The sequence below is a fragment of the Bos taurus genome, chromosome 29 (assembly GCF_002263795.3).
Source record: "Bos taurus isolate L1 Dominette 01449 registration number 42190680 breed Hereford chromosome 29, ARS-UCD2.0, whole genome shotgun sequence".
In the NCBI taxonomy this organism is placed as follows: domain Eukaryota; kingdom Metazoa; phylum Chordata; class Mammalia; order Artiodactyla; family Bovidae; genus Bos; species Bos taurus.
Window position 1 is genome coordinate 37,218,345 of NC_037356.1, and position 140,999 is coordinate 37,359,343.

General features: G+C 49.1%; 5 protein-coding genes and 1 long non-coding RNA gene across 14 annotated transcripts; 3 read left to right on the top strand and 3 right to left on the bottom strand.

Moving 5' to 3' along the window:
* Window positions 1-5,596: 5,596 nt before the first annotated feature.
* Window positions 5,597-15,222, bottom strand: PRPF19 (pre-mRNA processing factor 19). Its single transcript, NM_001075640.1, is given in 16 exon segments — window positions 5,597-6,084; window positions 7,500-7,605; window positions 7,733-7,903; window positions 8,184-8,269; window positions 8,486-8,555; window positions 8,780-8,935; window positions 9,918-10,027; window positions 10,199-10,274; window positions 10,624-10,698; window positions 10,824-10,865; window positions 11,727-11,789; window positions 11,926-11,999; window positions 12,095-12,236; window positions 12,946-13,022; window positions 13,191-13,340; window positions 15,023-15,222. Coding segments are annotated over 16 exon segments (1,515 nt in total). The 5' UTR covers window positions 15,042-15,222; the 3' UTR covers window positions 5,597-5,986.
* Window positions 15,223-23,771: 8,549 nt separating this feature from the next.
* On the bottom strand, window positions 23,772-33,611 carry LOC100847182 (uncharacterized). The gene is made up of 4 exons (XR_240657.3): window positions 33,499-33,611; window positions 31,704-31,749; window positions 30,954-31,009; window positions 23,772-24,023 (listed from the first exon to the last, which is right to left on the bottom strand). It is a non-coding gene; the product is annotated as an uncharacterized lncRNA (long non-coding RNA).
* Window positions 33,612-33,744: 133 nt separating this feature from the next.
* TMEM109 (transmembrane protein 109) lies at window positions 33,745-42,526 on the top strand. Its single transcript, NM_001046470.1, has 4 exons — window positions 33,745-33,794; window positions 39,247-39,491; window positions 40,398-40,500; window positions 40,923-42,526. Exons 2-4 carry the CDS (start codon window positions 39,255-39,257, stop codon window positions 41,312-41,314), a joined length of 732 nt encoding a protein of 243 aa, NP_001039935.1. The 5' UTR covers window positions 33,745-33,794; window positions 39,247-39,254; the 3' UTR covers window positions 41,315-42,526.
* Window positions 42,527-43,481: 955 nt separating this feature from the next.
* TMEM132A (transmembrane protein 132A) lies at window positions 43,482-57,347 on the top strand. Of its 3 annotated transcripts, none has more exons than XM_005226858.3 (11): window positions 43,482-43,719; window positions 46,259-46,473; window positions 46,681-46,899; window positions 47,810-48,141; window positions 50,165-50,314; window positions 51,314-51,512; window positions 51,595-51,738; window positions 53,228-53,430; window positions 54,751-55,027; window positions 55,435-55,626; window positions 56,051-57,347. In XM_005226858.3, exons 1-11 carry the CDS (start codon window positions 43,620-43,622, stop codon window positions 57,113-57,115), a joined length of 3,096 nt encoding a protein of 1,031 aa, XP_005226915.1. In that variant the 5' UTR covers window positions 43,482-43,619; the 3' UTR covers window positions 57,116-57,347.
* Window position 57,348: 1 nt separating this feature from the next.
* Window positions 57,349-72,852, bottom strand: SLC15A3 (solute carrier family 15 member 3). Its single transcript, XM_002699238.7, has 8 exons — window positions 71,708-72,852; window positions 67,998-68,287; window positions 64,054-64,201; window positions 62,277-62,387; window positions 61,291-61,459; window positions 59,022-59,180; window positions 58,042-58,197; window positions 57,349-57,565 (listed from the first exon to the last, which is right to left on the bottom strand). Exons 1-8 carry the CDS (start codon window positions 72,263-72,265, stop codon window positions 57,411-57,413), a joined length of 1,746 nt encoding a protein of 581 aa, XP_002699284.1. The 5' UTR covers window positions 72,266-72,852; the 3' UTR covers window positions 57,349-57,410.
* A 20,269-nt stretch (window positions 72,853-93,121) lies between these two features.
* On the top strand, window positions 93,122-138,943 carry CD6 (CD6 molecule). Of its 7 annotated transcripts, none has more exons than XM_005226873.5 (13): window positions 93,127-93,377; window positions 125,462-125,530; window positions 126,488-126,838; window positions 127,391-127,702; window positions 128,421-128,723; window positions 130,200-130,265; window positions 132,869-133,009; window positions 133,354-133,449; window positions 134,674-134,796; window positions 136,373-136,444; window positions 136,668-136,934; window positions 137,218-137,337; window positions 137,850-138,943. In XM_005226873.5, exons 1-13 carry the CDS (start codon window positions 93,317-93,319, stop codon window positions 137,912-137,914), a joined length of 2,046 nt encoding a protein of 681 aa, XP_005226930.1. In that variant the 5' UTR covers window positions 93,127-93,316; the 3' UTR covers window positions 137,915-138,943. The 7 variants fall into 7 exon arrangements, with proteins under 7 accessions (XP_005226932.1, XP_005226930.1, XP_005226931.1 ...); XM_005226874.5 differs by having other exon boundaries at window positions 137,221-137,337; XM_002699258.6 differs by having other exon boundaries at window positions 93,129-93,377; window positions 137,218-137,322.
* The last annotated feature ends 2,056 nt before the right edge of the window (window positions 138,944-140,999 follow it).

The window sequence follows — 140,999 nt, forward strand, 5'->3', positions numbered from 1 at the left end:
TTCAGGGGACACAGGTTCAGTCCCGATCCAGGAATATTCCACGTGCTGAAGAGCAACTAAGCCTGTGAGCCATGACTACTGAAGCCCATGTACCTAGAACCTGTGTTCTCCAACAAGAGAAGCCTCACAAATGAGAAGCCTGGAAGTGAAACTAGAGACTTGCCCCCACTCTCTGCAACTAGAGAAAGCCCACGTGCAGCAATGAAGACCCAGCACTGCCAAAGATATATAAATATAGCAGTGTATACATATCAAAAAAGAGATGCTATTATATATACATCCCTCACATCCATCTGAGCCACCAGGAAAGCCCATGATAAACCACAATGGAAAAAAATATAAAAAAGAATATATAAATATATGTATAACTGAATCACTTTGCTGTATAGCAGAAATCAACACATTGTAAATGAACTACACTTGAATAAAATAAATTTTAAAAATTGTCATTGCGTATCATATATAATACGATATACATAAAATCTATATAATATATATGATATAGATACATATGATCTATATAATAAATCCTCCCCTAGATTAATATCCTAGGGAAAACCCTTGCACCAGAATGCTCACAGAAACGCTATTTATAATCGCAAAATAACTGGAAACCTCTATGTCCATTATTGGGCTTCCCTGGTGGCACAGACTGTAAAGAATCTGCCTGTAATCCATGAGACCTGGGTTTGATCCCTGGGTCAGGAAGATCCCCTGGAGGAGGGCCTGGCCACCCACTCCAGTATTCTTGCCTGGAGAATCCCCATGGACAGAGGAGCTTGGCGGGCTACAGTCCAAGGGATCACAAAGAATTGGACACGACTGAGTGGCTAAGCATACACATGTCCATTATCAACATTAGGACACATAAGGGCAGTGTACGGTATTCCTATATTGGGGCTCTACAGTGAATGACATGTAAGGATTAACCTGTCCAAGTTTATCCCTTACAGCCTGGCCTCCCAGGAAAGGAGATGGCCTCTTATCTCTGTGAAGTCCAGCCGCTGCCAAGAGCCTAAGGTGCTGATCATTACAAAGCTTGGACCCCGGCCCCTTAATTACGTCAGGGAGTCGGGGGTGTCTGGTGCTTCTCCAACTATGTATGCGATGAGTGAATCCTGCTGCCTGCTAGCCACATCAAACAGCTGCAACACCATGCTTTTGACCCTAGATTCATGGTCATTTCAGGGGAAAGAGCTGGGACAACCACCCCCACCACTGCCTGAACCCAGCCCAAACAAGGAGCTGGCAGATTAGGGCCAGAAGCAAGATTCTGCCACATCATAGTGTTATGTATCCCCTTCCCTGGGGACAACAACGGAGAAGCTGTGCTTCCCAATCACCCGACTGAAGAGCACCTCAGCCTGATGATGGGAGTCCCTCCCCTGGAGCACCCTGCCCAGGATGAATGTGCCCTGGGGACCTGGCTATCCCCATCCTCAGTGAATGCTGTTCCAGCAACCTAGGGGGTAGTTCTGTTTGGCCACTTGCACTTGTTGGCAAAATAGTTAAGAACTATAGCTACATGAGAAGTCTCTTGGGAGTCCCTTGGACAACAAGGAGAGCAAAAAAGTTAGTTCTAAAGGAAATCAACCCTGAATATTCACTGGAAGGATTGATGCTGAAGTTGAAGCTCCAATACTTTGGCCACCTGATGCGAAGAGCTAACTTATTGGAAAAGACCCTGATGCTGGGAAAAATTGAGGGGAGGAGGAGAAGGGGGTGACAGAGGATGAGATGGTTGGATGGGATCACTGACTCAATGGATATGAATTTGAGCAAACTCCAGGAGATAGTGAAGAACAGGAAAGCCTGGTGTGTTGCAGTCCATGGAGTTGCAAAGAGTTGGACGTGACTTCGTGACTGAACAACAATAGTTATGAGGTCAGTACTGATAAGTCTCAAGAACAGTGTTGAGTGGATAAAGTCAAAGATTGCAAGCTGAATGATTGCAGTTATACAAAGTACAAAAGTCAGCAAAAAAAAAAAAGGAAGAAAAATAGATTATGGCAAAATTATAAAAGCAAAGATATAGATAGTGGCATAAATATAAAACCCCATATCAGGGTAGGATATCAGTTTCCTCTGCCGGGTAGAAAGAGGGATGTGTTTGCAGAAGGGTGCACAGCGGGCCCCCAGTGCTGTCTTTCCTAAGCTGGGTGGGGGTACAAGGGTGTTTATTATCGTTTAAACAGAAGATATGTTTTAGACCCTTTTGAATGAATGTTTCACAATTGAAATTAAAAAAAAAAAAAACAACACTTTTAAAATGTGGGTTAAAGACCTGTTCCAAATTTTGAAACTCTTCAGATGAAATCTTAAGACTTCAAGCTGCTGATTGAGACTGGCCGTCTCCCAACCTGCCTTCACAATCTGTGGGTCATGTTCCCACATCCTGCCCCCCGCTGCCCTCCACACTCTCTCTCCCACCCCATCCCCGCTCCCTCCTCCCTCCTAACTTGGTCAAGGCAGTGGGGCTGCCAGAGCCTCTCCGTACACCAGCCACCCCTACCCTGGGACAACCTAGGGAATTTTTACTTCTCCAAAATGTGCCTATGTCAACCTCTCCCCAGATTTACCTGCCTTTCAAAAAAAGCCACACCCCATCTTCTGCATTGGCACCTCTATCTGAAGTCTACAGCCCAGGGTCGTGTCACCTGTGTGCTCCCATCTCCCTGCCTCATCACGTTGCACCTTGTGTCACCAGAGCTTAATAAATGGAAGATTTACAAATGAAGAAGGCCCTGTGGGCCCCACTTTTATAACACAGGTGTGGATCCCAAGGCCACCAGGGCCAGCAGTGTCACGCCAGTGCAGACAACAGCAGGGAAGAGAAGCAGCCAGCTATGGAGGGCTTCCCAGGAGGCATGTATCAGCTCAACAGCCCTGTTTGATTTGAGGCACTAACTGAGTTTTACAGACAGATGATATTAATAATCCATCACATGCTCTGTCGTGTCCAACTCTTTGGGACTTCATGGACTGTAGCCCGCCAGGCTCCTCTGTCCATGGGATTCTCCAGGCAAGAATACTGGAGTGGGTTGCCATGCCCTCCTCCAGGTGATATTCCCGACCTAGAGATTGAACCTGCACCTCTTGTGTCTCCTACGTTGCAGGCAGATTCTTTGCTGCTTGAATCATTGGGGAAGCCCACACCTGCAGAAGTGGAGACCTAAGTCGTAGAAAGCTGTAATGCTGGGATTCAAACCTGGCTTCTGACACCAGAAAGGCGAAAGTCGCTCAGTCGTGTCTGAGTCTCCAACCCCATGGACTTTACAGTCCATGGAATTCTCCAGGCCAGAATACCGGAGTAGGTAGCCTTTCCTTTATCCAGGGGATCTTCCCAACCCAGGGATCGAACCGGGGTCTCCTGCATCGCAGGGATTTTCTTTACCAACTGAGCCACAAGGGGAAGCCCTGACACCAGAGCCCACACCTAACCAGCCCTACACTCCTGGAACACCACAGAGCTGCCTGCTCCTGTCTCAGCTGACGCTAGGGCAGCCAGCTGTCTCTGAAGCCAGTTTAAAATCCCAGCTCTAATATAATGCTTAGTTTTCTGTCTGTGGAATGCAGATGATAGCGCCTGACTGGTGCTGAGAGCTGGGTCCTGGTGCCACTGTTACTGGGGAGACTAGTGTAACTACAGTGCCCCCAGGTGGCTGCCTTGGTCAGTGCCCCAAGGCTGAGCAACCTTCAACAGCGGAGGCACAGCGGGGTGGGTGGGAACTGGGTCCTCATGCATGGAAAGGTCCAGACGGATCGTCAAAGGGCTGAAGTTCACAGAGAATGCAATAAGCATTAATTACAAAAATTCATGAGCCTAACGATAAGGGCCCAGAAAAGGTGAGCCTCTTACCATCTATCGATTGAGACCCAGTTCCAAAAGATTCACCTTCAAGGCAATGAGCTGAAATCTAGAGACATGGCAGGAGTAACAGACCCTATTCCATTTTGGCTGAAATAACAAAGTCTGTCATCCATCCCCGCCCTCCCCCTCCCCACTACCACATCTTCTTTTGTGTTCTAAGTAGAGACAGAACACAAAAGAACAGACCTGGGCTTTGTTCGAAGCCCCAGAGTTGAAACTGTCCGCCTCTTAGCAGCAATGAATTGAATGCCAGCAGGGTACAGGGTGCTGCCTTCAAGGAGATTAAAACCTAAGTTTAAATAGTTAAGAGACAAATGAATAAACACCTCCAAGGTAACGTGGTAGAGACACGCCAAACACCATGAACCTGGGCTGAGTGAGGACACCCGCCTGGCAGGGCAGGGACCCCAGGGAGAGTAAAACAGCGGAGCAGTAGGAAGTAAAAGCGGCAGCAGCAGTTAAAATATGTACAGCACTCACCGCGTTCGTCCGTCCAAACACTGCTCACACACTAACCTACTTAAGCCTTGTTCAGTCGCTAAGTTGTATCTGACTCCTTGAGACCCCATCTCTAGCCTGCCAGGCTCCTCTGTCCAGGGGGTTTCCCAGGCAAGAATACTGGAGAGGGTCATCATTTCCTTCTCCAAGGGATCTCCCCAAACCCAGGGATTGAACCTGAGTCTCCTGCATTGGCCGGCAGATTCTTTACCACTGAGAGAGCAACCAGGGAAGTCCACCTCAGCCTTACATCCCTAGTAAGCACAGTATTCCTGTCTTAATGGACACTAAACAGAGATAAATTAATCAATCTGTCTGTGGCCTTACTCTACTAAGTGCCAAAGCCCGGAGTCTGTCCCCAAGCTCGCAGAGCCCACCTTCTAGGCTGGACTGCCAAGGTACCTGAAGCCCCACGGGGGTGCAGGAAGCTGCCCAGTTGCTGGACAACCAAAGGCAAAGTTGTTTCAGGCATAAAATTAACAAAATGTCATCTCACATTCTTTTCCTCTGTGTTCCACTAGGACCGCTCTTTGAAAGGGTACTGATGATCTCCCAAGGCCATACCCAGTGGCACCACTCCAGCCATGCTGGTTTCCCGAGCCTGCAGCACACATCTTGACCTTGATCTTCCAGCCTCAGAACCTTCCCTCAACTGCAACACTCCTCCCCTTTAGCTCCCATCAGTCACCCTCCAGCTTATCATCTAGAAGAGGCCCTTCTTGACCACCCAAAGCAGCTGCACGGACTACCCTACCTTAATTCCCCAACCACAGGGGGTGTGGGTTCCCTGACATTCTGCTAATTTACTGTTTGCTGGCTGGGTCCTCCCAGACCAGTTTGACTTTTAATCTTCAAATACCAGTCACAGATAGATTTCTGATTCAGGCCAGTTGAGACAGATTTTCTGTCCCCTTGGACCGAAGGACTGAGGACGCCCTGAGAGATGGCCAGTTGTGTGGCAGTGAGATCCTCAGCACTCTCCCCTTCCCCCACTTCCAGGCTCACATGGGAGCCACCCAAGGCAGGTGACATGAAACCCCATAAATCACAAAGTCAAAGCCTGCAGGGATGTGGAAGAATCATTCTGGCAAATGGCTTGTAGATTATTTTTTAATTTGTTGTCCAATTAAAGAGACAACAGAACGATGGGCATCCTGGTGGTCCAAGTCCTATTTGGCGCTCCCTCCCCTTGATTCTCCCCGCTACAGACACAGGAAGGCGGCTATGTTTGTTGTTTTCTTTTTTTAATGAAACTAGAGCGCTGCTTACAAAAACCTGCCTGAGCCCTTGGCCCAGCCCCTTCACAGTTCCCTTGGCTCAGCCTCTCCCCAACTCACAGGAACTGGAACACGGTGGGTGTGGAACAGCCATCAACTCCATCAACTCCTCGAAGAGAGGCCCTGGGGCCGACCCTGAGCCCTCAGAGGGTGACGGATGAGGGTGGTCCATGCCACTGCGGCTCTCAGGCCACCACCGGGACCAGAGTGAAATGATGCGAATGTCCCACCCCATATACCCCCCACCCCCCAGTAGTCTCTTCTCCCCTGCCCCCCACCCCCACCCCAATGCTATCCCACTACTGAGACGAGGCCCCACTCCGGTCTGGTGAGCTGCCGCCTACAGGCTGTAGAATTTGAGGCTCCGGTCCATTCCCGTGGAAGCAATGAACTTGGCGTGGTGTCCGAAGGCCACCCCTGTGGTCAGGCCACTGTGCTCTGTGGAGAGATAAGACAACAGTGAGGAGGCTTTTCTTCCTTGAGGTCTCATCATTGACCCCTGATGACATGCTCCTCACCCATCCCTGTGACCTGGAAACCTCCCATGGCCTATTAACCCCTAACGCCAGAGCTCTAGGGTGACTCACATGGCACTGAGCTCCAGAGCCTCCCTGGGGCTGGCCCGCAGCAGGCACTGTGTGTGGCTGGGCTGAGTGAACACAGGAACACCAGTCCCCGCCACCTAAGCTTTCAGGGGGCAGCTACAAATTGGCTCTGCTCAGCTCAGTCCAAGTCTGAGAACTGACAGGAAGCTGGACTTGTTGGTATTTAGTTCTGAGTCCCTGTGTGTAACTGGAACAGCCTTATCAGCTTGTCCTAGCTCACACAGAAAGCTGGGCTCCTGGCACAGGGCAGGGCTGGGTCAGGGGCAGAAGATGCCAGGCAACCCTCCTCGCTGGGCTCAGATAGTTCATGGACATGATCATAGCCGGCCCACCACCTCCCCATTCTAAAGCTGCCCTATGCTTCCAGCCCGCCACTCCACAGACTGCTCCAAATCAAGGCACCGGGGCCCAGGGAAGGTGAAAACCCATGGGCCACACCAGCAGGCCTGGCCACTTCTGGGACACACAGTGAGTAGAATCTGGGGTGGGAGAAGGTGCTTGTGCCCCGCCCACCACCTGCTAATGAGAACAAGAAAACTTCATTAACAAAGATGGCAGCAGCTGCCATTCCTTCAGTTCCTGAAAGTGAAAGAGGCACCCTGTCCCCATGCAGGCCACCTCCAGGGAACCAGCTGGCACAATATGCAAAGCAGTGTCAATACGCCCATTTAAAGATAAAGTAACTACAGCTCCAAAAGGGAAAGTCATGTACCAGAGGCCACACTACTATTAGGAGGTGCCAACTTTGTTGAGGTGGTATTTGCGTGTAACGGACGCGCATTCTCCTGTATACTTTAAGTCATCTCTAAATAACTTGTAATTCCTAACACAACACAAATTCTATGCAAATAGTTTTAAATATAATGTAAATGCTACATGAATAGTTGCCAGTGTGCAGGCAATTAAGAGTTTTGCTTTTTGGAACTTTCTGGATATTTTCCCCCCACAAATGTTTTTGATCCACAGTTGGTTGAGTCTGTGGAGAATCAACTGTACTATTATTCTCCAGAGAAGTTAAGTAGCTCGCCCAATGTCACAAAGCTTCGAGTGGCAGAGCTAGCATTTAAAGTCAGGCAGTCTGACTCCTGAGTTCCTTGTCTTAGCCACTAAACTCTGTCTCAGAGCGATTAAAAGCGGCTTTGGCAAATGCATGCCTGCCACTAGAAACCCCTAACCCAGTGAAACTTTCCCCACTTTCTTCTGGGCCAGAGCACCCAGAGACCTCAGGATCTTGAGGCAAGCCTCTACCTGTAAAGTGAAGAATCTCCGTCCACTGTTTACAGATGTAGATCTGGACATCGGTGCCGCCAAGGGCCAGGTAAGTACCGCTCTGGTCAAAGATCAGTGACTTCACCTGCCATTTTCCGGAAAGAAGTCACATGAAAGGAAGCAGAAACTATGGGCAATTTGGGAACAACAGAGGCAGTTTAGAGTAATTCATCAACAAATGAGGAGGAGGGGTGACAGAGAAAGAGGTGTACCTCAAAGTTGTTATCCAGTTGCAACGTCTTAAAGTTCTTAAGTTTGCGCAGATCCCAGAGTTTAACAGAGGAGTCATCGGCCGCTGTAGCCAGGTAGTAGCCGTTCTCCGAGAAGGCAATGCTGGTGATGGGGCCCGAGTGGCCAGGGAAGTTGGCCACATTGGTGCGCTCCTGCGGTTGGGGAGCAGGGAGTAAAATGTCACCCACCGGTCGTGAGGGAGAAAATGGAGCTCAGACAACTCCACTCCTGAGATGTCCTCCACCCTCAGGGAGGACAACCAGCAGGAAGAGCAAGGGTGGACGCCTAGCCTGGGGCTCCCAGACCACACCTACTGTGTCACACACACAGCCCCTGGGACACCCCTGAGGCCAGGTGCCATAACCACTTCATCACACCACACAGGGACAAGAGCTCCAACCCTGGGCTGCAGACGGGACGGCCATGTCCTACCTTCAAGTCCCAGATCTTGATCTGAGAGTCCATGGTTCCTGTCCCGAAAATGAGTCCATCAGGGTGGAACTGCGCACAGGTGAGAGCTGTTGGGGGGAGACAGACGGACGGTCAGAGCCCACCCTCAGGATACTAAGCACAGCAAAGGTAGGCTCCTCACTCTTCCTCCTGCTCCCTGGGCCAGCACTATGCCCGGCACTCAGCAAGCTCTTGGCAGCATGTACTTTTTAGAACAAATGAGCAATAGCTAAATAAAACATTATACAGCGAATGAAGAGCCCAACACTTAGGAGACAACTTACAGCATCCAGAGGTCTCATCAGTCACCTTGGTGAGCACACGTCCTGTCTGGATGTCAGAGAAGGCCCAGTACTGAAAAAACAGAGACAACAGAGCCGGTAAGACAGTAGTCCCCAGGTTCTGATGGCCCCTCAGGAAGGCAGGGACCCTGGTCGGGCAGACCTTGGCAAGGCCATCCCCTCTCTGTAGAGAGGAAATACTCTCTCCAGGTTCTGGGGACCCGGCTGGGTAAGATGTTTCCTCCTCCCAGGATGCCTGAGTTTGGGGACCTCTTTAGGGCCTGGCTGGGACAATACCTGGTCATCAGAGGAGCTCAGGAGATAGTCACCAGTGGCGTGGAGGCTGAGGCCTGTCACAGCGCTCTCGTGGGCACGAACAACCTGTACGCAAGAGGCGTTCGGAACCGACCAAATCCTGATAGTAGCATCAGGGGAGGCAGAAAACACCAGCTCCTAAAAGGAGAGCAAAGAGGCAGATTATCAGAGACAGAAGAGATGGACCACAATCATCTTGCAAAAGGGGACTGGGGACGGCCACAGCTCTGCCAGGCCTGGAACCTTCCATCCACCCAACAACGCCTGAGTGGGCCAAAGGGTAAACGCTATCAGGATGGGAAATTAAACAGCATTTGGCCAAGTGGAGGAGGCCCTGCCATCTAGTGGTAAAAAAGATTAGTGAACCAGAGGGAAACCATCCATCCCTTTCCCAGGACCAGAGAGATATACACCTAGAGCAATTCAGGAACTGAATGTTTAATCCCATTTTATTTAAATAGCCTCATGTAGTCAATGGCTCCTTAGGACAGGAAAGTCTGAGCAGTAGCAGGCCTGGAAGGGTTGTGAAGGCATGTCCTAAGCATCCCACACTTAAGAATTCAGGGGCAAGTTAATTCTCAGAAAAACTGGTAACAGGGAGAACTCACATAGTGTCACCAACCTATTATTTTGGTTAGTTAGGATGTTAAAACTCGTAAGGTAAAACTACCATCTTCCATCAACACAACTGCGTAGGAGAAATAACATACTAACACGCTCAGCATCAAGTTTCCATCCCCCGGCCTGGAAGACTGTGGGAAATCTGGACCTATCCCTCCCCCTCAGACACATGGGGCAGAATTTTGTTGAACTTTGTGCTCTGCAGTTCGTATTTTAAAATAGTGTAGAGATTCTTCCTTCCCTAACATAAAACTTTTCAATATGCTTTTCAAACTATATATTTCCTTTCTTCCCTGGTTTGAAGACCACTGTTTCAGGAATAGTGGGCAATCCCATGACCCCAAATCTGGCCCTGAACCGCCAGTGCTGAAGAGCTGGCACTCTCAGGCCCGTGTCACTTCACCAAGAAGGCAACGGGGGTGGGGGCCTGGTTCTGGGACCTCACAGCACGGGAACAGGGCTCAGAAATGAGGGCTGAGGGTGCTAGGGGAGCGCTTACCTGGGACGGGTGAAAGACCACGCTGGTGACCTTCTTGGTATGGCCTTTGAGGGTGGCCAAAATCTGCTCAGAACTCTTGTCGAAGACGACGACATTCTTATCCGCCCCACCTGGAGGGGACCAAAATGAGATCCAAAAATGAGTCAGGCTCCCAGGCCCCTCTGCCAAAGGTTCTTTTGTCCCCAGATCCAGAGAGGACAGGAGTGGGCACCCTCCTTGCTGTCCTTCTCCTACCCTTCCCCCACCCCCTTCTCGGCTTGCTGGGCTGGGCCCACTCTTACCAGTGAGGATCTTGTTGGTGTCGGAGGGGCAGAGGTCCAGGGCGAGGATCCCGGGAATGCTAGCACTGTGCAGCCCCTATGCAGAAAAAGTCACATCAAACCCAGTCACGGCTGAATCAAAGCAGGCCACAAAGCCACTCAACGGCTCCAGCCCCGGCCCTGGCCCCAGCCCCAGCCCTGGGGAACAAGAGTGACTTCTGTTCCTCGTCCACTGTGCTTGGCTTTCTGCCCGGATGCAGCAACTCCCATCAGTGATGATGGGGAAGGCCACAGCCGGGCAGGAGGAGAAACCCTGACAACTCAGCAGCCAAGGTGAAAAACAGTGAGGGCCAGAGGTCCTGGACAATGCTTCATGCTGGCCTGTCCCACCCTGGAAATAGCCCGGAGGACCCAGTCTCCCAAGTCTGTGGGACCGAGCCACTCACCACATGTGATGCCACCTGTCGGTATTTGCTGAGCTCTTCTGGCTTCACCAGCTCCTCAGGCACAGTTTTCCCTCTCTGAGAAAAAGAAAAATCCCCCAAGAAGTTACTGGGTGCAGGAATTAATTGGCCACCCCCTCTCCTCCTAAGGGAACCACCAGCTCCTCCAGGTCAGCTCTGGGCCTGGCCCTGGGAGGACTCACCTTCTTCCGTTCTGTGGTGAGCACGGTGGCCTTGTCTTGAAGCTGGGGGAGAGAGGGGAATAAGCTCAATGTGAGACAAATTAATTTGCCAGAGAAAAGCACAGTGAATGCTCGTCACATCTACGCTTTCACAAGCCATCACCAAGAACTCATCATCTGCCAGGCTCTGTGCTGAAGGCTTCCGTGCAATATCTTTTTTCATTTTCACTCCAACCTTATGAGGTGGGTGTTGATGACTTTGTTTCTCAGAGGAGGAAACTGAGCCCCAGAGCAGGTGCAGTCACTTGCTCAGGGCCACAGAGTCAATAGTTGGCAGGGCTCCCAGACTACGCCTGTGCCACTACAGTGGGAGCTGAGATGCTGACAAGCTGCATGGCTTGGAAAAGACACAAACTATCAACTGGTACTAAGGAGGATCCCCAAGTCACAGAGCACAGACACAGAATCAGGGGCCAGCTCTGCCTCTTGTGAGCTGTGCTTCTGACTCTGAATCTACAGATTCTTCATCTATAAAATCAAAGTGATCATTCCTATCCTGTCTCCTTCAGAAAATAAAAAATGAAAACATGTAACAAAATGCTTTAATATCTGCAAAGAACCCTAATAAGAGCAACAAATTGTACTTAATAATTAATATCTTTAAAATTCCCACAAGTCCATAGAGTAGGTACTATCATCCTCACTTTAGTAGCAAGGGAAATTAGACATAGGATTAGTTAAGTCAGCCCAAGGTCATAAAGCTGATAACCGGGGACATCAAAACACAAAGCCAGGCAGCCTGGTTGAGTGTGTGCTCTGTACGACTCCACTCCATCTCCAAATGGATGGGGTTTTTACTCATATTGGACTCCAGGCAAAAGGGAGAGTCCATCAGCTTTCCCACCAAGCGAGAGCATGACGTACCTTCTGAATAATCTCAGGAGTCATTCCCACCAGTTCGCCCAAATCCATTGGCTCACCTGCACCCTGAAGAGAACAAGGAGGAAGGTGAGAGGAGCATGGAATGCCAGAGGAGCACAGAATGCCCTCCTCCTCCCTTGCAGAGGAGGCCGATGGGCCACCATGCACACTCCACTGCTGGCGGGGCTGCGGGGACACTCACCACAACACTTGGCTGGGAGCTTGGCACAGCCTGGGGCACAATGAGACCGGCCTGAGGTTTCAGGGTCGCCAGAGCTGAGAGAGAAGGCAATGTTAGGAATGGGCTATTACAAAACAGGCCTGCCCCAGAGTGGACCCCAGAGTGGGGGATGGCAGGCCGGAGGCTGTACCTTCTCGGGCAGCAGTGACTTCCTTGGTGAGACGCGCAATGACACGGCAGGCGGCATCGTGCTGGTACAGGGCGTGGGACAGCTCCTGGCGGGTGGTCTGCAGCTGCTGGCGCAGGGTGAAGCTGTGGAGCATGACCGCATCCTGGGAGAGGGAGACACCACAGTGAGGGGGTGGGGAGGCGTGGGGAGCACCCAGCAGAGGAGTCAGCCCTTGATAAGAGGACGCTCTTATCCTAGGCCAATCCCACGGCCTAGACCGGTATCAGTGACCTAAGCAAGATCTGAGTGACCCTGAACTCTCGAGCAGACGCTCCCAAGCTCCTCACCGTGCCAAACCTTGGGCACACAGACAGGAACGGGGGCCAGCTCTTCCCACCATCTTCTCTAATTTACCGGCACATCTCCGGCGTCATGCTGTCACCTCACCAGAAAGGAACACTAGAGCTGCTGTTTATTGACTGCTCATTGTGTCAGGCACTGAGCCAGGCAGTCCTCAAGACGCAGTCCTTGAGGTTCTCACTGCTGGGGCTCTAATGAGTAAAACAAGTCCCTGACACCATGAAGCTTATCTTACTCCGAGTCTCTGAAAACCCTAAGACAGGTACTAATCCATGCAATATGGTCAGGAAAAGCAGTACTTGGATATTTGCCAAGGGACGTGGCAAGTGGGCAACGGAGCAAAGGGTGGAGCCGAGATCTGTGTGACATTAACAACCAGGCTCCTCCTCTGCTCTCACCCTCCCCTCAAAACAGAAAATAAGGCTCCATCCCTCCCATCCCCACCTATGTCCTAGTCCAGTGATCCCCTCTTTTCAAGTGGCAAAAATATAAATTCTCTTCCAGGGACTCACCCACTCATCCTGCAAGGCTTTCAGAATGGCTGGGATGCTGGTGGCTGAGGGAGGCTTGGGCCGGATTGGGTGAGCAACTGCCAAGAGAGACAAAGTGGGCATGAAAACTCATGACCTAGGGCGTGCTGGCCCTCCCACACTCTTTCCCCTTCAGCCCCCACTAATGTGCTATGTACCCACCACCCTTCCCACCTTCCCAGGCTTTAGGCTACGACAGCCCTGGATTGAGGCTGGCCAGCAGGCACCTTTGATATCAATGAGCTGCTCCTCGGACAGAGGCTGGTTGTTGATGGGATCTGTGCCGTTCTCTGCAATATACTTCTCAATGAGCCGCCGCTCATACACATGATTAGAAACGGGGGACACACAGGGGTGTTCTGGCACTTCATTGGAGACTGCGGAGAAAAGGCAGGTGGTGAGCCTGGGGTGGTGACAGGGACTCTGGCCAAGGGGACGCTTCACCCTCGGCTGGCCTCCACAAGACCTTGCCTCTCTACACTCAGCTAACAGGAATCAAGACATGACATCCAAGCCAGTTGTGGACTGTACCCACAATGCTTTCCAGCCACTTAACTACCTTCTCCATCAGTCTCTGACAGTCAGGTAGTCAACAAATAATTGCTGCATGACTACTAAATGCTAGGCACCTAGGGAGCAGTCAATAATTCCTGCCCATCTCATTTCTGAACAAAAACGCTTAGGCACCCATTATACAGCAGGACAGGAAGATACCCACAAAGCCCTTCAAGTCTTAGACTAGGGCCTAGATGGATTCTCAGACAAATTACAAGGCGATGTGACAAGAGCTATGATAACAAAGTATTTATTTACATGCTGTTTACTAGGTGCCAAGCTCCACTGTAAACACTTTCCATTGATGAAATCATCCTCACCACGCCCCAACAGAAGTATCCATTTACACCCCTGAGGATTGGGACTGTAGCTGCTCTCTGACTTCCAGTACAATGCAGGTGCTTGGCAAATGCTCAGTAAACATCTAACAGACCAGCGAATGGCGTGGAGCTGACGGATACTGAAAAGATGTTCCTCAGGATTGAAACAATGAATGTGAAAATACTCTGCACACTGTCATTTCTTTAACGCTTAAGGACTCTTTTTCTAGTCACATTTCCTTTCACTCTTTCTCTCCTTTGTTTTGGGTTTATGGGGAGGTTCTGAGAAGAGTCAAGAGCTTGAGAGAGAAAAGGATGAGAAACTAATAACCTGATGAACGACCAGAATGCAAAACACCCACTTTCCTCAATAACACATCCAAAAGACAGGACAAAGCATTTGAAAAAAGCATGGATTCAGGGTCAGAGAACCTGGCTCCTTCACACAGCTCTGCCACTAACTAGCTGTACTCTGTTTTACAAAAGCCACATTTCTCCTTGAACCTTACATCCTTATCTGTAAAACCGGATCTTCATTTCTGCTTTGGAGAATTCCTGTGGGGACATAACGACTTTGCAGTCTTGCAAGCACGCTGTAAACCAACAGAGGCTTTTCCAAATGTGCAGCTGTTTTCATCAGCCCTACAGGGTGAGGCTGGTCTGGCTCCCAGGCCTGTCACCGCCTCCAACTCACTGTGCGACCTTCGCAAACTGCAGAAGCGCTACCTACCCAAGCAGGGCCTCAGACAACACATCCAGTGCCAAGGCCATTATTTTTGCAGTTGGGGAAACTGAGGACCTCATCCCGGCGCCAGATCACAAAGCCAACTGGAGGCGGATCCTGCACAAGCCCTCTGGCTTCCTGCTTCCTACAGAGAGCTCTTTCCCCTGCACCACCAGCTCCCCGCTATCCAAGCCTCAGATCCACTGCGCAAACGAGGTGGGTTGCCTCTGTGCAGCCTGCGAGAATGCACTAGAGACGTTATGTAAACTATGAAGCGCTGCGCAAACTGACCTCACGCTGGAGGAGGAAGACCCCCCCGGGCTGACAGGCCGCCGCCCTGCCTCCCCGGAGCCCCGTTTTTCAGGTCCAGCCCCGACACTGGCGCCGCAGAGGCGCGCAGATCCTCAAGCTCGGCTCTCCGGCCTCCAGCACCCCGCGAGCGGCCGCAGCCGATACTCACTAGAGCAGATCAGAGACATGGCGCCCTCGCTGCACTCCGAGGCTCCTCACGCTGGGCTCCGGGATCAGCTTCTGGGCCCCCGCGGGACACTTCCAGTTCCCTCGCTGCTTCCAGACGCTCCGCTGCGAGCGGGGAGCTGCCCCGCGAAGCGATGCTCGCGAATAGCTTCACGTGGGAGTGTGGCCAGCCGCGCGCCCCAGCGTCCAGAATTTAACGGAAACTGTCCTTTCCCATAATGCAATCAGGCAGGAAAGGGCGCGCCAGGAAATACTCGGGTATTTCCGGGCCCTCTCGGCTAGTTTCGTAAAGCTCCAATGGCTGGGAGAGGAGATTCGAAACTACATTTCCCTTAATGCACTGGGACCTTAAAGTCAATCAATTTAGCTACACTCTTTTGAGCCAAGGGCGGTGGAACGACCGTCTTGCAAATATTGGAGTATATGAGAATTTTTTTTTTTAATGCTATTAGTCTTTTATTTCGTGAGCATGGTATACTTTGATTTACTTAGGTCTTCTGTAATATTTTTTCAGTATAGTTTTATATTATTGTCCATAATGGTTTTGCATATTTTGTCTATTTTTGAGTACTTCATAATTTTTTATTCTATTTTCAAGTTTTTAATTTATTTTTAATTGGAGGATAATTGCTTTACAATGTTATGTTGGTTTCTGTAAGAATTTCTTAAGGAACTTTTAAAAATGCATTTTTCTGGGGCCTAATTTAGAGAGTCTGCATTTTCACTTCATGCCCCATGTGTTTCTCTGGCAAGTGTTCTCAGAGGACTAGCTTTGGAAGTGGAGAAGGCAATGGCACCCCACTCCAGTACTCTTCCCTGGAAAATCCCATGGGCGGAGGAGCCTGGTAGGCCGCAGTCCATGGGGTTGCTAAGAGTCGGACAAGACTCAGCGACTTCACTTTCACTTTTCACTTTCATGCATTGGAGAAGGAAATGGCAACCCACTCCGTGTTATTGCCTGGAGAATCCCAGGGACGGGGGAGCCTCGTGGACTGCCGTCTATGGGGTCGCACAGAGTCGGACACGACTGAAGTGACTTAGCAGCAGCTTTGGAAGACCCAGTGAAGACGAAGATACACATGGGCAGAGAAGCCTTAACACTGGCTAAGAAACTCTTCTGGTCTTGCCCGTACTACCAATTTGCTCTGTGATTTTGGGCAAGTCATCTGCTTCTTGGACACACTGGCCTTTCAAGCCCTCAAACTTACCCACTCTGACTGGTTCCAGATCCTTCACCTGGAACACTTTCCGCAGTGTCTGCCCTTCTTCTCCCCACCCCTCCCATCCTTTCCAAAGTAAATCCAATCTCACCCTAAATAGCACTTCCTCTGGAGTCTCTTTTATTGACCCCTGACTGAATTTTAGTCCCCACAGCACCCTGTAATTTTCCTCTGAGTCACTCTGGGATAGCTATAATAATTTATTTCAAAGAATTTATGATTTATTTTTGCTTGTGCTGGGTCTTCATTGATGTGAGAGGGCCTTCTCTAGTTGTAGTAAGCAGGGGTTACTCTTTGTTATGGTGTGTGGACTCTCATTACAGTGGCTTCTCTAATTGCAGAGTGCAGAGTTAGTTGCCCCTTGGCAGGTGGGATCTTCAGGAACCCGGGATTAAACCTGTGTCCCCGGCATTGGCAGGTGGATTCTTAACCACTGGACCACCAGGGAAGTCCCACTATAATCATTTAATTATGTACAAGTATCTGTTTACTGTCTGGGTTCTCTGGCAGATTATAAAGTCTGTAATGGCAGGAACCATGATTGTTCTGGTCACTGCTGTTTTTTCGGGGTCTAGCACGGTGCCTGATACATAGCAGGAATATCGTAACTATTGTTGGTTGAATGACAGGCTGCCTGACAATCCAGGCATCTTAAGTATTTGTATGTGGTAGGAAATAAAAATCAATCTATTTAGAGGGGAACTTGAACCAGAGGTGGTTAGACTTGATTGAATCGACTTGATTGGATTGACAGCAGATAAGCTATAGAATCATAACCACACTTCCAGCAGATTCCTCTGGAAGACATTTATTGGATGGGTTGCAGAGAGAGGCAGCAAGACCCAATCATTCACTTTTTGGATAAATATTTATGCTAAGTGACTTTAGTTATGACTGACTCTGTGTGACCCTATGGACTGACCATAGCCTGCCGGGCTCCTCTGTCCATGGGATTCTCCAGGCAAGAATACTGGAGTGGGTTGCCATGCCCTCCTCCAGGGGGTCTTCCCAACCCAGGCATTGAACCTGCATCTTTTACCTCTCCTGTATTGGCAGGCAGGTTCTTTACCACTAGTGCCACCTGGGAAGACCCGTCTTTATTGAGTACCCACTATGTGCCAGTCAGACATTATACTTGACATTGGGGATAGCACTTTGAGCAAAAACAGAGGTGTCCCCATGAAGGTGAAAGTCACTCAGTGATGTCTGACTCTATGTGACCCAATGGACTGTACCATCCCATGGAATTCTCCAGGCCAGAATACTGGAGTGGGTAGCCATTACCTTCTCCAGGGGATCTTCCCAACCCAGGGATCGAACCCAGGTCTCCCTCACTGCAGGCAGATTCTTTATCAACTGAGCCACCAGGGAAGCCCATGTCCCTATGGTAGGGAGCTTACAGCTGTCACAGAAGAATGGAGGAAACAGGGAGTTGTTTCCAGGCTTTTGAGTTTCAAAAGCCAGGCCCTCATGAAACAGAAACGATTCAGGGCAACTGATTTTGGAGTAACTATTAGAGGTGAGAATTTGATCTCAGTTTCCTCCTCACTTCCCCCAGTCTCAATCTCTGCACAAAGGAGATAAAGATTACCTAAGGTTTGGAAGCAAAGAGGTGGGGGGAATGGCTATAACTGTCAGTGGGTTCTCGAGATTGGAACTCTATGCCCTGCTTCCCTAGGCCAAGACTGCTGCTGCTGCTTGAGAAGCAAGGGTACACATAGGTCAATAACCCAGAAGCTCCATTTCACAGGTAGATTAAGTTACAACCTTGTGGACAACTGATATAGGATTAAGCAGGACAGTGCACCTCAAACAACTAAGGATTAGGTGGATTCTCCCCCTTCACCCTGTTAATTTTCCAAAAGGTTTATACAGACTGTAAAACAAGGGTGGAAAGAGCCTTGAACTGTCTAAGAGTGTCCCTCCATTCAGATAGAAAAGAGAGTTGAAAAGAAGTTTACTTGGGACTTCCCTGGTGGTCCAGTGGCTAGGACTCTGTGCTCCCAATGCAAGGGGTCCAGATTTGACCCCTGGTTGGGAAACTAGATCCCACATTTGCAATTAAAGATCCTGCATGCCACAATGAAGACAGAAGATCCCAAGTGCTACAATTAAGACCCAATGCAACCAAATAAATTAAATATTTTTTTTTTTTAAGAAAGAAGAAGAAAGGTGGCTCAGTGGTAAAGAATCTGCCTGCCAATGCAGGAGATATGGATTTGATCCCTGGTCCGGGAAGATCCCACATGCCATGGAGCAACTAAGCCAATGTACCACAACTATTGAACCTGTGATTTAGAACCTGGGAACCACAACTACTGAGCCCACATGCCCAACTGAGCCTGAGTGCCCTAGAGTCTGTGCCCCTTAACAAGAGAAGCCACTGCAATGAGAAGCCTGTCCACTGCAATGAAGAGTAGTGCTCCCCCTCTCCACTCACCGCAACTAGAGAAAAGCCTGGGTAGCAATGAAGACCCAGCACAGCCAAAAATAGATACACAAATAAATAAATGAATTTAAAAAATTAATTTTCATAAGGGGCAAAATAGTTACATTTCCTGCACAGGAAATTCCGTGACATGAGATTGATAATCCTACGAATCAGAAATGATCTCACAAGCAAATGTGAAGATGCAACTGTTAGAAAGGCTGGGAGGTGTGACCAAGGATGCTACCAGAGTTTGTTCTGGAAGAAAGAGATCCTTAGCCAAAGCAGAGGGTCCGGGGGAAAATGAATGTGTCTGAAGGAAAGAAGCAATCTGACATGGGGACAGACTGGTTGCTACTCATGCATAGTCTGTGTACAACAAGGAATGTCACTTACCATCCAGTCTTACAAGGAAGGATTAAGTCATTAGCCACTACAGTCACTGCCCTAAGTACTTCTTGAAAGGAATTCAGGACAAAGAACAGGATGAGGCACACTGTGCTTTGGAAAAGTGCACAAAACAGGCCCTTAGATAATTAGCTATAAAATTTTTTATGAACCTCAATTCTTCTGTCCTCCTATACATAGAAAAGCACTAAAATCACAAACTGAGATACCTGTTCCTCATGGCTAGTAGTAACCTACAGAGATGTATGTGAGATTGTACACACACACACACACACACACACACACACACACACAGAAGTCGCTCAGTCATGTCCGACTCTTTGCGACTCCATGGATTATAGCCCACTAGGCTCCTTGGTCCATGGGATTTTCCAGGCATGAATACTGGAGTGGGTTGCCGTTTCCTTCTCCCGAGATTGTACATACTCTTTGGCCAAAATCACAGGTACACTGGCCTCTCTCCCTCCCTCTCATCAGCAGTTCCTTAGAGCTATCAGAGAGGCTGTCTCTCAGGCTATAGTCCTCAGTAAGATAAGGCATAGAACTCAACTCACAGCTCCAATGTCGTGCACTTTTTTTCCAGTTGACAGTTGGTGACCACACAGAGAGGGACCCAGAGCAGACTTCCCTCATTTGCCTGTACTCTAGAATGATCCAGAGCCCTGGTACCACCAAGGGCTCCTTGTGTCCATCTACCTCCTTGGTGTGTCCCAATGAAATTAGATGAGTCTCTCTTAAACTCCAGATCTCCCATCTCGGTTGACAATCCTGAGTTTTATTCACAGGTTGTTAAATTCCTTGGTATGAGAAGTGGGTTATCCTTGAACTTAGGTTCAAGAAGAGATAGCTGTATTTCCTGTATTGAGAGACATTGGGGAAATTTTCCTCAGGTGAAGCATACTGAGGAGGACTTCCCTGGTGGTACAGTGGATAAGAATCTGCCTGCCAGTGCAGGGGACACAGGTTCATTCCCTGGTCTGGGAAGATACCACATGCTTCAGAGCAACAAAGCCCATGGGCCACAACTACCGAGTCCATGGGCTGCAGCTACTGAAGCCCCTGTGCCTAGAGCCCACGGTCTGCAAGAGAAGCCACCACAAAGGGAAGCCTGTGCACGACAATGAAGAGTAGGCCCCGCTTGCTGCAACTAGAGGAAGCGTGTGAGCAGCAACAAAGACCCAGTGCAACCAAAAATAATAAATAAATACAATTATATTTTAAAAAGAAAGACATTGTGGAGGTTTGGACTGGGTGATGAGGTTGAAAGCCAACGACAGCTTCATAAACTCTAACAGAAAGTGAAAGTGTTAGTTGCTCAGTCATGCCTGACTCTTTACAACCCCATGAACTGTAGCCTGCCAGGTTCTTCTGTCCATGGAATTCTCCAGGCAATAATACTGAAGTGGGTTGCCATTCCCTTCTCCAGGGGATCTTCCCAACCCAGGGATCAAACCAGGGTCTCCTGCATTGTAGGCAGATTCTTTACCATTTGAGCCACTAAGGAAGACCAAACTTTAACAGGGTTAGTTGGAATTAAAGTGAAGCTACCACATGAGAGCTTTCAGCTCCAAAGATAAGGGACACAGTTCCAGACACAGTTCCTTCTGGCTGGTTTCAGCTTTCTCAGGCGAGACATTTATGGCAGTGGGGAAGGTGAGTCCTTATACCAAGCAGCAGTCCCATAGGGAAACCCACTCATTAACGTCGAAAAGTTGCTCATCAAAAGATGAACACATAAGGACTGGCCATCCAGTGCTATGAGAAACTGTGGGGGTGGGGTTTAGATTGCTGGAGGGAGAAAGCAAGGCAGGTAAAAGAGCTGCAATGACTCCAGGGTGACACCTAGAGGAATTAAGCTCACAAACAGCACGTGTCCACCAGATGGTTTTCAATAGTAATTTTATCTGGGCAAATGAACTTTAAAATAGGGAATCAGTTCAGTTCAGTTCAGTTCAGTCGCTCAGTTGTGTCCGACTCTTTGAGATCCCATGAATCGCAGCACGCCAGGCCTCCCTGTCCATCACCAACTCCTGGACTTCACTCAAACTCACGTCCATCGAGTCGGTGATGCCATCCATCCATCTCATCCTGTCGTCCCCTTCTCCTCCTGCCCCCAATCCTTCCCAGCATCAGAGTCTTTTCCAATGAGTCAACTCTTCGCATGAGGTGGCCAAAGTACTGGAGTTTCAGCTTTAGCATCATTCCTTCCAAAGAAATCCCAGGACTGATCTCCTTCAGAATGGACTGGTTGGATCTCCTTGCAGTCTAAGGGACTCTCAAGAGTCTTCTCCAACACCACAGTTCAAAAGCATCACTTCTTCGGCGCTCAGCCTTCTTCACAGTCCAACTCTCACATCCATACATGATGACTGGAAAAATCATAGCCTTGACGAGATAGACCTTTGTTGGCAAAGTAATGTCTCTCCTTTTTAATATGCTGTCTAGGTTGGTCATAGCTTTTCTTCCAAGGAGCAAGCGTCTTTTAATTTCATGGCTGCAGTCACCATCTGCAGTGATTTTGGAGCCCCAAAAAATAAAGTCTGACACTGTTTCCCCATCTATTTCCCATGAAGTGATGGGGCCAGAGGCCATGATCTTCGTTTTCTGAATGTTGAGCTTTAAGCCAACTTTTTCACTGTCTTCTTTCACTTTCATCAAGAGACTCTTTAGTTCTTCTTCACTTTCTGCCATAAGGGTGGTGTCATCTGCATATCTGAGGTTAGTGATATTTCTCCTGGCAATCTTGATTCCAGCTTGTGCTTCTTCCAGCCCAGCATTTCTCTTGATGTATTCTGCAAAGAAGTTAAATAAGCAGGGTGACAATCTACAGCCTTGATGTACTCCTTTTCCTATTTGGAACCAGTCTGTTGTTCCATGTCCAGTTCTAACTGTTGCTTCCTGACCTGCATACAGATTTCTCAAGAGGCAGGTCAGGTGGTCTGGTATTCCCATCTCTTTCAGAATTTTCTACAGTTAATTGTGATCCACACAGTCAAAGGCTTTGGCATAGTCAATAAAGCAGAAATAGATGTTTTTCTGGAACTCTCTTGCTTTTTCCATGATCCAGTGGATGTTGGCAATTTGATCTCTGGTTCCTCTGCCTTTTCTAAAACCAGCTTGAACATCAGGAAGTTCATGGTTCATGTATTGCTGAAGCCTGGCTTTGACAATTTTGAGCATTACTTTACTAGCTTGTGAGATGAGTGCAATTGTGCGGTAGTTTGAGCATTCTTTGGCATTGCCTTTCTTTGGGATTGGAATGAAAACTGACCTTTTCCAGTCCTGTGGCCACTGCTGAGTTTTCCAAATTTGCTGGCATATTGAATGCAGCACTTTCACGGCATCATCTTTCAGGATTTGAAATAGCTCAACTGGAATTCCATCACCTCCACTAGCTTTGTTCGTAGTGATGCTTTCTAAGGCCCACTTGACTTCACATTCCAGGATGTCTGGCTCTAGGTCAGTGATCACACCATCGTGATTATCTGGGTTGTGAAGATCTTTTTTGTACAGTTCTTCTGTGTATTCTTGCCACCTCTTCTTAATATCTTCTGCTTCTGTTAGGTCCATATCATTTCTGTCCTTTATCGAGCCCATCTTTGCATGAAATGTTCCCTTGGTATCTCTAATTTTCTTGAAGAGATCTCTGGTCTTTCCCATTCTGTTGTTTTCCTCTATTTCTTTGCATTGATTACTGAGGAAGGCTTTCTTATCTCTTCTTGCTATTCTTTGCAACTCTGCATTCAGAGGCTTATATTCTTTTTCTCCTTTGCTTTTTGCTTGTCTTCTTTTCACAGCTATTTGTAAGACCTCCTCAGACAGCCATTTTGCTTTTTTGCATTTCTTTTCCTTGGGGATGGTCTTGATCCCTGTCTCCTGTACAATGTCACAAACCTCATTCCATAGTTCATCAGGCACTCTATCTATCAGATCTAGTCCCTTAAATCTATTTCTCACTTCCACTGTATAATCATAAGGGATCTGATTTAGGTCATACCTGAATGGTCTAGTGGTTTTCCCTACTTTCTTCAATTAAAGTCTGAATTTGGCAATAAGGAGTTCATGATCTGAGCCACAGCCAGCTCCTGGTCTTGTTTTTGTTGACTATATAGAGCTTCTCCATCTTTGGCTGCAAAGAATATAATCCATCTGATTTTGGTGTTGACCATCTGGTGATGTCCATGTGTAGAGTCTTCTCTTATGTTGTTGGAAGAGAGTGTTTGTTATGACCAGTGCATTTTCTTGGCAAAAGTCTATTAGTCTTTGTCCTGCTTCATTCCGTATTCCAAGGCCAAATTTGCCTGTTACTCCAGGTGTTTCTTGACTTCCTACTTTTGCATTCCAGTCCCCTATAGTGAAAAGGACATCTTTTTTGGGTGTTAGTTCTAAAAGGTCTTGTAGGTCTTCATAGAACCGTTCAACTTCAGCTTCTTCAGCGTTACTGGTTGGGGCATAGACTTGGATTACTGTGATATTGAATGGTTTGCCTTGGAAACGAACAGAGATCATTCTGTCATTTTTGAGATTGCATTCAAGTACTGCATTTCAAACTCTTGTTGACCATAATGGCTACTCCATTTCTTCTGAGGGATTCCTGCCCACAGTGGTAGATATAAAGGTCATCTGAGAAACAGGGAATAGAGTTTCCCAAAAAGAAGAAAAGAGGAGCCAACAAATACTTCCATAAGTATTTATTTAATTGGGAACTCAAGGAAACCCTGAAATGGCCAAGATGGGGTTGTTTCACATTCCAAAACTGGTTTTTGCATAGTTAAAGAAATTGCTTTGATAAAACATCTTTTCAAAATTCTGAACCTAGGGGAACAAAAGTCCTTCTAGGAGGAGCTTGCATTTCTCTCCTTGTGCCTTGAGATATAAGATGTTCTACCACGACTCTCAGGAACTCTTACATACATCACCTCCAATTTCTGAGACAGAGGGGAAAAAACAGAAAAGAGGCCTTTTTAAACGCAAGCAAGTAAATTTAACTTATTCTGTTCACTTACTTACAAACAAATGAGTTTTATATTGTCATAACTGATTAATGACTAAGTTTTTAGTTTTTATTTTATTTTTTAATGACTAAGCTTTTCAGTGAAGCTATGGGATATCTTGCTGTGTATGTCTATATGTCTGTGTATATGTTATAGATATATTTCTACCTCTGGGTAGTAACGCCAAAATTAATTTGTAAAGGAACTCTATATAATTGGCTTAAATGAAATTGAGCACGTATATAAATGCTCAGAAATATAAAAGAAACTAACCCAAATGGATTTCAGGTTCACATGAATCTGGGAAATATTCAGTATTACAGTAATATCTGGTGGTAAACAAGTTTAAGCCTTTTGATTTGAATAATATTGAGATGACATAATCCTTTTATTGTATGTAGGGTTGTTAAAAGAGATCTGATTCTCTGTAATCAGAGAATCAAATAATATAATAAAATCAGATAATTAAATAAGATCTGATTATCTCTTACAAAATCTGTCAGCAAGAAAAATAACTTGCTATAGTGAGATTTTTACAAGTAAATTAAGTATAAATGAGATAAGAGTTTTTAGGTAAACTCTTTAGGAATGAACAAACAAGACCAAGCACTAAATTTGAAGAATGATCACGTTTGAATACGGAAAGAGGAACTGCCACTGAAGGAGAGGAACAAGGCTAGCAGTCAGAGAAGAGATTCTCTCTCTTTAGTTGCTAAGTCGTGTCGGATTCTTGCGACCCCATGGACTGTAGCCTGCCAGGCTCCTCTGTCCATGGGATTCTCTGGGCAATAACATTGGAGTGGGTTGCCATTTCCTTCTCCAGGGGATCTTCTCGACCCAGGAATTGAACCCGGGTCTCCTGTATTGCAGGCAGATTCTTTACTGACTGAGCTAGGAATAATTATGTTTTACAGTATGTTTACTTAAAAATAGTTTCTGCAGACTTTTGGTAATTTGAAACTTTGGAGTTTCGCTAAGTTAAGTTAAATGATAGAAGTTTGTTGAATATCTAGGTCATTTACTGGAGAAGGCAATGGCACCCTGCTCCAGTACTCTTGCCTGGAAAATCCCATGGACGGAGGAGCCTGGTAGGCTGCAGTCCATGGGGTCGCTAAGAGTCGGACACGACAGAGCGACTTCACTTTCACTTTTCACTTTCATGCATTGGAGAAGGAAATGGCAACCCACTCCAGTGCTTTTGCCTGGAGAATCCCAGGGACAACGGAGCCTGGTGGGCTGCCGTCTATGGGGTCGCACAGAGTCGGACACGACTGAAGCAACTTAGCAGCAGCAGGTCATTTACAAATAAAATAATATACTTCAAATTAATATAAAGATTCTTTTACAGAGAAACTAATGATATTTAGGACTATTAGTTAATATGAGACATTTTCTATAAGAAAGTACATGATTTTAGAAATTATAGCTAATAAGTTTGTCATTCTACAGAATGCTAGTTTAGTTCATAATTGCTTACTTCTTAACTTTTAATAGAAATTAAGGTTTTAATGGTTTAAAATTATAATTAAAACATATAACTCAAACTTTTAAAAATTAATAAGGAAAATATATATTTGTATGCAAAGGAAAAATAAAGTATAAAGAAAGGAAGTGAATTTTGTTAAGGGAAAAGGAAATAATTTTGTCCTAAAAAAGATTAAAGACAGAGAGAGAAAAGGGACAGCACAGGACAAAATCTGAAGGTAAAACAAGAAAGTTACAGAAGGTTATGGAAAAGAAATTCTAGGAAAAGGGTTTTGTATTTGAGCAGGACTGGCTAAGATCAGAATTAACTTAATTGGTTGAGTTTTACTATTAAAAATATGCTGGTACAAAATTAGAATTTGTTTTTCTCTCTCTGTTAAGAGGGACAAAGTTTTCTTGGAATACTGATCTGCTTTTGATGGCAGATTGTCAAGTTTCTTTACCTTTTAAACAACCTGTTGTAAACTTTTGTATTTGCCTCTGAAATATTCTTTTGTCACTTGATTGAGGGCAGGAGGAGAAGGGAGTGACAGAGGATGAAAATGGTTGGATGGCATCACTGACTCAATGGACATGAGTTGGAGCAAGCTCTGGGAGATAGTGAAGGACCGGGAAGGCTGGCATGCTGCAGTCCATGGGGTCGCAGAGTTGAATGTGACTTAGCGAGACTGAACAATTGTCACTTAGTCAAATAAATATTGTTTCATAGTGACCTATGATCCTATTTGACCAAGTGTTTAATTTTTTTTCCTTTTTAAAAAATTACTTATTTATTTACTTATTTATTTTTTGGCTGCACTGAGTCCTCACTACTCCCTGTGGACTTTCTCTCGCTGCGGTGAGTAGCAGCCACACTCTGGTTGCGGTGCCCAGGCCTCTCATTGTGGCAGCTTCTCTTATTGTGGAACGTGGGCTCCAGGTGCATGGGTTTCAGTAGTTGTGTCACATGGGCTTAGTTGCCCCTCGGCATGTGGAACTGACATGGGACTGAACCCATGTCCCCCAAATTGAGATGTGGATTCCTAACCACTGAACCACCAGGGAAGTCTCTAAAATTTTTGATATCTTTGACAAGCTTCCTCAAACCAATTTTAAAATGAAGTTCTTTTGACCTCTAGCTAACCTGGGGATACTTCAGAGGATACCAAAACATCTCAAAGGAAGATGATAAGTTAATTATGCTTATTTGGTATATTAAATTACAGGGGAAGCACTGTCAACTTTCTTAGGTTATAGTGTATGTTGTGTTAGTTGCTCAGTCATGTCTGACTCTTTGGGACCCCATGGACTGTATGTAGCCTGCCAGGCTCCTCTGTCCACGGAATTCTTCAGGCAAGAATACTGGAGTGCACTGCCATTTCCTTCTCCACTATGGGTAATTGTTATTAACATAAATGTTCTGGAAATTATATGAAATGCCTAAAATCTGACTGTGTCCTGATAAAATGTTATCAGTCATAATTCTAGTTATTAATATTCTATGTCACAAAAATAACTAAATTTTTTTGACAACTACATTGTAATCAGGTCTTTAGCCATGCCCTTTAAAATCTTTTGTCATTTATAGACAATTATTATTTTGCTCTGATGCTTCATAAAAATGCTTCATTTTCAAGAAGACTCATAGAAAGGGCTTTCTGATAAGTACAGGTCTCTGAAAATGTTTAGATTATATTGCTGAACTGGGTAAAAAATTAAAAGAATTCTAATGGAAAACTTGATGGCATCAAACCTATGAAGTATCAAGATTAACAAGTGTGGCTTTTTGTCTGAAATATTACTGAATTTTAATCTTTGCTTTCCAGATGTAAAGAAACCTTTCCCCTTAAGCTAACTGTGATTTACAGCAATCTGATGAATTATATCTTTGTAAGCAGAACTGAAACATTTATCTTTTCTCTCTACTTGATCCCTCCAGAATTTGGAAACTCTTAGTGAGTATTCTTATTTTCATGGCAATACTGTTATTTGCATAAATTCAGTAAGAACCTATTCTCCTTACAACAGCACACAATTGGAAACATTGGTTATACTCTCAAGGCTTTGATTGGAATGTTATAATTGAGAGATGTGCATAGACTCAGATAAGACAAGACAGCATTAAGGAACTAAGACTGACTTTATGGAGCCATTAACTTCTTGAAAAAAATAGTCTGGTACCTTGTAACCTTATCAGGTGAATAATTCAAGCCATTTCCCAGCAGGTTCAAGAACCTCAAGACATTTTGGATCCTCAAGAAGAGAGTTATTCACCCAAATTTATAGGTATCTCAAACAGAATCTGATGGCCAGTCCTTAGCATGACTTTCCTGGCCTTGAGAAACCTTTTATAGTTCAAACCTGAGAATCCTTATGAAAAGTTCTAGCAAAACCAATTTAAAAGAGCGTTTGTTGTTGTTCAGTAGCTAAGTCATGTTTGACTCTTTGTGACCCCATGGACTGAGGCACACCAGGCTCCCCTGTTCTTTACTATCTCCTCGAGTTTGCTCAAACTCATGTCCACTGAGTCCGTGATGCTATTTAACCATCTCATCGTCTCCTACCCGCTTCTCCTTTTGCCTTCAATTTTTCCCAGTATCTGGGTCTTTTCCAATGAGTCAGCTCTTAGCATCTGGTGGTCAAAGTACTGGAGTTTCAGCTTCAGTATCAGTCCTTCCAATGACTATTCAGGACTGATTTCCTTTAGGACTGACTGGTTTGACCTCCTTGCAGTCCAAGGGACTCTGAAGAGTCTTCTCCAGCACCACAGTTCAAAAGCATCAATTCTTTGGCACTCAGCCTTCTTTGTGGTCCAACTCTCAAATATGTACATGACTACTGGAAAAACCATAGCTTTGACTATATGGGCCTTTGTTGGCAAAGTGATGTCTCTGCTTTTTAATATGCTGTCTATGTTGGTCATAGCTTTTCTTCCAAGGAGAAAGCATCTTTTAATTTCATGGCTGCAGTCACTGTCTGAAGTGATTTTAGAGCCCCCCAAAATAAAACCTGTCACTGTTTCCACTTTTCCCTTTCTATTTGCCATGATCTTGATGGAACCCCAAAATTCTGAGTTTTAAGCATATATGGTCAATTATACTTATATATATAATCAGGTTAAGTTTATTGAAACTGGACTCATTTTGCAAGCAAATTAGTCTTAATCTGGCTATATTTTGTAGCGACAAGGATAGTTTTCAAAAGAAAAATTATGTTTCAGTAATATACCTTTGTAGATATTAAGTTCTAGTGCTGTTAGTTGTCTTTGAGTTTTGGTATTTACTGCCTAAGACTTACTTCCCAGATGACTCCTTTTTACCAATTTGCATTATTGTAAGGTTTAATGAACTATTCAAAGGACAGTCTAAAATTGATTCTGATGTTTACCCTAGTAATCTATCTTTGGATGAAGATCAGATGTGCCATGACCTGAAACAAGGAGATTTCAAACTGGAAAAGACATCATTTAAAGAACTGTCTCCAAACCTAGATGAAAGGATTTTTATCATATTCTTAACTAGCTCATGTGCAGTGAAACCAAAGAGAATTAACTCCTGCATTCATTCCTCCCACTTTAAAAAGGGCCCCTGTTCCAGACTGGTCTAAAGATAGGACTGCTGACCTCAATATCACCTTAAAAGAATACCCACACCAGGATGAGAAGAAGATGACATGAGAAGTGAACAGCTATTCCAAGATGCTGGGCCTGACCTGTGTGATCATTTATAGTGTTTTCTTGGTTTCTGTCATGGATACACAAATCCTATGCAGAGTTTAAAAATCAATCCAATTGTTGTATTTATGGTCAATTACCCATGTTCAGTACTTTTGGTTTACCTTGGTGAATTTTTTCCACTCCAAGGCTTGCTTGGATGGCCCTTAGGAAATTTATTCTAGAAGAAAAAAGTTATATAGTTCTTTCAAGTCCTTATTGATATTACTAGATGGGACTCCCTCACTTGGCTAATCAATCATACCAGCTCTGCCCCTGGCCATAAATACAATTTTTCTTTAAAAGTTAATCACTCAAGCTCAATCAGAACAATGAGCTAAATGTTAGTCAAAAATCATAACCTCCTGCTTACTGGGAGAGACCATCCCTCAATTATGGGATGGATTTATATTGTTAATACCAGGCTATAGTCATTTAAATTTAAAGGCTTCCTTATGGTGGGAACAATTAAATTATACTAGAGATAAGGAGCTTAACAACATTAGGAAATTGGGCAGAGTGCCTTATGAACAACGTCAACTTATCATTACCTTTAAAGATAGCAATTGGTATGGAACAGATGGGTCAGGTGACCAGGGCTCACATCCAATGTAGGTTCTTGGTTTAAATGCTAACTTAAGGGACTTCCCTGATGGTCCAGTAGCTAAGACTCCACACTTTCAATGCAGAGGGCCAGGGTTCTGTTTCTGGTTGGGGACCTAGACCCCACATGCTGCAACTAAGAATTTGTATGCCGAAACTAAAGATCCCTCACTCCACAACTAAGACTCGGTGCAGGCAAATAAATAAATTAAAAAAATCCTTACTACTAACTGTACTACCTGTATTCTGCTTACTCTACAAGATTGTTGTTTTTCACATTACCCAAAGTGCTACTGAGATTCTGACAAATATTTTGATGACCAAGCAGCTTGAAACAGTCAACCAAATATACAGCTGTTTAGTCCCTAAGTTGTGTCTGACTCCTTTCGACTCCATAGACTCAGTGTGCCAGGCTCCTCTGTCCATGGAATTCTCCAGGCAAGAATATTGGAGAGGGTTGCCATTTCCTTCTCCAGGAGATATTCCCAACCCAGGAATTGAACCTGGCTCTCCTGAGTCACTTGCATTGGCAGGCAGATTATTTCCCACTGAACCACCAGGGAAGCCCCGGCCAAATATATAGTTCTATATAAAATTAAAATAATTGTAATAATGTAACTCTGGACAGAGAAGCCTGGCATGCTGCAGTTCATGGGGTCACAAAGAATCAGACACCACTTAGCCAGTGAACAATAGTGTAACGGAAATGGCAACCCACTCCAGTGTTCTTGCCTGGAAAATCCCAGGGACGGGGGAGCCTGATGGGCTGCTGTCTATGGGGTCGCACAGAGTCAGACACGACTGAAGCGACTTAGCAGCAGCAGCAGCAGACATGGGAAGAGGCAACAAAAGGGAATCATTTCCTGAAACATAGCAGACTAGTGAGACAAGTGGTTCAGATACTTTTACGCTACTATTAACAGGGACATTAATAATGCACTGAGTGGCATATCAAGGGAATCCTCTCCTGACCTAGGAATAAGCCTTCCTGGCACCATGGGACAATTTGGTTATGAAATACCTCCCAAACCTTGGTTAAATTTAGGACCACAAGGTGGCACTGTAAAACAAGGAATGTCACTCACCATCCAGTTTCACAAATCTTCTAGAGTAAGTCCTCAGCACTGACCTACAATACACCCTGAAAGAAATTCAGGATGAAGAACAGGGTGAACCACTGTGCTTTGAGAAAACAGGCAAAACAGACCCTTAGATAGCTAGATATGATAGGAACATTTTTGTGAACCCCAATTCTTGCATTTTCCCATACTTAGAAAAGCATTAAAATAATGAACTGAGATACCTGTTCCTCTCGACTAGCAGTAACCTTCTTCCAAGATGTATGCTGGATTGCACACACCACTTACCAAAGTTACAGATATACTGGCCTCTCCCCTACCTCTTGGGAGTAGTTTCTCAGAGCTATGGAAGCTGCTGCTAAGTCACTTCAGTCGTGTCTGACTCTGTGCGACCCCATAGACAGCAGCCCACGAGGCTCCCCCATCCCTGGGATTCTCCAGGCAAGACCACTGGAGTGGGTTGCCATTTCCTTCTCCAATGCATGAAAGTGAAAAGTGAAAGTGAAGTCGCTCAGTCGTGTCTGACCCTCAGTGACCCCATGGACTGCAGCCTACCAGGTTCCTCCAACCATGGGATTTTTCCAGGCAAGAGTACTGGAGTGGGAGGCCATTGCCTTCTCCCAGAGAGGGGAAAAATAGATTTTTGTTTTAGAGTGTTGAGTTTCAGAACTGTTTCAGGAACATCAAAGGGGAACTTACCTACATAAAAGCATTTGGACAGCAACTTAAATTTAAAAAACAAAAAACTCCACTTACTTAATCAGAAAAAGTTCACTCCACTTATTTCCTTGAATCTCCATACCTGCTAAGAAGTGAAGATGTATGTTAAGATCTTCTGATGTAGTCCAAAAATCTTGGCTTTCTCTGCCCACTGAAGCCAAATAAAATATGGAGACAAGGTTTGGAAGAAATAGAAAGGTGGCTTCAATCCTCAGGTGGAGGAAGGGAGACACAGCAGGCTCCTGCCTCAGGCACTGGGCTTCCCTTCCTCCAGAAATCAGAGGATTATATAGGTGAGGGCACAGAGTCAAGGGTCAGTGACAAAGAACAAAGGTGTAAGGATCTTATATTCTTTTTCCTCTTGCGCTGTTTCAAAAACAGATATAGACTGGAGTCAAGCAGCCTGTTAGTTGGGTCCATTGTCTTTCCTGGAGCCTTCCCCTGGTGACTCAGTTGGTAAAGAATCTGGCTGCCATGCAGGAGACCCAGGTTTTATCCCTGGGTCAGGAAGTTCCCCTGGAGGAGAAAATTGCAATCCACTCCAGGATTCTTGCCTGGAAAATCCCATGGACAGAGGAGCCCATAGGGCTATGACCCACAGGGTCGCAAAGAGTTCCAACCAAAAGGACTGAACGAATTTTGCATTGCATGCATGCACTGACTACAGACAGGAACATTCAAAGTAAAAAAAGTGCTCAGAAAAGGGCAAGAGAAAAAAAGAAAACTTTTTCCTTTTTCTCACTGGAACACTTTTAGTACTTTATAGAATTAAAAAACAAAATTCAGCCAAATACATTTCAAATATCTAATTAGTTATAGAAGATTCATAAATTAGGCAGCATCCCATATCTCCAAAGAGCTATAGTAAAGGAAAGGTTTTCAAACGCAGGACATGAAATCCATAAACAGAAGAAAAGATTACTTTAGGCATGAAAATGAAAGTGGAAAGTCGTGTAGTCCTGTCCAACTCTTTGCTATCCCCATGGACTATACAGTCCATGGAATTTTCCAGGCCAGAGTACTACAGTGGGTAGCCTTTCCATTCTCTGGGGGATCTTCCCAACCCAGGGATCGAACCCAGTTCTCCCGCATTGCAGCCATAGGTAACATATTTTATGGGGAATGGAAGGGATCTATATGGCAGATTATTTCAGTTTCCTTTGGGGACAACAGAGACCCCGTGTGACAGATGGCCTCATTGGTGCTGACCAAAAAATTCCTAACTTGTTAAGACTACATTTCTGAATGACGTTGAAATTTAAGCTACGACAGGTATTAATTCCCGGATTAGGGACTTGTCCTTACAATAAGTGACTCCATTTCAAGCCTACAGTTTTCTTTCAAACAATAGTAAAGTTGAAATAAGGACATCCAGAGAGATGAAGTGACCTGCCAGAATAACAGAGCAGGCAAAAGACCTCTTCATTCCAAATCCCGCGGCGTTCTCCCTCACAATGCTGCCTTTTTGACTGAAATGGGTCTGGAAGTTAGTGCCCTTCCCTCTCTAAAACTGAGAGAACATTTAGGAACCATCTGCAGAGTTAAGGAGTGGAAATGATCTCAGAGGGAAAGGATGCATTTTCCCGGTTGAGCGCCTCTTACTGCTCCTCTAACACCCTTTCCCCTTTGTGTCTTTTAAGCGCGAAAAATTTTCTCAAAAGACCAGGTGCGCTCAGGCTCCTCTTTCTTAGAACTACATTTCCCACAATGCCTCAGGAGGCCTCACATAGCTGGAGAACTACAATGCCCGAAATGCCAAGGGGTTTTTGTTTTTGTTTTTTTAAGAGGCAGATAAGCTTCCATTCCAAATTAAAAAATGAAGTTTACCCACTCTATAGTCCAGATATAGTCACTTTCCCCTTTCCTGCCAGAGACTTCCGTTTCCAGCTCGAACTTCCGACTCCATTATTCTCCCGGTGGGAATGCCTGGGATAAATACGCAAGCGGAGAGTAGAGCGCATGCGCTGACCGGCACCGGACTTTGGGCTTTTTGGGCGGCCCGCAGGTCCGGGCACGTCCCGCCTTGCGCGTGCGCAGACGATAAACCAACGCCCCAGAGTTGAGGCGCGGGTGTAGTGCCGCGTTTTAGTGAAGTCGCACGTGAAGAGCAGCGGTGGCCAGAGCCCGGTGAGTGCAGGCTGAGACCGGGACTCAGGGGCTGCACGCGGGACTGGGTGGCGGCGGCCGCTGCAGGTGTGAGTCCGGCGGCCGCGAGGCCTGACGAGCGCCTGTGGGGAGGGGTCCGAAGTCGCGCGGCGGGCAGTCTTAACAGTGGACCCGGATCCTCGTTGCTATGCAACAGGGGGCGTCGTTACTAAGTAACAGGGGAGGTGCGCGTTTCCGGGGAGAAGAGTTCGCGGTGCTGCTCCAAGGTCCGGTCGAGGACACGCGGCTGTCAGGTTTGCGGGACCAGGCCAGCGCTGAGCCCCTCGACCCCAACTCCCGCCTACGACTCGGCCTCCCGCGGCTTCGCTCCGAGCCGTTTGGGGGTACCCCGAACCCCTGGGCCGCGCCGCGTCCCTTGCCGGCGACGTCACTCAGCAGCCTTGGCAAGGGACACGCTGTTCGAAATAGCACAAGCATGCCACTGACACCCTGTCTCGGGAAGGCCGGGCCCTGGGGAAAGCGCCGTGCGCATGGGAAGCTGCCCCTTTGCTCGTCGCCCTGCCCCCAAACAGTTGCTGGGCAGCAGCTGTTAGGGGTTTAGCGGGGGCTGCCCCCACCTGCCGGGACGCTGACTTCATACTCCCGAGTAGCAGCTTCACCCGGTTTAGGAGCTTCTTTTCCACGCAGCTGTGCTTTTCGAGTGGCCGCTGCATATTTGGATCAACTTTAAAATAGTCCTCTCCGTACCTCTCCATGGCTCTCCGTTGTCATTCTCACCGCTTCTTGGGCTTCTTGACACTCATTTAACAAGCATTTATTAGTCATTGTTCTGTGCTAGGCACTGGGAATTCCAAGGAAGGTTAGCTATCAAGTGTGAAGGGGAGGTGCTCAAAGTCTTTTGGGGAAGGCAGGCATAAAAACTGCTAAATTATGCTACAGTGCAATGAGTGGTATATTGGCAATTTGTGGGCTACAACTTTCCTATAGATGTTTATAGTTTACAAAGTTCTTGTAGAAACATGTTAACTACTTGCATTAACTCTTAACCTCATTTGATCCCATTTTAGATTTGAGGAGACTGAAACTCAGACAGTTAAGTAATAAGGTAGAAGGTAGTGGCTTCTAAATTTTATTTTTTTTGGCCGCGCGGCAGTGCATGTGGGATCTTAGTTCCCTGGTCAGGGATTGAGCCCACACCCCCTCCACTGGAAGCATGGAGTGTTAACCACTAGACTGCCAGGGGAGTTCAGTAGTGGCTTCTAGTGTGTGGCAGAACTGAACCTGGGACAGGAAAGTCTAGAGTGCTTTGTACACTGCTGAATTTGGGCGGCTTTGCCCGAACAGTAGACTTTCCCCTGTGCTGCTGATCATTTGTGGCAGTTGTCCTGTTATGCATCAGAAATCCCCAAGGAGCTCTGAAAACAAAAGCCTGAACCTGACTCTGGGGAGAGTCCGAGTAAAGAAGCCCTGGGGGCTGGAGGGTGCAGGTGGGACAGACACTCCAGATTGAGGAGGCTCAAGCCCTTTTCATGGCAACCACAATTGAGAACTGCTTCTCCATGGGGGCAGTTTCTACAGTGATGGGGAAATCAGGACCGGCAGAAGGCACAAAATCAGCTGCCCCTCCTGCTGTGTTGTGATTTATAGTGCGAGAGGAAGCGAGGAAGCGACAGGAGGAAGGAGCCTTGGCAGGGAGCCTGGGGACCACCCTACCCTACCCTCTTAGCAAACCACAGCTAAACATATAGTGTCTTCTCACTGCTCCTGCTGCTGCTAAGTCGCTTCAGTCGTGTCCGACTCTGTGCGACCCCATAGACGGCAGCCCACCAGGCTCCCCCGTCCCTGGGATTCTCCAGGCAAGAACACTGGAGGTGGTTGCCATTTCCTTCTCACTACCACAGTTAAATGAAGCAGTTTCCCCAGTTCAGCCTGTCCCTGCCCAAGCCATATTGCTGCCGCCTAAACAAAAGTGGCAGGTCTAGTCCCAGCTTTTTGCTGCAGAACCATGACCTGTGAGTCCAGCAGGTGGGTCATCATCTGGTGGGTGGTCTCCTTGTGGGAATCTGGGTGCCCTCTGTCTGTGAGGTGGTTGATTTGGGGCAGAACCTTAAGCTCCTTGAGGGCAGCAACCATGTCTTAATGAGGCAGGGTGGGTGGGATGTGGAAGGAGCAAAAGGGCAAGGTTTAGACCCTGGGTTCTGGAGTTAGGTCCCCGTCCTGCTGTGTGAACTTGAACAACACTTGATCTCTCTAAGCCATAGTTTTCTGAGTAAATGTGGAGAAATAACAGTATCTTATAAGATTGTTGTGGACTTAAATGTGATGGTGAAAGAACAAGCACTTTGTAAATTATCAAGCAACACACACACACACACACGCACACAATTTGTTGTTGTTGAGTGCCTGCTATTTGCTGAGACATTTAAGACATCCTTCCTCTCAGAGCTCATGGCTGCTGCAGCCCCTGACTCCCATGGCTTCTTTTTATCAAAAGTATTTGGTTGGGATGAAGTGAGGAGGTATCATGGCGATGGGTTAGACCCTTGCTGAAGGAGAAATGAGGAGGAATCCTGTTAAAGAAAACAATTTGAAGAGAAAGGGAAAAGTAAAAGTGTTAGTCGTGTCCAACTCTTTGTGACCCTATGGACTGTAGCCTGCCAGACTCCTCTGTCCATGGGATTCTCCAGGCAAGAATACTGGAGTGGGTAGCCAGTCCCTTTTCCAGGGGAATCTTCCCAACCGGGATCGAACCCAGGTCTCCTACATTGCACGCAGATTCTTTACCATCTGAGCCACCAGGGAAACCTTTGAAGAAAGGGAGTAGCTTTCTTATCTGCGAAGGGCTCACTCCGGAATCGGGTTAGATTTGGTTGCTGGTACATTTCCGAAGGTTGACTGGCAGGCAATGCCAGCCTCACTGTGGAGAGTTTATTTCAAGGTCCCCCTAGTTTCCTCAGATTTCCGGGTGGCTCAGTGGTAAGGAAAACACCTGCCAATGCAGGAGATGTAGGAGCTCCGGGTCTGATCCCTGGGTCAGGAAGAACCTGTGGAGGAGGAAATGGCAACCCGATCCAGTATTCTTGCCTGGAGAATCCCATGGACAGAGGAGCCTGGCGGGCTACAGTCCATGAGGTTGCAAAGAGTCAGACCCGACTGAGCGATTGAGCACACACAACTCCCCTGGACTGAAGCAAATGGCTGCCTGAAGGTTGAGGCTGGCACAGAACGCAGGAGACTTCCATTTGGGGGTGGGGGTGGGGAGCAATTCACGTCACCTTGACCTTCAAGATAGGAGAAGTCATCGGATCCCTCTGGGTGGAGGTCCTTGGATATAGAATCCAACCCAAGATAGCATCCCTGCTCGTTACGTCCCCAGTGCAGTCATGACCCAGATAGACCAGGAACTGACCTGTGCTTTCCTCATCTCTGACCACGGGCAGGCAGGAACCATCTGGTTCTTGATTTGTGCCAGAAGAAGAGTAGAAGACTTCCCAACCTGAGGTTGTTCCCTCTGAACTGTCTGTTTTGCAGCCTGCCTGATCCTACAGGTCTCAGGAGGGATTTAGAGCAACTGTTCTGTGCCAGAAAGTGCCCCAAATGTGATATTTTTATAACTGGTTCTTGGACCCTCCTTCCCACTAAACAAAAACGAGAATATCTTCTCCTCCTTGATTTCTGGCTGACTACCTGAGGGCCCTGGTAGCTACAAAAACTTCAAACACCTGACTGCTCCTGCCTCAGGGGCCTGGCTAAGCCTCTGCTCCTCAAGTCTAAATCTCTGACACTCCCAGGAGCTGCAGGTTCATTTCTGAGCCTGGAAGAGAACAGGGAATTTGCCGGTGCTGTTTGACTTTTCTCAAGCACGGTAGCAAATAGAAGTTGGAACTGAAAATGTTTTTCTTGGCTAAATCCACTGGTACTTCAATGAGTTGATACTTGTTGGGTCTTAACTTGCCTACAGCATCACATTACAGAGGAGATCAGAGCATAAGACACAAAGCAGTTAACTGAATTATCACCAGTAATTCATGGAGTGGACTGGTAGATGCCAAGTCTATTTTAGCTCATGAATAATCTCTTGGGTGACTTTCCAATCACTTGTGAGATTTGAGTTGGAGAGGATACAGCACGGTGGTATATGTGAGGGTGCTGATGTCACGTGCATGCATGCTGAGTTGCTTCAGTGTCCAACTCTTTGTGACCCCACGGACTGTAGCCCGCCATGCTGCTCTGTCCATGGGATTCTCCCGGAAAGAATACTGGAGTGAGTTGACATGCCCGCCTCCAGGGGATCTTCCCAACCTAGGGATCAAATCGGTGTCTCCTTGTCTCCTGCACTGCAGGCAGATTCTTTCCCGCTGAGCCACCAGGGAAGCCTGATGTCAGGTATACCTGAATTCAAATTCTGGCTCACCTACTTACTACTTATCCTTCCTCAGTTTCTTCATCAGTTAAATGGGGGATAAGAACAGTACCTACCTAATGGGTTGTAGTGAGGATTAAATGAGATAGGTGGCCCATGGTTAACTTTTTATTATTAATAATATTGTTCCTTAAAAGTTGTGCTTTAACTCTTTGCCTCTGTTGGGGGCTGGGGAGTTGAGGTCATTCAGTGTGAGTGGATCTTGACTTTGCACAGTGGAATCCTCTGGGGGGCTTTTGGAGGTCTAAGCCGGGGCCATACTCACCGTGACATCAGAACCTCCTGTCTTTAGGGCAGAGGCATCAATAGTTTGTGAAGCTTCCAGATGTTTCCAGTGAGCAACCACAGTTGTGATCCACCTTCACTTCTATAATTTGGAAGCAGAAGTTTAGGTCCAAATCCTGGCCTTTCTCCTTAGCCCCAGTGACCTTGGGTGGATGACAAAGTCCTAAGTCTCAGTCTCTTCTCTACCCATAGTGGTGAGGAGGATAAGGACCATCTCACGTGATACTCCTGCAGAACAGATGGCCTGTGTACAGTGTGTTCTTGTGTATTTGAGCACCCAACCAAGCATGTTTCTTTACATCTTTACGCAGTGGTAATCCTATTTGAGTGCAATTTTTAAGTTTGTAAAATATATGTATTAGCTTTATCTAAAGTAGATTATAACTTCCTTGGGGACAAAGCTTTATAGTCTTATATATATATATATATATATATTTTTTTTTTTTTCTTTAATGCCCAAAGCACCTAATACACAAAGGCAGGCCTTCAGGTTTTTAGAACTGGAGTAAGCCTCAGAGAGATCTTCTCATCCACCTTAAGGCGCTGACGTATACTTACTGGTTTATTAATATGCAAACAGTAAAGAACTTGAAAGAGGAACCTGTGAATCAGATGGTTGTACCCAGCTGAGGCTGAAAGTCTCAGTTCTGCGTTTCAACTAACAGGGAGGGGTGGAGGAGGGTGCTGGGGCAAGTCGCACTCAGGACAGTGGGTTTCTCTGCCAGTTCGGGCCCTCACTCATACCATGCTTCTCAACCCTGACAGATCCAGCCATGGCAGGCTTAGGCAGCGGTTCGCCATGGGGCAAGTATCTGTTCAAAGTTGTCCTGATGGTGCTCATGGCCCTCCTGCTCCTGCACTCAGCGTCTTCCCAGTCACATCGAGACTTTGTGACGCCGGGCCAGCAGAAGAGGGAGGCCCCAGTTGATCTCTTGAGCCAGATCGGTAGCTCTGTGCGGGGAACCTTGGATACCTGGATTGGGGCAGAAACCATGCACCTGGTTTCCGAGGTAAAGAGAGTGTTCCCTGCTGTGACCACACATGTTAAGGACAGAGGAGCCGTTGTTCACGGCCACCTGTCTTGACTCCACATCCTCTGTATCATAATCCGTGGGGCAGATAGCCCCCCAGTTCCACGGAATGAAGCCAGACAGCCCCTGCCTCTTGCACCCCCTTTGTTTCATTCCTACCCCAGAGCGTTTAGCTCCACCCCCATCTTTCCCTTATCCCTGCCTTTTCTTGCCAGAAAGACTGGGAAATGAGCCATCTTTGTAAACCTATGTCACTGGTGACGATGTGTCTGACTTTGGTCTAAATCTGACCTTAAGTCTTAAATTGGCCAAATATCAAGACCTGAGTCCATACTTTTACCTGGAGAGGCGGGAGTGGGGATGACTCAGGGCCTTAAGGCAGGGCTGTCTCTTCTACCCAGTGGCATCCCAAGCATGTTGCCATATACTTTTGATAGGTCTTATTGAATACCTGAAACAAAGATCTTACCATTTATAAGATCCATAATACAGAAGAGCCGATTGACTTCATTGTCACTGAAACAGCCTAGCCCGTCAGGGATGCTGCTTCCCAGACCTTCAATCCTTGGGAGGCTAGGAGGACCCCCCACCAAATTTTACAGGGTGACTGCTTCAGGGATTTGATGATTCTCCCACACATCCACATTCACCCACTACCACCACCAAAGTATTTGAGCACATCAGTTGAATTAGGGCCCCAGTGTCATGGGTTCCAGCTCAGGAAGGAGAAATGGCCTGTCCCCATGCACTGGAAGGTGGCTGTGGAAGGGACCCCTCAGCCAGGACGAGAAGCAGGTGGAGGCGTTCCTGGCTGGTGGTGGTGAGGCTCAGAGAGGAAGAACATCATTAATTATGGACTCATCTTGTGCCCTCCTCTTCCCACAGACCTTGGCGCAGATAATGTGGGCCATCTCGTCAGCCATTTCTGTGGCCTTCTTCGCACTGTCTGGGATCGCTGCTCAGTTGCTGAACGCCTTGGGGCTAGAAGGTGAGTGGCAGAGAACTGGTTAGGTCAGCTGGAGATTAACGTGTCACTTCCTGTTTGTGAGAGTTTATCTTTTCAAAGTCTAGACTTTTCCCTAGCTGTTTAACTCCTCCCAGGTCTCTCCAGAGGCAACCTAAGAGCAGGCTACTAACTGTGGCATCACACTAAGCCGTAGCGTCTTTTCTAACCAGCACCCACAGTGGCTCACTCCCATTTCACAGATGCAATGGACTCAGCCAAGGGAAGGAGTCTGCCCTCAGTCAGCTGGACCCGATGCTGGGATTTAAGCTCCATGACCTGAGGGGAAAGGATTTTTCCTTGGCTAAGGGGGTTTGGCTCTTCCCCTTTTTATTGGTCCTTGCCAGCTCCCCCCACTCCCTTCACCATGCCAGGGTGGCTGATTCTATGACTCTCTCTCCTTCCAGGAGATCACCTCACCCAGGGCCTGAAGCTCAGCCCCGGCCAAGTCCAGACCTTCCTGCTGTGGGGAGCAGGTGCCCTGGTTGCCTATTGGCTGCTGTCAGTGCTCCTCGGCTTGGTCTTGGCCTTGCTGGGGCGGATCCTGTGGGGCCTGAAGCTTGCCCTCGTCCTGGCTGCCTTTGTGGCCCTGGTGAGGTCCGTGCCCGACCCCTCCACCCGGGCGCTGCTTCTCCTGGCCTTGCTGACCCTCTACGCCCTGCTGAGCCGGCTCACTGGCACCCGCGCCTCGGGGGCCCAGCTGGAGGCCAAGGTTCGGGGTCTGGAACGCCAGGTGGAGGAGCTGCGCTGGCGGCAGAGGCGAGCGGTCAAGGGGCCCCGGAACGTGGAGGAGGAGTGAGAGGGTCGTCGGACGCCACCCCCTGCATCATACCAAAGAGCCCAGCTGCTTCTGGGTCACACAACCCTCCTTCCAGCCCCCTGCCTCTTTCTTGCCCTGTCTCTGAATCTTTCAGACCTTTCTCTCTGCAGACCCCTTAGCCGAGAGAGGAAGACCATGCCCCGACTTGTCCTCAGGGGCCCTGTCCTCTGAGGTTCTCTGGTTTGGGCTTGGTTCTCCCCACTCTTTCTCTGCTCCCAGCCTGTCTTAGCAGAGCAGGTGGTTGGCGGGGGGCTCCTGCCAGCTTCTGCACCTGCTCTCAGCGAGCACCCCGATCACTGCCAGTGGCCTCCATGACTCAGCCACGACTTGCCTTCCTCCAGTGCTCTTTCCCTCCTGTCCTTCTCTACCTCCCCCTTTGCCAAGTCCCCTCCTTCCATCCTTGTTTGTCTTCTCCTCCCAGCCCTGTACTCCAACCAAACCCCGGTCCCTCAAGGCGTGCTCCTGTCCCTTTCATTGCCCGGTGGTGGGGAGAGGCAGGGCCTATGGGGCCTGAGGGCAAACAGAAGTGAGGAAGTTCCCACCTGGGGCCGGGGCTGGAACGTACCTTGAGTCTGTTACAAGTGCCTTAATCCGAGCCAGCGGGGTCCTCCGTTTGCCCGCTGCTGCCATACTGTATGTAAGAAACTGCCCTGTGGCTGCTTTGTGTCAAGAGGAAAGTGGTTCCTCTCGGATTCTTGATTCCCCTTCAGCCAGAGCAAAAGATGACTGCTTTGCAGGCTTGTGCCTGCAAGTAGGACCCTGCGATGGGATCCCCCGTGGGGGTTTCAGAGACCCCGAAGGAGGAAAGAGGACTCATCTTCCTGTCTGCACAGCTCCAGGCGGTTCTCCATCTCTCTCTCCGTCACTGCCACTGAGGAGTCGCTGATCAGCGGCCCAGGAGGAGCACAGCACAGACAACAGAGATGCACCACACGGCCCCTTCTCATGCCCTGCAGCTGAGATGGCCCCACTGTGGGGGCCACTCATTTCTTCCTCCAAGGCTCTGGTGGAGGTGGGTGGCTTCCTCTGCCAGGCCCTGCACACGATGTGAAGAGTGAAGAAATGCCCAGTTCTTACTGTTGAGGTTGAAAGGAATCACAGCTGCAGTGATATATATATATATATTTTTATCGGCGCTTGGTTGGTTTTAAATAAAGTGCACGCTATTTTATTATCTCTTTCCGGATAAAATGTATTTGCTAAAAGTCTGGCTTGCCTTGATTGCTCCCTCTCCAGCTAAACCCATTTCTGCGGAGCTGCTTAGTTTCTCCCTGCAGGTGCCAAATAGGGAGAAAGGGAGTGAGAAAGACAGCTGGTACCAGGGACCCTTCCCTCCTGGGCTGAGGAATGAGGAGGGCATGCCCCATTCCCAAACTTCCTGGGACTGACCAACTTGGAGAGAGCAGTGTGCCTGTAGGGGAGGAGGGAAGGGACTGCTTCCATCCCTGTGTGCAGGAGTGGTAAAGCCTGGCCCCCAGCCAGAGAGAGACTGGCTTGCCCTCCCTGCATCCCCACCATGGTTCTCAACCCGGCCCATGGAATGGATCAGTTATTTCCTGGAGGGGTCCTGGTGTGGGTTTTCCTTTTTAAACTGCCCAGGAAAGGCTAATGTGCAGCCAGGTGCCCTGCTGTAGACCGCTTACTCCCAACACTGCTTGGCTGAGGAAGCTGGGCCAGGAAGCTGGGAGGCAGGCCTTCTCCCTGGGGCTCCTCCCTCACACTTCTAGGCCCACAGGCTTCCCGCAGGGATGGGGCTGCATGCACCCAGGCAGTGGTCCCCTGGCCCTATGGGCCCTCTTTAATCCCCTCTCCACCCTTGAGCTCGGTTCCTTATATCCCTGAATTCTGGTTCGGGTGTCAGATGCCTTTACAGGTGAGCTGCTTGTGGAGTGGGGATGAAGCAGAGGACGTGGCTCTTTCCTCCTTGATCAGGAGCTTCCCAGAGAGGGATCGAACTGAACACTTCATCCTGTCCCTTGGCACAGCCAAATCAGCCCCCAGGGAAGTGGCCTTCTGGCCAGCCTCTATCAAGGAGGCGCTCTGGGATCGGGATCCGCGGGGCACTAGGACCCGGCGGGGCCGAGGGGCAGCCCGCGAGCCGCGCTCGCTCCCTCCCACCCTCCTGCTCCAGCTCCGGCTCCGCTCCATTGTCTGGGAACTGCAGCCGCCGGGCGGGCGGACCTGCGAACGCGCAGGCAGCACCGGGGACTCACCCGGCCGGGAGATGCCGGGCGGACCGCGGCCACCTGAGCCGCCCGCCTAGTCCCCGCCTTCCTTGGGAAGGATGTGCGCCTGGATGGCGGGGCGCACGGCCGCGGCTCCCCGGGGGCCCCGCGGCCCCTGGCTCTGCCTCCTGGTGGCCTTCGCCCTGGACATCGTGAGAGGTCAGCGGGAGGGACAGGGCGGGGCGAGGGGCAGCCGGGCCCAAACTGAGGCCGGGGACGAGGGATGCTCGGGAGCCGGGAGTCTACGAGTTCTGGGACGAAGCCCCGAGCCGGGTCGCTCGGCAGCGTGCCCGGAGGGTGGAGAGGTCTCACCCCCGGGATCTGGCCCCCAGCCGCGGGCCTCCGTTGCTTCCCTCACTTGCATAACCTGGCAATTCCTTCCTGGTCCACGACCAGCACGGTCCCCGGGCTCTTGCGCGTCATCCTCCCACCCTCGCCGAGTCCCCGCACCTTCCGCGAGCTTCCCCTCCAGCCGGGACGTCTAACCTGGTTGCCCCCTGCCTCGCACGCACCACCTCCCTAATTGGCCGTCCAGAGAGCTGTAGCCCTGTGGCTCCTAGCCCCCTCCCCTCTGCCCAGAACCTGAGAGATCCTCACTGCCTTCCCCCTGCGCCAAGGAGCTCTCTGACCTTGGAGTCTCCAGGGGTTGCCCCATCCATGCCTTACTGAGTATGGGGATCCCTGGAGGAGGGGCAGAGCCTCCCCTGGACCCCAGAGGTGGGAGTCAGGCTGCCCCTGGCGTGGACGGAGGCTGCTAGGTGGATGATGCCAGAGAGAGCGGGGGATAGTGAGACATTTTCTGCCCCCGCCCCCCTCCCTCACAAGAGAGCTGAACTCTGAGTGATGGGAGTCCGTGGGAGTCAGGCCACAAGAGCATGTTGTAATTATCCAGGCAGTGGAGTAGACAAGAGGACCAGAAGCCAGGGTCTGACCCCAGGGAGCCACAGTCACTCACCTGTTACACTTGGGGAGGGAGGAGTGAAGCTTCTCACCACAGGCTGCTTGGAGGGAAGGGTCTTGAAGGAGGTTGAAACCATCCAGTCCCCCATCCCAGCAGTGGGGCTGAGAGTGAACTGGCTCTAGGGCTCCTTTCAGCCACCTGCTCCCCTCCCTGGGGACCCAGCAGGAGCCCTAATAACCCCTCACACTGAGAGAAGAGGAAAGGCTTGTCACATCTATTATGCAGCAGCAACAACCCCTCCTCCAGACAATGTGCCACCGGTTTACAAAGCCCTCCTCTGGCTACCATGTCACTAAATGCTCCTTCTACAGGTGAGGAGCATACTGACCCAAGCTTCATCAAGGCAGAGTTAGGACATAAATGCAGGTCTCCAGGTTCCCAGAGGGCTTCCCTTGTGGCTCAGCTGGTAAAGAATCCTCCTGCTGTGCGGGAGCCCTGGATTTGATCCCTGGGTTGGTTTTCCAAGGGAAGATCCCTTGGAGAAGGGAAAGGCTACCCACTCCAGTATTCTGGCCTGGAGAATTCCATGGACTATAGTCCATGGGATTGAAAAGAGTCAGACAGGACTGAGGGACTTTTACTTCAGGTTCCCAGATCATCCTCTCCAGGAATGGGGGATTCTGGGATGAGTGTGACAAGCCCCCTGGTCAACAGACAAGAAAACTAAATCAGAGGAGGAAGCCAGGGTGAGAGAGCAAGCAATCAAGGAGGGCTTCCTAAAGAAGGAGGCAACATTCACATTCAAGGAGGAGGGAGGCGAGGACAAGAGACCTATACAGTCTAGGGAGTGAAGCCCGCAGGGGCGCAGTGGAAAGCAGCCCAGGGTGGAGAGAGGGGGGGGTGGAGAGACAGGGTGTGTAATGGTGGGTAGCTGGGCTCTTTGACTCCCAACTCTACCACGCTTCAGATATGGAACCCCAGGCCAGTCCCTGAACCTCTCAACTTCATTTTCTACAACCATAAAATGGCATTAATAGTAATAAACCTAGTTCTCAGAGCTATTACAGAACACGGAAGCGTTAACATATGCACAGCATTTAAAATAGTAACTTGCACACAGATAACTTTCAAAAAATTATTATTAAGGCTAGCTAGAGGGGTCCTTTGCCCTTTTGAGTGTTGACTACTTTGACTCTCTCCCCAGGCTTCCGTAGGGTTCCTGCCCCCTACCCCATTCTGGGCTTGTACTCCAATACCCGGTTGGGATGGCATAGAAAGGAGCAAGTTTGGGAAACCAGTGTAAGGTTGCCATGGTGATGACACAGTGGCAGCGAGGGTGGATGCCCAGCCAAGTCTTGCCAAGGACCCAGGGGGCAGAGGAAGGGTCTCTAATTCTACAAAGCTCACCTCGTCACCATCTTTTATTATCACATGGACCCTGTCTGGGGAGGGCTTGGTGTCACACAAATGCCTTGGTGTCAGAGGCAGGTAGGTAGAGGGCAGGAGTGGGTGGGGGAAGAGGAGACATTGAGAAGGTTCTGCTGGTGGGAGGAAGGCTTGGGTCTGTGGAAGGCAGGAGTGACTCAGAAGCTGGCAGTCAGTCCTGGATGGAGATTCAAATCCTGGCCCCCGCTACCTGTGAAATGGGGAGATCCCCACTCCAACATCCTGGGAGAATGGGACTCACAACCCTTTTCTTCCTCCACCTCCCATGACTGCTCTGCCCTGGGACAAAGCTGGGTTCAGCCCCTGCCCGCTCTAAAGCTGCCACGACCCCTACCCCTTCTCCCTCCTTAGTGGACTGTGACCAGGACCCCCTGGACCCAGTCTACCTGCCGGCAGCCCTGGGACTCCTGGATGCCCCTGAGCACTTCCGTGTGCAGCAGGTGGGCCGCTACCCCCCTGCCAACTCCTCTCTGGGCTCCCGATCTGAGACCTTTCTGCTCCTGCAGCCCTGGCCCAGGGCCCAGCCACTTCTCCGGGCCTCCTACCCACCCTTCGCCACTCAGCAGGTAAGGAGGTACCACCAGAGACTCCTGGGCTACCGGGACTCAGAGCCGAGGTCTGCTGTGTGTGGCTCAGGGCCCTTCCACAGCCCTAGCCGCGCTCCCCCTTTTCCAGAGGGGGAGAAGGAGACCCATCAAGGCTCTCTCTTACTAGCCTGAGGTTTCGCTTCCCCCCACCCCCTGTTTTGTTGAGCACCCCCATTCTCCCTCCAGGTGGTCCCTCCTCGGGTCACTGAGCCACACCAACGGCCAGTCCCATGGGACGTGAGGGCCGTGTCAGTGGAAGCGGCCGTGACTCCAGCAGAGCCCCACGCCCGTGTCCTCTTCCACCTCAGAGGGCAGGATTGGCCCCCAGGGCCTGGCAGCCTGCCCTGCGCCCGGCTCCATGCCACACACCCAGCAGGCACTGCTCACCGAGCCTGCCGCTTCCAGGTGAGTGGGGGCCCCCACCTGGGTTGGCCCTGCTGCTGTGCCCGCCAGAAGGTGATCCCAGAATAGGAAAGAGAGGGCTCACCACTTCTGGGAGGTTTGGGGGTCACAGACCACCCGATTCCATTCCTACTCTGCTAGCTCTCACAGGGCCCTGTTATTTGGGGCCCCTTGAGGAGTTCAGTCTATTGTACATGACTTTGGGCAAGTAACTTAATCTCTCTGAGGTTCAGTTTCTTCATCAGTAAAAGGAGATAATAGCAATTCTTACCTCATATGGAGCTGGAATAAAGAAATGAGATGAGGACTTCCCTGGTGGTCCAGTGGTTAAGACTCTGCCCTTCTAATGCAGGAGGCACAGGTTTGATTCTTGGTCAGGGAACTAGGATCCCACATGCTGTGAAGTGTGGTGCAGCCAAAACAAAACAGAAATAGTAATTAAAAAAAAAAAAAGAATAAATGAGACAGATGCAAGAATAGCTTTTGGCACAATGCCTGGCACAAGAGCAATCCCTCAGCGAGTGTTTATATTATTGCTAGTATTGCTTTTATTGTTGCAATTTCCCCTCTTTTGCAGCCTAGCATGGGATTCCACTGGGGAGAGGTGTTCTGTGGGCTGTGGGTTCTGAGAAGCCTGAGCTGTAGTCAGGGCAGTCCGGGGCATGATCAGGGGGAGGTATTGAGGCTGGTTCACTTTGGAATAAGAATGTTCCCAAAGGTAGAAAAGTGGCCAATGGGACGTGTTCTAAGACCTAGCCTGTCGTGTCACCAGCTGGCGTGTCACCTGCTGGCGTCTCTGGCCCATGCTGGCCCTGTATTCGTGGACCCCTTCAGCTCTGGGTTTCCTGCCAGAGGACGGGTGCTGGGGCTCCCCTCCCCCACCACTCTGACCATGGCTGTTGTGTCTTGGCAGCCATCCCTGGGCGCCTGCGTGGTGGAGCTGGAGTTCCCTTCACACTGGTTCTCCCAGGGCTCGGCCACCCGGGCAGAGCTGGCCTACACGCTGGAGCCAGCAGCTGAGGGTCCTGGGGGCTGTGGCCCCGGCGGGGAGGAAGACCCCGGGGAGCAGGCACTCCCAGTGGGCAGTGTGGAGCTGCGCCCAGCGGACCCCCCACAGCACCAAGAGGTGCCCCTGGATGAGGCAGTGACTCTGCGGGTGCCTGACGTGCCTGTGCGGCCCGGCCAGCTCTTCAGCGCCACCCTCCTGCTTCGGCACAACTTCACAGCTGGTGTCCTGACCCTGCGGTGAGCTGCCTGTGTCCCTGGGGATGGGTCAGAGGCAGGGAACTTCTGCAGGAAGACTGGGCAGGTGCCCCCTCTTCTTGGGGTCCTTATGGAATCCCTGACTTCTGCAAAACATGGGTCCATCAAACCCCCTCCAGGCTAGGCACTGGTAGCAGGCAGGACCCTGCCATTGGGCAGGACCTTGAACTTAGAATTGGAAGTAGGAAGCTCCCCTCCCCCCAGCACTTTTCTGAGACTCCTTGGTCCGGTGCAGCTAACGTTGCCCACAATTGTGTCTCCAGGGAGGGGAAACAGGAAGAGGACTTAGAAACTGGGAAATGTGGTGCCTGGGGGTGGTTAATGCTTGGATGCCCCAGGAGAGGTATTTGCCCCAGTCCCATTCATCTACATCTTTTCCCGCTGGCCACCTCACCATGGTCCTTAGCCTTTGGACAGAGTTGGTTCCTTCCCATACAAAGGCCCTCCTTTTCATGTACCTTTCTTTAGGAAGGCCTCCCCACTCCGCCCCAGCCATTCCCCCACCCCGCTGTTATTGTTTGCGTGTGTCCCACCCCTGTGTCTCTCCCTCTCTTCTGCTTACTGGCACCATCATTAGATCTTTCCTAGACTTAAAAGATGCCAAGCCCTGTGTCTCCACTCTGGAGCTCAGGATAGAGCAAGGCCCGGTTCCCCCATGTCCTGAGGGACCCCTAGTGGTAGGGAAGGGGGCTGCATGGACATGGACTGGATCATACCATACCCAGCTCTGCAGGGGCAGGGGTTAGAGGGTGGCTGCTGCTGCAGCGGCTGCTGCTAAGTTGCTTCAGTCGTGTCCGACTCTGTGCGACCCCAGAGACAGCAGTCCACCAGGCTCCCCCATCCCTGGGATTCTCCAGGCAAGAACACTGGAGTGGGTTGCCATTTCCTTCTCCAATGCATGAAAGTGAAAAGTGAGAGTGAAGTCGCTCAGTCGTGTCAGACTCTTCTCGACCCCATGGACTGCAGCCTACTAGGCTCCTCCGCCCATGGGATTTTCCAGGCAAGAGTACTGGAGTGGGTTGCCATTGCCTTCTCCGGGAGGCAGGGGAAATTCATCCTGTCACCAGGAAAGCTTTTTAAAGAAAATGGTATCTGTGTTGCTGGAGGCTTGAAGAATGAGCAGGTGAAAAGAGGAAGGGCAGGGACTTCCCTGGTGGTCCAGTGGCTAAGATTCCATGCTCCCAATGTAGGGGGCCTGGGTTCCATCCCTGGTCAGGGAACTAGATCCCTCATGCCACAAGTAAAAGAGATCGCAGGCTGAAACTAAAGATTCCACATGCCACAATGAAGATCGAAGATCCTGCATGCTACAATCCAGAACCTGCTGTGCTGTGCTTAGTCGCTCAGTCCTGTCCAACTCTTTGCAACCCCATGGAATATATAGCCCGCCAGACTCCTCTGTCCATGGGGATTCTCCAGGCAAGAATACTGGAGTGGGTTACCATGCCTTCCTAGGGGATCCTAGGGGATTCCTAGGGGATCTTCCCAACCTAGGGATCGAACCCAGGTCTCCCACATTGCAGGCAGATTCTTTACCATCTGAGCCACCAGGGAAGCCCAGCTAAGATCCAGTGCAGCATAAATAAATAAATATTTTTTTAAAAAAGAATTAAGGAAGGAAGGGCAGACCAGGCTGAAGGCACAGCTTGAGCAAAGGCTAGAGGCAGGAAGGGGCATGGTGGATGTGTACTTTGGGAGCAGCTGAAGCTAAGGGCGCAATGGAGAGATGTCACAACCGAAGATGAGACTGGACCGACCAACCCTAGAGGGCCTCAGATGCCAGGCTAAGACTTGACCTTGTGGACCGTGGGGAGTCATAAGTGCTCTGTGAATGAGGAGAGCTGTGTGACAGACAGGACCTGCATGGAGATGGGTCCCCCTGGGTTGGAGGGTGGTGAGGAGAAGATTCAGACCAGAGCTCCTTATCTTCCTGCTCCAATCCAGCCCACACTTCAACATACACCACCCGACCCATGACAAATTGTACCTGTGTCCCCTCCCCCAGGATTAAGGTAAAGAAGGGGCTGCACGTGATGGCTGCCCGCCTAGCCCAGCCCACCCTCTGGACTACCAAGCTGGAACGCTTCAAGGGCTCCAAGCACCACACCACGCTCATCACCTGCCATCGAGTCGGGCCAGTGGAGCCAAATTCCAGGTGGGTACTTTCTTTCCATGAGGGGAGGGATGGTCCTAGAGTGCAAGTGGGCAGATTTATGGGGCTGGAGGGGAGGAGGCTGCCACGCGGCCCCCTGTATTCACATGTAGTCAGGCACAAGAGCAGTCAGTCTCCTTCAAGGAAGCAGCACAAAACAGATATCTTTCCTTCACTCAGCTACTATTTATCCATCTTTTGGCACATGCCAGGTACAGTATCTGTGAGTCTTATTCCAGGTGACATCAACCTGTCCTGGTCACCCAGTCACAACCCTCACAGCCACTACCCCATCTCCCACTCCCACTACATGTGTTCATTTTTCCAGGCTGTTAATATTTCCCCCAAAGCCCAGCTGCAGTTCTTAAACACTTATGAACTCCTTATTCATGTCCTGTGTCTGGGTCAAGGCCTTGGACTTTGTAGCCTCTGTTTGAATTCTAGTTCTGACACTTTTTGGATAAATATCTTAGGCAAGCCAGTGAAGCCCACCTCCCCCATTCCCACCCCAGCCTCTGTTTCCTCACCTGTGAAATGGACATAACAATACACCCCTTATAGTTTATGAAAATAAGGTACTGCACAGCAAGTTTCTAGGCCAGTTTCTGGCACATAGTAGGTGCTTGATCAAAGGAAGCTGTGAGGTTCTTTATAATTCAGGGGTTGAGTGCCAGTCCTGGAAGTGAATCTTCTTCCTTGGTGTTTTATGCCACCCTGACAGCTATGGAAGGCAGAGATTAGCAAGCCTCCCTGGGGTTGGTAAAGTGGCTACTTGGATCTTGAGCAGATAAGAACTGGGACTCTGGAGCCAGGATGGTTAGGTTTCATTCCAGCTCTGCCACTTTTCACTGCATGACCTTGGGCAAGTTATATAACCTCTGTACCTCAGTTTCCTCATCTGTAAAATGGGGATAATCATAGGACCGACCTCACCAAGACAGGAAGTGCTCATGACAACACCTGACTGCTAGCAAGCACTCAGATTCTCTCTCTTTTGGCCAGCAGCCCCCTTGAACTGTCCGAGTTCCTGTGGGTGGACTTTTTGGTGGAGAATGGCACTAGTGGGGGCGTGGCGGTCACTCGCCCTGTCACCTGGCAGCTGGAGTACCCAGGCCAGGCCCCCGAAGCAGAGAAGGACAAAATGGTGTGGGAGATCCTGGTGTCGGAGCAGGACATAAGAGCCCTCGTCCCACTGGCCAAGGTAAGGGGTCCACAGCTCTTCCCGGCCAGGCTGGGGGCGAAGAGGTGGAGAGCTTGGGGCTGAGCCTCTGCTGCACCCCCAGGCTGAGGAGCTCGTGAACACAGCACCGTTGACTGGTGTGCCGAGGCGCATCCCTGTGCGCCTTGTCACGGTGGACAGTGGCGGAGCTCTGGTGGAGGTGACAGAGCACATCGGCTGCGAGTCGGCCAACACACAGGTCCTGCAGGTGAGTGGCACGTGGGGGCTGTACCTGCTTGATGCACACGCAGCATTCCTCCTTCCCCAATCAGGTCCCCAAGAGAACAGCTTCTTTTTCTTTTTTTCAATCTTTTGGCCACCCTGCACAGCATGTGGGATCTTAGTTCCCTGACCAGGAACTGAACCTGTGGACCCTGCATTGGCAGCATGGAGTGTTAACCACTGGACCGCCCAGGGAGTCCCAGAGAGCAGCTTCTTCTTGATACCAGGGACCTCATGAGGGGAACCACAGCTCTGGTCCCACCAACTCTCTCCAGAGTCAAGTGGGAGCTGTACTACCCCAAAGCCCCCAACTCAGGCATTTTCCCATTCATTACTACATTGGCAGATGAACTGACATGGGAGGGTTAAGAGCATGTACTTTACAGTGGGAAAGTTTTCATTTGAAACCCATCTTTGTTATCAACTAGCTGTGTGACTGTGGGCAAATCTCAACTTCTCTGAGCCTCTGTTTCCTAAGTTTTAAAATGAAAATATATTTTAAGGATGTTGTAAGAATTAAAAGCACTCTAAGAGGGACTTCCTGGGTGGCCCAGTGGGTAAGACTTCTCTTTGCAATGCAGGGGGTGTGGGTTTGATCCCTGGTCAGGGAGCCAAGATCCCACATGCCTCCTGGCCAAAAAACCAAAATATAAAACAGAAGCAGGATTATAACAAATTCAATAAAGACTTTAAAATGGTCCACATCAAAAAAGAAAAAAAAAGGCACTCTAGGACTGTATTCAGCAAAGCAGGGGCTGAAACACCAGCAGCTGCTGCTGTTACATTTGTTGTTGTTCAGTTGCTCAGTCGTGTCCAGCTCTCTGCCACCCCATGGACTGTAGCACACTGGGCTTCCCTGTCCTTCACCATCTCCCAGAGTTCGCTCACTCATGTCTATTGAATCAGTGATGCCATCCAATCATCTCATCCTCTGTTGTAGAATAATTATCATTATTGGAGCCTTGAAATAATCTGTGAGGTTTAAAAAAAAAAGGCAGGGCAACGTTTCCCAATCAAAGTTCTAAGAGGGGGAAGCCCAGAGGCTTTACTTCCTAAATCCTGGCTGCCTGAGTGAAGGTGTTCTTTGCTACCTGTGCCAGGTAGCATTATGTAAGTGGTTCCTACCTGAGAGTCCTTGGGTAGATAGGCCTGCCTTGCCCTTACCCTTTGTCTACCAAAGCACTAATGAGGAGCCAAACTTGTGCATTCAAACCCTTACCTGCTGGTGGAAAAATTTCGTTGTATGCAAAAAGCCAGTTTCCCCAACAGCCCCAGGTAAACTCAGGGAAGGGCGGTACCTCCCTGGGCAATGGATCTTGGCTGCATGGGAAAATCTCAGGGAAGCCATACCTTATAGTAGAATACAGAATGAATTTCAGCCTTACCCTTTCTTACGGGTAGGAGTCAGGAATACTGTCTGGTCTGCGCCTGTCCGCTGTGGCTAAGCCCACCCCCTGCCCTCTGCCCTTCCACAGGTGTCAGAGGCCTGTGATGCTGTGTTTGTGTCTGGCAAGGAGAGCCGGGGCGCTCTGGGGGTGCGGGTGGATTTCTGGTGGCGCCGGCTGCGGGCCTCGCTTCGGATGACCGTGTGGGCCCCGCTGCTGCCCCTGCGCATCGAAGTGACTGACACCACCCTCGAGCAGGTCCGAGGCTGGAGGGTACCCGGCCCAGCGGAAGGGTGAGTGGAGCCCTGGGGAAGCTGGCTGGCCTTGGCGAAGTCCCTCTGGGACTGAGCGTGCGGGGAGTGGGGCGGGATACCGCCATAAACCCGAATTGGCAAAACTGCCCTGTGGTCTGCGGTTCCTTCTGCCCCTTCCTGCCCTTCACACAGGTTCTGACCGCTGTTTGTAACTGCTGACCTCCACTCTTCTCTTCCTTCCCTGCCTCTTTAATAGTACATATCACTTCTAACACACCGCGTGATCAGGTTAATTTTGTTTGTGGTCTGATTATCCCCCTCCGCATTCCTCCCCTCGAAGGTGAGGGCTTTGTCTATTGTGTTCCCTGCTGTGTCCTCAAGGTAGCACCTAGCTCAGTAACTATTGAGGGGATCTTCCCAGAGCCCAAGGGTGAGGGGGCCTCAGGCCTCAGGAATCTGTCCCCCTAGGCCCTCTAGAGATGGAGCACTAGTAGGTCTCCTCCAATAAAAGAGCGTCCCTCGCCTCAGTTCAGTTCAGTTGCTCAGTCGTGTCTGACTCTTTGCAATCTCATGGACTGCAGCACACTGGGCCTCCCTGTCCATCACCAATTCCTGGAGTTTACTCAAACTCATGTCCATTGAGTCGGTGATGCCATCCAACCATCTCATCCTCTGTCGTCCCCTTCTCCTCCTGCCTTCAATCTTTCCCAGCTTCAGGGTCTTTTCAAATGAGTCAGTTCTTTGCATCAGGTGGCCAAAATGTTGGCGTTTCAGCTTCAACATCAGTCCTTCCAATGAATATTCAGGACTGATTTCCTTTAGGATGGACTGGTTGGATCTCCTTGCAGTCCAAGGGACTCTCAAGAGTCTTGTCCAACACCACGGTTCAAGAGCATCAATTCTTCGACGCTCAGCTTTCTTTATAGTCCACCTCTTACATCCATACATGACTACTGGAAAAACCATAGCCTTGACTAGACGGACCTTAGTTGGCAAAGTGATGTCTCTGCTTTTTAATATGCAGTCTAGGTTGGTCATAACTTTTCTTCCAAGGAATAAGCATCTTTTAATTTCATGGCTGCAGTCACCATCTGCGGTGATTTTGGAACTCCCCAAAATAAAGTCTGTCACTGTTTCCCCTCGCCTCATGCATAGTCAAAGAGTTCCAATTAGGAGCCAGAGGGGACTGAACTCAGCGCCAGCAGGTGGAAGGACCTGACCACTGAGGCGCGACTGTGGGCAGGGCTTGGATAACCTGTCCCCCACCTGGAGGCGGGGCCTCTCGTGGGCGGGGCCCTCGGCCAGCGAGGGGGCGGAGCCCGCGCTGACGCCCCTTCCCCCGGCCGCCCTTTCCCTCAGGGCGCGGGAGCCAGAGGCTGCGGGGGTAGAGGAAGCGGAGCGGCGCGCCCGCGGCTGCCGCCTGCAGTACCAGCGTGCCGGCGTGCGCTTCCTCGTCCCTTTCGCGGCCCATCCGCTGGACGGCGGCCGCCGCCTCACCCATCTGCTCGGTCCGGACTGGCTGCTGGACGTGTCCCACCTCGTGGCGCCGCACGCTCGCGTGCAAGACCCGCGCGTAGCCTCGCTGGAGGGAGGCCGGGTCCTGGTGGGTCGGGAGCCCGGTGTCACCTCCATCGAGGTGAGCAGACGCCCCGAAAAGGGTGTATGGAGGTGACTCCCAGAATATTAATGGGCAGGTGCGAAGAGTGTCGGAAGGGCCCAGAGTGCACCTGGGGAAGTATGAGCCCTGGGGATGGGGGATTGGGTCAAAATAGGGCGGCCGTGTAATGAATGGGGGCGAAGTCCTTAAAGTATGAAGGGCGGGGGTTGGGTGTAGGGGGCCAGGTCTTGAGAGAGGAGGGAACTGTCCCTTAGGAGTGGGATTGTGGTCCAGGTATGTATAAGGTGTGTGGTTGCGGTGCAGAAAGTGGGAAAGCTGCCTAGCTCATAAACCAGATCCCTCCGTAGGGGTGCTGGGCTCTCAGAGGGGAGAGGCTGTCTGTGGGTGATAACTCTTCCCCACTTCCAACTCCCTCTCACCCTCAGGTGCGCTCCCCATTGTCTGACTCCATCCTCGGGGAGCAGGCGCTGGCTGTGACGGATGACAAGGTCTCGGTGCTGGAGCTGCGAGTGCAGCCAGTGATGGGCATCTCACTGGCCCTAAGCCGGGGCACTGCCCACCCGGGGGAGGTCACAGCCACGTGCTGGGCGCAGTCCGCCCTTCCCGCCCCAAAGCAGGTGACACGCTGCGGGGTCAGGGGGTTGAGGTCGACATCTCCAGCTGGGGGTTGATAACCAGAGGGATGGGAGGTACCTCCACCCTTCACCTTAGGGTTTTCAGGATGAGGACGGACTCCCTGTAAGGTAGTGAGCACTCTGCGGCTGGTGGTGATCAAGCAGTGGCTGGCTGGAGTGTGGCAGTGGGAGGTTATTAGAGGGCTCTAACTGAGGACCCTCCTGATGACTCAGACCCTGAGCCGAGTAGCAGACAGGTGATTGACGCATGTCCCCTCTCTCCCTGTGTCTTGTCCCTCTCTGCCTGTGTCTGTTTTCTCTCTGGTCTCTTCTCCTCCATGTGGCCTGTGTCCGTGGGAGTGGTCTCTGTGTGCATGCGTGCGTGCGTGCCCTCGCATGTCTCTGCCCGTGTCTGTGTGCCCCACAGGAGGTGGCCCTCTCCCTGTGGCTGTCCTTCTCTGACCACACCCTGGCCCCCGCCGAGCTCTACGACCACCATGACCTGGGACTGTCCGTCTCAGCTGAGGAGCCCGGTGCCGTGCTGCCAGCTGAGGAGCAGGGTGCCCAACTCCGGGTAGTGGTGAGTGGGGCGGGCACCGAGGGGCTGCCCCTGCACGTGGCTCTGCACCCCCCAGAGCCCTGCCGCCGTGGCCGCCACCGTGTGCCCCTGGCCTCTGGCACTGCCTGGCTGGGGCTGCCCCCTGCTCCCACCTCAGCCCCTGCCCTCCCATCCAGCCCAGCTCGGAGCTCATCGCCAGCCCCAGGAGCCAGCGTGGGTGGAGGACGGTGGGCAGCAGGCAGCATGGGGGGCAGTGGGGATGTGAGGGGCAAGTTCGAGCAGACAGAGGAGGAGGCCAGGAAGGAAGAGGCAGAAGCTAGGGAGGAGGAGGAGGAGGAGGGAGAGGAGGAGATGGTCCCCGCCCCTCAGCGGGTCACTGACCTAGAGCTGGGCATGTATGCCCTTCTGGGCATCTTCTGTCTGGCCATCCTCATCTTCCTGGTCAATGGCGTGGTCTTTGTGCTGCGCTACCAGCGCAAGGAGCCTCCCGACGGTGCCACTGACCCTGCCTCCCCCCAGCCCCACAACTGGGTCTGGCTGGGCACCGACCAGGAGGAACTGAGTCGCCAGCTGGACCGGCAGTCTCCTGGCCCACCCAAGGGGGAGGGGGGCTGCCCCTGTGAGAGTGGGGGAGGAGGAGAGGCCCTGACCCTGGCCCAGGCCCAGGCCCAGGCTCCTCCTACTGGGGCCACCACCAGCTCCTCGGGCACCCTGGCCAGGAAGGAAGCCGGGGGGCGGAGGAAGCGTGTGGAATTTGTGACGTTTGCGCCAGCGCCCCCGGCCCAGCTGCCCGAGGAGCCGGTGGGGGCTCCGGCCGTGCAGTCCATCCTGGTGGCGGGCGAGGAGGACATCCGCTGGGTGTGTGAGGACATGGGGCTGAAAGACCCTGAGGAGCTGCGCAGCTACATGGAGCGGATCCGGGGCAGCTCCTGACCCTCCCAGCCTGCCTGGCCCGGCGCCGTGGGCCTCCAGCCCGGGCAGCCTCCCGTTCATCCTCTGGTGCTTGTTGATCTGAGTCCCTGCCTGGCCCCTTGCCGGGACTCCCACCCAGGCCCCCTCTGCCCTGCCCCTTGTCATGGACCGTGGTCGTGAGGAAGGGCTCGTGGCCCTTATTTATGAGAACCATTTCATCCTAACGTCGGAATAAACTGAGAAGGAGACTCCAGCCGGGGACTGCTGCTGTCTGTGTTGGGGGAAGAGAGGCGCGGGTGGGGCATGGGGGCCCTGTTCAGCCACTGTCCCTCCTGGGACAGCTTTGGGGGGCTGGGCCCTTGGCTGCCCTCTCATAGCGATCAGCGATAATGATGAACAGCAGGGCTGCTGCAGCCTGAATGCCGGCCAGCAGGAAGAAGTAGAGGTCCATTCGGCATTTGTTGATGTTCCCTGGAGAAAGGAGGGGTTGGCGTTTGGGTCAGGGTGGGGCTCTCCTGAGGCTGGCAGCTGAAGTCACAGTGGGCAATGGGTGGGATCTGAACACACTGGGCAGATGATCCTCTAGCACTGGGCTGCCCTGGGTGTTTCCTGTGGCGTCTACAATGTCCTGTTAGCTGGCTCTTCTTTCAGGGGCTTAAAACAGACCAAGAAAGGTGACCCTTAACTAGACTGGCAGGGTTCCAGAAGCAGGAAGCCGCCTTGGAGGTCTGCTGAGTTCAGACTCCTTTTGGATAGTTAGGGTCATGGAGGCCCATGGAGGGGAGGCCATGCTGTGGGCGGTGGGCTAGGTTTGGGCTCTAACCTCGTTCTCCTGAGTCTAACGTGCCATTACCTTCTGCCTGGGGTCAAAGCACTTCGCAGTTGACACCCCCTTTCTAAGCCTCCTTCCAACCGTGTCCCATTCCCGGGGAGCCCCCCAGACTCACCAGTATCCTCCGGGCAGTACAGCCAGCCCCCTGGCAGTGACAGTAGTGCCACCAGGCTGGAGCCCAGTAGCGAGCCCACCCCGGACAGGCAGAAGAAGATGCCCATCAAGGCGCCCTGCATGGAGCGTGGGGCCTCTGAGTATGCAAACTCCAGGCCTGCAGAGAGGGAGGAAGGGTTACCCAAGGGGCTGGGGGAGGAGCAGAGAACAGGCTCAGGCCCCAGCCTCCTGGGCCACAGCCCCCACCCCACCCTCACCGAGCCTCCCTCCTGGCCTCCCCCGGATGGCCCCTTGCCTCTGCCCGGCTCATCTTCCCTGTCTGGACATGTCCTCCTGGCTGCTCCCACACTGCTGTCTCCCCTCTGCCCCTTCCTCCTGGGTCTCCCACTTCAGTGATGGCACCGCTGAGCCAGCCCGGCCTTCACCCTCTCTCTCCCCAACCCTCTCTGCCCAGCTTTCACATCATCACCACATCATTTTGATTCAACCTCAGAAGTCTCTTCCCAAAGTCTGTCCCCGCCCCTGTTCCCTCTGCCCTGGGCCACATGAACAAAGGGAGGGCAGAGAGGACCCCCGTCTGCCCAGGGGCCTTGGAGACGGACTCGTGGAGAACACGGCAGTTAGACAGGGAGGGGAAGTCTTAGACTGAAGGGGAAATGGGAGTTCACATCCAATCTGTGAAATAGGGAGGTAGAGGGGACAGCAAGTGCAAAGACACAGAGGGTGGGGAACATGGCACCAGGGGGACTGCAGGGAAGTTGGGTATGGGAATATCTTATTCACCTCTAATCCCCACTGGGATTAGTGCTGACAAGTCCCCACTGGGTGACCGCAGCCCTGCTCAGAAGGTCCTGCCTGCCTCCACGAAGACAAGCTCCAGAGGCTAAGCCCGTGAAACCTCTTACTTCAAGGCACCACCAGGCAGAGCCCATCACCTGTGCAAGAGCAGGGTGGGGGTGGGGGTGGGGGGGTCCAGGGTACCTGCGATGCTGGCAAAAATCTCACTGATCCCGATGAGCAGGTACTGAGGGGTCTGCCACCAGATGGACAGTGGTGCTGCGTAGTATGTGTCCTGCCCAATCTGCTGGGACACAGTCTGGTTGTGATTGATGTATTCTAAACGCTTCATCTCCAGGACTCCTGGTGGCAGAGAGAAGGAATACAGTCAGATCCACTGTAGGCAGCTTGTGCTAAGTCTCTTCAGTCATGTCCAACTCTTTGCGACCCCATAGACTGCAGCCCACCAGGTTCCTCTGTCTGTGGGATTCTCCAGGCAAGAATACTGGAGTGGGTTGCCATGCCCTTCCTCAGGGAATCTTCCCAACCCAGGGATGGAACCCATGTCTCTTATGTCTCCTGCATTGGCAGGCAGGTTCTTTACCATTAGCACCACCTGAGAAGCCTTTAGGCAGCTTTGCCCATGACAGAGCTTGGCAGGTAGCGTGTATTCCCTAAGTAGCTAGTGATTGACCAGGCATCAGGTAAGGAAATTAATACTGGCCCTCCAACTATTCCCTTTTTGCCTTAGCTGCTAGGAAGCTCAGAACTCGATTTTGCACTCAATAACAGTAACAGCTCTTATTAATTGAGAGCCTGTTATGGGTGAGACACCTAGTATGCATTCTTGTAAATGAGAAAGAGAACTTTAAGCAATCAGCCCCAAGTCACAAAGCTGATAAGTAGTTGGGGCTGTGCTTGTGCCTCAGTGTGTCTGGTTTCAAAGCTGGCCCGTTTCCCATGCTATCACCTGACTCCTCTGCTGCAGCATCAAGTATTACAGCAGCATTTCTAACCTGGCTTTCAAGTTTATTTTCTCTCCCTTCATTGCTTAGGAGACAGCTGTGCTCTCATGGAATGAAAACCATTTATGTAATTAAGTGACTTGGGTTCCAGTCATGGCCCTGCCACTGGTTAGCTGTGTGACCTTGGGCCAATCACTTAACCTCTCTGAGACCCAGTACTTTCATGCAGGAGGCTCAGTGGCAATAAATCCACCTGCAATGCAGGAAACTGGTTAGATCCCTGGGTTGGGAAGATCCCCTGGAGAAGGTATTGGCTACCCACTCCAGTATTCTTGTCTAGAGAATCCCATAGACAGAGGAGCCTGGTGGGCTACAGTCCATGGGGTCGCAGAGTTGGATATGACTGAGCGACTGAGCACGCACACAGGAATAAAAATCCCAGGATTCTTGTGAGGGTGATATAGGACAAAATTTACCAAAGTACCTAGTTGAAAAACAATCTAGTTTGGTTTTCATCCTTTCATCCTCCAGTAAACAAACACAATACTGTTTACTGAGCTTTAATTCCTCTGGCTCCTACTTATGATCCAGGCATGGTGCTGAGTGATTTACTGACTTCATCTTGTTTAATCCTCACAACACTCCTGTTAGACCACATTCCATGAGGGCAGAGCCCAGGCCCTGCATAGTGTCTGAATGAATTACTCTCTCCTTTTTAAAGATGAAGTTCAGAGACACTAAGAAACTTCAGGATCATTATGTCACAAAGTGAAAGGGTTGAGGTCAGTACAGTAGCATGCAAAGCTTCTTTTATCAGAGCCCTTTCTTGTAAGCAGCTTTGCAGCTTCAAATCCTTTTGAAATGGAAGAAAGAAGAGAATAAATAGTAAATACTTTTTGAAAAAAGTCCCCCAACCACTGAACAGCTGTGTGTCTTTGGAAAACACATTCTACACACTTATTGAGTACCTATGTTCATTATTCATGTTGTTGTTCAGTCGCTCAACAAAGTATGTCCAAGTCTTTGCGACCCCATGGACTGTAACCTGCCAGGCTCCTCTGTCCATGGGATTCTCTGGGCAAGAATACTGGAGTGGGTTGCCATGCCCTTCTCCAGGGGATCTTCCTGACCCAGGGATCAAACGTGGGTCTCCCACATTGCAGGCAGATTCTTTACCATCTGAGCCACCAGAGAACCCCTCATTATTCATAGCAGTGAATAAAAAAAGAAAAAAAAAATTCCCTGCCTTCAGGGGGCTTACATCCCACTGGGGAAAATCTTTTTTCCTCTCTTGACCTGAGCTTCCTCATCTGTCAAAAATGAGAGGAGGCTGGACTCAAGGAGGAGGGTCTCTTTCAGTTCACATCTTCCAGAAACCAAGACTGGCACCCACAGGTGGAGGGTGTACTTGGCCCAGACCCACAGCTCCAGCATCAGCCCCTGGGGGAACCAGCCTCCCTCCAGCCCCAGACAAAGGCCATCCCACTCCCCCAGGCCCTACACTGCACCTGCCACAATGACCGAAGTGAAACCAAAGAACATCCCCAGGGCCATCTTCTGCAGAGCCGAGGGAAGCAGCTTGCAGCGCAGCAGTAAAGGGTCAAGCAGGTGGTCCTTTACAGGCACCAGGATCAGCAACACCACGACATTGGCCAGGAGCAGCCAGGCTTCTGGGATCTGCAAGAAGAAACCAAGAGGGGCAGGTGAGCAGAGCAGAAGGAGCTCGGACTGGGGTCGGCAGACCTGGACTCCATCCAGACTGTCCCTGCGTGACCCGGAGTCAGTTTGTTCCCCTCCCCTGAATGCACACTCCTCGGCTGTGCAACTAGGGAATGGATTAGATCAGGGATGGCAAACAGCTTCCTTTAACTTCTATCAGTTGGCTGTGGCTGCCTGGAACATTCATGGGCTCAGCATGATAGAATGTCGAGATTGATTAGTGATGTCTGCCATGGGCAAGGCATGAGGTTTAGTAGCAAATATTCAGTTAGCCAAAAAGTCCATTGGAGTTCTTCCATAAGGTGTTAACAGAAAAACTTGAACAAACTTTTTACGCACCTAGTATGTCATTTATCTGCCATATAGCTCTCATTATTATGAAGAGTCTTTGATTTTAAGAGTCTCTGAGATGGCAAGGAACTGGTTTGGAAAGTTCTGGTGCAAGGCAGAGATCTGAGTATCTGGGGGTTCCAGAGAGGGAGCAAGTGAGGAAGAGATGAGGATGCCCCGAGTGTGTCTGATCTGAGGGTCTGGTGCAAACTGGGCAGTGAGGGCCACTTCAGAGCAGCAGTGGAGTGAAGCCGGCCTGAAGTCTTGTACAAGCTACAGCTGAGCTTAGGGGCAGGATGCCTGGACCTCCAGGTGCATTTTCTGTATTCCAAGGATGCTCTGCCACTGGGGGACGGGAGTGTGGAGGCCGCTTCAGTCTTCCTTTTCTCAGAGGAATCCCCCAGCCTGGCCCGAGATCGGGGCTGAACGCACATGTGTCTCTCACCTTGTAGACACTGCCCTGGGCTCTCAGAGCCTCGGATCTGTTGGTAGGGCAGTTGGGGAAGATGTTCGGGATTTGGAGGTGAAGACCTTGCAGGACGTAAGTGGACTGCATCTGTCAAGAGAGCTAGAGGTGAGGCTGGAACAGAGCTGGCCACCTCACCTCCACCCCAGGATGCTCCTAGCTCCAAGTCAGGCACTCCTCTGCAGCAGTACAGGGTGGCCAGGCAGCTGTCCCCTTTCCTAGTCTCAGGGAGAAGAGACTATACCACCCTCCTCGCTCCTGGGGAGCTTCCGTCACTCTGTTCCCAGGCCTGAGGGCTACGTGCCTAGCTTTGCTCCAGAGCCGGGGTCCCAGCTGGTCTGGCTCATGTTCATGTCTCCAGGGCCAGCATAGAGTACTCGTGGATAAATGTTTGTTGACATGGGTAAGATAATGACATGGCTGGCCACATGGGGAGCTCTTATCTGACACTGAAGCCAAGCTGAGTCACACATGTTGACACAACTGGGGATGCATAGCCACTGATCCACCAGAGTGTCCCTGGACACAGCGGCAGGAGCAGACTCCAGGGGGCCCTGCCATCCCAGGTGTTACCCTGTTAGTTGCTCTGTGAGGGAGGGGGATCTGATAGAATCCCACAGAAGGGCCGGGGGCAGCAGAGGGCCCTTGGGTTGACCAAGGCAGCAGCTATTTGCTGACTGGTTATGGAAGGATGTCAGTGTTCTAACAACTGGTGTGACTGGGGATCACCATGGACACACAACGTCCCATCACAGACAGTTTCTGCCTCTGTGCTGTCCCCAAGTAGCAGGCTGACCCCGAACGACCCCCATCTTCTGCATCTCGAAACAAGACTCCTAGAAAGCAGATGTGGGGCCTGGGGCTTAGAGACTGGAGTTCGTTGCCCACCCTCCACATACCCACACACTTTGCGGGGCGGGAGAAAGCAGTGGTTCTCAAACCTCGCTGAGAATTAGCATCATCTGAGAAGTTTATTACACTACAGACTCCCCTAGCAATTCTCTTTCACAAATCTGGGGGTGAGACCTGGGAATCTGTATATTTTTAAAAAACTCTGCAGTGGATTCTGAGGCAGAGCCAGGGCTGGGAACTTCTGTTGCAAAGCACTTGAGGTGCTGAGCTTGTCTCAGACTTGCTGTAGGGTCTCAGGTAACTGACCCACCTTCTCTGGGCTTTCATTGCCAAGTCGGAGAATCAGAATGCTTCAGAGCTGTCTGACCTCTAGTCTAACATAAGAAACTGAGGCTGGGAGGGATGGGGTGATTTATTCAGTCACTGGGCCTCAGACCCGTCTCCAGAGCTCCTTGTGCACTCAGGGAATGTAATTATTGGGACAGCTTTGCATCAAGGCCCACCTGGCTGCTACAGGCAGCAGTTCACTTTGTGAGGCCCTCTCCCTGCAGTTCACTTTGTAAGCCCTTTCCCCATTCCACAGGGGAGATGGGGGGAGGGGCTGGTAGCTCAGATGGTAAAGAATCCTCCTGCAATGCAGGAGACGGGGGTTCGATCCCTGGGTTGGGAAGATCCCCTGAAGAAGGAAATGGCAACCCACTCCAGTATTCTTGTCTGGAAAATTCCACGGACAGAGAAGCCTGGTAGGTTACACAGCCCATAGAGTTCTAAGAGTTGGACATGACTTAGCGACTGAACCACACTACCCTCATTCCATGTGTCCAGAGCATCTATGGTGAGAGATGAGACTACTAAGGGGCTTAGGGAGCCACTTCCTCTAGAGTGAAAGGGCAGAGGTGCTGACCTGGAAGTATACCATCCAATATGGCACCAAAGTCACCATGACGGGCAAGATCTTCACCAGCACCTGGAAGTTGGCGATGTCCTCTTGCGGGGAAGGGCCAGGCTGGGGAAACCTCTGGTCAGGCAGCAGCTGGGCACTGGAAGGGTCTCTAAGGGGCCAAAGAGGCAGCAGATTAAATGGCAGCTACTGTCACCACCACCATGGCTACCTTCCCACCTCCACCATCATCCCCTACTTTAATCCCATTCCCCTATCACCAGTTATCACAACCATCATCTAGGAAATCACTGCCCTCCTCTCCTCCACTCCACCATCAGCATCACTTTCACCGACATTATCAACATTTGCACCCCTATCAGCATCCCAGGGACGGGGGAGCCTGGTGGGCTGCCGTCTCTGGGGTCACACAGAGTTGGATACGACTGAAGCGACTTAGCAGCAGCAGCAGCACCATCATTAATACGGTGACCACAGTCACCAAAGCAATCTTCTCCATGGAATTCGCATTCCTATCACCATTAATTTTTTTTTTTTTTTGGTGTTGGCATTGCCACTGTCAATATGATCACTATCAACCCTGAAGCAGAGGTGGTGATCAAGGCTCATTCCATCCTAGAGTGTCAGCCTCTTGGGTCCTGGGGGAAGTAAGACCAGAGGCTGTGGCAGGCAGAGTCCTGGGGGATTTTTCCACTCATAGCGTTGATTTGCCTGGGAATCAGGGAAGCCCCCGTTCATGCCTGACTCAGGGAAAGAGGCATTACAATTTGAGACAATCCAGTTCCCCAGGTGTGGTCTCCAAGCCCATCCTCCTTAACAGGCAACATGAGAGCCCTCTCTCTACAGACCAAGGAATGGAGAGGTAGGGGTGGAGGGGACATTATTAGGAAGCAGGAAAGATCAACTTTTAGCCTTTGCCCTTTGTCTTGAGAAGTTTCTAATCCCTTTTTACCTAAGAGCCTTGGCTCATCCTTTGAGATGCCCAAAGGGCCCATACCAGTGCGGTGTGATGGCCATCGTAAGCTTCTCCCCTCCCAGTTTGTGATGCCGCTTCTTGGCTGAGAGACGGAGTTTATCTGCCCTGCCCTTGAATCTGAGCAAGCCTGTGACTGTGCTAACCAACAGACTGAGGAAGAAGTGACGCTCTGGGACGCTGAAACTCCAAAAGGCCTTCAAGGGACACGGAGCTTCCGCTTCCTGCCCTTTGGGACATTTTCTTTTGGCATGCTTCCTTTCTTTCCTAGCCCAAACACCTTGCTGCCCGGGGGTGAGGCCACACAAAGGGGAACCAAGGTGCGCTTGCTGACTGTCAACATCAACGTCAACTGCCAACCAGGAATGTGAGCTGTCTTGGATGTTCTAACCCTTACAAGTCCCCATGTGACTGCAGCCCCCATGACAACACAAGAAGCAGAACTACCCAGGTGAGCCCAGTGAACCACAGGATTTTGAGAGGCAAAAAAGGTGGTTGCTTAAGACACTAAGTTCTGGGGTGGTTCGTTAGGCAGCAATGGATCATTCAAACAAAACCTTACAGCAATGTACCAGGTTGGGAGAAAGCATGCTGTATACCTTTTCTGTCTAGATTCCATGGATAGGAGCTATAACTGGGTCCACGGTCTAGAGACAGGTTTGCTTAGCATAAGTAGTCAATAAACTCAGGGAAGAGAGGGGCAAAAGGCAGCCATTGTGCATATGCGAGGTTATTCAGAACTTTCCTCCCTTCTTGTTGCTTACTCAGTCGTGTCTGACTCTTCGCAACCCCATGGACTGCAGCATCCCAGGTTTCCCTGTCCTTCACCATCTCCCGGAGTTTGCTGACTCATGTCCATTGTGTAGCTGGTGATGCCATCCAACCATTTTGTCCTCTGTCATCCCCTTCTCCTCCTGCCTTCAGCATCAGTCCTTCCAATGAACGTTCAGGGTTGATTTCCTTTAGGATTGACTGGTTTGATCTTCTTGCAGTCCAAGGGACTCTCAAGAGTCTTCTCCACCACCACAGTTCAAAAGCATCAATTCTTCAGTGCTCATCCTTCTTTGTGGTCCAACTCTCACATCTGTACATGACTACTGGATAAACCATAGCTTTGACTATACGGATCTTTGTTGGCAAAGTACTGTCTCTGCTTTTTACTATGCTGTCTGGGTTTGTCATAGCTTTTCTTCCAAGGAGCAAGCATCTTTTAATTTCATGACTGCACTCACCACCTGTAGTGATTTTGGAGCCCAAGAAAATAAAGTCTGTCACTGTTTCCATTATTTTCCCATCTATTTGACCTGAAGTGATGGAACTGGATGCCATGATCTTAGTTTTTTAAATGTTGAGTTTTAAGCCAGCTTTTTCACTCTCCTCTTTCACCTTCATAAGAGGCTCTTTAGTTCCTCTTTGCTTTCTGCCATAAGCGTGGTGTCATCTGCATATCTGAAGCTATTGATATTTCTCCCAGCAGTCTTGATTCCAGCTTGTGCTTCATCCAATCTGGTATTTCTCATGATGTACTCTACATATAAGTTAAATAAGGAGGGTGACAATATACAGCCTCGATATTCTCCTTTCCCAATTTTGAACCAGTCTATTGTTCCATGTCTGGTTGCTTCTTGGCCTGCATACAGGTTTCACAGGAGGCAGGTAGGGTGGTCTGGTATTCCCATCTCTAAGAATTTTCCAGTTTGTTGTGATCCACACAAAGGCTTTAGTGTAGTCAATGAAGCAGAAGTAGATGTTTTTCTGGAATTCTCTTGTTTTTTCTATGATTCAACAGATGTTGGCAATTTGATCTCTGGTTCTTCTGCCTCTTCTAAATCCAGCTTGAACATCTGAAAGTTCACAGTTCATGTACTGTTGAAGCCTGGCTTGGAGAATTTTGAACATTACTTTGCTAGCATGTGAAATGAATGCAATTGTGCAATAGTTTGAACATTCTTTGGCATTGCCCTTCTTTGGGACTGGAATGAAAACTGACCTTTTCCAGTCCTGTGGCCACTGCTGAGTTTTCCAAATTTGCTGACATATTGAGTGCAGCACTTTAACTGCATCATATTTTAGGATTTGAAATAGCTCAACTGGAATTCCATCACCTCCACTAGCTTTGTTCATACTGATGCTTCCTAAGGCCCACTTGACTTTGCACTCCAAGATGTCTGGCTCTGGGTGAGTGATCACACCATCATAGTTATTTGAGTCATTAAGATCTTTTTTGTATAGTTCTTCAGTGTATTCTTGCTACCTCTTCTTAATATCTTCTGCTTCTGTTAGGTCCATACTATTTCTGTCCTTTATTGTGACCATCTTTGCATGAAATGTTCCCTTGGTATCTCTAATTTTCTTGAAGAGATCTCTAGTTTTTCCCATTCTATTGTTTTCCTCTATTTCTTTGCTTTGTTCACTTAGGAAGGCTTTCTTAACTCTCCTTGCTTTTCTTTGGAGCTCTGCATTCAGATGGGTATATCTTTCCTTTTCTCCTTTGCCTTCTGCTTCTCTTCTTTTCTCAGCTATTTGCAAGACCTCCTCAGATAACCATTTTGCCTTGTTGCATTTCTTTTTCTTGGGGATGGTTTTCTTCCCTTGGGAAAAGAAACTGGTTTGGCTGACTTCTTAGTCTTTCTTACACTTAATATCAATGTGGTATAGAATTCTGTCCCAAGTGCCTTCACTGTACAATCATCTCCACAGCCACCACCTCTGCTGCCATGGTCAGCATTTATTGCCAGAAGTTATTGTCACTGATAACCCATCATCCCTATATCCATCACTTCCATCACTGTCAAGACTGTTAACATCCTCATACCTTCTACAGTTAGTCCCCTGTCAACTTTACCACCCCCCATCTCCATCACCCTCCTCAGGCATAGAGGTGCCCATCATCATGAAGGGCTACCACTGGAGCTGATCCAGAGTATCTTTAAACTGGACCACCCGGCCCCTCCCCCCAGAGCCCCCTCCTCACCTGGCAGAGTGTCGGTGCCACAGTCGGGGACAGCAGTTTTGGAGAGCAAGTTTGAGCATGGAGGACACTTGGCTGCCTGTGGGTGGTTTGATGATGAAGCTGGGGGTGGCAAAGAGGAAGATGAAGAAGGCCAGGCCCACACAACCCACGACGATGCTGTAGCCCAGCAGGAAGCTGATGTTCTGTTGGATAAAGGCCACCACCAGCAATGACAGCATGGCACCCACATTGATGCTCCAGTAAAACCAGTTGAAGAAGCGGCGGCTGGCATGGCGGCCAAGATCCATCACCTGTAAAGCAGGGGTAAGAGTGAGGGCCAAGGAGGTGTGGTGGCACCCTGCCATGACATACTCTCTGTGACTGCATGACCCTCCTACAGAGACACTTCTTCCATCAGTGGGTGGGCATTCTGGCACTTTCCTAATCCCTGATCACTAAGTAGATGCTCAATAATATTTGTCGAATGAATGAATAAACCCTTCCCTTGGGAGTCACTCGTTAATGATAAGGACATTTTGGCGCAGCTGTTTCTTCATGCCCTTGACACACATTGCTTTTTTATTGTCACTAAGTGGTGCACACAACAGATGTCTCTGATGCCACTTTGTTCATTTCTAGCTGATTTATCCTTTTGTGTTTGAGCAGACCATAGTGTGCATAACCTTCATAGTCAGAAAAAAGCCAGTCAAGATCTCAGGTCTGCTCCACATTATTAAATATGATTCATGTGTATTACTGGAAGAACCAAAGTCCAATGGAGAATTTCCTCTGCAGTTTGGAGATGCAAATAGAGTTTTCTATTGTGCCCCCACCCCCACTTGCCTCCCAGTCAAACAAAGTTGGCATAATCAGGGAAAGCAGAAGTGATCCTAGATGCAGCCCCAAGAGCAGACTTTGGCCTGATTTAAAAAAAAAAAAAAAAAATTCAGGCCCCCCAGCAAGGGCAGAAGGGCTGAAAAATCTTTACCCAGGGTTTGGATCAATCTGCGACAGCCAAGCCCCAGGCCCACTTCCGGTCTGCTGGCTCGGATCAACTGTACTGGCAGCTGTCCTGCTCCTAGATCCTGGTCCACAGATTCTGACTCAGCAGGTCTGGGGCAGGGCCCAGACATCTGAAATCTGAAAAAGCAGTGAGCTCTGGAAGTCACCTCTCTAAATAAGCAATTCTGTACTCCATCACCCCTTCAACAACTCCCCAAATCTCAGAACCTATCATTCTTCTTCTACCCAGAGATACATATATCCATTAGCTAAGCAGATTTTATCAAGCTTTAACTTCTGTGATTGCACTAGGAAAAAGATAACTAGGTATTTTGTTCCTTTTTCAAATGTAAGATTACAGTTCACACAGATGCATTTAAAACTGCATCCCTTTGGAGATTTTGAGGGATCCTCTTGGCAATAAAGAGGGAAAGGCCTGTCCACTCACTGAAAATCCTTGCTGTAGACTTTTAAGCAGAAAATCGAATAAGTCCCATAACGAGCAGTCACTCCATTTATTAACTGGATGTAAATGAATATGACAATTGCAACTCTAAGGGGAAGAGCAGACAGCCCATTCAGGATATAAATGAGTTCTCCCAAAATGAGCAGCCACTTTGTTGAGAATGATGGATGGCCCGTTCTGAAACCAGCAAGTGTGTTAAAACACTTGGCTCCTATGTATGGCTGTTCTGCCAGATGATGCCAACCCTTCCTACCCTCAAGCCCATCTGACTGCCCCCCCTGAATTCTGCAACAGCCTCCTCACTGCTCTGGTGTGCCCACTCTTGTGACCCCCATCAACTGTCTACCTGTGGCCAGAGCCATTTTAAAGAACTCAAATCTAATCATGTCCATCCCTGCCTCAAATCATTTTAGTGTTTCTGAACTGCCCTAGGGGTCAGGCCAGACCCCTAGGCAGTCTTTCAGCCTGGCCCGGCCCCACCCAAAGTCCATGCTGCCCAGTGGCCGAGCCTCTGAGAGGTCAGTTCTGCCACCAAGAGGTGGGAGAGACAGGAGGCAGTAGATGGCTGAGGCCCTCTGGAGGTCAATGAGGTCAAGGCACACATTAAGGGCACCTGGGGATGGGGTGGGATGTCAGTGAAGAGGAGAGTTAAGGGAAGATGAGAGATTCCCAGTGGCAAATTTTGGGAGTCTCCTGGTCTGAAGGAAGGTCAGTGGGGGCTGAGAAATGGAGAGGGCTGTCCTGGGGGCACTGAATCCCCCATCACCAAAGGAATCCAAACAGGCTGGGTGAGTCACTCCTTGGCAAGGACACTGGAGACTATGTTGGATGCTGGACTGTGGATGACAGCTGGATGCAACGATGCTTTCTAAAATGTCCCCTTTCTGAATGTAACACATGTAATTAAAGAGCATTTTAAAACAGACAGTTAGGTAAAAAAAGTGTAACTAACTAGTCCAGCATCCTGTTCCCACTACTGTTACAATTTTTCCCAGTTTCTTCCTTTTGTAGACACCTGGTCTTTTCACATGGCTGTGATCATATTCTGTATGCAGTTCTGCATTGCTTTTGCTCATTAACATTGTAAGTGATTTTTTTCAAATCATGTTACATATTTTAAAAAATTACTGTCTAACATCCCACTGAGTAGAGCTATCAAAATACAGCTGTGCTATTAGGTATTTTTCTAGCAGTCATGTACAGATGTGAGAGTTGGACCATAAAGGAGGCAGAGGCCCCAAGAATTGATGCTTTTGAACTGTGGCGCTGGAGAAGATTCTTGAGAGTCCCTTGGACTGCAAGGAGATCAAACCAGTCAATCCTAAAGGAAATCAATCCTGAATATTCATTGGAAGGACTCATGATGAAGCTGAAGCTCTAATACTTTGGCAACTTGATGCAAAGAACTGACTCATTGTAAAAGATACTAATACTGGGAAAGATTGAGGGCAGGAGGAGAAGAGGGGAACAGAAGATGAGATGGTTGGATGGCTTCACTGATTCAATGGAGATGAATATGGGCAAACTCCGGGAGATAGTGAGGGACAGGGAAGCCTGGCGCGCTGCAGTTCATGGGGTTGCAAAGAGTCAGACACGATTTGACAACTGAACAACAATAAATCAGGTGATTACTCATTCAGTTAGCAAATATCTATTGAATTTCTCCTATGTGCCATCTTCTGTCCAAAAGGGTACAGAAACAGGCTCAGTAGTTAGGATATTGGCCCAAGTGCTGAGGGTTCATGAGCGGCAGAGCTAAGATGTGAACAAATAGGTCTGACTCCACCTCTGCCACAGCTGGCAGTAAAAGGCTTGCTCCTCTTGCAGCCCCCAGATGGCTATAACACACAAAGCTGGGGCTCCTGATGGGGCCAGAAGTCCGGGTAGCCGTATCCTCCTTTTGAGCTGCTCTCTATGAGACCTTGGAAAGGTTGATTAATGTCCTGTAACCTCAGTGTCCTCATCTGTAAAATGGGCATAATCCACCTACCTACCCTGTAAGTAGTTCAGAGGATGAAATGAATTAAAACACGGAAAGTGACACATCGTCAAAGGCCAACTAAGATTGTCGCTATTGTTGTCGTTTTAGTTGTTGGAATAAGCAAACTCCGACTCCCCACCCCCCACCCCAGCTTCTTTCAAATAAGGAAACTGGACCCATGGAGGGGAAGTGGTTTGTCCAAGGTCACGCCGGCAGTCGTAGCCTCCTGACTCCCAGATCCCTCCCTCTCCCCGCCATACTCCCCGGCCCTCTGCCACTCACCTGGTCGGCCCCAAAAGAGGTGAGGTTGCTCCTGACGGAGCTGGCGGCCAGGGCGAGCAGCAGCAGCGCCGCGTAGAGGGTGGGCGCGCAGTAGGTGGCGCGCCAGGTGTACTGGCATCCGGGCGAGGGGCAGGCGGGCTCCAGGTGCGCGGAGGGCATCTCTCCGCAGAAGGAGCTGCGGCCGTCGGGGAAGGCGGTGGAGGCCAGCAGGCCAGAGGCGGCCAGGTAGAGCAGCAGGCTGAGCACGATGGCGCGGTAGCGGCCCAAGTACACGTCGGCCAGCCAGCCGCCCACGGGCGCCAGCAGGTAGGAGGCGCCCAGGAAGACAAGCGCGGCGCGGGACGCCTGGTCGCCCGCCCAGTTGAGTTCGGCGCTGTTCAGGTAAAGCACGAGGTTGCCCGCGACGCCGAAGAAGGCGGCGCGCTCCAGCATCTCCACCAGCAGCACCGCGGCCGCCGCGGCCCGCCACCACCGACGGGGCCTCCGCGGCCTGCGCGCCAGGAGCGGCTGGCGTTCCTCCGACTCCCAGGTCGCCCGGGGGGCGCTCGGCCCGGGCATCCTGGGCCCTCTGCGGAGCGACTCGGACCCACCCCCTCCCCCGCCGAACCCCCGCCCCTCCCCCGTCCGAGTCCCTCGCCCCTCCCCTGCGGCCTCACTCCTCTCCTCCCTTCCCTCCTTTCTCACCCCCTTGGGGTCCCCCTTCCTCTCCCTTTCCTCTTCTTTGCTCCCGCGTCCCCTCTCCCGGTCTTTCTCGCCCCCACGGGGCCTGGGGGGCTACCCGGATTCTACCTCTTTGCTCCCTAACTCTCACTTCTCCCCTCCTGCCGCCCCTAACTCTTCCTCCTGCCTTCAGTCATCCTCACTGCCGACCCTTTTTCTCGCCTCTGCTCTGCCCCTCCCCCTCCTTTCCTGTCTGTTTCCCCGGTTGGCTGCCTTTTCTTAACCGTTGTTCCTTTCCCTGACGACACCTGGCCTGCACTCCGGGGAGAGGGGTCCTCACGGGGCCTGCCTCTGCCTCCACCGCCCGCTGTCTCCTCCCCCGCCTCCCGTCCCAAGACTGTAAGCCTGTCCCCTCCTCCCGGCCCTCCGGGCCCCTCTCCCTCCGAGCTCAGCCTCGGTCCGGCTCTCCGCTTCTTGAGAAAGTCGGGGAGCCCCTAGCTTCCCCTTTCGCTGCTTCTGTGGCCCGGGCTGCATCACATGGTGCCCCGGGGCTGTTTAGGAGAAGCGAAAGCCTGGGTCACACGGACCCTGCCTGCCCAGCTTTCTAAAACCTCCCTTCCCCGCCCATCACCCTCTTTCCCAGTTCTGCCCACTTTTCTGGAAGCTGGAGGAATGTTTTCCCATCTTTCACTTTCATTTCTCCCTCGGATCCCACTTTCGCTGCATCCTCTTCCAGTCACTTCCAAAACTAGAGATACAGAACCAGAAAGGCAGCCTGTATCGGTTGGTCCTACTCTCCCACTTAGTGGATGCGGAGACTGAGGCCCCCATGGAAGGGCGAGGAAGGAAGGTCTGGGAATGACTGATTATGGTAGCTGAACTAGGGGTAAACCACTGACCGGTCTCTTGAGAGACACAGGAAGCTCTCAAATGCAATTCAGATTGTGCAAAAGCTATTGTGGAAAAGGAAGTGGGGGCACCTTCAAGAAGCTTGTTGCGCTGTAGAGGGCCCACAAGTGAGTTGAGATTGAGAGAGCCTGGCCTCAGACTAAATCAAAATCAGGCCTCAGCCCTCCCCTCCTCAGAGCCCTAAGAACCCTTGGATTAAAGGCCAGCCCTCACCCTGACCTAAAAGTCCCACGGCATCTGGCTGCTGCCCTGCTCCAACATCGCATAGCCCCACGTCCACTCACGTGCAGCCACACTGACCTTCTTTCTGTTCTCAGGCGCTGAGCCCCTTCCTGCCTCAGAACCTTGGTCTCTGCTCTTACCTCTGCCACACTGCTTCTCCTCCAGCTCCTTGCGTGACTGGTCTCTTCTCTTTATTTAGGTTTCAGCTGGAGTATCTCCTCTTCAGGAAGACCTTCCCTGGTTACCTGTCTAAGAAGTTGTCTACTGGATTCTCACCATCCTTTCTCTGTCTCATTGTCCCATTTTAATGTCTTCAGGGCACAGAATACTCGTTCAATGACTGGTTGTCTCCTCCAGTGGAGTAGAAGGAACCTGTTCCACTGGGTCAAGGAACTTGTTGAACCTCTTTAAAAAGATTTTGTCTTTTAAGAGTAGTTTTAGGTTTATAAGAGTATCAAGAGGATGGTACAGAAATTTCTTACACACCACTACTCTCACACTCACACATGCATAGCCTCCCCCATTATCAAGATCACTCACCAGAATAATACTTTTTTTTTTATTAAACCAAGGATGAACCTACATTGAAGTATTTTAGTCACCTGGAGTCTATAGTTTACTGTAGGGCTTATTCTTGGTGCTGTATGTTCTGTGGGTCTGAACAAATATATAATGACATGCATCCATCATTATAGCATCACACAGTATTTTCACTGTCCTACAATTCCTCTGTGTTCTGCCGATTCATCCCCACCCCACTCCTCAAGCCCTGGCAACCTCTGGTCCTTTTTATTGTCTGCATAGGTTTGCCTTTTCTGGTATGTCATATAGTTGGAATCATACAATATGTAATTTTTACAGATTGGCTTCTATCACTCAGTAATATGGCATTCAAGGTGCCTCCATACTTTTTCAAGGCTTGATATTAATAACTCATTTCTTTTTAGTGCTAAATAATATTCCATTGTCTAATGGACCGTGAAAGTGAAAGTGGAGTCGCTCAGTTGTGTCCAACTCTTTGCAACCCCATGGACTGTAGTCTACCACACTTCCATGGGATTTTCCAGGCAAGGGTACTGGAGTGGGTTGCCATTTCCTTCTCCAGAGTATCTTCCTGACCCAGGGATCGAACCCAGGTCTCCCGCATTGTAGGCAGACGCTTAACCATCTGAGCCACCAGGGAAGGTACAATGGACCATAGTGAACTTATTCATTCGTGTACTGAAGGACATGTTGGTTGTTTCCAAGTTTTGGCAACTATGAATAAAGCTGCTATTAATATCCACATGCAGGTTTTTGTGTGGATGCACATTTTCAGCTTCTTTGGGTTAAAATTCAAGGAGCTTGATTGCTGGATCATATATCCAGCTGTTCCAGCACTATTTGTAGAAGACACTTGTCTAACTTTTCACTGTTTTAACCTAATGACTGCCCAGTACTTTGTACTGGGTTATATAGTCTTGCATGCTTGCGAGCCTGCTTGGTCACTCAGTCATATCTGACTCTTTATGATCCCGTGGACTGTTGCTCGTCAGACTCCTGTGTCCATGGGATTCTCCAGGCAAGAATACTGAAGTGGGTAGCCATGCTCTCCTTCAGGGGATCTTCCCAATCCATGGGCCGAACCCAGGTCTCCTGCACTGCAAGCAGATTCTTTACCATTTGAGGCATCAGGGGAGCCTACTATAGTCTCAGGAAGGCTCAAAGCTAAAATAAATGGAGTCTTGCAAAAGCTGTAGATGCCACAAAAAACTGGTTGTTCAAATTTTCTATCAGGCAAGAAGCCAAGCTTGTGATGGATGAGAAAAGCCCATGCAGGGATAAGAGTAATGGAGGGTGATGGAGAGAAAGCAGAGCTCTCCACCCAGGATTCAGCCACTTTAGTCAGGGGCAAGTGCTGTGGATGGGTTGGGCAGAGACTGGAGTCTCCTAGTCCCTCCCAGATAGTTGGGCTCTTCTGCCTCTACCTGGAGGACACTCAGGATCACCAGGATGTGGTGACAACATGCATGTCACATTCAGACTCTGTCCTCTCTTGACAAGGTCACTAGGGTGGCAGGTGTAACAAATGCCATCTTGGAGGGCTGAGCCTTGCAGATGAGAGTGTTGACCTGCTACCTGTGACCTTCAGGAGGAGGTGGATGAAAGGAAATTTCCTAAAAACAGTGTGGTGGGACCTCCTTGGTGTTCCAGTGGTTAAGAATCCACCGTCCAACGCAGGGCACGTGGGTTCGATCCCTGATCAGAGAACTAAGATTCCACTTCCCATGGGGGCAACTAAGCGCCCACACTGTAGCTACTGAGCCTGCGCACCTCAACGAGAAGCCCGTGTGCTGCAACTAGAGAAAGCCTGCAAGCCACAATGAAGAGCCTGCAAGCCACAAGTGATACCCAGAGCAGCCAAAATAAAAACAAATAGAAACCAACAATGTGGCTAGCAGAGAAGAACCAAGAGAAGAAAGCAGCAAAACACACACACACAAAATGCCGGTTTTCCCTTGCTATCCAGTCTCTGTCCCTGAAGCGTACAGGGGGCAGGAACTAGGATGGGGTGATGAGGGACCTAATTTGCTGGGTAGGGGTGATTTGTGTCCTGCAGACACTGGAAGTAGTGTTCTGAAGACAACCGTGACTACTTTCCCGGCGTGAGTCAACATCAATTACCTGTATAAAGGTCTGGAGAGCAGATTTTTAGTCTGAGGAGACTCAGAGCCCATGTCCATGTCCCATAAGCATATGTGGTTTGACCCAAATGGCATTTGGCCCCATGGTGCAAAGTTTTTGTTCTTGTTTTTATTTATTTATTTTTTTAATTAAAAAAAAAGTTTAAATTGAGTTGCATCCTTAAAAAATTCAGAAATGGTCACATGAAAATCAGGATTTCTGGGGACTTCCCTGGTGGTTCAATGGTTAAGAATTCACCTTCCAATGCAGGGGACGCAGGTTTGATTCCTGCATTGGAATTAAAATCCCACATGCTGCAGGGCAGCTAAGCCCTTGCTTTGCAGCAAAGAGCTTGTGAGCTCCAGCTGAGACCCCACACAGATTAATACATAAATTAACAGACTGATTTTTAAAAAAGAAAAGAAAATCAGGATTTTTGGCTGTTCTTGAAGTTAGGGAGAGTCTGGCAACTCTGGGCCCACAGGCTCAAATGGAGCCAAGTGGCAGTCCCCCACCCCATCTACAGAGCCCACAACTGAATCACTGGAGTGGCTCAGCAGATGCCTCCATCGGGGACTGCTGATGGAGCCTTTCATCTATGCATGGAGCCACAGCTACTGGTGAAGGTGACAAAGGGGAGGATGGCCGTGTCTGCAAGCTGGGGATATTTAGAGGCAGTGGCTTCACCTAGGCAACCCACTTCAGTATTCTTGCCTGGGAAATCCCATGGACAGAGGAGCCTGGCAGGCTGTAGACCATGGGGTTGCAAAGAGTTGAATATGACTGAGCATGCATGCTCAGGGAAACTTAGAACACACACAGGAATCAAAATACACCTGGATGAAAGTGGAGAAGGGGCAGAGCAGAGGAAAGGACAGCAAAGCCCAGGGCGATTCCTGGATGCTGTGCAGGTGTCCACCCACAACAGCTTCCTATGCAGGGGTGGCCAAGCCCAGCACACCCTGGGGTGTAGCAGCACCTCAGGAATGGCCTGTAACCTGCAGCTGACTTGTTCGTGGGGACTCGCATTCCCCACTAAGTGGGTAGCAGCACATGGAAGGCCCTGGTTCTGTTGGGTTTTTTCAGGACAAGGTTGATAACTGCTGTTCCATTCCCATGACCACCAAGAGAGCCAGGGGCCTTTAAAGGAGTGGAACAGAGTGGATGCCTTCCCATGGCCATGAATGAAAGCACGACATTCCCAGGGCTGAAGGTCTGGCATGGATGCAGACTGGTCTGTGAATGGCCGTGGCCCCCAGGGGGCAGATGGAGTAGAGGATCCATCCTCCTGTTGTCTTCCTGTCCCCTGAGCACTCATGAGTGTGAACATCCATGGATTGAGGTTTGGGTTGGGAGGCAAAGCATCACAGATGATGTGCTGTGGTGTGCTTAGTCGCTCACTAGTGTCCGACTCTTGAGACCCCGTGGACTGCAGCCCACCAGACTCCTCTGTCCATGGCAATTCTCCAGGGAAGAATACTGGAGGGGGTTGCCATGCTCTCCTCCAGGGGATCTTTCCAACCCAACATTGCAGGCGAATTCTTTACTGACTGAACCACCAATCAAGTCTCCCCTGATTTCCCGAGGTTGGTTTAACCCTCAGAGTCCCCTGCAATGACTGGTGTCATAAGTGCCTATTTACTTGCTTTTTGTCCCACTGGACTAGAGACTTGGGGACAGGGATTGCATCTTCTTCACTTCTGTGTTCCCTGGTACCCTGCCTGGCACATGGTAAGCCCAACCTCTCCAAGGGAATATACCCTGGGATTGGACACCTGAGAAAAGGCTCTACTTTGACCTCTTTTTTTGTTTTAATATTTATTTATTTGGCTGCACGGGGTCTTAGTTGTGGCAGGTGGGATCTTCAGTCTTCATGGTGAAAACTCAGCATGAAAACTCTTAGTTTCAGCATATAGGATCTAGTCCCCTGACCAGGGATTGAACCCAGGCCCCCTCCATTGGGAGTGTGAAGTCTTAGCCACTGGATCACCAGGGAAGCCTCCTGTCTTGTCCTCTTAAGAGCTGTGTAATCTTCAGTAAGCTGTTTAACTTCTTCAGTTTCTTTATCTGGAAAATGGAGGAGAATAACAATACTTCCTACCTTCTAGAATTTTTTTTTAATGAACATCAAAATGAGATAACCTAGCACTGTGTTCATGTACAGTAAGAGCTCAGGAAATGTCTTCATTTTAATTAACTAATGAGTTAATTAAATACACATTTGGAAATTGCTTACTACATTCTGGGTGCTGTTCAAAAGGCTGAGGATATAGCAGTGAACAAAGCGGACACAAATCTCTGCCCTCATTGAGCTGATGTGTTGGGGGAGACAGACAACAAACAAATGAATAGAAGAGAATAGAATAAAACAGAATGGGATGTATTTAATGTCGCAAATAATAAAGGCTATAATGAAAAATAAAGTTGGATAAAGAGATAAAGTTGACCATGGAGGCTTCTTAGAGCATATGTAATAGTAATAATGTATTATAAATCATGGAGAAGGAAATGGCAACCCACTCCTGTATTTTTGCCTGGAAAATCCCGTGGATGGAGGAGCCTGGCAGGCTACAAACCAGGGGGTTGCAAAGAGTTGGATACAACTGAGCGACTTCACTTTCACTTTCATTATAAATCAGGGTTTCTCAACCTCAACACTATCGACACTTTAGGCTGGTTAATTCTTTGCTTTAGAGTTGTCCTGTGCATTGTGTCTCCTGCATTGCAGGTGAATTCTTTACCTGCTGAGCCATGGGGTTTCTCAGGTGGTGCTGGTGTTAAAGAATCTGCCTGCCAATGCAGGAGATGCAACAGACAGGGGTTCAGTCCCTGGGTTGGGAAGATCTCTTGGAGGAGAGCATGGTAACCCACTCCAATATTCTTGCCTGGAGAATCTCATGGACAGAAGAGCCTGGCGGACTACAGTCCATGTGTTTGGACACAACTGAGCACTTTCACACACACTGTGCCTTGTAGGGTATTTAGCAATATTGCTGGCCTCTATTAACAAGATGCTAGCTGAATCTTTCCCCCTCAGTTGTGGCAACAAAAATGTCTCCAAACATTTCTGTATGTCCCCGGGGGCCCCAATCATCCCTGATTGGGAACTATGGCCATAGATAGATGTCTGCTGTGAGAGGGTGTAGTGGGCTGAATGGTGGGCCCCCTCAAAGAGATGTCCCCGTCCTGACCCTTGGAACCTGTGAATATTATCCCATAGGGCAAAAGATGGCATTTATGACCCACTTGGATTATCTCAGTGGCTTGTAAATGCCATTTCAAGTATCTTTATAAGAGAAAGGCAAAGACAAGAGATAACAACAATCATTGGTGAGGATGTGGAGAAAGGGAACCCTCTTGCACTGTTGGTAGGAATGTAAATTGGTGCAGCTGCTTTGGAGAACAGCATGGAGTATTCTTACAAAGTGAAAAATAGAACTATTGGATTATCTAGCAATTCCACTTTGGGGTATCTATCTGAAGGAAATGCAATCACTGTCTTAAAAAAGATATTTACACCCCTCCATGTTTACTGCAGCATTACTCAAGACATGAAAGCAACTTACGGACTTCCCTGGTGGTCCAGTGAATAAGACTCCATGTTCCCAAGTCGGGGAGCCTGAGTTCGATCCCTGGTCAGGGAACTAAGATCCCATATGTCAACTGAGCCCTAACGCCACAACTAGAGAAACCGTTGAGCCACAAGGTAGACCCAGAGCGGCCAAAATAGATAAAGAATAAATAAATAAAAATTTAAAAAGCAACCTAAATGTTCACTGATGGATGAGTGGATAAATAAATGGATGAATGGATAAAGAAAACTTGGTGTATATATATATACACACACACAACAGAGTATTATTCAACCATGAAAAGAAGGAAATGCTGCTATTTGCAACAACATGGCTAGACCCTGAGGGCATTGTGCTAAGTGAAATAAGTTAGAGAAAGACAAGTACTATATGATTCCTCTTATATGTGGATTCTGAAAAAAAGAAAAAGAATTTATAGAAACTGAGAATAGGCTGGTGGTTGTCAGAGGTGGGGGTGGGAAGTGAGGGAAATGGGTGAAGGTGGTCAATTAAAAAAAGAGAGAAAGACAGAGGGAGATTAGATAGACCCACACAGAGGGGACAGCACTGGGAAGAGAGAGGCAAAGACTGGAGTGATGCTGGAAGCAACAAAGAGTGTCAAGGAACTCCTGTTGTCACAGGCGAAGACTCCATGTCCCAAAGCAGGGGGCTGGGGTTTGATACCCGGTCTGGGAAAGATCCTGGATGTGTAAATAAGAGTTCACATGCGGCAACTAGATATTCTGAGTGCAGCCAAATAAATGAATATTAAAGCAAACCAGCAAATCAAAACAAAAAGGTTGAAAAAGCAAGAGACAGATTCTCCCCTAGAGCCACTAGTGGGAGTGTGGCCCTGCTGACTCCTTGATGTCAGATCTCTGGCCTCCAGAACCGTGTGAGTAAATTCCTGTTGTCTAAGTTAACAAATCCTTGGGAATTTGTCCCATCAGCCACAGGAAACAAATATAGAAAGGACATGTCATCAGTGAGTGTGGTTTCACTGTTAAACGTTACAATCCAAGGTTCACATTTCCATGGGAGAATTTATGAAAGAGGCTCTTGATATGGATGAGCGTGACCCCCATTTGAAAATCACACAGAACTGTGAAAACTTTAGCCAGTTTGGACTCCAGACCCCACATGTGTCTGTAGAGCAGCTCTATATGGATAAAGTAAACACATTTGAATGTCAGGTCCTCTTCTTGGGGTCCCAGAGCCAGCTAGAAAGGGCCAGGATGACGTGGCTTAGCACTAGTAGGACAAAAAAAAGCTTGGGGATTTTCATCACTGGTAAATTCAGAATGAAATGACATTGTTTGTGGTCACCGTTGGCCACAACCTAACAGTGATTGTCAAGATGATGAGATTATAGTTTCCCCCCCTTTTCTTAATTTTCCAGAGAGTTTCTCTACAGTGCTTCTAAGATTTTGATTGTTCACAAAGGTTAAATTTGGTACTGGGGGTATCATTCTGCTTGATTCTGGGCTGATCAGGCCCGATATGGAGTGTTGGGTTCAGCAGGTACCACACTGCAAGGTTCACTGGGGAGTGATCAGTGAAACATTGCCTGTGGGAGAGGAAAGACAATGGGGCATGTCCCCGGTGTCAAATCTCCACAAGGCTGCTCCTCCGTGAGGGCTTATGTGTCACCAGCAATGCTTACGAGGAGAACCAGGATACTCAGGATGCTGGGTTTCAACTCTTGGTACCATAGACCTTCTGATCAAACCAACCCTAATGGGTACCTGAGACCCTTTCAGGAATCTGTGAGGTCATAACTCTTTTCATAAAGAAAGTAGCTTTGAGATAACCTGCAAGGACCTACTATTTAGCACAGGGGACTCTACTCATTAGTCTGCATTAACCTACATGGAAAAAGAATCTGAAAAAGAGGACATATATGTATATACGTAACTGAATCACTTTGCTGTACACCTGGAACTAACTATTACAACTATTAACTATTGTAACTATTATAACTATTGTAAATCAACTATCAGATCAGATCAGATCAGTCGCTCAGTCGTGTCCGACTCTTTGCGACCCCATGAATCGCAGCACGCCAGGCCTCCCTGTCCATCACCAATTCCCGGAGTTCCCTGAGACTCACGTCCATTGAGTCAGTGATGCCATCCAGCCATCTCATCCTCTGTCGTCCCCTTCTCCTCCTGCCCCCAATCCCTCCCAGCATCACAGTCTTTTCCAATGAGTCAACTCTTCGCATGAGGTGGCCAAAGTACTAGAGTTTCAGCTTTAGCATCATTCCTTCCAAAGAAATCCCAGGGCTGATCTCCTTCAGAATGGACTGATTGGATCTCCTTGCAGTCCAAGGGACTCTCAAGAGTCTTCTCCAACACCACAGTTCAAAAGCATCAATTCTTCGGCGATCAGCCTTCTTCACAGTCCAACTCTCACATCCATACATGACCACAGGAAAAACCATAGCCTTGACTAGATGAACCTTTGTTGGCAAAGTAATGTCTCTGCTTTTGAACATGCTATCTAGGTTGGTCATAACTTTCCTTCCAAGGAGTAAGCATCTTTTAATTTCATGGCTGCAGTCACCATCCGCAGTGATTTTGGAGCCTAGAAAAATAAAGTCTGACACTGTTTTCCCATCTATTTGCCGTGAAGTGATGGGGCCAGATGCCATGATCTTTGTTTTCTGAATGTTGAACTTTAAGCCAACTTTTTCACTCTCCTCTTTCACTTTCATCAAGAGGCTTTTGAGTTCCTCTTCAGTTTCTGCCATAAGGGTGGTGTCATCTGCATATCTGAGGTGATTGATATTTCTCCCGGCAATCTTGATTCCAGTTTGTGTTTCTTCCAGTCCAGCGTTTCTCATGATGTACTCTGCATATAAGTTAAATAAACAGGGTGACAATATACAGCCTTGGCGTACTCCTTTTCCTATGTGGAACCAGTCTGTTGTTCCATGTCCAGTTCTAACTGTTGCTTCCTGACCTGCATACAGATTTCTCAAGAGGCAGATCAGGTGGTTTGGTATTCCCATCTCTTTCAGAATTTTCCACAGTTTATTGTGATCCACACAGTCAAATCAACTATACACCAATATAAAATAAAATTTTAATTAAATTTCAAAAGTATGAAGACATAATTTGCCTTTTTCCTGACCTAATTTGGCTGGTACAAAAACAATGATGGGTAAAACTGCTGCTCTTAGCATGAGTCAAAGTGGGGGCATTATATTCTACTGAAAGTGAAAGTTGCTCAGTTGTGTCCAACTCTTTGCGACCCCATGGACTACACAGTCCATGGAATTCTCCAGGCCAGGATACTGGAGTGGGTAGCTGTTCCCTTCTCCAGGGGATCTTCCCAACCCAGGGATCGAACCCAGGTCTCTCACATGGCAGGCGGATTCTTTACCAAATGAATCACCGGGGAAGCCCTATACTCAACTAGTAGCCATTGAACGCTTCACTTCCATGCACCCAGAGTAAAAAATACTCAAAAATTGCTAGCTTTACTTAAGAATGTTCTTAAGGAAGCTCCGGGAGTTGGTGATGGACAGGGAAGCCTGGCGTGCTGCAATCCATGGGGTTGCAAAGAGCTGGACACGACTGAGCGACTAAACTAAACTGAAGGAAGCAATAAGCATCACTAATATTATTTATTTGGCTGCATCAGGTCTTAGTTGTAGCACACAGGCTCTTTCACTGCCGTGCATGGGCTTTCTTGTTGCAGTGCAAGGGGTCACGTTTCTCCTGGGCATGTGGAATCTTAGTTACCTGATTAAGGATTGAACCCATACTCCCTAAAATTATGAATATCATTAAATCAATTCTTAGGTACACAAATTTTTAATATTCTATGTGACAAGATGAGGAGTATGTACAGAACACTGCTGAATATTGCAGCACAGTGGTTGCCTCCAGGAAGAGCAACTGTGCCATTGTTTGATTTGCCAGATGAACTTGTTGAGTCTTTTATTATTTTTTCCACAGAACACCATCTTTACTTGAAACTATGGTTATTCAGACTTAAGGATTTGGCAGACAATTTTTTGAAAATCAGTGATGTGAGTTTGTCACTTCAAAGAAAACAACTGACAGTATTTGTTGCCAATGATAAGATTGGAGCTTTTAAGTGAAAAATTGGAATTTTAGAAAACTTGTATTTGCCACTGTCATCTTGACAGATTCCCTATACTTAGTTTCCTGATGGGATCAGAGACGACATTAATGAGTGTGATTTTTTTTTAACATCGTATGATGAAATATATGAAATTGGAAGATCTACCATAACTCTGTGAACCAACATGTTCCAGAATGACTGATACATGTTATTTCAAAATCACATGCAGATTAAAGATCCATTAGAAGTGCGAGATAAACCAATGGATTTTAACAGTGCAATAAAGTTCATTGATCTGATTCCAGATTCCAAATTGCAACTAACCTTTAGAAATTATCACTTGTTAAGTTTTGTAGTAGTATCAGAGAAGACTATCTAAAATTACCTAAAAAGGTGATTAAAATATTCCTTCTTTTTCCAACTGCATATCACAAGGCCAGATTTTTCCCATATTCAACTAAAATAACATATCTCAGCAGGTTGAATGAAGAAGCAGATATGAGAATCCAAGTGTCTTCTACAAAGCCAGACATTAGAAAGACTGGTAAACATTCAATATAATGCTACTCTCCCCAATAACTTTTTTTGGTTTGGGATATATATTAATTTTTCATAAAAAGTGTTACTTATGTTAGTGTGTAACAAGTTTATTTTTGCTAAGTATTTATTTCTTGAGGTATAGTTAATTTACAGTATTGTGTTAATTGCAAGTGTACAGCTAAGTGATTTAATTATACATATATATTCTTTTTCAGTATTGTTATTTTTTAATAAATTACATGTTTTAAATTTCTCAGTTTAATTTCTCACATGGTATGTATGAATAGATATAATCCACATAAACAAAGTTCTTTGGAGTCCTTGATAGTGTTTAAGACTATCAGGAGGTTTTGAGACCAGAAAAGTTGAGAGTTGCTATTTGTGCTGAAAGGTGGGAGATAACCACACGAAAATTTAGGTGGCTGCCAAACCAAGGAAGATTCAGGGGATCCATAGGTCTGGGGCATGCTGGGGCATTACCTCTAAGGTGAAGAGCAATCTTTTGCACCTTATATCTACTCCCTGTAAGAATGGGGCAGTACATGGTAAGCCTCTTTGGATTTTGGTACATATATCACATTTGAGGATTCTGTTCTGACTACTTATCATGTGACTTGGGGGGCTGCTTATTCTGAGTGGGGCTCAGAGAAGAGAAGTTTTGTTTTTTGTTCTTCATTATGGATATTTTTTGTATTAACTTTATTATTTTTTTTTTTACTTTGCCTAGAGATTCTCTTTCTTTGTATCAACTTTTATTTTTATTTATTTTTTTGCCACACCTTGAGGCCTGCAGGATCTTAGTTCCCTTACCAGGGGTTGAAACCATGCCTCCTACAGTGAAAGCACAGAGTCTCAACCACAGGACCACCAGGGAAGTCCCCCAAGAGAAGATTCTTGCAGCAGGTCCAGGCAGTGGTACCAGCCACCATGCCATCCTGGCCATAAGACCCAGTGGATAAGGATGCTGTGTGAAGTCTCTGGAGACTTCTAGTGGAGGAGAATTCGCAGCCTGAAACTTTAGGGTCCTGGGATAAAACCATGATTCCTGCCACAGAGAATCAATTGTCATTTGAAAATCATCTAATATGTTTCTGGGCCCTTGCAGTGACTGTACTTTGATGATGAGTTGCCAATGACTCGTTGGAAAAGACCCTGATGTTGGGGAAGATTGAGGGCAGGAGGAGAAGCAGGGATGGAGGATGAGATGGTTGGATGGCATCACCAACTTGATGGATGTGAATTTGAGTAAACTCCAGAAGATGGTGAAGGACAAGGAAGCCTGGCGTGCTGCAGTCCGTGGGGTTGCAAAGAACTGAACATGACCTAGTGACTAAATAACACCACGTCAATGACTAAGCAACCTGAGCACCCAGCATGGTCTGGGTATTATCATACACACTGGGTTGTGAGACCTGGAGGAAGGGTAGCAGTGATTCACTGGACAACAGCTTTGGGCCCAAACAGGCCCAGAAGATGTAAGTAAGTTAGATGAACAGAAGGTCTTCACCTCTGTGGTCTCCACGTTTCTCTTTTAACTCAAACTTCTGGCCTCAAGGGGGCTGCCCTTCTTAAAGGTGGCAAACCTTACGACTGTTTCACAAATGGGAGAGCACAATGATTGTAATGAACTAGAAATGGACAGAAACAGCCTCACTTAGAGGTAATTCTAAAGGAAATACTCTTGGTGGAGGAGATGTGAGAGTACCATTGGTCATCCACTTCCCGTGGAAGGAAAAGTGGCTGGGGCTGTGGATATACATGGACTCCTGGGCAGCAACCTGGAAGGAGCCAGCCTGGAAAATCAAAGACAAGGATGCTTGGGGTAGAAGCATAGGGATGAGTCTGTGGGAGTGGGCACAAGCATGCAGTTCTTTTCTTTTTTTTTAAAAAAAAGTATTTATTTGGCTGTGCTTGGTCTTGGTTGTGGCACATGATATCTTTAGCTGTGGCATATGGGATCTAGTTCCCTCACCAGGCACTGAACCCTGACCCCTGCATGGGGAGCTTAGTGTCTTAACCACTGGACCACCAGGGAAGTCCCAAGCAAGCAAATCTTTTTTTCTTATGTTAATGGCCAGCAGAGAAGGCTACACAGAGAGAGATCTAACAAGCAAGGGGGCATGCTGGCTTTTCCTGCGGGTCTTTCCTGCATCTCCTTCGGCCACACTGGTGCTGGTGCAGTGGGTGGCAGGAATGGAGCCTACACATGGGTTAAATATTTCCGAGAACCGCCTCGTAAGTCTGAGATGGAGCACCAGTGGCACACAGTGGGACCAACTCAACAGCGCGTCCTTTTACTGACTTTCCTTCTTTTCCTGTTTCACTGCTTTTTGTCCCTTTCTCTGCTCCCTGAGATCCCACTCCCAAATAACCTACCTGCAGGCAAAGCTCTATTTGGGGGAGGGGTAGGCTAAGATACTACCTAATTAAAATTGTAACCCCCTCTGGCAACTTCTGCCTCCCCACTCCGACCCCCAGCGAGGCTGAGTTGCATGTGGTTAGAGCTCAGGGTTTGGGGTCAGACAGACCTGAGTTCAGAGCCTAACCCTACTACTTCTTAACTGTGGGAACTTGAGCAAACCACTTCTTTAACTTCAGTTTCCTTGTCTTCAAGGATGTGTTAAGGATGGTACCTATTTAGTTGAGTTGTTGTGAGAATTGAGGAGGGAATCCCATGTCAAGTGTTTAGTACAATAGGAAGTGCTCACTAAGAATGAGCAGGCATTGAACTTTCCCCTATGCCACTTGGCAGGGGGTGCAGCCCCAAGGCCTCCCTTCCTTCCAGTCAGAGTCAGATTTCCCTCAATAACGTGGCTTGTTCCTCTCTGCTGGGCCAAGGTCAAGAGAGAGATGCAGTCTGGGTGAAAAATGTCTGGACTGTCCATAGGATGCAGAAACGTGAGGTGTTCTTGCAAATTGGTGTTCTGGCTTGAAGAAAGATGTGGAAGCAACCCAAATGTCCCCCAGAGGAATGGGTAGAGAAGGTATGGTACATATATACAGTGAAATATTACTCAGCCATAAAAAGGAATGAAATTGGGTCATTTGTGGAGACGTGGATGGACCTAAAGACCGTCCTATTGAGTGAAGTAAGTTAGAAAAGCAAATATCATATAATAATGCATATATGTGGAATCTACAAAAACGGTATAGATGATCTTATTTGCAAAGCAGAAATAGAGACACAGACATAGATATCAAACATATGGATGTCAAGAGGGAAACGGGGGAAGTGGGGTGAATGGGAGATTGGGATTGACGTATATAATACACTATTGATATTATGTATAAAATAGATAATGTTAGTTGCTCAGTTGTGTCTGACTCTTTGTGACACCAAAGAGTGTGACTGTAGCCCGTCAGGCTCTTCTGTCCATGAATTTCTCCAGGCAAGAATACTGGAGTGGGTAGCCGTTCCTTTCTCCAGGGGATCTTCCTGACCCAGGGGTTGAACCCGGGTCTCCTGCATTGTAGGTGAATTCTTTACCATTTGAGCCACCAAGGAAGCCCACTGAGAACCTATTGTATAGCACAGGGAACTCTACTCAGTGCTCAGTGGTGACCTAAATGAGAAGGAAATTCAAAAAAGGGGGGGAGGTATACTTCCCTGGAGGCTCAGACGGTAAAGCGTCTGTCTACAATGCGGGAGACCTGGGTTCGATCCGTGGGTTGGGCAGATCCCCTAGAGAAGGAAATGGCAATCCACTCCAGGACTATTGCCTGGAAAATCCCATTGACAGAGGAGCCTGGTAGGCTACAGTCCATGGGGTCGCAAAGAGTCGGACACGACTGAGCGAATTCACTATATATGTAAACATAGAGCTGTATTCGTTCTGCCATACAGGAGAAACTAACACAACATTGTAAGGCAACTGCACTTCAATCAAACCAATATTATAAAGCAATTATCCTTCAATTAAAAATAATTTTTTTAAAAAGGAAAAGATTAATTTAAAAAAGTCCTGGCTCCCAGAGTTATAAAAATGAGCACTTGGCTTTGGGCCCCGAGCTTGTGTACCTTCCAGCTTCCTGGAATTTTGTGTCCACAGAACACAGGCATATCTGGTGTATCATATCAGTTCCCAGTGATGCTCCCGCCATCTGGTCCTGCCTCTTCTTACACTGTGCCTTCTGCCAGGAGCGCCCTACACCTGTTTCTGTCTGCTAAAACCTACCCATCCTGTGTGTCCTGCCTTTCTTATTTGACTTCTTTTTCTTTCCTTTCTTGGTTTTATATAAGGCTTTCCCCACTAATCGTTCCACTAATTTAGCATGCACATTTACTTTAACAAAGTTAAAAGCCAGTCAAAATTTTTGTGCTCTTGCAAATGACAGGCCTTTTTAAACTCTGATGGCTCCTTACTGATTCCTTTGTTATTATTTCCTGCTTCTTTTTATCTTGTTTTTTTTTGCTAATCCAACAAATTAGACATTCTTATAATTATTTTATATCATTGATGCTTATTTAATTTATGTCCATGTTCACGTATTCCTTTGATCACAATTCCTACTTGAATCTTATTCTTTCCTTCCAAGATTATTTTCCTTGTCCATAATTCTAAAAGAACATCTTTTAGAATTTCCTTATGTGAGCATCAGTTACAAATGCTCTCAATTTTTAATCTGAAAATGTATCTGAAACGTATTCAATCTGGACAGTTATTTTCTCTCAGCCTTTTGAGATGTTATTCCACTGTCCTCTGGCTTCAATTATTGATATTAAGAGGTTAGCTGACTGCTTTATAGATCGTCTTCTCTCCAGTGATTAGCTGTTTTGCTACCATAGGTGTTTGTTGTAGATTTCTTTTTATTTATCATTCATGGGTTAGGGAGCTTCCAGGATCTGAGGACTGTGTCTTTCATGAATTCTGAAAATTTTCCGCTTAGACCTATTCAAGCCCTTGTTCCATCTTCTATATCTCTTAACCTCTGTTTCATATTTTCCATTGTTTGTCTCTCTGTGCTGTGTTTTTAATAAGTTCTTCAGATATATATCCAGCTCATGAGTACTCTCTGGAGCTATCTTATTCTGATGTTTAATCTGTCCTTTGTTTACTAGTTCTGAAGATCATATTTATCCAATATAGAGGTATTATCTTAGTTGTTTTGTAAATCTCCCTAGTCATTTGAAATAGTCTCATTATGCTTTTCAGGATAAAGTGTGAGGTTGAAATGTTCCTTCTCACAGGTTCCATGTGGCACTGTCTGGGGAGGAACTGGGCACTGAGTGGCCCAGACCTACACACCAGCCTAGCCCTGGGTCCAGCCTCAGCCTGAGCTCCATCTTGGTCTGAAGCATTCTGCAAGTTTCTGCCCCTTCTCCCCTAGTTCTGTTGGGAAAGTCCAAACCTCCAGATCTATTTCTCCCTACAAGACCATCAGTGACATGGCCAGAGACCCTGACTGTATCAGTCCAGAGGCCTGGTGGTAAGGTGGGGTCCCTGTCTATCTAAAGTGCTTAGCAATAAAGCAGAGGTGGAAAGTTAAAAAAACAACAACAACAACAACAAAAATAAAATAGTCTCATTCCTCATCTATACCATTGATTACTAACTTTTATTTCTTTAAGCATATGAAATATCTTTATTTTATATTATGTATACCATAATTCCAATATCCAAAGCTTTTGAAAGTTTAAGTCTATTATTTATTGCTATGTGTAATTCTCACTTAAAATGCCTTGTGATGGTTAGTTTTATGTGTCTGCTGGACTGGGCCATATGTCCAGATATTTGGTTAAAAATTATTCTGGGTGTGTCTGTGAGGGTGTTTCTGGATGAGATTCACATTTGCATCAGTGGAGTGAGTGAAGCATGTTGCTGTCCCCCATGAGTGGGAGCCTCATCCAAGCCACTGAAAGTCTGAATGGAAGAGAAGGGCCGAGTAAGAGAGTGTGTCTCTCTCTGCCTTTCTTTGAGCTGGGACACTGATCTCATCCTGCCTTTGGACTTGGACTCAGACTGGACCTTACACCAACAGCTCTGTTGGTTCTCAGGTCTGCAGACTTAGACTAGATGTTCATCACCAGCTCTCCTGAATCTCCAGTTGCCAACTGAGATCTTGGGACTTCTTAGCTTCCAAAATCATATGAGGCAATCCTTATAATAAATCATATTCTACTCGTTCTGTTTCTCTAAAGAATCCTGATCAATACCCTTGTGTTTTGAATTTTATGGGTTTTTTTTTTTTTTTTTGCGTATGTACTTCTGTTCCTGTGAACGTTTTCTATGGGGATTCTTTGAGGCCTGAGTTTAAGCTGAGTTACTCCAGAGAGTATTTTCCCATTTGTTTCTCCCAAGTACCTAGGGAGCAACTATCTACTTTCTTTAAATTCTCCTGTTGTTTTTAAATTCAGGGTTGATGTTCCTTTTTCTCTCACTCAGAGTCAAGGCTGAGCTGAGCGAATTCTGTAACAGCTCCCTTTCAAGGTTTTTCTCTCCAGGGTCATCCCCTGTGGGTGTTGTTCACTGTTCTGCTTTGAATGGGAGGTTCCTGATTCTCTTTTACTCTTTGCTCAAGCTCTAGGTTTTGTCCCTTCAAACTGAAGTTCTTGGCCTCTTGGGATCAGCAGGTACCTCAGGTAACCTCTGCTTCTGCTCTCAGCAATCTCTTTGGATTTGTGCTTTTTGTCACTTCTGAACTCCAACAATTAACCTTAATTTCGTGCCACCTCTGCTAGACTTTTCTAAAGATGCTTTATACAGCGATCCCCCAAACTCTTTTCTTCCCAGCGGCTCAGCAGTAAAGCGTCCACCTGCAATGCAGGGGATGAGAGTTTGATCCCTGGGTCTGGAAGATCCCTGGAGGAGGATATGGCAACCTACTCTAGTATTCTTGCTTGGGAAACCCCATGAACAGAGGAGCCTGGCGGGCTACAGTCCATGGGATCCCAGAGTCGGATACGACTGAGCATGCATGCATGCACGCATCACTAAACCTTTTTGGCACCAGGGACTGTTTTCGTAGAAGACAATTTTTTCATTGACCAGGCAGAGGGAATGGTTTCAGGATACTTTGAGCATATTGCATTTTTTTAATGCACTTTATTTCTAATCCAAGGCTGCCACTGATCTGACAGGAGGTTGCCCAGAGGCTGGGGACTCCTGCTTTATAATATTTTAATCCAGCTTTTGTGTGTGTTTGGTTTCAGGAGAACTTTCCAGCACATACCATCTCCTATATTGCCAGAGAGGGAAGCATAACCATCTTTCCTGCCCAACCAAACGTGTCCCTTAGGATGCTGCTTCTCAGCAGGAGACCTCCCACTGTGCTCATCCTACCCTGGTCCACCGTTGGTCACCTGAATTTGTGAACTACCTGCTCTTTGAGGGCAGGGTTGTGGTTTCATCTCTTCCTCCAAAAGGGGTCTCACTAAGTGTTCCTTATTGGAGTTGAAAATGGAAGTGGGAGGCAGTTATCTGCTGTATGCGCTTCCATAACCGTCCACAGGAGGGCAGTCTCAGCTGGTGCCAGAACTTTTCCACCCGGTGGGGCTGGACAGTTTACTGGTTCCTTGTGGTTCAACAACCTGCAACTTCAGATGTCCCCTCCCCATTCCACAGGTAGGGAAATGAAAACAAGTGAGGATGAGGGAAGTGTCAGGCCAGGCTTAGTGAATTTGAGATGGAGTCATATCAGGGAAGGGTCAGGAGAGAACCAGACTCCCCTGGACTTGGACTCAACTTCTTCATGGATTCTGTTTGGACGACCAGATTAAGTGAGCAGTTCCTTCGTTGACTCAACTTCATTTATTTGGCATTAGCTGTAGGTCCCCTGGGCTTCCCGGGTGACACTAGTGGTAAAGAACCTGCCTGAAAATGCAGGAGACATAAGAGAAGCAGGTTCAGTCTCTGGGTGGAGAAGACCCCCTAGAGGAGGTCATGGCAACCCACTCCAGTACTCTTGTTTGAAGAATCCCATGGACAGAGGAGCCTGGTGGGCTAAAGTCCATAGATCGCATAGAGTCGAACCCGACTGAAGTGACTTAATGTGCATGTAGACCCCCCATGGAGCACAATTGTGAATTAATTATGCTTGGGCTTCGTCCCTGCCTCCTTTGGAACTTTCTTTGCAGCCCAACCAGACAACTCAGCACTTCCCAAAGAGCCCTGGGGGGCCGCCTCAGCTCCTGCAAAGCCCCCTGCCCTTCCGCTCCTCAAGGCCCAGCAGCTTTCACGCATTGCTGCCTGTTGAAAACCTGCTCATCCTTCTGGGCCCAGCTCCCGCGCCTGCCTCCCACAGAGCAATAAACGGGACCCAGTGGTATAGGGGGAACTGGAGCCTTCTGTGCCATCTCTGGGGGTGGCTCCAGCCTGCAGAAGGAGGTGGGGGAAAACCATCTCTTAGGACTGTTCTGATTTACGATGCTCACGCGGAGGCGGAGTCTCTCCCTCTTGAAAGTGCAAAGCTACACTCTCCTCCTTCCCATTCATCATGGCACCTGAGAACAAGGGAAAGTATGGGATTCAATCCCATGAGAGCCAGAGCTCACGGACTAGAATGGAACTGGGTCGCTCCTTCACTGTTCCAACATGTATTGATGGAGCATCTACTTACTATGTACCAGATCTCCAGAAGTGAGGCTTTCCCCGCTCTGCTCCTCTCTTCCTCAGGAGACTCTTGGGCCCCTGTGTGTATGTGTGTCTTACTCTGAGACTCTTAGGGTTTAGCCAGGCTTGCTGGCCTCGCAGTAGAGGCAGCTGGGCTCTCCTCACCTATATTACCAGCCTGGCTTCCTGGAGACCGAAACCACAAGTAGAGCACAGAGGCGTGAGAGACATTCGCAGGCTGGGCTTGGCCGCATGCGTGCAAAGGGTGCCGTCTCCTGCAGAGAGTTACAGACAGGAGCAGCCAGGGGCAGAGCAGCTGAGAGGGGCCCTCAGCGGCCTGTCCACCTCCTGGCCCTGGGATGGTGCTTCCCACCGCCGGGCACGCATAGCAGTCAGAGATGGCGGCAGACATGGCGCTCTTCTTCGTGGTTGCTGGATTGCTGACGGCAGCTCTCTCAGGTAGCCCCCTCCTCACCTCCTGCCATTCCTGTGGGAGGGCCTGGGACCTGCCCTCCAGGCCTCCTTTCTGGCTGTTTTCTCATGCTCATGTTTCTGGAGCCTTCTAGCTAAGACTACAGTCTGGTACCAGGGTCCCCAGCTGTGCCAACAGCATTTGGGGCCCAGGGAGGGTACAGGCACCCCCGTGAAGGGCTGGGGCTGTGCCTGGACAGTCCTAAGAGGACCCCTGAGGGTCAAATAATGTGGGCAGCATGCAAGCTTCTTATCAATGGGCTCCCAGTGTCTGAGGAAGGAGACACCTCCTATCCATAGGCTAAGGATTTCTTGCCAACTTTCAGGAAGGAACCGTTTTCCTTCCAGAGAAGCAGGCTCACTGATGATTGCGTTTTCAACCCCAAAGCAGAGGCTCTGGGTTCACCAGGCTTGTACCACGGATGGTAGAGTCATCCTGTAACAGAATTTGGGGAAGCCAAGCAGACTAGGGGACAGGTGGCCACTGGTGACTCCATTGGGGGTAGTTTAGGGCAGTGTTCCCCAACCTGTTGGGTACGAGGGACCAGTTTTGTGGAAGACATTTTTTTTCCACCAACCAAGGTGGGGGTGGGATGGTTTCAGAATGATTCAAACACATTCTATTTACTGTGCACTTTATTTCTATTGTTTACATCAATTCCACCTCGGATCATCAGGCATTAGATCCCAGAGGTTGGGGACCCCTGGTTTAGGGCACATATGAGCAGAGAGTCTCTTGAGAGCCAGCTCCTTTCTGATCTTGAGGCCCTCATGGGGACCAAGGTACCTGCCTGGAGTGACCTGGGCCAGGCATGAGATGGCGGAAAGGTTTTGCTCATCGGATGCTTGTTGGTCCCCCGCGGAGGGTGGGGTTCAAGGTGGCAGAGGTCCTGCTGCTCTGGGCCCTCATGTCTGGAGGGTAAGGAGATGGGGATGGAAACAGAATTCTGGGCCCAGAAGTCTGGGTCCACTTGGCAGTAGAGATGCTAAGTGCTTTCAGTTTGATGTGAGGGAGACCCTGGAAGGCGCCATCGGGAAACCTGGAGCATTTGGGGAGCTGTGGAGGGCTCTTCTCTCTGCCTCCATCTGTCTAGAGGCATGTGCTTCCAGCCTCCTGACTTCACACTGCTTCAGGAAAAACTGATTAGCTCTAGGAGTGGGTATGGGTAGGACTTTGGCACCGTATGAGTGTCCGGAAGAGAGGCCTTGCCTGTTCTCACTCTACCAGGAGCTTCCGGAGCTCGGCCACTTTCTTCCCCCAAGCTGGACAGACAGATGGTCTGAGAGTGGGCCTCTCACTCTGCATCTCTATCCTCTGTTTTTCATGAGCGGCTGGCTTCAGCTCTGGGTCTGAAAGGCCTGCAGGCTTTGGGATCTGGCCTCGCACGGTGTCTGAATGGAGGTGGGAACCCGGGCTGGGCAGAGCCGAGGAAGGTGGAGCAGAGGGCACCTGGGGCCCGTTCTCTACACTTCATCATGGCTCTGCCCGGCCCACTCCACTCTCAGGATAGTTACTTCGTGTTTTCAAAACTGCATTTATACTCAATTGACTCACTTGTTACTAATACAAGTTCAGTTTTGAAAGGAAACTTTATGTCACAATTTACACATGGAAAACTGACATCATTTGCCACAAATAAAAGGAAAAGATAAGCATAAAAATGTATGGCAGTGAAAACCAGTTCTTACGACTTGTTAGCAGACAGTTAAAAGAATGTAACGGCCCTTGAGCCCAAAGCCAGCTCTCTTTGTTAAAGGGGAGATGAGGAGGTGATAAAGACATCCTGCCTCCAAACTGTGATTTTTGTCTTGACTGTTCAGGGGGACTGAGAGTCCTTTTGTTTGTACTGCTCAGTCTTTGTGACCCCTTGGACTGTAGCCCGCCAGGTTTCCCTGTCCAGGGGATTTCCCAGGCAAGAATACTGGAGTGGGTTGCCATTTCCTACTCCAGGAGAAAGCCCTTTAGGCAGGAATAGTTTCCTTGCTCTGTGATTAAATGGCATTAAATGCTGCTCCCTTCAACCCTCCTAAGGGTGCCCAGAGGTATAGATTCTAGTTCTTGGAAATGTGGCCTGACATAGGGGCAGTCGGGCAGAAGGGAACTGGAGAAAAGCAAAGAAAGAAAAGCAGCGGAGAAGAGGGAGGGAGGAAGGGGAGCTGGGAGGATGAGGTCCATGAGGAAGTTCCAGGGCTTTGCCCCCATGGCTGCATGTGGCCTGGGGGGCTTACTAGGCATGTGGCACGTGGAGTCTGGCTCTCTGGTGTCGTGGTGGACCTGGTCATTGCTCTCTGGAGTTGGGTTGGCCTCCCCTGTCCTTCTTCCCTTTGCAGTCCCAGCTCCAGGTTCCATCCTGGGCCTTGCAGAGCAGTTTCTCTGGCCAGGCTGGCCTGGATTCTGGGCAGGCTTCTCAGCAGGTCTTGGCCTGTCCTGATGAGTGACCAGGGCAGGGGCCAGGGTCTAGAGACCCATGCTTCCCAATTCCCCCTTGGTGCTCCCTAGAGGCCTGGGCCAGAGACCTGTTGGTCCACCTACCCTCCAGTTCTGCCTCACTTTCCAGATCAGCCAGGGTGGGTGGAGAGGTGGGGAGAAGGAGCCAGAAACCCCTGACTGGGGAGTTTTGGAGGGCTGAGTGGGGGAGTCAGGAGACCCTCGATGGATCCCTGACACCCTGCCTCTCAGTTACCTTGTAGTAGGGCTTCTCAGCTTTAGACCTCAGTTTGTGTGGAACGGGGAGCTTTGGACAGACAGGCCTTAAGGGCTCCGTCATATCTGACACTACGAGAGACGCAGGAACAAAGAACCTAGCCAGTCCTGCTGGGGCCGAGCCGAAGCCAGTGACTCGAATTCCATCTGGACTGTGGTCGGCGAGGTCCTCAAGGGCTGCTGCTGTGCACTTGAAAAGGCTATATGTGGTCACTTAAAAAAATAGCTTCTTAAATTAACAATTAAAAAAAATTCTATTATTTCCTTGCCTTGTAAATACATAGACCTCATTTTCTTTATAAGTCCAGTGGCTTTTAAACAACGGCTCTCAAGGACTCTTTGATTAATATTTCAACAAGTCAGGTTGAACAGAGTAAGCCTCCTTAAAGAATAAATACCACTTACAAATGTAGCTGATTTAATTCCCTTAGATCTGTGACGTCTAATTTAGCTGCCACTACAGTGTGCCGTCCGAATGTGGTCGTCTGAAGGGAGATGTGTTAGGAATGCAAGATACACTGCAGAGTTCAGAGATGTGTTTAGAGAAAGAATGTGAAAATAACTCATTAATAATTTTTATATTAATTACACATTGAAATGAAAATAGTTTAGATATGTTAGGTAAAAGTACTACTGTTACAATTAAGCTTGCTGCTAAGTCACTTCAGTTGTGTCCGACTCTGTGCGACCCCATAGATGGCAACCCACCAGGCTCCCCCATCCCTGGGATTCTCCAGGCAAGAACACTGGAGTGGGTTGCCATTTCCTTCTCCAATGCATGAAAGTGAAAAGTGAAAGGGAAGTCGCTCAGTCGTGTCTGACTCTTAGCGACCCCATGGACTGCAGCCTACCAGGCTCCTCCATCCATGGGATTTTCCAGGCAAGAGTACTAGAGTGGGGTGCCATTGCCTTCTCCATCAATTAAGCTTACCCATTCCTTTTTAAAAATGTAGCTGACAGAAAATGTAAAATGATGTATGGAGCATATATTACACTTACATTGGAGATCACTGCCTTAGATATTCTACACTGCATTTATGCGTGGGTGCTTGTAAGTCACTTCAGTTATGTCCAGCTTTTGCAACCCCATGGACTGTAGCCTGCTAGGTTCCTCCATCCTTGGGATACTCCAGGCAAGAAAATTGGAATGGGTTGCCATGCCTTCTTTCAGACACTGCATTTATAAATTTAATGTATTTGATTGTCTTATAAATGCCTCAAATACCTCTAAGAAACACAGCATTATCAAGGATTTAAAATAATTCTTATAAATCCAAAAAACTAAGTTATAAACAAAGTGAATATTAAATTCTCTTAAGTAGTTTGATCATGTTTACAGACGCTGTCAAATTCTCTTAATTTTTTAGGTTAAAATTTCAACTGGAGTCAATTACTCAGTCACAAACATGATACACTCTGCTGCTGCTGCTGCTGCTTCGAAGTCGCTTCAGTCGTGTCCGACTCTGTGCGACCCCACAGACAGCAGCCCACCAGGCTTTCCCGTCCCTGGGATTCTCCAGGCAAGAACACTGGAGTGGGTTGCCATTTCCTTCTCCAATGCATGAAAGTGAAAAGTGAAAGGGAAGTCGCTCAGTCGTGTCCGACTCTTAGCGACCCCATGGACTGCAGCCCACCAGGCTCCTCTGTCCATGGGATTTTCCAGGCAAGAGTACCGGAGTGGGGTGCCATTGCCTTCTCCGAGAAACTCTAGTGGCCAAAAATTCTTAAACACGAAAATATAGGATTTTATACACCAACATGCAGAATTTGGCCCAACTTAAACTTGACAAAAAGGTACAAATACTATGGGTTTTTATGTTTTTCATCACCTGTGTATTTTAAATTCTAATCTTCCTGGGCTTAAAAGCCACTTACCAAGGAGAAAATAGTGGTACCACTGCAGGTAACTTGACTTATCCCAAGCAGGCTAGAGTTTCTGTATCAGTGGACTGAGATGAGGACAGTTTTTTTTGTTGTTTTGCCAAAATATGAGACAGCATTCTCTTGTGCTGCTAATGGATAGCTCATGCCCTCTTATTGGACTGGTCTCTCCACACACAATCCAAATTTAACAAGCCTAATCCTCTCTATCTCCCCCTAACTCAGGGGCTTTTACCACTTGATTGGATTAAATTAAACAAATGGTTACTATTCTTTTTTTTTTTAATCTCCCACATTCTTCCTGTCTGGCAAGTCTTATCCATCTATGAATAATGTATGACAGCCACCTCCATATTTCTCCCAGCTTAGTCTGGTTCTCTGGTCATATGCCTGGTGGGGACAGTTAACGTGGCTGTCACCAGGGTGGTAACGCAAGACAAGGCAGCTCCTAGGGCGTTGGGGCTGGCATAGTCAGCCTAACACAGATGATTCCAGAGGGATCCGGAATGAGTGAGAAACACTACCCACAGCATCCCTCATTCAGTTCACATATATTGAAGCCTGCTCTGAGTCAGCCTCATTTCTTACAGAAACCTTTGAGAATTAAATCGAGACCCCAGCTGTCGGATTCTGAGGCTGAAGCATCAGCCGTCCCCCTGGGACAAGGAAGCAGGTGGTCCATTTGAGGCTTTGGGATAGGGGCCTGGAGGAGAAGGACCTCCCCCCTCCTGCCGCCACCACACACACACCCTGGCATGCACCTTCGCCATCCCCCTGCATGGACCACAACTAAATTCCCTGCTGGGTCCTCAGCCCTGCACTGAGATCCCTTGCTTTCCCCAGTCTCAGGGTCTTCCAACTCCTCTATCGCACCCTCATCACTGCCCTCCTCCCCACATCTGGTCAGGGCGAGGTGTGTCAGAAGAGCAGCATTTTCTGGGGGGTCCACATTCTTGCCCCTTCTAGGTGTTTACTAAAGCTGCCATTCTACCTGACCATTTGCTTAATATTCTTAATAGATGCTTTAAAGTATAAAGACATTTACTTAAAAAAAAAAGAAAACCCCTACATATTGCTGCCTTAAAGCCATTGTCAATCACCTGAATGGTAATAACGGTGAAAATAAACATCATGGAAAAATGTTATTCATTTCTGGTCAGACCTGTGGTATTTAATACCATGCCAGTGACCACTTAAATGTGAACTTATAAATGTTACACAGCCAGGACAAAGATCTCATATATGTAAGTACAGGATTTAGTGGTTAACATAATGTCGTTTGTACCATAAGCTCGTTTACCCACATAAAGACCCCATTGTGTAGGTGAGGAAACTGAGGTTTAGCGAGGCTCAGCCCTGTCCGAAGTCTGTGGCTAAGACCTGCCAGGGCTTGAGCTGAGGTCTCCTGACCGGCAGCTCTGAGCTCTCTCCGCCGCGAAAGGCTGCCTGGTCTGTCTCCCGTCTGGCTGCTTTCCAAGGATGAGGCATCTTTCCCAGATATTGTACCCTCCCAGGCTTGCAGCCTTAATACTGGGTCCAGGGATGGCCCCAAGGGGCCTCAGGGATGGATCCTGGGGCCCCCAAAAGACTTTTAAGGGATGGATGGGAGCAAATGGGCTGCCTCCCTCCACAAGGCTCGGCCTTCACGGACTTGCTGTGCATGTACCTTGCCCACCAGGCCAGGGATGATCTAAGTGAAGCTAAAGAGATACCATGTCAAAGAGATACCATAAGCCAAAGGAGAGCTTGCATAGCAGAGGGCTCCATTTATCCACATTTATTTAGCAACTGTCGGGAAGATCCCCTGGAGAAGGAAATGGCAACCCATTCCAGTACTCTTGCTTGAAAAATTTCATGGACAGAGGAACCTGGTGGGCTACAGTTCATGGGGTCACAAAGAGTTGGACACAACTGAGTGACTTCACACTCACTCACTGTGTGCCAGGCCCTGAGCTGGTACTGAGCTATGAAGGCTTGACATTGAACGTGTTAAATGTTGAAGTGAAAGTGGCTCAGTAGTGTCTGACTCTTTGCGACCCCATGGCCTACAAAGTCCATGGAATTCTCTAGGCCAGAATACTGGAATGGGTAGCCTTTCCCTTCTCCAGGGGATCGTCCCAACCCAGTGATCAAACCCAGGTCTCCCGCATCACAAGCAGATTCTTTACCAGCTGAGCCACAGGGGATGGTGATAAAACATACAAGGGTCAGCCCAGGGTAGATGCGACAACAGGTGCAATCCGATGATAGTCATAACCACCATCCATTGCAGGGGACTTACATTCTCCAAGCACCAGCCATGATTATTCTTTCCTCTCTTGACATTGGGGTGCTTGCCCCTATTTTATATTAATAGGTGGGGAAACGGAGGGTCAGAAAGCTCTGTACTTTGTCCCAGTCTGTGGCTGATGCTGAGCTTAACCCCATGGGTTTAAATCCATGATGCTGAGTTTAAAACACGGGTTTTAGATCTCCAAAACCCACATTCTCCATCACTGGGTTGCTCAGTTTCTGGGAGCTGGAAATCAGGATAAGGAGAGCTTGAACTTGCCACAGAGGGGCTGGACACGGGGACAAGAAGGCTTTGCATACCAAAATACGATGGCAAAAGACATCTTAGGCCCAAAGACACTTTTTAAAAAATTTATTTACTTCCTTTGACATTTAAAAAAAATGAATGCCTGCGAAAGCTGGTGAGATCCTTGTGTTGTGTGGGTATCGACTTCCTGGTTTTGGTGAGTTACTCTAGTTATAGAGCGGGTCACCATCCGGGGAAGCTGGATTTTTCTGTGCTATTCTGTGCCTGGGATTTCTCTGTGCTATTCTGGCAACTTCTTGTGAGTCTATAATTTCAGAATAAAAAGTTAAAGGGAAAAAAAGGCATTTCAGGCAAAAGAACCATTTGAGCAGAATCTGAAGAGCAAGGCCTAAGGCCTATTGGGTGGGTAGGTCCCCAGAGCCCAGAAGAGCTGGGTGCCAGGCTCTCTATCTGCTGACTCACCCAGACTGCTGTGTCATGAGGATGCAGTGAGCATGCCAGGCACAGAGACTGGCACAGAGATGGCCCACACAGACCGTACATTTGCCTGCACCAGGCCAACTGGGCAGTGCTTTGTAAATTCATACACCTGTCTTGCCCTCCTTACATCCCTGTGAAGTCTGATTATGAGCGCCACATGTCAGGGGTTCAGAGAGGTGAAGTGACTTTTCCCAGATGGCACAGTGAATAGTCAGTTGAAAGATAAACTGAGGCATATTAAAATCTTTTAATGCAGTAAAAATTCTAAAGAGCAAAAAGCAGTTATAATCGGCAGCATGCGCTCTGACAGAAAGGACAGGTATATAAGGGGATTTTTATTTTATTTTCGAACTTTAAACTTTCAAATTTTGTATTGGGGTATGGCTGATGTGATAGTTTCAGGTGGATAGTGAAGGGACTCGGCCATGCAAATTAATGTATCCTTTCTCCCAAAACCCCTCTCCCACCTAGGCTATCACGTAACATTGAGCAGAGTTTACAATGTTGTGTTAGTTTTATGTGTACAGCAAAGTGATTCAGTTATGCATACATATATGTCTATGTTTTTCAGATTATTTATGCTTATAGGTTATTACAAAATATTGAGTATAGTTCCCTGTGCTATGCAGTAGGTCTTTGTTGGTTATCACAAAATTGCTTTATTTTAGGAATGGCAGGGTCTAACAGGCAGATGACTTAACTAGCCCTGGTCAGGTGAAACCATAAAGTCTCGACTTGGTGATGTGGGGCTTAGCATAAGCAAGCCCATCTGGGGCCCCTTGTTTTCAACAAGGCTCGCAGCTAACTATTAGGTGCCAGATCTTTTTTAAAAATTCTATTTATTCATTTATTTTTGGCTGCATTGGTGTCTTTCTTGCTTTATGTGGGGTTTCTCTTGCAGTTGCGGTGAGTGGAGGCAACTCTTGGATGCAGGCTTCTCATTGTGGCAGCTTCTCTTATTGCAGAGCACAAGCTCTAGGCTCTCAGGCTTCAGTAGTTGCAGCACAAGGGCTCTGTAGTTGGGGTGCATGGGCTTAGTTGCTCTGAGACATGTGGAATCTTCTTGGACCAGGGATTGAGCCCGTGTGCCCTGCACTGGCAGGCGGATTCTTATCCACTGTACTGCCTGGGACTCCAAATCCATAATGTTTCCCTGCCCTGGAAGATGGCAGGGTTTGGGAACCCATCCACATCAATTTTTCTAGGAAAGGTCTCCCATTCTCTGCAGAGTTTTCACCTCAGCTGGGCTGTCATGGAACGAGTGTGAAGAAACTCTAGAAGGGACTCATGTGTCAGAAGCCACTTCCTGGCCAGCCGAGCTTCTGCCCAGCCTCGGTTTCCCCAGTTGTAAAGTGGGATCAGTGGTAACCTCCAGAGCCCAGGGTTGGGATGAGGCTGCATAAGATGTTAGCTGTGAAGTACCTGGGGAAACTCAGGGCTCCTTGGGGCCCCAAAGAGCCCCACAGCCAGGGCGTGGAGCTGGGCCTCAGGGCGGGAGCTCACAGGGACAGCGGAGGGAAGCCCGGGTTTCCGCCCACCATTTTGTAAACTCCTGCGGCCAAACTGCCTCTGCCTAAAAATGGCAGCTGAGGCAGCCCCCAGGAAGCCAGCCCGGGCAGGGAGGCAGGGCAGATGGGCTGGGGAGGAGCCTGACGGGGCCTTGGGGTATGCTGGATTACGGTAGTGTAATGGAAAAAAGACCCCCCTTTTTTCCCCTGCAAGGAGGATGCCTTGGATCTCCACTGTGTATCAGAGGTGGCAGAACGCATTAGGAGTTCCAGCCTCTAAGTTTCCAGGTCATCCTGACCACGCCACTGTGACCCTGAACTGGGCTGGGCTCTCCAGGTAGGGCCAGACCAGCCCAGGGAGTCTGCGCCGAGGGTTGGGGGCCTGGGCTGTGGGGTCCTGAATGAGGGGCTCATCAGAGATGACAGCTTCTCAAGGTGTCCTGAGGGTCTTATGGGAGTGCCCTGCTTTCAATTTGAAAATCACCTACTGAGCCCTGAGCCGAGGAGAACACAGAGGTGAAGTCGCTGTGTGCAAAGCTATGCATGGCTCTGTCATCTTGCAGGAGCACAAAGTGATGCTCAGAAAACTGGAGCCATGCAGACAGTTGCCGACTGAACTGGTACCAGAGTGGCTTTCTGGTCTCTGACCAACCCATCCCTACCAGCTGCCTCTTCCGAAATAGGGCTTCAGGAAAGATTTTCTCTATACTTTGGTAGAAGTTTTTGGTAGTTGTGTTCATCTCTTCCAGGAGGGGTGCCTGGGAGCAGAGCTGGGGTGGGGGAGTTGGGGCAGAGATGGAGAAGCGTGTCCAAGACAGGGAGAACGTTCATTCCTCATTCTGCTTAGCGAGACCACCTTTCTGTCTTTCCTTCGGCTAAAGTAAACATACTTGCCAAATGAATCAAATTTCTTGGAGAGATATGCTGCATTCTCCAGATGGGATTCTAGAAATATCAGAATGAGATGGTTGGATGGCATCACCGAATCAATGAACATGAGTTTGAGCAAACTCTGGGAAATGGTGAAGGACAGGAAGCCTGACATGCTGCAGTCCATGGGGTCGCAAAGAGTCAGACACGACTTAGTGACTGAACAACAATAACAAGCTGAGTTGGAAGACTTCATCGCCAGAGGGCTGCCAGTCATTGACATCTACCCATTTGTCAGAGGAGGGAACTGAGGCGCAAAGTGGGGAGTGAGGCACCCAGGGTCATGGTCAGGGGTGAGAAGTTTGCTCTGCAGGCTGTGCCCTGGGTCCCTTCCACACATCACCCAGAGGGCCCACATGTGTCCTCAGTTCCCCCACCTCGATGTGGATATGTCAGGGGAGCACTGTGGGCTGACGTGGTCTGAGGTGAACACAACTGACCGTGGCCTCTAAGATGTCAGCCTTGTGAGGCGAGGAGCTGGCTTCCTGCAGCCACTTTGCCTCCACCATCTCAATGGCTCCTCAATTCCTAGCCTTTTTTCTAGCTTAGTATTTTAGGTTTGTGTTTTTTTTTTAATTTATTTCAGCACAATTTTAGACTTCCTGCGAAGCTGCAAAAATAATACAAAGATTTTCCTTGTGCTCTTTACTCAGACTCCCTGACTGGTTAATACTTTTTATAATTTTCTCTATTTTTCTACCGCATTTTTTTCTTAAACCACTTGAGAGCAAGTTGTAGACATAATGGCCCTTTCTCTTAAATATGTCAACATGTCCTAAAAAAAAAAAAAAAAAAACAAAGCGTTCTTTTATGTAACCACCGTACGTGTATCAAAATCAGGTGATTAACATCACTACAAAAATAATCTACAGAACTTTGTCAGATTTTTCCAAAACAATTTGTCTTAGAGGCAAAAGAAAATTCTATGGAACGTATTGTGTTTCACTCTGCTGATTTTCTGGAGCATTTGCTCAGATTTTCTTTCTCTTTCATGGTATTGATCATTTTGAGGAGTGCAGGCTAGTTTTTCTATAAAATGTTCCTCGTCAGGGCTTGTCTGAAGGTCCCTCATGATTAGTTGTTCTTATTTTGTCAGGAGTGTCACAAAAATGAAGCTGAGTCCTTCTCGGACATAGTATCAGCTCATCCCATTACCAGTGGTCTCACTCGGGTTGCTTGGATTAAGGTGTTGTCTGCTAGGTAAAGTCACTTATTTCCTTTGTAATGAATATGTCTCTTATGGGCAGAGTCTCTGAGAATATATAAATATTTTGGTCCTCTTCAAATCTTTATCCACTCATAGTAATATTATGGCTGATTCCAGTCTGAATCAGTTATTATCATGATAGTGTCTTGATGGTGATGTTGTAAAGCCTTCATTCTTTTACAGGTGTAATTGCTGACATGGCTTTCTCTGCTGGCTCAGTGGGCGGGAACCAGTTGGCTCAGTGTCTGGAAGGCTGGTGCTGATGGGGCCATGTGTGAGAGCCCTCAGGCTGAGCCTCCGACGGCCACCATCTTGCCTGCCTCCTTGTGGCGCCCGGTGGGCTCCTCTTTGCTCCCTGGCCACCCTCCCTTCACCTTTACAGCTTCCTGCCATTCATCTGTGGAGCTCCTATTATGAGTGGGCACTGTTTTCAGCCACAGAGGAAGTGGGACAAAGCTCCAGACTTAAGGAGCTTATATTCTAGTGGAGAAAATAGACAAACAAATAAACACATTAAAAAATTAGTATTGGGACTTTCCTGGAAGTCCAGTGGTTAAGACTTCGCTTTCCAATGCAGGGAGTGCAGGTTCGATTCCTGATCAGGGAACTAAGATCCCATATGCCTTGAGGTGAACTCCCCCAAAACATTTAAAAAACAGTATCATTTCAGAGAGGAATATGTGCTATAAAAGAAGTAGAACCAAGGAAGGCAGATAGAGAGACTGGAATGGGGATTTAGGACAGGCCTCTGAGAGCCTGTGAGCAGAAATCTGACTGATGAAATGAGCCGTCCTTGCTGAGATCAGGGAGTAGGACATTCCAGGCAGAGGGCATGGCAGGTGCAAAGGCCCTGAGGCAGAAGTTAGTTTGACACGCTGGAGGAGATTACAGAGGGAGAGGGAGCCGGAGATGGAAAGGTTGGCAGTGTCAAGGAAAACATCAGTATGGACTCGGAATTAATCCAGAGGAAATGGGAAATCAAGAGTTTTAAGTGTACAAGGATGTGATATGATTCACCCTTGTGCTTACTCAGTCCTGTTTGACCCTTCTTGACCCTTTAGGCTGTAGGCAGCCAGGCTCCTCTGTCCATGGGGTTTTTCAGGCAAGAATACTGGAGTGGGTTGCCATTTGCTTCTTTATGAGACCTTTTTGACCCAGGGACTGAACAAATATCTCTTGTGTCTCTTGCATTATAGGTGGATTCTTTACCTGCTGAGCCATCGGGAAAATCCTTATGTATATATAGTTATTTAACAAATATTTTTTATAATCAACTTTGTATGTAGATCTAAAAAAGTTTATTTAAACCTTGAAACTCTCCAAGTTTCCTATATCTCAAACCAATGTTACTTCAATAAGTTGATTATATCCATATAAACAGATGAGTCCCTCAGAACGACTGTGTCATTCACTAGCCTGCTATCCAAACCTAAGTCAGCTCTCCCTGTGTTAAAAAATCTTAGACATTAAAAGTAGAGAAGCATGACAATAAGACTTGCAATCCCCAGGACTGAAGAACTGGAAAAGGAATCATTTGCTTACTATGGGATTCAATACAATTTAATCTTGAATCTGAAGGTCATCTGGTTAGGAAATACTGCACAGCTGGGTGGAGGTGGTGGGGACAGCGGGAGCTGTGTTCTGAAGCACTGTCTGCTCGGCAGCCTCAAATCAGGGGCCATTGGAGGCAACAGAACTTAATCCCCTCTGGCTGACCCCAGCTTGCCCAACTCACCCATTTTCACCTTGGAGACCCTGAGGCCCAAAATGGGACAGGGACTCACCCAAGGTCATAATAATGGCTAGTCTCTATTCTACCATCTCTCCTTGTCACTCCCGCCCAGTTCCAGCTGAGAATTCAGACACGATGTAAGCATTAGTCATCCTTATTGTAAAAATGTTATAACAGCCACATTAAAAGAGATCTCACCCAGCACCCTCACACAACACGGCCTTTCGTTCTCGAAGAGGGACTGTGTGAGGCTCCGGGGCGTGGTGGGTGTTTAGTCTCATCAGTATGGAGGTGGGTGCGCTGAGGGGCACTGTGTTGGTTCCAAGGAATGTTTATCAGAATGGCTGTGAGAATGTGAATCCTGGGGTCTCAGAGACCAGCATTTGCTCTCAAGCTCCACCACCTCCTCTGTGACCTTGGGCAAGTTTCTGAACCTCTCTGAGGGAAAATGAGTATGACCGGAATGTCAGCTCTCTTGCTCTCTGAAGTGAAGTATTAGCATATGTTATATAATGTCTCAGCAGGGGCCTGAGCAGCCCCTGTAACCAAGTACATTAACATTTCTGCAGCAAAATATATGATTTTTCATACCGCACAGAATAAAGACCATGAAACAACCCTGCATCATTTCAGGTCGGGAAGGCCACTCACAGAGTTATGAAAACCCCAGTGGTACCTGAGGGCTTCAGAACTGCAGTAAAGGATTGTGTAAGTGCAGTGCCAAGTAGTTAAGGAGAGGCAGGTCCTATGACAATCATTTTCTCTTTCAATCTCCCAGCATCGCCAGGAGGTGGCTGTTAATGTCACCACTTTCGTGGACAAAAGTCGCGGAGGATACTAGAGGTTAAGGGAGAGTGGCTATGTGTACACGTAAAACTGATTCACTTTGCTGTATGCCTGAAACTAACACCACATTTTAAGTCAATACTGTAGGCCAATAAAATTTCTTTTTAAGAAAAAGACAAGAAATCCAGATCCTAGTATTAAGAGGAAGAGATGAGATTCGACTTCAAAGCCTGGGAGAGTGTGCTAAGTCGCTTCAGTTGTGTCCGACTCTTTGTGACCCCATGGACTGCAGCCCGCCAGGCTCCTCTGTCCATGGAATTCTCCAGGCAAGCATACTGGAGTGGACTGCTGTGTCCTCCTCCAGGGGATCTTCCCAACCCAGGGATCGAGCCCGTGTCTCTTACGTCTACCTGCATTGGCAGGTGGGTTCTTTACCACCAGCGCCACCTGGGAAGCCCACCTGCTTCCAACTCTGCCATGTTGACCCCGGCCGTGCAGAGATGGCTTCTTGACTTCTCTGCTCCCTGGGACTCTGGAGTTTAGAAACAGAGTCGCCAGCCAGCGGAGTGGATTGGGAGGGTGGGATGCAGCTGGGAATAGGTTGGGAGGTCAGTTGGCTGAGCCAGACACTTATACCAAAGCAGTAGGTGTTGGTTGCTAGAGCCTGGGATGCCCACCTTAAACCTCTGCAAAACTTCCCAAGGGTCCAGCATACTTTGGCACTGACTAGACATTCAGCTGGCTCCCTGCTTGCCCCAGTGTAAAGGCTTCTTTATTTATCTTTTAATTAATTTGTTTCTTTCTGGCATCACTGCGTCTTCATTGCTGAGCACAGGCTTTCTCTAGTTGTGGTGAGCAGGGGATACTCTCTAGTTGTGGTGCGTGGGCTTCTCATTGCGGTGGTTTGTCTTGTTGCAGAGCACGAGCTCTAGGGTGTGTGAGCTTCAGTAGTTGCTGCTCGAGGGCTTTAGAGCGCCAGCTCAGTAGCTGTGGCTCACGGGTTATTTGCCCAGTGGTATGTGGAATCTTCCTGCACCAGGGGTTGTACCCTTGTCCCCTGCATTGGCAGGAGGATTCTTAACCAGTGGACCACTCAGGGAAGTCCTGAAGGCCTCTTTTGACACCATGGGGAGAGACACTGGCCAGAGATCTTACCCATCATTGGAGTTCAGGGGCTGAGAAAGCAACAATGTCTTCTCAGCATTTAAGTCAGGGCTCAAGCACTTTTGTGAGGAAGAATGGGGGAAGCCTTGTGGTGCCAGGCTACTGGTGAGGAGAACGGGTGACATGGAGAGTGAAAGTTCACTGCCCCACGTGCTCTTGCCTCCAAGCCCGCTCACCCTCTGGAAAGATACATGTTAGATCCCCCAGGTTGTTTGGCAAAGACTTGGATATCTCCTGCTCTCCATCACATTCTCATCCTTGAGAACTCCTACTCATCCTCTAAGACCCCTCTCAACTGACCCTGTCAAAGTTATGGCCTCTCATCTCTATTCTTTGCAAAGCACTTTGTTCTGATGCCCGGATTAGCACTTCTACTTGATCATAATCAACTATGAGTATACCTCTGTCCCCCACCATGGTGAGGGGCTGGTACAGAGCCTGGCTGAAAGGGAGGGAGGAAGGGAGGGAGAAGAGAAGGAGTCATGAAAAGAGGAAAGGAAGGAAGGGAGGAAGGGCACCTTCCTGACTAAGGTTTGGGATAAGCAAGAATGTGAAAGGAGTTTGAGCCACCTTGGAAGCTTCCTAGACAACAAGACTTATGAAGGGGAGTGTAGGGTGATGCTACGACCCCACAGCCCAGACGTGGGCTTGAATTTAGAGAAACCAGAAGCTGAATTCCGGCTTTACCTCTTAGTGACTGTGACCTTGAGCAAGTCAGTTTGAGTTCTCATCTGGAAAACTGAGACTTCAGTGGGTCCAACGGAAAGTAATTAGAGAGCATGTGCTGTATGTAAAAGCAGGTAAACACACATGCTACCACCACCCAGGGAACCCAAATTTATTTCCTGGACTTGAACTCATGGGTCTGGTTGGCCACGTGGCCATTGACCGCTCTGGCCTTCGGCTGCTAAATGGCACAAGATGGCCTTGGAGATTCAGGCTGAACATTCCCCCGTGTCTTCTCAGCTTCCCCTCTGAACCTGGATTTGGGTCTGGATTTGTTTAGAGAGTGGAGGTGGATGATGGTGGGAGGGGTGGGGCCCCTTGGGGCTGATGGGCACATGCTGAGCCAGGGTTGGTCCCCATTCTGTTCCAAGCCCGAGATACCTCCTGCTGAGAAGGACTGTGTTGCCTTCCTAGGAAGGGTGCCAGTGACTTCCAACAGCTTCTAGATATTGACATTAAGGGCGCCCTTCTCTTAAGGGGGCCCTTCTCTTAAGGGGGCTTTAGACCATCTCAGGAAGGTGTCAGCATCACTCCCTGAGAGTTGGGGGGATTTTCGCCTCTTGCCCACACACAAGCTTCATTCACCCAGAAACTGCTGCTCCAGCAGCTCTCGGCAACTTTGACCCAGAGTCCCTCCTGTGAGCCGGTGGGTGGGGACGGGCCCCCTGGAAAATCCTGCATGACCCAGCAGAGTTTCAGCTTCTACTGAAACCCAACCCTGCCCTTTGCACAGAAGGCTGGGCTCTGGGGGATTTTATTCTTGCATTTCACATACCTGAGTTTCTAGCTAAACATGGCAGGCCCTATCCTGCCTCTGGGCCTTTGCACGTGCTGTGCCCCCCTACCCAGAATGCCCCTCTCCTCCTCTCACTTGCGGACACTGCCTGGCACAGTGGGAAGGGTGACTGGAGAACAAACTTGGATTTCTATTCTGGCTCTGTCACCACCAAGCTCTGCGACCTTGGGTTAGTAATAGTTCCTCTGAGCCACTTTGTCAGTAAATGGGTCTCATAATAGCACCTCCTCACAGGGTTTTCATGTGGGTTCTGTGTGACAACATATATAAAGCTCTTGTTTCAGTAAATATGCCCCAATGAAATGTCCCTTGACCATCAAGGCCTGGCTCAAAAGTCACCTCTCCTGCAGTAACTTCCTGAGCAGGCAGTCTAGGAAACCCTCTGTCTGGGTTCCAATCCTGCTTTGCCTCTTATGAGCCCTGGTTCTGGGAAGTTCCTCCACCTCTCTTGGACCCTAAATTTCCCCATTTGTAAAGTGGGAATAATAGTACTTATCTGACTGGTGAGTCGGGGGTCGTTTCCGCACCCAAATAAACATAAAGAGCGTCTCAACACAGTCAGCTTGCTGGTGGGGCCAGGGGTGCCCCTCTAAAAAAAAAAAAAAAATAGTACTTATCTGTGAGCATCGTGATGAAAACAAAAGAATTTAAAAAACATCCGAGTAAGCACACAAGACTCATTGGCAGGGGCAGTGATATGATTCAAGCAATTCACAAAGCTTTTTTCACATGTGTTGTCATTTTTTAAAAGTGTTGCTTTCATTTTCATCTTTACATTACATACAATGTAAAATTACAGAATTTAGCAATGTCGGAAATACAAAGGAAAAAACCTACCTGTAATAAAAACTGTTGTTATTACCCTGTTATAGAGCCTTCTAGAAATGGCAACCTACTCCAGTATTCTTGCTTAGAGAATCCCATGGACAGAGGAGCCTGGTGGGCTACAGTCCATAGGGTCACAAGAGTCGGACATGACTTGGCGACTAAACCACCACCACCAGACATTTAGTCAGAAATATTGCAAACACGCGGAAGTGCACTGAGAGTGTTTGCACAACCCCTAGACATTCCTACCACCCAGACTGAAGAAATGCTGACATTCTTGCCATGTTTTCTCAGATCTATTTTAATAATGAAGAAAACCACACGGATGCAGTTGAAATATTTTCTTATCCCTCCCTCCCCAGAACACTCATGCTCCAAAATGTGGTGTGTCCCTTCTCTTCCATGTTTTATATTTTTATTACACAAAAATGTATCAATACCCAATAGATAGTAAGTCCACCATATTTTCTATACACGGTATCATATTGGACATATTGTTCTACAACTTACTTCTCTTGCTCAGAATACATTTCGAAGATCTAGCCAGGTAGGTAGATATAGATCTAGTTCACTTTTTTAATGAAATAATTCGTTCTATAAATAGAGCACAGTTTCTTTAATGATTTCTTGCTCGTGAGCTGTTAGATTACTTCTAATTTTCTCTGATTACAAGCAGTGCTGTGGTAAAAATCCCTGTGCATGTCTGCGTGTGAACATGTCAGCGAATATTTTTCTAAGCTATAAATAGAAAGGTATCATTTTGGAGTCAAGACATCAGCATCTTCAATTCTATGAGGTCTCATTGGCCATTTTTTCTACACATTTATAGTTATAAGAATGTGATCATTCTGTGTATTTTTTGCTTAATTTTTAAAAATATTTTTTTTATTTAATTAACGTATTTTTTGACTGTGGTGGGTTTTTGTTGCTGCACTCAGGCTTTCTTTAGTTGCGGTGAGCGGGGGCTACTCTTCATTGTGGTACACAGGCTTCTCACTGCGATGGTTTCTCTTGTTTTGAAGCAAAGTCTCTTGGTGCATGGGCCTGAGTAGTTGTGGCTCACAGGCTTAGTTGCTCTGCGGCATGTGGGATCTTCCCTAACCAGGGATCGAACCAGTGTCCCTTGCACTGCAAGGCAGATTCTTAACCACTGGACTGCCAGGGAAGCCCTCACCCTTTGTATTTTATTTATATTCAGCTTTTACCACTTATTGCACACATGCACACACACATCTATCACACACATACATTGTGCTTATTGATTCTGCAGGGTCTTCTTGGTTACTTACTGGGGCCAAGGTACTGGAGTTTTATGTGATCTTGTTTTAGTCCTGTGAGGTTTTTATTACCTGTGAGGTGAGGGAGGCAAGCTGGGCATATGAAGAGATTCACCCAAGGTTTTCACAGTAAGGAAGAAGCTGGTTTTCAAACCCGAGTTTCTTCAGTTCCAATCCAGTGCTATTTCTGCTGCCGAAAACCTGGTAGATGGTTCTACCCAAACCAGATTCTAGGACCCCATCCAAGACCAACTGAATTGGGATGTCCGCCTCTTGCCATGGTCTGAATTCTTACGGGGGATCAAGAAGATGCAGTTAGTAAAAGGCCAGTGTCTCTGGCCTGCTGGGCTTACTTGGAGTCATATCCTTCCTGTTATGCCTTGGGAATTTTTTTTTTTTTTTTCACAATCCTCTATGCTCTCTGATGTCCCATCTTACCATCTGGTAGATGCAGGGAAGGTATCATCTGGCATGGGAGCCTGAGCAAGCCTTGTGGCCAAGACCAGAGAGCCTTTGCTTTTAAAGGAACTCGTTACCATGGAAACTGCAGTCCCCATCTCATCTCTAGGAATGCTGGATGACATGTTCGTAGAGGTGGGGAAGGGAATAGTGAGTTGTGAGTGTGAGGCAGCTCTGCTAAGCTTCCTAAGAAAGGTGGGGAGGCAGGAAGAAAGAAGGATGTTTGGGGGGAACTGGAATTGTCCCTTTGCAGAGAAAACTGAGGCACCCTCAGATCCATCTTTATGCCTGGGATGAACATAAAGATAGTCAATGGCCAGCTGCCCTTCCATGTCCATTCAGGACTGAATAGGAGAAAGTGGATCAAAGCTTTAGAGTGGGGGATGTAATGGCAGCTGTACCAGTCCTAAACATGTTACATATGCCATCCATGCACTCCTCAAAGCAATCCGATGTGGTCCATGTATTATGCCCAGCGCCAGGTTAAAACCCATCTAACAGAGCCCAGAGACTTTCCCAAGGTTGCACAGCTGGTGATCGACAGGGATGGGTTCAGATCGCTATTCTATCTGTTCCCAAGGTCCCCACTCTAAATCATGAAAAAAGAACTTCCTGTTTGTTTCTTGTTTGGTTATTACAGATAAGCTTACTATGAACATATACATAAAACTCTTTATATGAACATGTGGTTTCATAAAATGAATGACTGTATCTATTTGCATTCCCAGTGACACTATAGGAGCATTCCAGTTCCCCTGTATTCCTCACCAGTACTTGGTTGGCACTATCAGTATTTTGAATATTGCCTGTTTTAAAAGTGTGGAGACGTGGCTCACCAGCACCTGATTGTGTTTCCTTAATGATTCATGGGGCTTTCTGGGTAGCTCAGCTGGTAAAGAATCTGCCTGCAATGCAGGAGACCCTGGTTCAATTCCTGGGTTGGGAAGTTCCCCTGGAGAAGGGATAGACTATGCACTGCAGTATTCTTGAGCTTCCTTGGTGGCTCAGACAGTAAAAAATCTGCCTGCAATGTGGGAGACCTGCCTTCAATCCCTGGGTTGGGAAGATCCCCTGGAGGAGGGCATGACAACCCACTCCAGTATTCTGGCCTGTAGAATCCCTGTGAACAGAGGAACCTGGAGGGCTACAGTCCATGGGGTCACAAAGAGTCGGACACGACTGAGCGACTGAGCACAGTACAGCACAATGATTCATGACGTTGAACGTTTTTGTGTTCATTTTTGTGTTCACATCGAATATGTGTATGTCTGATAAAATGTCTGTTCTTATATTAGTAACTGTTCCACTAGTAACTTGCTACTAGTAACTGTGTTGCTACAAGACAATAAATGTGTTGGAACCTGAAAAAAGAATTTCCCGAGAGTGCTGACTGTGAAGCAGATGCCTCGGTGCTAGGGAGGCTGTGGATTCTGCCATTCCCGGGATCATCCCATTCACTCTCTCCTCCCTAATACCTGCCCCAGGCCCTGCACATGGTCTGAGTTCGGCACATGTTAATGGAATTGAATGTGGACCAGCAATAGACTCATTTCTCAGCTTTCAGGATAACGTCGCTCACACGCCCTCACTTTCTTGAGCATGAAAAGAGGAGTTCCAGGAACTGAACATACCCCAAAGCCGGTGGTGTTGCTTGATCTAATCTTTGAGCTTCCTCTCAATGCAGATTGTGAGTTGTTGTCCTTCACCTCCCCTGGGTTTGGTGATGGAAAGTGGGGGAATTCAGTCTGGCATGAAGGGAGGATGTCAGGCAGGGGAGCATCCTGGGTTGTACAATATGGTGACAAAAGACAGTCAAAAAGGTTGATTTCTTTGACCCGGGTGACTGAGGACCTTCGGGTTTGGGACCCTTGAAACCTTTGCCATCACCTTGCTCTGTCAATCATGTGCTGTCTTAGCTTGGGCTGCTACAGCAAAATACCACAGACTGGGCGGTTTAAATGTTTGTGGCTTAAACAACAAACATTTGTTTCGCACAGTTCTGAGGCTAAGAAGTCCAAGATCAAGGTGCCAGCAGCTTCAGTGTCTGGTAAGGGTCCTCTTCCTGGTTTGCAGACGGCCACCTTCTTGCTATACTCTCACAGGATAAAGAGATCTTAGGTCTCTCGCTTTTTTTTCCCCCATGATGAGGGCCCCACACTCATAACCTCATCTCACCCAAGTTATCTCTCAAAGCCCCACTTCCTCATACCATCACAGTGGAGATCAGGGCTTCAACATATTAATTTTTGCTACTGCTAAGTCACTTCAGTCGTGTCCGACTCTGTGAAACCCCATAGATGGCAGCCCACCAGGCTCCCCAGTCCCTGGGATTCTCCAGGCAAGAACACTGGAGTGGGTTGCCATTTCCTTCTCCAATTATTGAAAGTGAAAAGTGAAAGTGAAGTTGCTCAGTCATGTCCAACCCTCAGCGACCCCATGGACTGGAGCCTTCCAGGCTCCTCTGTCCATGGGATTTTCCAGGCAGGAGTACTGGAGTGGGGTGCCATTTCCAATTTTTAGGAAGACACAAATATTCAATCCATAGCCTGTGCCTTGAGTTTTCCTTGTGTCCCTAAGCCCTTCCTAAGTATAGTGAGAGAGAATGAGATGGAACAAACAAAAATCTTGTAAAATAAGTTAAATACATTTAAGACACCAAGTTGCTGACTTTGTCTTTTTCCAGGGGGTTGGGGGGAGGGGATTTCAGCCCAATCTTGCTGGGTTTAGAAAGGCCCCAGTGGGTGCCGCCTGGTCTGTTCACTGTAGTCATGGATGTCGGTCACCTCTGGAAGCCATGAGCCATACTGTCCAACTGAGCCTCCAGGACAGCCTCGGTCTCTGTGATAAACTCAGCCTAACCTCTCTAAGTCCCTTCAAAGATGGGGCACAGCTCTTCCCTCTGAATCAAGTCATACATTACTTGTGTGAACCAACCATGCTTCTTTCTAATTTTAATGGAATTATAGCCTCTCTGGGTTTTCTTTCCAGTTGTTTTAACAATTGCCTTCCATCGAGTTTAGGGTTGACACGTACACACCGCTAGTGGGGAAGGAGAGGGTAGGACAAATTGAAAAAGTAGCGTTGATATATATACACTATCATGTGTAAAATCAAGAAGTAGCAGGAAGCTGCTGTATAACACAGGGAGCCCAGCCCAGCACTCTGTGATGGCCTAGAGGTGTGGAATGGAGGGGGAGGGAGGCTCAAGAGCAAAGGGATACATATATATACAACTATGAGTAATTCTTATTGATTACTGTAGTCATGCAGAGACCATCACAACATTGTAAAGAAATTCTCCTCCAGTAAAAAAAAAAGAAAGGAAAAAAGAAAAAGAGAAGAAGCCCAAATGCTTAGATGCAAGAGGAGGCAGTTGGCCAGAGAACAGGGGAAAGAGTGTTCCAACCTGAGGAAGTTGCAAATGCAGAGACTGGAAAGCAGAAGGAGGGGGAGAGACAGAGACGGAGAGAGAAATGAAGGACTTCTAAAAGCAGAAACGTGTTCAGTATGTTCGGGGCATAGAAGGGGATGATAAGATGATTAAAGAAACCCCAAAGGGACATGAAGACGCTCATGGGCCATGAGGACACTTAGGTCTCATTCTGTGGGCCATGGAATTTAAGAAGGAATGTTAGGAGAATCAGTCTGGGGGGAGTATGGAGAATTGATACGGGTGGGGAGCATGATGGCTGGGGACCACTAAGAGACTGCTGTAAGCCATCCAGATGGGAGCTGAGGGTGACCTGCTTCAGGTAATGGTGTTTGAGAAACGATAATATCTGATGTTGGAGCAGGTACAGGAAACAGGCATTCTCAAATCTTGCTGCTGAGATAGCTGATGCAACTTTCTGGAAAGCAATTAAGGAATATGTAACAAAGCTTAAAAAACGGGTATTACCTTTGATTTAATAATTCCCTTTCTAGGACTTATTCTACAAAAATAATTAAGAATGTGCAATTCATCTCAATATTAATTATAAAAGGAAAATGTTGAAAACAAATGTCCAACACTAGATATCAAAACATATGTACACAAATAACATTTTAGACATTAAAACCATATTTTAAGAGAAAAATTAAAACAGATAACCAACAAGGGCCTACTGTGTAGCACTGGGAACTCTACTCAATATTCTAATAACCTAAATGGGAAAAGGATTTGAAAAAGAATAGATACATATATGTGTGTGCATGCGTGCTGCAGTTGTGCCAACACTTTGCGACCCCCTGGACTGTAGCCCCCAAGGCTCCTCTGCCCATGGGATTCTCCAGGCAAGAATACTGGAGTGCATTGCCGTGCTCTCCTCCAGGGGATCTTCCCCACCCCGGGACTGAACCCGCATCTCTTATGTCTCCTGCATCGATAGGCGGGTTGTTTACCACTTGCTACTTGGGAAGCCCTACCAGGAAAGTCCCTAAAATAAAGATTATAAAAGAAAACAAAGAATTTTAGAGGTTTACTGTTCCACTAAGGATCATTGTTGTTGTCAGTCACAATGGCACCCCACTCCAGTACTCTTGCTTGGCAAATCCCATGGACGGAGGAGCCTGGTAGGCTGCAGTTCACGGGGTTGCGAAGAGTCGGACACGACTGAGCGACTTCCCTTTCACTTTTCACTTTCATGCATTGGAGAAGGAAATGGCAACCCACTCCAGTGTTCTTGCCTGGAGAATCCCAGGGACGGGAAAGCCTGGTGGGCTGCCGTCTACAGGGTCACACGGAGTCGGACACGATGAAGTGACTTAACAAAAAAAAAAGTCATGTCCAACTCTGTGACACCATGGACTGCAGCATGTCAGGCTTCCTTGTACTTCACTATCTCCTTGAGTTTGCTCAAACTCATGTCCATTGAGTCAGTGATGCCATCCAACCATCTCATCCTCTGTTGCCCCCTTCCCCTCTTGCCCTCAGTCTTTCCCAGCATCAGGGTCTTTTCCAACGAGTTGGCTCTTTGCATCAGGTGGCCAAAGTATTGGCCCTTCACTTCAGCGTTAGTCTTTCCAGTGAATAGTCAGGGCTGATTTCCTTTAGGATTGACCAGTTTGATCTTCTTGCAGTCCAAGGGACTCTCAAGAGTCTTGCCAGCACTACAATTTGAAAGTGTCAATTCTTAGGCGCTCAGCCTTCTTTATGGTCCAACTCTCACATCTGGACAGGACTACTGGAAAAACCACAGCTTTGACTATACAGATCTTTGTTGGCAAAGTGATGTGTCTGCTTTTTAATACGCTGTCTAGATTTGTCATGGCTTTTCTTGCTGCTGCTAAGTCGCTTCAGTCATGTCCGACTCTGTGCAACCCCAGAGACGGCAGCCCACCCGTCCGTTGGATTCTCCAGGCAAGAACACTGGAGTGAGTTGCCATTTCCTTCTCCAATGCATGAAAGTGAAAAGTGAAAGTGAAGTCGCTCAGTCATGTCCGACTCTCAGCGACCCCATGGACTGCAGCCTACCAGGCTCCTCTGTCCATGTGATTTTCCAGGCAGGAGTACTGGAGTGGGGTACCATTGCCTTCTCCAATGGCTTTTCTTAGCTATTAGTAAATAAAACTAGTATTAAACTTAGAAAACAAAGAACAAAAATAATTGCTCTCCATCAACAACCTCAAAGGACTTTTCTAAAAACAACAACAAAAAAACCATTCACTGGAATTCCATACTCTTCGGCTCAGGCTCCTCCCCCTAAATTCCCTGGGGGTATTAGTCATTGATTGGCTCTTCCTTTCCAACCAGTTCTCCTGCGGCCTCAGAAGTGAGGCAAGGGAGTTCAGGTGGCTCTGAAGCCAGGCTGTGTGGAGAACAAGTGGAGAAGAGGTGGGGACGCTTTTGGCTGGGCTGCCAGACCTCATCTTGTCATTGTTGTGGGGCCAGGGGACACAAGCCATCCCAGAGGCTCCGGCCCTGGGAAAGGACAGTTTCCTCCCTTCTGCGCATCTTTACAGTCAGGGCCCTTTTAGGACTTGGTCCCTGAGGCTTGACTGGGTGCTGAGTCGTATCACCTTTGTTTATTGTTTAGTTGCTCAGTCGTCTCTAACTCTTCTGTGATGCCATGGACGGCTCCTCTGTTCACGGGATTTTCAAGGCAAGAATACTGGAGTGGGTTGCCGTTTCCTTCTCCAAAAGGGTGGTACTCCACCACGGGGAGTCGAAACCGGACCGCCTAGGTCAAAACCAGGAATCCTAACCGCTAGACATGTGGGAGACAACGGGATATATCACCTTTGGGGGTGGGCTATCTGAGTTCAGGGCTGGCTGAGCATGGTAGAGTTGGGAGGAGTTTGGAAGCCCACCTGAGTGGTCAGAGATCTCTGCGCCTTACCCTCGGCATGGTTACTGAACCAGAAAGCAGGATGCTGGATTCAAGTCCAGTGGAGTAGACTGGTTAAGAGTGTGGGTTCTTGAAACAGTCAGCCTGGTTTCGAATCCTTGTTCAGTCACTCAGTTGCTGTCGTGTCCGATTCTATAGGTTAGACTTCTAGCTTTGCTATTTTCTAGCTGTGTCAACTCAGGCAAATCACTACTAAATTTTTTGCTCCTTGGTTTCCCTACTTTGTGGACTCTCTATGAGAATTCAATCAGTTAATTCATCTAAAGTATTTTTAAAAGGACTGGTGTATGAAAGTAGTGAATAAATGTCAACTGTATCACTGAGCTGTGCCTGGAGATTGTAGGGGGTACTCGGCATGTCTTGGGGCCTCCACTTTCCCCATCAGAGCAATGGGAAGAACCACAATGTCCTTCCCTTATTCCCTATCCTTTGAACTTGAGATCCTTGAGATGGGCAATGACTCTCAGTGTAGGTTGCAAGTAGAACACTAGGTGCCCATCTGGTTGTCTCCCAAATGTCCGTCTGCAAACTGGGAATGGCAGTCCAGGGCCCACCCAGTGACTCTCAGGGCCAGAGGTCAGTTGGACATTTCTGGACCGCTCTCTGAACCAGTGCTGCCCTCTGTGAATATCTGGGCCCCCAGCTCCAGCCTGGGAGGCAAGCCATCCTGGAGTCAACTAGTCTTCATCACCTTTCTCAGGTAACAAAAGTGGGTCTGCATGAACATGATTCATGGTGATGTCCAGGCCATCAGGCCCACGCTGCTCCCAAAGCTTGTGGGCTCTGCAGCCCCAGGGGCCTGGTCCTAGTCCTGGAGAGGAGCGCACTCTGCCCTTTCCGCAGCAGTTCCCCGGAGCAACAGCTGGGGAGAACGCTGCACTGGGGTCTGTGGGCCTTGGGGTACACATGGGATGCTTAGAATCTCATAGGACTTATGGCAATGAAACTGCTCACAAAGTACAGACTTGCCTGTTGGCTGGGGTCACAGAGGAAAAGTCCAGGGTGTGAGGAGAGGCTAGAACAGAGAGTTGAATTTGGGTTCTGGAAGACCTTCAGAAGCTTAAAGCCAAGGGCAGGGCGGGCACTGGGCGGGAGAGAGAACTGTGTTCCTGCTCGTTGTTGTTCAGTCACTCAGTCGTGTTTGACTCTCTGTGACCTCATAGACTACAGCATGCCAGGCTTCCCTGTCTTTCAGCATCTCCTGGAGCTTGCTCAAATTCATGTTCCATTGAGTTGGTGATGCCATCTAACCATCTCGTCTTCTGTCATCCCCTTCTCCTCCGGCCTTTGATCTTTCCCTGCTTAAGTTGATCACTTAACCTAGCAACATGTCCTTAAAAACTCTTGGTTACTTTTTCTTGCAAATATGTTTTACATGTTGTGATTTCCTAACCAATCTCTCCTTTCTTTCTAGACAAATGAGTGGTCTCCGGTTGGGTTTTGTTGTTGTTGTTGTTGTTGTTATATTTACTATTAGAAACTACATAGCCTCAGACTTTTTACTTAATAGGGCAGCAGCTCAAGGTGCTCCAAGGCACTGAGCTCCCTGGCTGCATCATCTCCCTTAATCCTCACGGCAAGCCTGCTGTGTGAGTGCTTGTTGCTCCTGTTTTACAGAAGGGCCATTGAGGCTCAGTGAGGTCAATGATTTGCCCGAGTCACATAGTTACAAATGGGCTCAGCCGGAAAAAAATAATTGAGAACTTTCCAATTTCCGATTCGGGGATGCTTACTACTATGTAGTACTGTATTCCTGATCGTTTCTTTAGGAAAGGTTCCCAGAAGTGGAATTACTGGATCAGAAGGGCCTGGTTTGTTTTTTATTTTTAAGGCTGTTGACACATGTGCTCACAAACACTTTACACTGATATTAAAGAAAGAAAGATATGCTTTCAGCAAATATCACCTTCCATGTTCCCCACACTGGTTCTTCTTCTTCATTAAAAAAAAAAAAAAATTTATTTATTTGGCTGCACCAGGTTGTAGCATGTGAGATCTAGCTCCCTGACCAGGGATCAAACCTGGCCTCCCTGCACCTGGAATCTTAGTCACTGAATCACCAAGAAAGTCCTTCTCCACCATTCTTTCGCTTCTGCACAGCATCTCTCCATCCATCATCCACTCAGTGAGCATCTACCATGCACCCACCTGTTCCTTGAGACATCGATGGCGCCGGGGCTGCAGGTTCCCTCAGCTACGGTAGATGGTGTTTATCTCACTCCCCTATGTGGGTGTGCCGGGTGTGGCCAGGCCTGAGTTCCCACAGCCCCTACAGGGACCTGAAACTCTCCCCGCAGGCCTTGTTCTGACACTGGGCTGGCCAGCTGGGGCATCGACTGGGAAAACACCCCCCTTTCCCTCAGTGTCTGTACCTCCTCCCTCCCTGTGTCTCTCATTTCCCAGAAGCCAAGGGGAAATCCCACGGGCCTGGGTGACCCAGGAAGGGGAGGAGTGGCCCATTTTCTTGGGCTTTGGGAAAGGTGGCTCTGCAGTGCATTCATTTTCCCCGTCCTCTGTCTCCTTCACTTCCTCCTTCCCTGGCATCTTCCTCTTGCCACCCCAGGTAACGTCCTGCCCCACTCTGCTTGGGACTAGCCTAAAAAAGCTGCCACCTTCCTGGGCCAGAGGTAGCTCTCTCAGCTTCTTTCCTCTTGCTGGGAAATCCTCCCCTCCTTTCCTTATCCCTCTTGATCCATAAGTTTCCAGAATGTGGGCTCAACTCAAGACTGTTTCCTGGGTATACAAGAGAATTTGAGGCTTCCCTGGTGGCTCAGAGAGTAAAGAATCTGCCTGCAATGCAGGAGACCTGGGTTTGATCCCTGGGTTGCGAAGATCCCCTGGAGAAGGGAATGGCAACCCACTCCAATATTCTTGCCTGGAGAATCCCCATGGACAGAGAGCCTGATGAGCTATAGTCCATGGAGTCACAAAGAGCTGGACATGACTGAGCAATTAACACACACACAGGAGAGTTTCAGGTGGTAAATGAACTGAGCATTAAATAACACTGAGCTACTTAGCAAGAAAAGTTTTCAATTATTTTATTTTCAGGGCTCTGTCATTCTTGCTGATCTCCTCAAAGAGTCTCTAATTGATGATGGTGTGTCTTTCAACATTTATAATGTGGCTTTATTTTTATTTATGTGGGAGAATATAGGACTTTATTCATTTTTATTTTTTGGCCACACTGTGCAGCATGTGGGATCTTAGTTCCCTGCCCAGCGATCAAACCCACACACTCTGCATTGGAAGCATGGAGCATTAACCACTGGACCACCAGGGAAGTCCCTAATGTGGCTTTATTTTTAGTGTATTTATTTTTACAATTCCTTTCTGTTTTAGGCAAGCAATACAAAATACCCATTTATATTGCTATATTTTCTAATTTTTCTGCATACCTACCTCTGTACCTAATCTCATATAGATGGAGTCTATATAAAATCGTGTACAACCATCTATATACATGATTTTTTGAAGTGTAGCCTTTTTTCTCTTTCTTTCATCACTTGTTTCTTTTTTCTCTCCCTCCTCTCTTCTCCCACTGGCAGGACCAGCAGCGTAACTTGCAGGGCTAAGCGCAATATGAAAATGCAGTATCTTATGCTTCAAAATTGTTAAGAATGTTGAGATGGAGACAACTGAGCATTAGACCAAGTCCAAGACTCTTCTAAGTGCAGGGCACAGGCCGCCTGGCTCGTGGGATCTTAGTTCCACCAGCAGGGATTGAACTCATGCCCTTGGCAGCGGAAGCACTGAGTCCTAACCGCCCGTTTTCATAACCTGGTCTGTGTTCTTCCATACGTTCCTCCATGTTCACATAATCATACCAATTTCCATGGAAATCCCTCCAAATGGTATAAGTCTATTTCATTCTTTACAAAGGCTGCATAAGATGTCATGATGTAAATGGACCATCTTTATTTTGCAATTTTCCCAACACATGGGCATTCACTTTTTCCAATTGTTTGCTGTTCAAAAAACTGTAATGAATATTTTTACATTCAGGCATCTTTGCATTGTAAAGTGAAATCTTAAGACAGGGTAAAGTTTCCTTTTCAAATGAATTTATTGCAGAAAAAATGTGAATCAAATTTATGGGAAAATGTGAAACATAGGCAGAAATGAGTTCTGGGAAGTGCGGATCCTGCACTGGGCCCTCTGTGAACTGAGGCCTGGATGGAAGGAGGCTGAGAGGTAATGTCTGCTTTTGTTTCTGCAGCACAGAAGTCCAAACACAAAAGTCAACCTTCACTTGTTGAGATAAGGGACAGGAAAATGCCTGTGACACAGAAAACAAATAGAGTATCGCTGGTATTAATAAACTGCCCTGGCAACAGTTGTCCTTGGAGTTGACACCCCCTGCTCACTGTTTCACTCAGTCAGTTAATCAACAAACACTGTGTTGGGCACCCTAGGGGATGTGGGGCTGACCCAGACTTTGGCCCTGCCCTCCAGGGTTTTCTGATCTAGTTGAAAACATGTGTGCCTTTATGTATGAGAAATATTTTCTCAGACCCACAGAGAGGTGTAGAGAAGTGAGCTAGAGCCCCCCTAATACACACATACAGTTACAGCCTCATACACACTCATATATACGTGCAAAGACATACACATCAGGGTACACATACTGCCACAACCACATACACACATACACACACACCCCACAATCACACACTCAAGCACTGCAGCCAGCATTCCAATTCCCCCATCCGCTCCCCCTTTCCCCAGCACACACAGAAATAACAATTACACTGGAGTTCTGGGACCATTGCTGTGGGAACTGAGATTCTGCAGTTCTAACTTGAGGGTATCTGAATTCTTGCTCCGACTCTGATATTAGCAGCAGAGTCTGTGCTCTGAATTCTGAGTCATTTCACCCTCAGGAGGTCAGGCTGGGCAGCCAACCAGGGAGTTGGTGAGAACAGGCAATTAAAGGTCTGATTGTTTTCTGTCTGAGTGATGGAGTAGCCTAGTTGGATGCTTGTAGGGGAGCTATGTCTGCAGGTTACACGCATGCGTGTGTGTGTGTGTGTGTGTGTGCACATGCACAGGCGTGTATGCTCATCCAGGAGTGAGTCCATGGAATATTCTCAGATGAGGCTGAGATTGTGTAGTAGTCATGCCTGAATCTTCAGCTCTTGTATTATTCAGGCCAGGCCGGGCTAGGCTGTGATAATAAATACATCTCAAAACTCTTCATTTAGTTGTTGCTGAGTCGCTAAGTGGCTTAACACTAAAAAGCCTCACTTCTTACACAAAATTCAAGATGGGTCAACATCCCCCTCCATCCTGTGGTTGAATCTGGAATCCAGGATCTCTAATTCGGCCACAACAGAGCAGAAAGAGATGGAGGAGGCTCATTGACTCTTACCTACCTTGGCCTGGCAGTGGGCACACGTCTTTCCGCCTAGACATCAAGGGCTCCAAACTAAGGACAGGAGAATCTGGAACCTCAGAGGAGTTCCTTAGTAAGCTCACAGTCCCAACCATATCTCCCCTTTACGCTTCTGCAAACCAGAATATCCATGCCCAGCATGGAGCCCATTCCTTAGAGACAGTTCAAATCCTGGCTCTGTCACTTGCTAGCTGGCTGGCTTCAGGCCATGTATCAGCCAGCATCCCAACGGGAAACAGGTGGCACCTTCAAAATAGGAGTTTGAAGGGGTCTTACTTGGAAAGAATAATGTGATAACCAGGTGCTTGGAGCAGCTGAGCTCTCACCACCCTTAGCCAGAGGAGACAAGACCACAGAGCAGTCAATGAGATCCAGAAGGAGAAAGTCAAGCAGAGGTGAGCCCCTGGAGATAAGCAATGACCTTCAGATGAAGGATCAGGCTACCCAAGGGATCGCACGAGAAGGAAGTCAGGAGCATAACTCCACGACTCCACTCCTCCCCTCCCTCGTCTCTCTGTGGGGGCTCACCACTGGCTGAGCCCAACAGAAGCCCAAGGGCCCTACAAGTTGCTGATGTAGTCCAAACAGGTCAGCCTCTCAGGGCAAAGTGGACAGAGGCTCTGGAAGAATAAACAGACACAGTCTGGCACAGACAACTGATTTCTATTTTCTGGGCTTCCCTTCTCTAATTTCTAAAAAGTGGATGCTAATACCTACCTCACTGTGTTATTGAAGGAAAGTGAAATACTGTATGTAAAGACCTGGCATATAATCGGCCCTCGGCAAATGTTAGTTTCTCAGTGTCTGAAGGTACTTCGTAGTCCAACGGCTCCCAGTCCAGGATGTGCCAACTACGCTAAAGTCTGGTGTGAATTTCTCAAACAAATTTTCCAAACCAAAAGTGTTTTTCCTAATAATAACTCCCATTTTCGAGCTACTTATATATGTGAAGTATTTTACTGGTATTGTCTCCTTTTAGCTTTATAATACTTTCTTAAGTGTTATTGTAAACAAGTTGGGACTCTGGCCGAGAGCAGTGAGTAACCCCTCTGTGCTCACTCAGTCAGTGAGTGGGTCTGGCCCCAAAGCCACAGTTGTTCTTTCTGCTCTCCTCTGATTTCTGAGCATGTGTGCACAATAATAGATGAAGTGGGGGATGCTGAGAATTTCTGTGCCCTGAAGGAGGTAAATGCACCCAAGGTTGAGGGCCCTGTCTTAGCAGAGGCCCCATGTAGACACTGCAGGCTCCAATGAGTGCCCCCTACCCTTCACCTGTGTGCCCTCCTCAGGCTGGAGTTCACTCACCCACCACAGCTGTTGCTGGTTAATTTCAGGTCACCCATCTCCGACTCCATCTGACCAGCCCAGCACCACCAGTGCAGAGAGCCAGACCTTGGAGCCAGGTGAGGAAAGATATTACTGGGCTCATAGGCAGCTTTTTGAGACAAAGCAGGTGGTCTGCTGGTGTGATGGAAAAGGGAAATGGGTTTTTATGGTACCAGGGAGGTTCCCTAACTTCAGATAACACTTCTCCTTCCTGACCCAATGTCTAAAGTTCCACTACTAGTTTCAGTTTGAGATCTTAGTGCTACCATCTTTGAGAGGCTATTGATCAAAAATCATGCACATGTGGGCAAAGTATTCAGTGAGCATTTAAAGAGGATTTGTTGAGAACAAGCTAAAGGACTCTTGGTAGGGGTACTGGGGTTCCATCAGATGGGGCCTTATTTAACTCAACAGATGTTTAAGGATCCACTCTGTGCAAAGTCTTGTACAACTCTGGGCAGAAGCAGGAGGCAGGCTCAGGGGAAGAGGACCTGCCATCCACTGAAATGGCCCATCTTTAACCCCATCATCAGCCCCAAGTCCATCTTTCAAGGTTCTGGGGTCATGATCCCATCCTCCTTGGTAGTACCCTCAAAATAGTGGAGGAGTCTGGGAGGCGAAATATGGCCCCATAGTACTGGGAGGAGGTGGGGGTGGGAGAGGGGAGGAGGGATGGGGGTGTCTCTGAGCCCACAACCACCTTTCACACAAGGTAACTCTGGAGGCGGAGGCAAGAGAGAAGAGTTTGTGGGGACTGGACACCCCAGGGTTAACTCATCTTAACCTCTAATCACCTTCGGCCCTACCCTCTCCTGATTGTAAGGAGGATCAAAGGGTCAGGGGAGGAGCCAGCCCAGCCCCCATTTTGCAGACAGGAAGGCTGAGGCCCAGAGCGAGTAGGGGACCGTCCAAGGTTAAGCAGCAGATCCCTGGTGAAGCCCTTGGCCTCTGTCCGCGCCCCTCCACCCACTTCCATCCCTGGGGTCAGCAGCATCAGCATCTGCCAAGGCTCAGCTGATGTCTGGCGCTTCCAGGGGAGCGACTCCAGGTCCGTCTGGTGAATGGGAGCACCCGCTGCGAAGGGACAGTGGAGGTCTGGTTCCAGCAGTCGTGGCAGCCCGTGTGCGGGGCGCTCTGGGAGCTCGATGCCTCCCACGCCCTGTGCAGCTCGCTGGACTGTGGCCGGGCTCACCCGCTGGAACTGCCGGTCCTGCAGACCCCGGAGCCGCCGGCCTGGGCAGCCGCGGGGAACGCCAGCTGGGCCCCGAACACCACAAGTGTCCTGGCCCCTGCCGTCCAGTGCAGCGGCCCCGAATGGCTGAGCTGCAAGGTGGTGGAGCGCGACTGCCGTAGCGACGAGTGGCCTGCCCAGGTCAACTGTACAGGTACGAGCGGACCAACCCGCACCGGCCGCCAGGCCCCCTGCCCGTCCCACCTCCCAAGCCTTCGGCCCCTGCCCCTCCCTCCTGTCCTCAGTTCTGGCCCCTGGGCCCAAGCATCGCCCTCTGAACTGAAACCCCACCCACCAGCGACGCAAATACAACTATACAACTGGTTCCAACACCTGAGGCGCCAGCAGCGCCCCTAGCCCCTAATACATAAATACGCCAGGTTCCCAGCATCTCTTAGCTCTTCGACTCCCCTAGGCTTTTCAGGCCCCGCCCACCGGGTCTCTAGCCCCACCCACTAGTCTGCCCCTCAGCCAGCCCACGCGGCCCAGAGAGATTCCTCAGTACCGCCCACCAGGCTACTAGCCCCTCCCACTGGCTCCCCAACCCTAGGTCTCCAGCCTTGACAGCCAGTCTTCTCAAGCCCCTCTCCCTGGGTCTACAACCCTGGGGAAACACTCCCCTGCCCAGTCCCGACAATCTTCTCACCCCTTCCCTTCCTCTACTTCTTCCCTCCAATCCCCAAACCCATTCTCCTCCCATCCCCAGATAAACGCGATTTGAAATTGGTGGGTGGTGGCAGCCCATGTGAGGGCCGCGTGGAGATGCTGGAGCACGGCCAGTGGGGTTCGGTGTGTGACGACACATGGGACCTGGAGGATGCTCACGTGGTGTGCCGGCAGCTGGGCTGCGGCTGGGCCGTCCAGGCCCTGCCCGGCTTGCACTTTGCCCCTGGCCAAGGACGCATCCACTGGGACCAAGTGAACTGCACCGGGTTGGAGACCTACCTGTGGCACTGCCCGGGGCTGCCCGGAAATGGGTACTGTGGCCACAAGGAGGATGCCGGAGTGGTGTGTTCAGGTGAGTGGGTGATGCTGAACCAGGGTCATCCAGCACTCACTATAGGCCTGCTGGGCCTCCATGAGTGCTGGAGAGACCCACCCTGCCCGTGGGAGGTCCCAGTCCAAAGGGAAGGTGAGACCCAAACAAACATAATCCAGGAGAGAGAGTGGCACATGACCTACGAAAGGCAGCCAGGTGGGGTTAAGAGGCAGCAGACAGCGCAGAGGCGGAGGGTGAAGCCTGCCCGCCTCCTGGAATGGGTGACATTAGAGACAAGACTCTTCCTGAGTGAGAGTTGGTCACCTGGCTCAGTGCAGCAAGGGGAGCTGGAGGCAGGGAGGCCCTGAGGAGGCCGTCAGCGGCTCCCCTGATGAGGAATGAGGTTCTGGTCCAGCCAGGGCTTCTCGAGCCCGAGAATGGAGAGGGAGGAGCAATCTTGTCCAAGGTACATTCTGCGTCAGTAGATCTGAGGCAGGGCTTGAGAGTCTGCATTTCTAACAGGGTCCCAGGTAATGCCGAAGCTGCCAGTCCTTGAACCACGCTTTGAGCAGCAGAGATGTAGACAGCACAGGGTCAGCCAGAGCAGACGGGGTGGACGAGAGGGGCGTGCAGAGGCAGAAGGGAGAGCATCTGGAGACCCCTTGGCTCTGGGGAGTCTGCATCCGTAGGTCAGGGCTGGTGGGGGTTTCCACTCAAAGGATCCTGACCTGACTCTGACCCCCCGCACCCCCTGCAGAGCACCAGTCCTGGCGCCTGACCGGGGGCACTGACCCCTGTGAGGGGCAGGTGGAGGTGTACTTCCGAGGGGTCTGGAACACAGTGTGTGACAGTGAGTGGTACGACTCAGAGGCCAACGTGCTCTGCCAGGACTTGGGCTGTGGGACCGTGGCCCGGGTGCCCAAGGGGCTGCCCCACTCCTTGTCGGGCAAGATGTTCTACTCATGCAAGGGAAAGGAGTCCACCCTCTCCAAATGCTTCTGGCGGTTCAACAACTCCAACCTCTGCAGACAGTCCCAGGCAGCCAGGGTCCTCTGCTCAGGTACCCCTCCTCCTCCTCCCCACTCCACTGTCCCATCCCCAGGAATTCCATCTGAATCCACAACCTAAGAACTTGTAGCCCAAGGACCAGAGGTTGGGCTAGATTAGGAATGACAAATACTGGCATAAGAGGGACCATGGCCCTTACCGTGCCCAGGGTACACGGTATTGATCAGGTATTCTTTTCCCCAGATCCTTGTCACAGCCCCAGAATCATGAATCCAATCTTTATTAAGGCATTATTATATATGAAGCAGTGTTCCCTAGTGACTGGAGTTGGCTCAGGAAACAAAATCAATTTGCTATCCTTGGGCTGGTGATCACTGTAAAAAGAAAAATTAGAAGACACTAATAATAGGGCTACAGTGTCTGGAGCCCTAATCAGGTGCCAGGCATTCCTTGGGACTTGGTATGATTTCAGCAAAGCCTCCTACCTGCTCTATGAATTGGGTTTCACCGAGTCTAAGATGGCATTGATCATAAGTCACACTGTTATTGGGCTTCCCTGGTAGCTCAGCTGGTAAAGAATCCTGCAATGCAGGAGACCCCGGTTCAATTCCTGAGTCAGGAAGATCCACTGGATAAGGGATAGGCTACCCATCCAGTATTCTTGGGCTTCCCTGGTGGCTCAGCTGATAAAGAATCTGCCTGCAATGCGGGAGACCTAGGTTTGATTCCTGGGTTGGGAAGCCATCCCCTGGAGAAGGGAATGGCTACCCACTCCAGTATTCTGGCCTGGAAAATTCCATGGACTAGTCCATGGGGTCCCAAAGAGTTGGATGTGACTGAAAAACTTTCACTTTCACAGTTATTCCTTTATGCACCATCGGGGACAAAAACGCTGCCAAAATAAACTCTTGATATGCCATCAATTGAATTGATTGATATTACCACCCCTAATTTCCGAGGTGTTAAAATGTGAAGAAGTAAAAGCATTAGACTTGAACAAACACAGTGTCAGCATCTCTGTGGAGTTCAGACACCAGGCTATGAATTCCGGCTCTGCTGATTACCAGCTGGGAGGCTTCCTTCATGAATATGCAGATGTTGATACCAGGCATTTCACAGAGTAGCTAGGAAATCAGGCAGTATCCACTATGGAATGTGGTAAGCCCCCTCCCTTACCAGTCAAATGATTATGATAATGATGAGACTGTCAGCTTCCCACTTCTTGAGGCAGGTGTGAAGAACAAACTCAATACAAGATGGAAAGGGGAAATATTTGGGTTCTCTAGCAGATTGTACAGAAGGAAGGGCTAATTCTTTCATTAGCTCTTTATTTTAACCAAAGAATCATCCTTGCATTTAATCCATCAGATCCTCTTTATTGTGGGGTGTGGGACTCAGCATGTGCCCCGGTGGGAACACGCCCCCAGTTTCAGGCCACTTGTCTGTCCTGTCCACTTTCTAGCACAAAGCCCAGCCACCCAGGTGTTTGGGTGCATGTGCTGAGTGAATGAGCGGTGCTTTCTAACAGGTGCCCGGAGTCTGCTCAATCTGTCCATTACTGAAGTCCCTGCAAGTGGTCAGCCGGTCACTGTGGGTGAGTATCCCTGGGGGTAGTTTTTCAGAAGCTTGTTTGCATGCATGCATGGTGTGTGTATGTGTGTGTGTGTCTGAGAGAGGGGTCTGATGGTCTGTCCCCCAACCCCCCACTTCCAGACAATGAACTTGACTCCCCAACTGTCCCTGGGCTCTCTGGGTGTTCTGTGCTCTGCTCATTTCATCTGCCTCTGCATGTCAGCTCCACAGTTCCGTGAATCCTGACATTCCATGGGCAGGAGTCCTCTTCCCACTCTCCATGAGCGCGAGTAGGGCAGGAGGACAGAGCTAGAGAGAGTCAGAGCTGATCTGACACCAGCCAGAGAGTGGGGACGCCGAGGGTAGCAGCCAGTGTGTTTATAATGTGCTGGGCACTGGCCAGGGCTTTACCATCATTATTTCCCAACCCTTTAATCCTCCCAGCAGCCCCCTGGGGAGGTCTTCCCGCAACCCTTACACAGAAGTAGCAGCTCAGGCTCAGAGGGTGGGTTGCCAGCCTGCCACCATTGCCTGGAACCTGCATCTGAGGCTCTTAACTCCGAATCCACACTTGGTCTGTCCTCCAGCTGTGTGTAGCTTAGCCATCACGGGAGTCGACTTCTGGGGCCCAACCCTCAGCTGTACCTCTTGCTAGCTGTGTGATGCTGGGCAATTCTTAACCTCTCTGAGCCTCAGATCCTAGACTACAAAATGAAGATGAGAATCACAGTACTTCTCACCTAGTATTGTTGCTGTGAGTTTCTGGTGAAGAGCACACTTCACAACAGGGCTCAGTACACAGTAAGCACTACCTGGACATCAGTTATTCTTGTTTATTGATTTAGTCCAGGTGTGGAGCCCCTTGGCAGCTCCAGGATAAGCACAGGGGTCAGCCCTCATTCATAGGCTTACTCCTCACTCTGCTCCTGGCTCCCTCTTTCAGATCCTCTCCAGAGGCAATGGGTAGCTTGGGGAGGGGACAGAAGGCCATCAAGTCCTGCCAGAGAACCTGGCTATGGATAAGGCATAGAGAGGGAATGAAAAGCTTTAGGGTGAGCTCCTATCAGGACCCCTACACGTACCCTCTCACACTTTTAATTACTGAGGTTGGGGTAGGGGACCACGCTACCCTCAGAGGAGCAAAGCACTTATGGAGACCTATTCTCCAAGGACCACACTCCAGCCCATGATCCAGCAGCCCCTCCTTCAGCCCCTGACCCTCTTGGCTCATGTTCACAGGTCTCCCCCAGACCCCTAGCCCAGTCTTTGCCTTGTACCTTCTTCCTGCTGCTACATCCAGTTCCCACCCTGGCCCAAACTGCTCCATTTTCAAGAGGAGGGGAGAAAGTGAGGACAGGGAGAGGGGTGATCCTCCTAGTGGGAGCAGACACTGCTGCCAGTCAGGGGGCCTGGGTGAGCTCATCCCCCCAGCCTCCCATGTTACTGTCACTCCCCTTCCTCCAGCCCTGCAGTCTGCACACCCCAGGCCTTCTGCACTGAGCAGGAGATGCTTCATGTCTCTGGGGTGATGAGGATTAGGGTTTCATTGTGGCCTCCATCCATTCTCTGCTCTGCGTTATTTTCAGCAGGGGTGGGGCCAGGAGGGAGGGGAAGGCAAACAGTCACACCAGGGCTTCAGGGCCGGAAGTTCTGGAGTTCTGGCCCTCACTCCTGCCCTCAGGGAATGCACCTCCAGTAGAGGGGATGCATCTGGGCCAAGGGAAGGAGATCTCTCTCTCCTGATGATCTGTTCCCTGCCTGCAGAGGCTCAGAGCCACCTTCTCTGGGAATCCAGCCATGGTCTAACCCACAGAGAATCAGTGTCGCTTGGAGGGATGCACACCTGTCCATACTTTCATCACACCAGGCATCTCACTGAATTGGACTGAGTCAGCTTGTCCATCCATCTTCCCATTAGACAGAGACAGAGACCCTCAAGGCCTGTGACACTACTGTCCTATTTGTCTCCTCAGGTCTAGTGCCTGGCACATTGTAGGTGCTCAGTTATTATTGAGCAGAGACAGATCCATGTGGGCTGGTGGCCAGGAGAAAGTTTCATTCAATGACTCATTCAGTATGCATTTCTCAGGCACCTACTATATACCAGATGGGCTTCCCAGGTGGTACAGTGATAAAGAATCTGCCTGCCAGTGTTAGAGACGCAGGAGATGTGGGTTTGATCCCTGGGTTGGGAAGATCCCCTGGAGAAGGAAATGGTAACCCACTCCAGGATTCTTGCCTGGAGAAACCCATGGACGGAGGAGTCTGTCGGGCTACAGTCCATGGGGTCACAATGAATCAGACACAACTGAGCGACTTCACTTGGGAAGATCCCCTGGAGGAGGAGATAGCAACCCACTCCAGTATTCTTACCTGAAAAATCCCATGGACAGAGGAGCCTGGTGGGCTATAGTCCAGGGGGTCACAAAGAGTCAGACATGACTGAACACACACTATATACAGGGCACCTAAAAGCAGATCGGAAAATTGGGAAAAAAGAAGGGAGGAAGAGGAGAGGTCCAAAAGGGAAGTGGGTCAGGTGCAGAGAGGAAGGAGAGGTAAAACAGACAAGGAAAAGTCCATGTCCATTCCTCTTTCTCCCTGATTTGGGGTTCTTTCTTCCAGACTCTTCTGTGATTGTGAAAACGAAGGACTGGGAATCTCGAGAGCTAATGCTCCTCATCCCCTGCATCGTTCTGGGAATTCTCCTTCTCATCTCACTTGTTTTCATAGCCATCATCCTCTTGAGAATGAAAGGAAAATACGGTAGGTGCAGAGTCCTGGGAGCCACAGGAAATGCCCAGGGATGAAAACAAGCAGACCTGAGGTGCAGTCTTCCCAGGGGGACGTGAGCCATGGGGGTCACCAGCAGGAGTGAAGGTGATCCAGCAATGGCCATCCAGCCCTGGTCCCAAGAAGCACCTCCTGATGGGAAGGATTTTCCCAGCATGCCCTTCAGAAGTGGTCCACGGGAGGACCACATTGTGTGTGTGTTTAGGGGCATATGGGGGCGGGGAAGGTGGGAGGGAAGCGTCTCTATCAGAAAAGAACCAGGAAGACTGGAAAGGCACACAAAGTGACTTGTAGAATCTCTGCCTCCCCTCCCTCAGCCCTCCCCGCTGTGGTAAACCACCAGCACTCACCCACCACCACCCCGGCAGGGATGGAAAACTATCAAGAGGTCCCCATCACCATTGCCAAAGAAGGTAGGATGTCGCCTGTCCTGGGGTTGGGGAGGGCAGGGGAGGTCAAAAAGGGAATACTTTTTGGAGGGTCAGTACTGCTTAGGTCAAAGCAGTGCCCCAGCTGGAGAAGAGACCTGGGCCAGCCCACGCATGCTCACGGGACCTTGAACAAGTCTAGCCTCAGTCTGGGCCTCAGTGGGCAGATGACTTTCCAGTGCACTCATTCTAGAGCTCTAGGCTTTTGAATTCTGGACCAAAACAGGCCCAAGGCATTTTGGACCTTAGTTCTCAAGGAGAGCTCTGTTCTGCTAATTGGCCAGTAGGTTTGTGACATCATCACCTCTTCTAACAGTCTGCCCAGAATCAGCCTGTCTGCAGAGCCCCATCAAAGTTTTCCTGGAACATAAATGTATTTCATATTTTCCAAATAAAAAAAGGAATCAGTCATCCATCTTTAATGATATACTGATGTATATCTCTTCAAAGTCTTGTGAAGGCATTCGAGTTTAATCCCACGGTGTTATGAAAGTATTAAATCACCTTTATTTGAAAGAGTTCGATGACACAAAACCAATACAAAACTCAGAGAAATATTATAAAGATTCTTTGCACACAGGATCCATATATTTGAGAAGAGAACATGAACACAGAACCTAGCACAAGGGTAAGCTCAGAGCAGCCACTCACTGAATATCATGGTGTAGAGATTAAGAGCCCACACTGCCTCTTCTCTGGGCTATGTGAGACTCTCTCTGTGCCTCAGTTTCCCCAGCTGTAAAATGGGGACCCTAACGTAGCTGCCTCACAGAGTTATTATGAGCACTAAATGAGATAATATTGGGTTGACCAAAAAGTTCATTAGGGTTTTTTCCCATAAGATCTCCTGCATTGGCAGGCAAATTCTTTACCACTGAGCCACCTGGGAAGCCCTCTGTAAGATCTTATGGAAGAACCTGGATGAACTTTTTGGACATCCCAATATTTGTAAATGTTGGAATAGTGCCTGGCCTGTAGTGACTACTATGTGTTTGTTAAATTAAAAAAAAATTGTTATTTAGTTTCCTGTGTTTGAAATGGATGGGGGGAGCTTAGACAACCCAGGCCTGACAGTCTTGCACAAGGTGGGCTGCCTGGCATGCTCCCCGCCCCTCCGTCTCTGGTCCTCACCATCCATGCTGCCTGCCGCCTCTCTCTGCTCCTTTCTGTGCTCTGCCTTGCTATGCCTCAACTCTGTTCTCTCCCCAGTTCCCAAGCTGCCCATCCAGGTCCAGGCCCCGCCCCCCGAAGACTCGAATTCCAGCTCGGACTCAGACTATGAGCACTATGACTTCAGAACCCAGCCTCCTGTGGCCCTGACCACCTTCTACAGTGAGTGCCTGGGCCCGACTTCCGAGGGCCCACCTTCCGGCTCCAGGGAGAGGGCCCAGCTGGCTGGGGAACTGCAGTAGGTTTCCCCTCAGTGACTCCTGCTTGTCGAGGGTGGCACCTCCATTGTTGTGACCACTGGACTGACTCTCAGTGGTCCTGCACTGATGTTTTCCAAGTGTGTTGTGACCCTGGAGACATCTCAAGGCATTTCCCCTTGGATTACCTTTTCTCTGGTGTTTGTGACCATGCAGGGTCTCAAAATCAGTCCGTCGACATTCACCTAAATGTGGCTGCATCTCTGTACAAGATGAGGGACTCCGGTTCAGATGGCTTCTCGCACGCTCACACCCCTTCTGTGTCCCATTCTGCTCCTTCAGTCTCACCTCCTCTCCCACCTCCACCATGAGCCCAGCTCGCACCCCTTAGCTGGCTTCTCCAGCTCTGCTCTCTGCCTGCTGGGGATGTAGGAGGAGGAAAAACAGTGCTCAGGCAGAGCCCACGTGATGCAAGGAGGTCGGAGGAAAGCAGAGACTCTCACAGCTATTGTGAATCCCTTGGGAGCTCATCAAAATTTCCTGAGCCCCACCTGCGACCTACTTTATAAGCTAGGATGAGAGTTTGTTTGTGTGGGACACAGCCTCCAAATGACATCATCCGGATAAGCTGGAGGGGCCCAGGCTCCTTTCTTGCTGCTCTGCAGTCCCTAAGACGTTGCCCTGTCCTCATGGTCCAGAATGGCTCACTGCCATGTCTGCATTCTAGACCGAGGCAATGGGGAGGCAAGGCATGCCCCACCTGTAAAGCAGCATGCCAGGGACACCCACACGGCTCCCACTCACTTTCTACCTGCCAGAACTTAAACCCAGCAGCTACAAGAGAGGCAGGGAGACAAAGCTCTTGCCCTGGGCAGCTGAGTGTCCAGATGAAGGCCAGAGATCTCTTACTGCGTGGTGGGCAGGATGGACACCGGGGACAGCAGCCATCTTTGCCTCCCCCCGGACTCCCAGCTGAACCAGGGCCTCTGGAGGGGCAATGTGGATGATTCCAGTCTGAGGGGCCATGGACCAACCTTGGGGAGCCACAGAGGAGTGTCCTTAGAATCTGAGATTCTGAGCCCAGTCGTGTAAGATCAAAGATTGCAAGTCCAAAATGCTATTAATATGACACCGAGACTAAAAGTCAGTAGTAACACGTTTGAAAGAGCTGACTCCCAGATTCATGACACTGAAGTCCTTAAGATGCTGTGAATCTGCATCTCTCTGATTCTGAAATGGAGGTACCATAGCCCAGGATGCAGATTCCAGACCCTCGGCTTCCGCTCTGGGAAAGCTCCACTTTCTGGCCAGAAGCAGCCTGTCCCCGGGCTGGTTTAAGATTGAGGTTCAAGGTCTGCCTGGATTAGGATGTGAGCCTGGGATCAGATGAAAGAGACTAAGCCCCTCCATACGTCAGGGTGGTCCTCCTGCCCTGTTCAGCCTCCCGAATCCCACAGAACACTAGCCTCTGCTCTGGGCTCCTCTGGTCAAGGAGGTGGAGGCTTCCCCACCTCCTTCCTCACCGCCACCTCTGCTTGTAGATTCCCAGCGGCACCGCTTCACAGAGGAGGAGGCCCAGCAGAACAGGTTCCAGATGCCCCCACTGGAGGAAGGTGAGTCAGCCTGGGGAGGCATGTGGAGGGAGGGAGGTGACTAGGATTCCAGCACTGCCTCCAGACCTAGCAGCTCACTCACTTCGAGAAGCATCGGTGCAATCTCCCTCAACAGGTCCTTCCTGACTTTAACCAATTCCCATTGGCAGTAAGTTCTTTCTCAGGTCTAACTTAAAGCCCTCTTACTGCACTGCATCTTCTTGATCACCATTCTCTTTTTCAGGCCCAGGACTGGAAGAGGTGCATGCCTCCGAGGTCCCACCTGCCAACCTTGAACACTGCATTGCAAACCCTCCCTCCCTGGACCCTCCTCCTCCACATCCTCCAAGGAGCAAAAGCAGCTCCAGCACATCTTCGGGGGAGATGTACTGTAATAGCCCCAGCAGCAAGCGACCTCTGTGGAGCTCTCAAGTGTTTTCATCAGAGAGGAACCCCCTCCTGGAGCAGCCCCCCAACTTGGAGCTGGCTGGCTCCCAGGCAACTATTCCAGGTAAGGTAGGCCCAGGACTGTGTACCTCCTCCAGCCTCCTATTCTATGTGCGACCCGACTGGAGGACGTGTAAAGCTGGAAGCCCCGAGCCAGGCTGAGTTCAGGATTCTAGTCCCTGCTCAGCAGCCACTTGCTTTGTGACCGTGGACAAGTTTCTCGCCCTCTCTGGGCCTTTGTTTCCTCAGTTGTCAAGCTGAGGACTTGACCGAGTCTTGAGGGCCTTCTAGCTCTGGCACTTTGTGAACTAGCCTGGCAGAGGGTGACTGGCTCTGGGGTTTTCCAGCAGGGCCCTCAGCTGATGACAGCTCCAGCACCTCCTCTGGCGAGTGGTACCAGAACTACCAGCGGCCGCCCCAGCCCCTTTCTGCTGAGCAGTTTGGATGTCCAGGTGCCAGTGGTGGGGGTGAGGAAGGATCCTGGGAGGGGACACGGAGAGGGACTGGAGGGTGGATTAATGCAGGAGCTCTGGATACATCAGCTCAAGGGGAAAAGAAGAAAAGTAGTGAGGTTTTTTTTTTTTGTTTATTGTTTTTTTTTTTTTTAACAAAAAAGAATTTGAGGAGGTAGAGAAAATGAATGAAGGTGGGATGGAGAGAGATTCAAAGACACTACCTTAATAGGAAGTGAGCTCCCCATTAGTGGAAGCATTCAAGCAGAAGCAGCCAGATGGCCCCATGGGGGAGATGGTGGTCACAGAGCAGCTCCCAGCGCTTAGGGACCACAACCCTGCTCTACAAGACTCTGCTTTCAGGACTGACATTCTGTCGAGGGCAGTAATCATGAACAAGATGATAAGATGGTCTCATATAGCATCATGGGGGAGAACGAGGTGGGTCCAGATCCGCTCAGCTCTGTCCCTGCTCAGCAGGGGCAATGACTGGGCCTCTCGCTGACCTGAGCCTCCCTTTCACACAGGGTCCCATGCTCCCCAGCCTGACTCCTCCTCTGATGAAGAATATGATGATATCGGAGCAGCCTAGCCCGGGTTCAGCTCTGTGTGTTCCCTCTCTCCAGACTCCTGCTCTGCATACTCCCTCTGCTCCATGCCCCACCCCCCATCCTCCCCGATCATCCCCAAGGGGCTGATAGTCCTCCCCTGGAGACAGGAAAGGAAAGTCCACACCTCTTACAGCTTAGCCTCCATCCATCAACAGAACCTACTAGCACAGCCCTCCTCCAGCCCAAACAGCAGCCCCAGGGCACCACAGGCACTACCCCTGAGAGGTAGTGAGCTCTCTGCCTTGGGGGTGAGCAACAGCAGAGTCTGGGCCAGTTCTTGGCAGAGCATGTGGAGGGGCTAGGCTGGATGATTCCTGGGGCCCCTTCCAGTTCTCGTGTGTCTGGGGCTTTGGTTGCCTGAGTGTCTGACAACTCAGGGTTCAAAGGTACTGCTGGAGGCAGGGGAGCCTCACATGCAGGAGCTGTTGGGCTGGTGTTGCTCTGACAGGTGGGTGCTGGGGCTTGGGGAGGGGGGCATCAGCTGACCCAGGCTAAGCTCAGGTTGGTGCCTGCATCTAGCAAGGAGTCCAGCCGTCCTGGGCACAGCCAACTGACAGCAATCAGGACGACTGCCCCTCCCCAACCACCGGGGCTGGGGCTAGAGGCCAGCCCTGCCTCTAGAGATGCTTGGAGCCCACCAGGGACACAGCTCTGTTCTGCAGTGACCATCCCTGGACAGCAGATTCTTATTCTGAGCCTCCTACAGTTTACAAAGATGGTCCTGTCCAGGCCTCACCTCTATCCCCAGAGGCCCAGAGTGGGGCCCAGCCCCCGTGGGGGCAGAAGCATAGAGACGTCTTCCAGGAGGGGCCCGGAGGCTGCACTAGGCCCTGGGTCCCCACCTGTCTGCTTGGATTGATGGGAGCGTCCCCGATGAACGTTGTCATCAATGTCACTCCTGGAGCTGTAAATGCATCCAGGCAGCCTCCAGGGAGAGGCTTGAGGGCTCAGAGCCAGCTTCTGGTGTCCTGTTCTGAGTATCCCAAGATTAAACTCATTGCTGAATGAGACTGGGGCGTGCAGTGACAAGTCCTTGAACTCACAGAACTCAGGCTGTGTGTGTATGTGTGTACGTGTATGTGTGTGTGTGTGTGTGTGTTGGGTGGGGACAGCTCTGTCCATTGAGGTGGAAATGTCAGGGCAAATTGGAAATGTACTGTGGCCCGGCACCGTGAAAAGTGCTAGGGGTACAGCAGACACAGGGCCTGCTCTCCTGGAGGAGATGGACAGACGCCTGCGAGTTCATATCACCTGCCTCCCTGATCTGCCAACCAGCCCTGGATCAGTGGGGCCAGGGGGACACTGTTCCCCAGTGGGACAAATTTTGATCTGGCTTCCAAAAGCTTCTGAGGCAGGGGAGGACGAGTAGATTTTACCTCAGACCTGCCTGGAAAAGGCATGGATCCCAGGCTGCTCAGAGGCTGAGGTGTTAGCCCAGCTGCACCAGTGAATGCCCAGCTCTGCCTTCGGGGAGATGGCTGGGGTCAGATTTTCTCTGAGTGCTCCCAGAGCCGGGGGACGGAGCAGAAGGCCACTCAGTGGCTCCTGCACTGAGGGGCTGGGCAGGCCTGTTTTCTGTTCACCTGTCCCAGAGGTGCAGAGAAAGCTGGCACTCTCCAGGGCAACCGTCACAGGATGTGGTTGCTGCTGTGAAGGGGCCCCCTCTTCAGGCCCTCTGAACCCTTCTGGGGTGGTGGGGGATTCCTAGGGGAGGAGCCAGTGCTGGGGTGGGCAGGGTCAGACTCCCAGGTCGGTTTGTAGAAAGTTTTTTTGGCAGACAGCTAAGGTTCAAATCCTAGCTCCACACTGCCCTGGCTGTGTGGCCTCTGGCAAGTCACTCAACATCTCTGAGCCTTTGCTATAAAGTTCGTCCGCATCCACGGCAGCAGAAGGCACCACATAGGTGGTGGCAAGGTTAGAAGCTTGGCAATAGATGTTCCCTATTGGCAATAGATGAATCGAATGGGTAGATTCGCCAGTAGAGGCAAGAGATCTCTGTGAAAGAAGGAGGAGGGGATGAGAAGACCCCTCTCGTGGTCTTCATGGGGTCTTAGTGCATTGGTGCTGGAGGAGACTTGTCTCACTCTCATTTCACAGGTGGGGATGTTGAGCCCTCCCAGGGGAAGGGACTTGTCCAGGGTCACTCAGAGAGTTAGTGGCCGACTCACACTTTGGCCCTGACTCCTCCCAGGCATTGTCCCTTGGGGCTCAGACAGGAAGAGGGTGCTACCTCTGAGTTCTCCCTCTTTTCTCACCAGGGCCACCTCCCTATCCTCGGGCCCCTCCTTTCTACACACACACACACACACACACCAGTCTCAGAGAAATTGGGAAACTGTGAGACATGTCTCCCTTGCTCTCTCCCAGCCTTCAGGCAGCCTGGGACCACCAGGGTCACACGTGACAGGGACTTTTTGAGGGCTGGTGTCATGACCCACAAACCCTCCTGCTCCTGGGCTGGGTGAGGGGAGCTCCTCCCAGGGAAGACCCTTCCCCCATCTCTATGCCTCCAGGGCACTCAGACCATTCCTTACAGAGTCAGACCTTGAGCTGGAACTGAAGAGGCTGGGATGAATGACATCCCGCACTGACCAGAAGGAGTGGAAGCCTGGCAGGGGAGTCACCATCATAATCAAGTGTGCTACCCTCTATTCCATGGAATTCTCCAGGCAAGGATACTGGAGTGGGTTGCCATTCTCTTCTCCAGTGGATCTTCTTGACCCAGGGATCAAAGTCATGTCTTCTGCATTGGCAGACAGGTTCTTTACCACTGAGCCACCAGGGAAGCCCTACACACTCGTTAGAGACCAGGCTTCCCTGGTAGCTCAGATCATAAAGAATCCATCTGCAATGCAGAAGACTTAGGTTTGATGCCTGGGATGGGAAGATCCCCTGGAGAAGGGAATGGCAACCCACTCCAATATTCTTGCCTGGGAAATCCCATGGACAGAGGAGCCTGGAGGGTTACAGTCCATGGGGTGGCAAGAAGTCGGACACAACGAAGTGACTAACACACTCACACACTTTAGAGACCTTACCCTGTATATACCTCAAGGATCTGGGAGA

Coding starts and splice junctions, on each gene's coding strand:
- TMEM109 (NM_001046470.1), top strand. CDS start 39,255: ATGGCAGGCTTAGGCAGCGGTTCGCCATGGGGCAAGTATCTGTTCAAA. Junction 39,492..40,397: donor CCATGCACCTGGTTTCCGAG/GTAAAGAGAGTG, acceptor CTCTTCCCACAG/ACCTTGGCGCAGATAATGTG. Junction 40,501..40,922: donor GAACGCCTTGGGGCTAGAAG/GTGAGTGGCAGA, acceptor CTCTCCTTCCAG/GAGATCACCTCACCCAGGGC.
- TMEM132A (XM_005226858.3), top strand. CDS start 43,620: ATGTGCGCCTGGATGGCGGGGCGCACGGCCGCGGCTCCCCGGGGGCCC. Junction 43,720..46,258: donor CGCCCTGGACATCGTGAGAG/GTCAGCGGGAGG, acceptor CTCCCTCCTTAG/TGGACTGTGACCAGGACCCC. Junction 46,474..46,680: donor CACCCTTCGCCACTCAGCAG/GTAAGGAGGTAC, acceptor TTCTCCCTCCAG/GTGGTCCCTCCTCGGGTCAC.
- SLC15A3 (XM_002699238.7), bottom strand. CDS start 72,265: ATGCCCGGGCCGAGCGCCCCCCGGGCGACCTGGGAGTCGGAGGAACGC. Junction 59,181..61,290: donor CACTTCGGTCATTGTGGCAG/GTGCAGTGTAGG, acceptor CTCTGCCACCAG/GAGTCCTGGAGATGAAGCGT. Junction 58,198..59,021: donor GATTTTTGCCAGCATCGCAG/GTACCCTGGACC, acceptor CCCTCTCTGCAG/GCCTGGAGTTTGCATACTCA.
- CD6 (XM_005226873.5), top strand. CDS start 93,317: ATGGCGGCAGACATGGCGCTCTTCTTCGTGGTTGCTGGATTGCTGACG. Junction 134,797..136,372: donor GGCCCTGACCACCTTCTACA/GTGAGTGCCTGG, acceptor CTCTGCTTGTAG/ATTCCCAGCGGCACCGCTTC. Junction 136,935..137,217: donor CTCCCAGGCAACTATTCCAG/GTAAGGTAGGCC, acceptor GGGGTTTTCCAG/CAGGGCCCTCAGCTGATGAC.